Raw genomic sequence first — 128,737 nt, forward strand, 5'->3', positions numbered from 1 at the left:
AGTCCAGGAAGCTCAGAAAGTCCCAAAGAAGTTGGACCCAAGGAGGAACACACTAAGGCACATCATAATTACATTAGCCAAGATTAAAATGAAGGAGAGAATCTTAGAAGCAGCAAGAGATAAGAAGACAGTAACCTACAAAGGAGTTCCCATCAGACTGTCAGCTGATTTCTCAAAAGAGACCTTACAGGCAAGAAGGAAATACTTCTTTTCCTTGCTGGAAAGAAGTATTCCAAGTCATGAAAGGCAAGGACCTACATCCAAGATTGCTCTATCCAGCAAAGCTTTCATTTAGAATGGAAGGGCAGATAAAGTGCTTCTCAGATAAGGTCAAGATGAAGTTGTTCATCATCACCAAGACCTTATTACATGAAATATTAAAGGGACTTATCTAAGAAAAAGAAGATAAGAAACATGTATAGTAAAATGATAGCAAACTTACAATTATTAACAACCATACCTAAAACAAAAACAAAAACAAACTAAGCAATCAACTAGAACAGGAACAGAACCACAGAAAGGAGGATCACATGGAGGGTTAGCAACAGGGGAGCGAGAGGAGGAGAGAGGGGGAAAAGGAATGGAGAATAAGTAGCATAGATGGTAGGTAGAAAATAGACAGGGGGAGGGAAAGAATAGTATGGGAAATGTAGAAGCTAAAGAACTTATGCACATGGACATGAACTAAAGGGGGAGAATGTGAATGGGGGTGGGTGTTCAGGGTGGAGTGGAGTGAAGGGGGGAAATGGGACAATTGTAATAGCATAATCAATAAAATATATTTAAAAAATTTTAAGATACATGGAAATGCTTATCTCTCAGCAGAAAGCCAAGCATGATAGAAATAATTAAAAATTGGGTGAAAGAACCACCTGATAGAGACAGAAATACAACCACAAACTCACAGAAGCCCAGAAAGGTTCTGTGATTTGTCCAAGGCCATCTAGTAGGATCCTCTTAAAGATGACATCCTATCCAGATCAAGTAAAGAGGGTTGCCTGTGTCAGAGAAGGGAAAATATCAATTAACAAGTATAATTAGGTTATTATAGTGTGCCCACCTCTGTACTATGCACTGAGGCAGGGATATAAAGAATAGTACATGAATTCTGCTCTCCATATCTTTGATGTGCTTCTTCTTCTACTTGAAATTACTTCAAGTGCATCTCTGTATGTCCAAATACTGCTGTTCCATTAAGGCCCAAACTACAAGTCTCCCCTGTTAGGAAGACATTCATAACCTTATCCAGATGACATTTCTCCCTCCTCTGAATCTCCAAACCATTTTCTTTGTTTCTGTTTTATAATACTCAACATCATCTGCATTATTAGCTCCCATGCTCTCCCCAAGGAAGAGTGAAAAGAGAGGGGAAGGAGGAAGGGAGGGAGGGAGTGAGCACTTGTATTTTATTCAGCTTTGAATTGTTCAGAACATTCAATATATGAAATGTAATAGAATCTCAGAAAGATGGATGGATGAATGGATGATTAATATAGATGTATAGGTGACTAGGAGAGAGAGTAGATGAAGGAACAGATGTGTGGATTGGTGAACAGGTATATGGGTGTATGGTGGGTGAATGGATGGATGGAAAGGTAAGCCCATGATCAGACAGATGGATAGAAAATAGATAGAAAATGGATAGAGTGGGTTGGTAAGTAGATGGGTAAATGAACAGGTGAATGAGTGCATGAGTGAATTTATGGACAGCTGAATAGAAGGGTATATAGGTGGATATTGGGATTGGTGAATGGATAGATTAACATATAGTTATAGTTGTGTGGATGAAGGAGTGGGTGGATAATTGCATGACTGTATGGAAAGATAAATGTCAGGGTAGATGGAAAGAGGAATTATGGGAAGGAAACATGGAGATGTTCCCAATATCACAGAGATGGTTTTCATGGAGACTTTCCATTGCTAATGTCAGAAAAATGACAGTGGGGGTTAGCTGACTCTGTGTTTGAGCTAAGTAAAAAACATGCTAAGGCCCCACAAAATCTCAGGCAATTTCAGGCTATATCAATGGAGGTCTAATAGCAAGATCAAGAGAGGTGATGGTCCTGCCCTAACCTGGGATGCTCACACTGCCCTGGAGTCTTTGTTCTGCTCTGTGCATCTAGGATGATAACATCCATGGCTTAACCACAGAGCTACAGTGAGGACTAATCTCTCAAGTCACCAGTGAGAAGCTGGCAAAAGAGCCACAGGTGCTCAGGTTAGAGAAGAGTAGTCACAGATGACAATCAGCAGGTCTCAGGATCTGGTTGGCTTTCCTGGGACGTGCCCTGAACCCCAGAGGCAAAGCTGAATTCCAGAGGAAGTTACAAGGCTGTCTCTGTCCCTTGTGAGAAAGGCCATCTCACAGGGAAGCATTATCTTTGGGGAACTCCCCACCTTGGGAGTATACAAGCAGGATCTGGATTTACTCTGTTAAGAAGATGCAAAGCGGGGACTTGTTTGGTGTGGAAAGTAAATAAAGGCAACTCCAAGGTCTCTTCCCACCTCAAAATTAAATCATGTATCATCTCTTCATCCATCAAAAAGTTAAGTCTGCTGTGCCCTGTGCTCAGATCAGAATGCTGGGAATTTCGGTCTAAAGCTGAAGGTTTAGGGAGACCTGAGAGACAGATAGGGTTATATGGGACCCTCAACTTTTTCTCCATGTAGGACTGAGCTTCGAGGACTGAGGAGGAGCTGAAATGTCCTTTCAGAGACCCAAACGACGGGGAGGGGCAGAATCAGAGCCAATCCATGACCTAGATTTCCTGTAATTAATGAGCCTACGTCACTGATGTGTTGGCTTCTGATCAACACTGTCTCCCCAATCCCGCCCCGCTCTCTGGTATGAGAAGATTAAATCAATTAGGAGGAGGAGGAGATCTGGCTGGCGCTGGTTGGGAACAGCAGATAATTCACTTACATAACAGGGATTGAGGTTTGGGCTCGGCCCTTGAGTAGTGGGGGTGGAGCCCAGCACCCAGGCCTTTGGGAAGAAACATGGGGACTTGGGAGTGAATGTAGGAGCGGAGTCCAGGGGATGGGGCAGCAGTGACCCCAGGCGAAGGCCACCTTCCCTCTTCCTGCCGAGAACTAATCCACTGTTCTCTGGGCTGGGAAATGGCCAAATTAAAAAATCACTCTTTTTTCCCCAAATGAGGGGGTCCAGCCACCACTGTCATTCAACAATTAAAATCTGATTAAGCCTGTCTCCTTAGTCTGGCATTCAAGTCCCTGCAAGCTTTCCAGCTGCATCTCTTGCTTCCAAGGGGAGGGGGAGGAGAGAGAGGAAATGTCCTGGTTTTCCCTTTGTGCCAGGCCCTGGCTAGGCACTGGAGGTACAGAGAGAAACAGATCCAGTTCCCTCAGAAGTGTTGCCTAGGGGGGAACACACATGCCCAACACTGTGCCAGGTGGCATAACAGAGGCCTGCATGGGCAGGGCCCAGCGGAGGCACAATGGCGGAGCATCCCGGGCCAATTCCAGAAGGCTTCCCAGAAGAAGCAGTACTTACATTCACTGAGCCTTAAAAGAAGGATGGGTCAGTGGCAGTTGATTGGGCTGACCTGGTTGAGGGTTGAGGGAGGGCCTTAGGTGGAGGGAACAGCATGTCCAAAGGTATGGAGATATACAAAATCTGGCACATATTCAGGGAACAGGTTGGTGTGGTTGGAGTCTGGAGCTCAAGGTAGGAAGGGGGGATATGAAGTAGGAAAAGTAGCTGGGTCCAGGTCTTGCTTTTGATGGTATGCCAAGAAAGACCTGAGGTAATGACCCCAGAGCTTCTGATCAATCCACACTCCCTCAGCACTGACAGCGGGCCAGGCCCTGTGCTGGAACTAGGGGCAGGTGGGACTGGGGCAATCAGAGATGATCCAGACGCAGGCCCTGTCCAGCGAGAGTTCAGGGCACAGAAACATCCCCCCGCCAAGATGGATAGTCCCGGCGTGGCTCCAGGTGTGATTCAGGCCTGGCCTGAGTCTTTGGAGCTCTGCTTATTGACTTCCCACAGCCCTTGCCTAAGGACTGAGAATCCCGGGAAGCAGTATTGCTTATCAAAAGTGAGCTGGCCTCTGGGGGCCTGCTTCTGTCACACAACTGGCCTCCTGATGACCAGTCCTGTGGAGAGTGAGGTCCCCATGAGCAAATTCAGACAGATGAGAGACAGTGATGGGCTAGGCTGGTGTCCTGGGGAGGCAAGGCATGGATTGAGAAATGTTTAGGAGCTAGACTGGAAGGGTCTTGGGAGACACCAGGGTTTTTATCTTGGGTCATGCCATCTCCTGGGAAAGCAGAAGCACGTAAGGGCAGGAGGGGAAGAAGATGAGTCACAAGGGTTTCAGGCTGCTTGAGTCACAGGATTCATCAGATGGAGGCCACGGAGCCTCAGGAATGCAAGTGGAGTGCACACATGCGGCCTGCAGGAGGTGGGCACACGGAAATCCCTTCAGCAGCTCTCAGTACCTCCTCTCTCTAGGCAGGCTGTAGACCGAGGACAAGACACAGATCTAGGGTCGCCCTGTTCTTTGGTCAAATGGCCTGCACTAAGCACAACACTTCTAGCACATCCAGGACTTGTCTGCATGAAAACTTTGGCTGGAAATTGAAGCTAGTGCCTGAAATTTATTCTACTGTTGGAAAGATTTAGAGCCTAACTTTTGTGACTGCAAGCAACAGAAACTGACTCAGACTAAGCAAAACAGAAAAAAATTATTGGCAGTTCCACCAGGCAGCTCAGGATAGATGAGAAAATGGGACAACCAAATGAGTGGGCAGCCAGGTTCATAGCCAAGGTCATACCATAGGAGTAGCTGGTCCCCATGCCTCCACCAGTAGAGCCTTTCAGCGTCACCACCACTCTACACACACAGTTGTGGTGCTGCTACGTGACATAAGCGCAAGTGAGTGCTAACACATCTTCCAGCCTAATTGTCACACCAAAATCCTGAGCCAGGTACAGCTGGCCAAATTGCCAGGGGGCTGGCAGCGGGAGAGTATCTGGCTTCTTTTGCCTTTGAAGTGGAAGGCGGTGTCCTAGTTTCCATAAGGACTCACCTCCTGGGAGATTCACTCAAAATACAAAGCAAAGGATTAGCCTAAGGCAGCAAAGCACGTGAGAAAGGTCCACTTCGCCTTCATTGAGGACTCACTAAGAGCTGTGTGCACGGCCAGGGGCCTTATATACACATGTCTACAAAGCTCTCTAACCACATGGTGGTCGATCCCAGCTCATAGCTGAGGAAACTGAGGTTTTGACGGTGGGGTAACTTCCCCAAAGTAAGTGATAGAACCAGGACTTGAATATGGGTGTGTGTGTGGCAGGGGGATGGGTGGGGGGAGGGTTGTTGAGTACATTGTGCCGTCCCCCAAATTGCAAACACTGAGCACTTGTACTCATGGTTCTTAACACATGTTTTAAACATCTGGGGCACAGAAAAATGATGGTGTAAATATTCCAATGTCTGCACTAAATGGTTGATGGGAAAAGGGGATTATGAGTAATTTTTCCTGCTCCTTAATGTTTTTCTGTACTTTCATTCTTTAAAACCTAACATTCATAAGAAAAAATAAGGTAAAATGGCTTCAAAGATCATAGTAGTGTTAATACAATTATGAAGAAAATATTCATAGAAAAAAAGGCTGGAAGAAAATTTGTCAAAAAACTCTCTGGAGCCTAGAAATAAACCCGTGCCTATATTATCAATTAATATTTGACAAAGGAGGCAAGAACATCCAATGGGGTAAAGACAGTCTATTCAATAAATGATGTTGGGAAAATGGATGATACAGATACACGCAAATAAATGAAACTGGGCCACATTCTTACACCGTACACAAGAATAAACTCAAGATGAAGACTTAAATGTAAGACTTGAAACCATAAAACTCCAGAAGAAAACATAGGCAGTAAAATCTCTGACATTTCTCTTAGCGATATTTTTTCTGATATATTGCTACCAGAAACAAAAGAAAAAATAAACAAATGGGACTCCATTAAACTAAAATGATTTTGTACAGCAAAGAAAACCATCGACAAAGTGAAAAGATAACACATGGGGGAGCATATTCACCAACGACACATCGATAAGGGGGTAGGATCCATAAAAAGGAATGAAATCTAACCATCTACAACAGCATGCACGGACCGAGAGGGCACTGCGCTGAGTGAAATAAGGCAGTCAGAGAAAGACAAGTAACGTATGATGTTACTTACGTGTGGAATCCAAAGAACAAAGCAAACGAACGAAAGTGAAACAGACACACAGACACAGAGAACAGACTGGTGGTTGCAGGGGGCGGGGACTGGATGACAAAGGCGAAGGGACTGGGACGCACAGACCAACAGCTGCAAAGCAGCCGCAGGGACGGGAAGCACAGGAGAGCACAGTGGAGGACACTGTCACAGCAGGGGGTGCCGTGGGTACCGGAAACATCGGACGGGATGCTGTGTGAAGTGCGGTTGTCTTACCGCGACGCTGCGCACCCGAAACTAACACAAAATAATGCTGGATGTAAACATCAATGAGAGATAAAATGAAAAACCATCTCTGGATTATGGGATTATGTGTGTTTATTTTTCTTTCAACTTACGTATATCTTTCAAATTTTCTGTGGCGAGCACACTCAGAGAAAAAGAAAGCAAAATAAGTTACATTTTAAAACCAAGCATTAAAGAATGACATTAACAGAGAGATGGAACTGCTGTGTCTCTGTCCTTTTAAATTTCTGTGGTCATGCCCTGGAGCAGTGAGGAAGCCAAGGTAGCTCCGGGTTTTCCGGGGCAGCCTGGCAGCCCCTCTCGGTGTCTGTGTTTGCCATCAGAGCGGGCACAGCTGGCATGGATCACAGTCCCCACCGCTGCCTCAGGCTGAACACTCAGCCAGGCTGGGGACAACCCAGCACCCCCACCTCTTGTAACAGTGAGTATGTCCCTGGGCCCTGCTGCCCTGTGAGAAGTCTGCTCCAGGGGCTGGAGTCCTCCTCTCTGCCAGCTTCACCCCATTTCCCAGGGTTCGAGTTGTACCTGCCCTTCTGTGAATGGGGCAGGGCTGCTCAGTCATGTGAAGTTGAGGCCCCTCTGAGGTGCCTTCTCCATCTCCTGGTCCCAGCCCCTGCCCTGTGCCCTGCCCCAACACCAGTGCCCTGAGCACACAGAGGGTAAAGGTCTGGTCCTGTCCCAGCCCCAATCTGGTGGAGGAACCAGCCTTCCCACCCCAGGAAGACTCCAGACTATCCCCTACCTTAGGAATGCCCACTCAGAGGGAAGAGGCAGTCCCTAGCTTTCAGGAGCTCCTAGTGTGATGGGGAGACAAGTGGAGAGAGAGTGCCCCCACCCCATCACCACACCCAACCCACTCCTCAGTTTCTTTCTGGACAAGGTGAGGAAGCCAGATAATCCTGAAGAGCCTCCAACCCAGGGGGACATTTTGTGTCCTGCTAGCTCCTTTCCAGCGTCTCCCGTCCCCTCTCCCTACCCAGCATCTTCACTGATCTGCTCCCTCTCCTCCTCCTTCCAGGTACATCCTCTTCTTGCCAAGCCCTCAGAATCTCCAGGCAGATATCCACTTTGGCTCTTGCAGCAGCCAAGCGGCTGCAGTAAGGGATGCAGTGGGGTAGAACAGAGGTGGCTGGGGAGGGAGGAGGTCCTAGCCAAGGCCAAGTTCGAGAAGGCTGGGCAGGGCACGAAGCCAGCCCTAGCAGCCCAGGCCAAAGCTACCTCAGCAACTTCTGCTAAGCTCTAGCAAGGCATCTATGCTTGGGTGGCAACCCACAGTTGAGAGGCTTGTTGGAGAGAGGGGCATCTGGTGAGGTCAGCACAGCCTCCAGAAACCTCTCCAGAGGCCACAGAGAGTCCAGCCCAAACCCTGGACTCAGGAATAAGAGAAAATGACGTGCCCTCCTCCTAGGGCAGGTACTTAGGTCCTGGAAAGCTAGAATCCAGAGCTGAGAGGGCCCCAGAGGACCCCTGCGGGAGACAGGAATCTCCTCTACTCTCCCAGGGGATGTAGAGCCCTGCTCACAAGCCTTCAGGGGCAGGAAGCTCATTCCTGCTGTGGGAGCCGCTCCCCTGAGAGGTGGTTCATGCTTCAGTTATCAAACAGCCACCCATGCTTCCTCTGTGCCAGGACCTGTGCTGGGCTCTGGGGCTGCAGAGATGCTTGTGGTCCCTGCCCTCAAGGGGCTCGCCTTCCAAGGGGTGAGGCAGATGCTGCCCACACGCTGCCATAGGGGAGCTGTGAGAACCTGGAGGCGGCCGTAAGCCAGCCTTCTGGCAAGGTAGATGGGGGCTGGGAGGGTCAGGAACTGCTTCCCACAGCAGACAACGGACCCACAGGGCCCCTGAATAAGCAGGCAGCTTCAATGACCACGTAAATGCTGACAACTCTCAGCTTTGCATCTCTAGCCCTGACACAGCGCCTGAATCCCAGACTTAAATATCAACTGCCCCCTCAGTGTCTCCACTCGGCACCGCTAACTCATCCGGGGCACAGACAAAGTCACCCTCTGACCACACAGCACCTGGTCTTCCCTCTCTCGGTGAAGGGACTCATCACTGATAAGCCAGACACCGGGAGCCAGGCCCCCTCCTCACCCTGTGTCCCGCCAGTCAGGGCCCCTGCTCCTCCCCACCTCCGCTCGCCAGCCCACCGCCACCCAGCCCAAGCGCTCAGTCATCCCCCTCCCCATCCCCCATCCCCCCGCCCTCTCCCGAGTGTCTCCTCATGTGTGTTTCTGCACTCAGCCTCCTTCAATCACTCAGTGACAGTGATCTTTCCAAAATGCAAATAAAATGATCACCTCTCTGCTTAAAAGCTTTCAGTGGCTTCTCCCTGCCTTTGGGATAAAGGTTAAAACCTTGAACCAGGCCTGCAAGGCCCAGCACGGCCTGCGCAACTGTATCTCGGCGGCAGCGTTCCTCCCCACTCTCTTCACCCTTTGTGCCGGACCTGCCTGGCTTTGTCCCGTCTCAGAGACCTTTGTACACGGTCATCGCACTGTTCCCACCACGAGTGCAAGGACGTGGGCTTCCCTCCTTGCTCCTTCCAAATGACTTCAGGGACATCTATCTGTTCTTTGCATGTTCACTGAACACCATTCTCTGGCACCCTGCACTCTCAAGAACAACTGCGGGGCACAGCCAGTGGTCATAAAGCAATCGGCACGCTCAGAGCCCGCGGTCCCAGAGCCTCCCAGCACCCCCAGAGGCGTGTCCCTGATTCTAGCTCCCCTCCTGCTCTTCTTCCATTTCTGGGCTGGGGGCTGGGAGCGAAGGGCTGGCAAACGTCCCCCTCCCTTCACAGCCTAGACCATTCCCGGGCCTTAGAGAGAGCCCAGAAATGAAGTGCTCAGGCTGGTGCACTCCACCTGGACCTCAACTCGTGCCCCTGGGCTCCCAGACAAGCCAGCCTTCCTCAGGCTGGGCCGGGCGCCACCTGCTCTGTGCAGTCTGCTGGCACTCCCCGAAGCAGGAGGCCCCTGGTTATCCCTGGGCTCCCAGGACACTCAGCACACCGGTACTGTCAATTCGCTTGCTGTTGTGCCAGTCTCTCCCCCAGACCAGAGAGTGCTTGCTCGGCCCTGTTCAGGGGCTGGGTGTTTTCATCTGCACACCCTGAGCCGGGGCAGCCCCAAAGGAGAGGCTCAGAAAAGCCTCAGCATTACAATTTGGGACAGATGTCACACAAATATATGTGTTTGTTTTCTTCTTGCATGAACCACTGTTCTGTTCTGTGTGCTTCCCGCGGAACTTTCCGGGAGAAGGTGCACCTCCGAGTCTCACTGGCCTCAGCACTGGTCTCAGCCACGCCTGTTACCAGCTGGGACCTAGTGCAAATGCTGAGCTCCTTAGGGCCTCAGTTTCCACCCCTATAAACGGACAACATCCTCCTCTAAGCGTTTCCATAATTAAATGAGCTGTTATGCAAAGGGTATGGCAAGCAGTCTGTGCTTAATATTTCCTTCCCCTCCCCCCACCCCAACCTTTGAGCCCTGATAAGGAGTTGACATTTATCTCCATGAACTTGAACCTATGGTTGTCACCTATAGACCTAGTGAATCCAGGTCATTTTGAAACCCAGTCCTGACACAGTCACTCCTGCCCACAGATTTTGATACATGTGTTTTCTTTGGCCTCATCTGAGTGCTTCAAAAATACACCAGACCGAGCAAGTCGGCACGAGGGACCGAGCCCCGAGCAGGGCTCCAGCCTGCCCTCCAGACTGCTATTGACCCACTAATCAATTCTCCTCCTTTGGCTGTCCAGCCGGCCAGGGACTCCCCTGGAGTATCACTATTTGATCCCCCCCCCCATCTTACCATAAATATACTTTGGGAGATGTTCCAAATGCCTTTTCAAAGTCAAGAATCTCAGGACTCTGACAGACCCCGATCGGTTCTTCCAAAGGAGGAGAGAGGGGAGGTTAGCTTGACTTCCTTTAAGGTAAACCCATGCTGGGTCCTGGTGACAACCACACTTTCTTCCTCATTTTTAAATAATATAAATCCGTTTTTTTGGCTGTATTTGCTAATGCTGTTAAATCTGAAATTTTTTCAGTCCTCAGTGAAATGACCTCACTTAGAAATGACCGAATCAACCCAGGCTACTTACCTATAACAGTTGACTATTAGATAAAAAGTTTAAAACACTGAAGTGAGAAGCTCCCTCTACCAGAGGAAATTCACTTTCTGAATGAAGGTTTTCTCTATAAGAAGGTAAATTTCCATCCTGCTCTTCTGATTCACTGTCAGTGTGAAATGGTGCAATTCAAATAAGTGCTGTCTTCTTGTACTCCTGAGTCAAACGTTCACTTGTTAAAAATATAACAACATTGTGTCTTAATAAGAGCTTAGCTCTATATTTTAAGACCAAGAAAATAAGCTTGGCCAACTATGATTTTTGAGGTTTTGTAAAACTGTTGAGAACACAAAAAGCCAGTACAAGAGGGAGCACAATAACATCCAGCAGGAATAATTTGTAATTAGAAAACCCCACGCAATTCTTCAGCCAGGGATAATGGTGATCCATCTCCAAAACACATGTGTCCCATGCTGGGCACTGATGAGCCTCATCAGACATGCTCCTCCGGCATTTTTCTCCGTCCTGAAGGGCCCCTAATTGCTGCTGGGTGCAGACAGACGAGCTTCTTGCTGCTCCTCTCCGGAGACCATGATGATTAAGAGCAGGCCTGGGGCCAGCCAGCCGGGGTTGGGATCTCAGCCGTCCTCCTACTCACGCTGTGACCTTAGACGAGCTGCTTACCCTCTCTGTGCCTCCGTTTCTTCATCTTTAGACTCAGGTCTGGGAATCACTACCTTTCAGGGTGAAGGTTATGAAGACTGGACGAGCTGCCACGGGACATCTGCCTGACTCAAAACGGGTCTTTATTCTCCCCAGTTGCTGGGGTGCTCATGGGCAAGGCCAAAGAAGGGTCCCTTCTCCACTCCCCATCCTGCTCCTTCTCTTTTGTTAGGGACACATGGCCCCTGCCAGAAGTTCCAGGCCATGTGGAGGGGCACCGTGCCCACAGTGGCTCTGCCCTGAGGTCCAGTGTTTTCTCTCCTCTTCAGTGCTTCCCACCCCACCCTGGACCACACCTGGCCCTGGCCCTAGCCCTGTCCCAGCTGGACTGCTGGTGGCTGGCCCCCACTAGGCAGGGCTGGTTTGGCTCCAGCAAGGGCTAAAGGTTCTTCATTTTGTTTTCTTTACAGCTTAACCATCTGGGTTGGGTAGAGGGGCAGGAGAGGGGCCAAGAGAGGAGGAGAAATGCACTGTTCCCACATTCCTTCCTCTCCTGCCCTCCCTATAGTAGGGCACAGGCTGCACTCATTCCAGACTGTCCTCAGCCCCAGGAGAGCTCCCCCAAGGGGGCCCTTGGCATGGTGTCTGGGGAGGTGGCAGTGATCTGCCCCATCTCAGTAGCACCTCCACCATCCCTCTATCTGCCCCGCCCCCACCTTTTTATGTCCTTCCCTGGTTCAGCCTGTCCTGCCTGTTGAGTTCAACAGCTTCTCTCGGCACTTGCCACGTGCCTGTCCCTCCCTGGAGCCGGGCACTGCGGGGCACAGAGAGGATGCAGGCCAGGGCTCTGCCCTCCAAGCACTCATTTTACCGCAACAAAAGCACAGCCTGCAGAGCACGCAGCCTGAGCTGGACTCCCCACTCGGCCCCTTTTAAGCCGTGTGATCTTGGGTCAACTACTTAACCTGACTATCCACTTCTTTATTTGAAAATGGGGGCCAAAGTACCTCCATTTCAGGGCCCCTGTGAGAATTAAATACAATCCTGTATGTAAAGTCCTCAACTCAGCGCACTGCATGCAGCAGATGCTCAGTCAAGTCTGCCTATCTTCCCTCCCTCCCTCCTTCCCCCTTCCCCTATAGCCAGCTGCCTCTGCCAGAGCAGAGGGTCACAGGAAGGCCAATGGGTGGATGTAGGGCCCTCCCCCAGCAGGGGAACCTAAGAGCCAGGGCCATTTGGGCCTGTGTGGGGCCAAGCCCCATGCTGGGCAGCTGGGGTGCAGACCGGCAGGGTTCCGCCTGCCAGGTGCTGCCTTTCAGAAGTAGACTCAGTCCTGTGACCTCCTTTTCTTTCTCCCAGTGGCTCATTATGGCTGATTGTGGGCTCCTTTTTAGCCTTTCCTTTTCTGAACTTCCAACTGGCTTCTGTTTTCCCTCCCTGGGGCTGGAGACACACCAGCAGAGCCACCCTGAAGCCCTGCCTCAGCCAGGCCCTGCACTGGGGGGGGGGGGGGGAGAGCTGTTGATGCTGGGTGCCCCCTGGGGGCTGCTGAGGCACAGAGTTTGGGGTGGCCACAACAGAAAACTACTTCTTGACTGCTTAGGCTACTGTCCATCCATCTGTCCTGAGGGTCCTGTCCTGCGTCCAGGAATATGGGGGCAGCCAATATTCAAAGTTTGGGCCAGGCTTCAAGGTTTTCCTGCCCACCCCAGCCTTCTAGAGAGCTGAGACCAACCCCCAGGGACATCTCTACTAGGGTGGGGGAAGCCACCCCAACCCCACCCATGGCTGAATACTTTCTTGATCATTTTGAAATACAGTTGGGAAACCTAGGACTAGAACCTGACCCACTAAGGGTAACCAGCACTAGATCGTCCTGGGAAATGGGCAACATGAGGCTGGAAAGGCAGAGGGGCTCAGGGTGCCAGGGAACCACCAGTTCTGGAGGCCTGGGCTGGTGGCAATAAGGTAGTCCATCTGCAAGGAGCAGGGCTCCACCACTCAGCTGTGGGAAATGGGTCAGTCATGAGCCCCAGGGGCAAGGATTAGCAGCAGCAGGGCTGAGACTCTGGGGGACCCAAACATGTCCAATTCTTTGGAAGGACTGAAACCGCAGCCCAACAAAGCTGCTCTGCCTGGGCAGAGGGAAGCGGGGCCACAGTGGCTGAAGCCAAGCATGGCTGTCACATGCGAAGAAGCACAGGTCCATGGAATGGGCAGGCAGATCAGGGAGATGTCACCTGGGGGCTCTGTGCTGAAGCAGAGAAAGAGACAAGGGCATGCGGACAGAGGAGTCACCAGAAAGTCTTCCTGGAAAAGGAGTGTCACTAAGAAAATCAGGGAACCTGGTGTCAGAGATTTAGGAGGTGAACTGGAGGTAGGCTCACTGGCCATCGCGAGCACCAGGGCCTGTGCCGTGGTTACCTCTGCATTCGAGGTGGGTGATGGGGGCATGACACTGGAACTACTCAGGCCAAGGTGTCCTCCCTGCTCCAGCTCCCGCGGGCAGGAGGCTGCCACATGTTCTCATCACACCTTCTCACCTGGAGCCAGAGCCTGCTGGCTCTTCTGCTAATAGCTTCCAGGTGTGTCCTTGGGCCCATGGGGCAGACATCCAAGAACACACCCCCTCATACCCAAGTCTCTTCCCTCTGGCCACCTTCAGCCACAGAACCTGGGCTGGCCCGGTGCCTCCTTGTGAGACTGAGCATGTCTAGGCTGTGGGTCTCCATAACTGTAGGCCTGTTCCTTTCTGTGCACCCATAACTCTCTCTGCATGTGCATCTTTGCAGGCATCATCTCTGTTTCTGAGACTACATGTCCAAGTGCTTCTCTGTGTATTTCACAGCAAAGCTTTCCTAGACTATAATACCAAATTCCATCAGTGTTTATTGTCTAATAAAAGGAAGCCCAATATCACACTTCCTGCTTCGCCTCCCTAAGGCCCTAAGTTTTTATTCCAGAGTTATTTTCAGCCTAAATGGAGAAAATCTGATTTATGCTGTGCTGGGGGTGACTTGGGCTCAAGAAGATGAGAGGCTCATGGCTGATGAACTGCAAAGAAGCCAGGCCACCATAAATCACACCCCTGCGGCTTGCAGCAGGCCCCCAGCTCCACTTTGTAGGCACTGGGTCCATTTTCTGGCATTCTCCTGACCCAGGCTGATGCTGAGGGAGTATGTGCAGAGCTTATACTGACCATCAGCCTTATCGGCACCATCCTCACCATCACCTCCTTCTTCTTCACCAAAATCACCATGGCCATTACCATTATCACCCCTCTAGGAATGTCACCACCACCACCATTCCCACTGCTTCACTATCAGTGCCACACTGACCGTCACCATCACCATCACTGTTCCATTGCTAATGTCGAAGATGCCATTACTTTTCAACAGCTAGCTCTCCTTCTTCCTCAGTCAGAAGGACCATAGGTTTTTGCTGGGAACACTGCCTCCCAATTAAAAGGCTGTATTTCCCAGGCCCTTTGAAACTAGTTAGATGTGGCCAGTAAGTGGCCAATAAGTGAAAGTGTTGAATAAAATTATAGGATGTATCCATAAAGGGAAGGGGCACACTAATTTATCCTTTGCCTCCATCTGCTAACTGATGTGATGGCTGGTGCTCTAGCAGCCATTATGCACCACAAGAATAAGGACTACATACTAGGGAAGGCAGGGTGGGAGGCTGAGAGGAGTGTTGGTTTCTCATGACTGTGGAGTAACCTGTCAGACTCTGGACTGCTACATCTGGACTTTTTGTAAGAAAAAAAATGAGCTTCTATTTCCATATCATTTAGGAAATTGTTATTTTGGGCATTCTGATGCATACAGCTGAACCTAAACTTGATTAGTATACTTTCTCACATGTTAGTTGCCTTTTAAATAGCACAGGACAATGATCTCCACATGAGATATGGCAGGGAGAGGTAAGATATGAGAAAGGGGGAAGAGGAAGAGAGAGGGGGTGATAGAGAGAGACCGAGACTGAATTTTAGGACATGGGAAATGATTCTACAATTCTGACCCTCCGGGCCACCGTCTCCAAAGACGTTCAGCACCACGGACAGCTCACTGGCTGTCGTAGTGAGGGCAGGAAAAAGGGAGAAGAGGGTTTGGTTTGGTTTGGTTTGGTTTGATTTTTGTTTTTGTGTGTGTAGTGGTGGTGGTGGTGGTGGTAGTGATGGTTTTCCTCAAGATATGTTCATTAACCCCTGCTCTGTGGCAGGTGCTGTGCCAGGAGCTGGGATAAATACCAAAACAAATTCCCACCAAGTCCACGTTTAGCTCCCAAGACCAGAGCAAGCAAATCAACGTGGGAAAGCTTCCTGAAGCAGAAGAAAGGGACTGAGAAGCCAGATAAGGGGAGAGACAAGGCTGTGTGATAGAATGAACAGAACACCGGCGCGTAAGGGACCCTGTGAGGGTGGGAAGGGCTCCACGGTGGAAAGGGGTGAGACAACTGCTCTGTGAGTTAAAGGAGAGTAGCACTAGGTGGGAGATAAAGTGAGTCCTCAGGCCCCACCCCTTCTATTCCTCAGACTTGACATCAAGAAATTTCAGTTTCTGACCCCAGGAATCTATGATACTATGACTGTATGGAGTCTATGACTGAGATTCTACAATTCTAATTCTAAGGCTCTGAATCAGAATCAGTTATCTACTGCTGTGTAACAACCTCCTTTCTGCCCTGCCCAGAACTTAATGGCTTAAAACAGCAACCAGTTAATTTGTTCACAATTCTGAGCCAGCAATGTGGCCTGTGTCAGCTAGGTGGCTCTCCTGGTCTTATCGGGGTCACTCAGACAGCTGTAGTCAGCTGGAAGGTCACCTGGGAACTGGCTGGTCCAGAGGGCTTCAGCTGGGATGGCCCATTTCCGGTCTCCTCCTCTAAGAGGCCTGCTTGGGTTTCTACACATGGAGATCTTGAGAGAGCGAGAAGAGGGGAGTCGCAATGCACAAGCACTTCTTAATCCTCTGCTTGCATCACACTGGCTGATATCTCAATAGCCAAAGGAACTCACACGGCCAAACCAGTCAGTGTGGAAAGGGACAGCATGAGAATAAGGAGAGGCAGGATTCACTGGGAATGTTCCTACAACAACCTCCTGCAGGCTCTAAGTGTTCCATTTGCCACCATTCATATTACCAGCACCACAGGTCTTATGTTCTGACTCAAACAGACCATGGTTCTATGGCTCTCCGAGTCTGTGGTTCTTAGATTCAACATTTTGATTCCAAGATTCTGTAATTCTAGAAGTAGAAGGCTGGGTACAGCTGAGGAGGACCACAAGGATGCAAAGGAGGGCAAGCACACTAAGGTCACTCCCAGATCTAAGCAGGAACCCCCCTGCCTCTCCCACTTCCATCCCTTATCCCCCTACTTCCTGCCTGGAGCAGAGCCGCAGCATGAGCACTAAGTGGGAATCAGGAAACATACATCGCTAATCTGGGGTGACCCCACGCATAGCTCTTAACCTCCCAGTGTTCTCATGTAACCAACAGAGATGGCAATCCCTGTCTTCCAAATGACAGCGCAGTGGTGGGGTCAGAGGAACTGGGTCCGCTAACTTCCACTATCAGCAACCTGACTCTGGTCCAGCTTAAGAAGAAGGCTTTGCTCCCACCACCCCCAAATTGCATCTATTGCTCCTGAGACCAAGTCTTTAGGAAATTAAGGTTTATATAGTTATTGCCCTTGGTCTACCCTGACCTCTACCTGCAAAAGAAAGGAAGGAGGGGAAGGGAGAGCAGGAGAGGAAAGAGACGGCTGCTCCTGACTCAGCGGAATTCACACTGGACTCCGGGGGCCGGCCCCTGCCTGGCCCGGAGCCTCAGGCTTCTCTGCCCTTTAGCTTCCCCAAGAAGAGGCACGTGGAGGCAAAACGTAGCTGTGCGAGAGGAGACCCAGACCAGGGCAACAACTCATGACATTTTACAGCTAGAGCGACCAGTGGCGACCCACCAGCTGGCCCACCCTGGAGTGTCGATGAGGATACGGAAGCCCAGAGAGGACCAGGACCTGCTCGCAGCCGCACAGCCGCCAGCAAGGGGCCAAGAACAAGAGCCTGGTTGGGTCACTTCCCTTTTTTCTAACCCTCGGTTTCCAATTTTAAACCAGGGATAAAAAAAAAATGCAGCCTGGGACACCACTCAGAAACGGTGAAGCACTGTGAAAGGTAGTAAGGATATTATGGGTTGTCCCCAGAGCCTGGGAGTCTTGGTGGGGTAGGGCGGAACGGGTGGGTGACTTTCAGGGGACTCTCCCAGCTCCTTCACTCTGGCCTCTCCCCAGAGGCCCAGGCCGCAGAGTGGAGGAGGATGCCCATTAAGGATCAGAGTTATTTAAAAGCCAGTCCCCCCCTCCGCCACCCCCACCCTGCCCTGAGTCCAAGTGGCCTCTGCTGACTGAATGGAGAAAATGAATCTTGGGGCTATGGATTTTCCTGTGTCTCACAGCGGTGGGGGAAGGGAGAGTGAGAGATGGGAACAGCAAAGCCTGCAGCGGAGGCTTCCCCTCCTGCCAGCATGGAAGCAGCAGGAGAGAACCTGGGGCCTGGCCCGCTACCTAAGGACTGAGCTCCATCCTGTCGGCCTGCCCAGCTGCTCCTCCACTTGCCTCAGTGGAAGGGGGAGCAGAGGGAAGGGAGGCTGCTACAGCATCACTTTGGGGAGAATCCCCTATCCTATCACCACTTTCTAGTTGGGGTGGAGCCAAGTTCAAGGTCACACACTGAGAAGGATGGGAAACCAACTCCAGCAAGTCACAGTATTACCTTCCCTTCTGTGACCCCATTTGTAAAAAGTCAAGGGGCACTGACTCAAAAGCCTTCCAAGACCATCACACACGCACACACACACACACACACTCTTCTTTGCAGACAGGGAAACTTAGATCTGGAAAGGTAGACTTGCCACAGACCCCTCCAAGAGACAAACCGGAGTGGGAGAAAAATGGGGAAGGGGCTACCTGCTGGGTGACCTCAGGGAAGTTGCAAACCTCTCCAGGCTTCCCACTAAGGAAGTGGACCTCACAGAGGGCACAGCCTTTTCGGGGTGAGAAGAACACCAGTGGGGGAGCTGAAATAGGGGAGGGAATAGCACCTTGGAATGCTGAGAGGGGATCTGGGGCCGAGTGGGATAATAAATTCAGGAATTGGGGTCCAGAGTAGCTGACGTGGGGGGTTCTCAACTCAGCACAGGGTGCGGCTGGGATGACTCACTCGTTGAGCCCAAAGGAAAGCCTCCTCGGCTGGAGCTCTCTGCCCACAGGCTTCCAGGGGACGTGACCCAGCCACACCCCGCAGGGAGCGCCCAGGAGGATGGGGAAGGCCTTGACAGAGGAGGCAACAGGAAACCTGAGCTCTTGTCAGGCTCCAGGTCAGTCGGCTTTGCAACCCTGGGGGAAAGCACTTAAGCTTTCTGGGCCAAGTCTCCTGGTGCAGAGTGGGGATCCTCACCTAGCCTGCCTCACAGGGCTGGGGTGATCAAGCCAGAGATGTTTAAATCATTTTCATTCCCTAAATGTTCCCTACTGCCTTCTCCATGCTGAGTTCTGAGTGGTGTGCTGACAATACAGTAAGTCACATGGATCTCAGGCCCTGGCTGCTGACCATCAGGGGCTGCAGGGAAGATCTAGCCCTCCGACCTCCAAGTGAAATTCGAAGGAGAGAAGAGAGCCATAAAGGCTTCCTGGAGGGGGCAGAACTCAAGCTGAGCCCTGAGGGGCAGTGGGCTGGACTGGATAAGAGCTGAAGGGAAGGAGCACCCCTGGTGGGACAAACAGTCTGAGCAAAGATGCTTCCGCTGGATGCCTCAGGGAATAAACATGCAGCCTCAGATGCAGCCAGACATACATGTATCGAATGCCTACCACACGCTGAACTCTGACAGCCCGAAGATGCACAGGGCTGTTCCTCCAGAGAACAGACTTGGCTCCAGGGGCCACCTGGACAGAGACGGGAACCAAGAGGAGAAGGCGGGGAGGAGGCCAGGTAGACGCATACAGACAGACAGCAAGTGGCAATTTTTACTATGTACCATGAATGTGCTGTGCTGGGAGGAAAGAAGATGAAATGAGGTAAAAATGACATGGGAGCCGATTAGTCCCAGAAAGGGGCAGTGCCTCATCCAGAGCCACAGGGTGACAGCGTGGCAGGGTGGGTGCTAGGCCCCCCAGACCCTAGGTGACATGGCTTTTCTTGTTTTGAAGCACTTTCCATTTACTTTATCACAACGGCTTTGAGAGGACTGGGAAGGACAGGAATTCAGAAGCCCACCTGCTTCCAGAAGTAGATGCTGACAGGGCAGCGGCAGCGAGGTCCAAGGGCACGCCGACCCACCCGAGCATGAGCGTCCGTTCCTGGCCTCGAGCTCCCTGGGGTCAGGACGAAATTTCCCGGTGGTGATGGACCCTCTCAGATGCAGCCACTACCTTGCACAAAGCCCTGGGCAAGGACCCTGGTGCCAGGTTACCAGGCGAAGCCCTGACAACCGCTGGCTTTGGGACAAGTTCCTGGCCCTTTGACTTCAATTTCCCCATTTATAAAACACAATCATTACCTTGTGCTCTGGTGCCTAAGGGTTCTTGGTTCTTTTTGAGTCTTCTTTTCCCAACTGAGGTGTTTAACTCCCCAATCAAGGCTGCCTACTGCCCTGCAGCCCTTTCGTGGTTGGGGGGCATCAGCCCACCAGGAGCCAATCACCATGGGGGTATGGGGAGAGGGCTCTTACTTTGGCAGTTAGACTGTGAGTCTTCAGAGTGTGGAAGCAAAAGGAGCTCTATGCAGCAGAACAGGGAAGCAGAGACCTTTTCATTCGGTCAGTCTTTCATTCATCTACAAACATTTACTGCACATTGCCTTGTGCTAACCCCTGTAGTAGAAACACAGCAGTGAAGAAGAGTCCGTGCCTCCCTCTGGGGGAAATGTGAGAGCCAGGGCTTGGAGCTGACATGGCCCAGGGCTAGGGGATAGTACAAGAGCTGAGTGAGGGCCCAGCCCCAAAGGCTGTAGGAGAAAAGACACCACAGTTGGTTACCTCCACAGACCAAGGGCAGGTGGAGGGCAGGAGTGGGCTCAGAGTGCATTGGCCAGTCTCTGGGTGCACATGCTTGCATGCATGGGTCTGTAAACCTGCCCCTCCCAGAATACACCTGGGAACCTGCATGGGCCCAGAAGTATGAATGTTCAAGTGTGAATGTCCTTATGATTCTGGGACACATACCAGGATGCACTCAAATCTACGTTCATATGTGCACATGTGTGAATGAACCTTCATGTGCTTGCATGAGGCACATCTGAGCCTGCCTGGAACCCTGCACAAGTTTATGCAAGCCTTCCTATGCATGTGCGTGCACATTCAATCAAGTATGAATCTGTGTGTACTGACATGTGGACAGCCTCACATGTACATACGTGCAGACATGCCTAGTCATATATGTGCAAGTTACTGTTCTCATTTGCCAATACCTGGGAGAGAGGGGAGGGCCAGCTCCCCCTCCCCAACCCCCCACCCCAGCATCAACAGCCCTGGTCCTTAACGTTGGTCCTTGCCAGAGACCCAAGCCACAGCAGGGTCTGCCTTTTCTCCTTAAGTGTTATTGATCTGTTAAATATAACCTCAAGGAAGGAATCAACCCAACAACCGTCCCTAATTCAGGAGAAAGAGACTGACTGATTCTTAGGGGGGGCCTCTATCCCAACCAGCTCCGCTGATACCAGAATGGCTGCAGGATCAAGTGTCAGTCCTCCAGCCTAAATAATTCATGCCAAGGCCAAGAGCGCTCCCTTCTCGGGAGCCTGTTCCTTTAAGTCAGGTCTGGAGCTTCCCAGTTCTGGAAATAAAAACCCATCCAGAACTAAACAACCCATAAACAGCTCATCCCTGAACCCCCTTAGCTTAACTCCACATTTCATGCTGCAAAATCTGCTCCTGTTCTCCCACCACTAGAGCCCCAAGCCCTCCACCCATTCATTACTTATAGGTGGGGCACCATGGAGGGAAGGAGGGACAGTTGATGTTGTCCAACAACCCAGGGTCCTGAGACCCAGTAGAACAGTCTAGTGGGGTGTCTGCCTAGGAGCCGGGGCAGGGAGGGGACATCAAAGAGCTGAATCACCACACCCACTGGTCCCAAGGCCTGGGAGAGTGGTTGGAGGAGGAGTCCAGCTTAGTGGAGGAGATGAGATGAAAGAACCCCGGCTTAGCAGCCAGTGCGTTGTGAGCAAGGGGGAAGCGGAGGGGTTGCCCCTGAGTTTCGGAGGCGCGGTGGGACAAGGTCAAGGAAACGCTATTCCCATTAGACTTGCAGTGGTGGTAACCCAGACAGCCCTAATGTAATCGGGGTCGAAGTGGAGGGGGCTGGAGGCTGGGGATTTTCCAGTCTCTCCTTGCACAGCTCTCTCCTAGATCACAGAGATTAGGAAGAGCCTGAAAAATGAGTAACTTTCTCAGCCCACCCCTCATCACTGCTTGCGCTTGTGGGGAGGGGGGGACGCTAAAGTCCTGCCCCCAATTCTCATTCCGTGGGGCTGACCCACCTGCCTGCTCTCCTCAGTCCGACCCAGCCCCACAGGTGCCAGAGAGGGAGGAAGAAGGAACCAGCTTAAACATGGGAAGTGGAGGAGATGAGACACCGAGAACCTGGGAGAGCCAAACTTCTCAGCAGACCGGAGTCCGAGAAGGGGAGAGAGAAAGCACAGCAGCCAAAAGCCCAGATTCTCCGTAGCCTCCCACCCCGCCTCTCCGCGAGGAGGGCGAGGAGACTCCGCTGGGGGCGGAGGAGGAGGCTGGGAGGCGGGGAGGGGGGGGAGGCAAACCCTGCCCACTCGGCTCCAAGCCCGGAACGGCCACGGAAGCCGGAGGCCAGCGCGCAGGGCGAGTAGGGCACCGGGGGCGGGGGGCTCCGCTCCCCGCTTGACCCCTCTCGCGCCAGCCAGGAAAGGGAAGGCTCCTCGGATTTTAGAGCCAGTGGACAGACCGACCGCGACTGCCAGCATCTGCAGGTCAAGGACTTGCCCCACCCGCCCCCCTCCCCGCCCCCAAGGCGCTCCAAACTCACTGGTGAGAGCGGCGGCCCGGGCGCTGGATGCGGGGGCCGCCGCGATGGCCCCGCGCGCGGGACAGCCGGAGCCAAGGGGGCCTCTGCTACAGGGGCTGCTGCTCGTGGCCGCGGCACTGAGCCAGCCCGCTGCGCCCTGTCCCTTCCAGTGCTACTGCTTCGGTGGCCCCAAGCTGCTGTTGCGCTGCGCGTCGGGCGCCGAGCTCCGGCAGCCGCCGCGGGACGTGCCGCCCGACGCGCGCAACCTCACCATCGTGGGCGCCAACCTGACGGTGCTGCGCGCTGCCGCCTTCGCCGGCGGGGACGCGGACGGGGAGGAGGTGGCGGCAGGCGGCGTGCGCCTGCCGTTACTGACCGCTCTGCGCCTCACGCACAACAACATCGAGGTAGTGGAAGACGGCGCCTTCGACGGGTTGCCTAGTCTGGCGGCGCTCGACCTGAGCCACAACCCGCTGCGCGCCCTGGGCGCCGGCGCTTTCCGCGGGCTGCCGACGCTACACTCGCTGCAGCTCAACCACGCGCTGGCGCGGGGCGGCCCCGCGCTGCTGGCCGCGCTGGACGCCGCGCTCGTCCCTCTGGACGAGCTGCGCCTCCTGGGCCTCGCGGACAACGGACTGAGCCGCCTGCCGTCTGCCGCGCTGCGCCTGCCGCACCTCGAGCAGCTGGACGCGCGCCGCAACAAACTGGCCGGCCTGGGCCCCGACGACCTGCGCGCACTCGAGCGCGATGGCGGCCTGCCGGTGCCGCGCCTGCTGCTTGCCGACAACCCCCTGCGCTGCGGCTGCGCCGCGCGCCCCCTGCTGGCCTGGCTTCATAACGCCACGGAGCGCGTCCCCGACGCGCGGCGCCTGCGATGCACTGCCCCGAGGCCCCTGCACGACAGGCCTTTCGTGGACCTGGACGAGGCGCAGCTGCATTGCGCGGAACGCGGCGCCGAAGGTCGTGGGGAAGAAGTAGAACTCACCGGACCGGAGCTGGAAGCTTCCTATGTCTTCTTCGGGCTGGTGCTGGCGCTCATCGGCCTCATCTTCTTAATGGTGCTCTACCTAAACCGCCGCGGCATCCAGCGCTGGATGCGCAACTTGCGTGAGGCCTGCCGGGACCAGATGGAGGGCTACCACTACCGCTACGAACAGGATGCCGACCCGCGCCGTGCGCCTGCCCCAGCCGCTCCCACCGGCTCCCGCGCCACTTCCCCGAGCTCGGGCCTCTGAGCTTTGCCTCTTCGAGGTTGGAGGTGCCCCTACCAGCTGATGACTTTACTGAGGCTACCTGGCCTGCAGCAGTGGGTATGGGACACCCGCGAGCTTGGGGCTTTTGAGACTTGCCCCTGACCTGCCTGAGACCTTTGAATTTTGGCATCACTTCCCGTCCCACCCCACCCCCACACACACCTGGAGACCCCAAACTGTAGCCCCTTCTTCCCAGCCTCTGAGAACCCTCACTATCAAAGACCCAGATACGCCCCTTCTGATTCCAGAAACCCTACCCACCCATCCCAGGCTGCGGACCCATCAACTCTCCTCGCCCCCTTTTAAGACTCACCCAGAGACCTGGCCCTAAAATCCAGAAGCCCTGAGATTGCATCCACCAAGCTCTTCCTGAGTCCTTACTCTCAGCAGGAAACACCCTAGACTTCATGGACCCCCATCTCCAGCTTGGAGCCCTCACTTTCCTTCCCAGAGCTCCCACCCTCACGTCCCACTTTGGTCTCAGAAGCAGAGCACTCCCACGAAAAGGTTTTTGTGGACTTTGAGCCTTTTTTCTCACACCAGAACTCCTAGCCCTCCATCCTGCATAGATATCCCCATCCTGGGGCTCCGACGTGTTGGGTGCTCTCCCCGCCCCCCCCCCCGCCACCGTCAGAGGGTGTGTCCCATGCCATCCACCACCCCACTATGGCTCATGCCCCTCCCTTCTTTGGCCCCTGCTTGGGGCTCAGCTCCCGTGGTCTCTCCCATCCCAGAGACGGGCACTCACTATATAGCCTTAGTGTGGAGCCAGTCCTCAGCCTTTCCCGCTGGGGCTCTGATCGCCTAGCACTCAGTGTTCACCCCAATCTAGACTCAGCTCTTCACCTGGTCTGAGTTACAACCCTTGTCCAAGTCTTAGGCTCTTGATTCCACCCACACCTGTAGCTTACACTCAATACTCAACCCTCCCCCTCACTACTAGGTCAGGGTCCAATAAGAAATCCATCCCTGAAATGTGCTCACCCTTTTTACCTCCTAAAATGAACTCTCCAGCCCTGCGAGACGGGTGCGGGTGCCACATACCCCCATCCATACTGGCAGGTCCCCACAGGGAAGGGAGATTCCTGGGGGTGCAAAGTTGGGCCTCAGAACCAGGGTCACCCCCACTCACCATGGCCTCAGTGAGGGGTCAGGAAGGGGTCTCTGAAGGGCTGGGAGATGCTGCATACGTGCTGTTTCCCACCCATGTGTCCCCTCCCCTAAGGATTTCTTGCTGCCGTGTTCCCTACCCCCCACTCCATGTCTTCTGGAAGAGGAAGGGGGTCTCACCTCCTGTCTCAGGCACACGCCCTTTTGTTCAGGGTCAGAGCCTCAGCGACCTGCCTTCTGCATGATCCCAAAGCACAATTGGTGAGTGGGGAGGCGGATGCCTCTCCTTGACTCCCACCCCTCGGTCAGGCAGAATGGCTGGCCTGGGCTGCTTCTGCACACAGGAAGTCACCCTCCAACACACTGGTTGAGGCCTGCCTTGTCACCCCTACCCCAGAAACCTGGATGTCCCTCGGGCAGTTTTCTATAAAGTCTGCAATAATCTCTGATACTCTGCTCTTGTAAGTCCTGCCGTGTCATTCCTGCCGACCTTCGAGCATTGAAGGGGCTGGAGGGGATACTTGGGAGGGCGTTCTGGACCTCCCTGAGGTGTGGTGACCCTTGGCATCTTCTCCTGGGCTGTGGGAAAGGAAATGGGCTCTGACTGCCCAGAGCTGGGTGGAGGCTAGACCCGCAGACTTCCCGCTGGGATGGCACTGCTCTCCAAACAGGGCTGCTTTTTATCCTGTGAGGTGGGGTCACACACAGCCAGGGCGGGAGCCTGTGCTTCCTCTGCATCCTCTTACCCTTCCACTGGTCATCACCTCGGTGGGGATGGGGGTTGGTGGGGCAGAGATTCAATTGGGCTGATAAATCTAGCATCACACAAGGCTACCAGGGAGGAATTCCAGCCACACAGAACTGAGTCAGTTAATTCAGACAAGAAAAAGGATGGCTCATTCTCTGCTGCTTTGCCATCAATCCCTCTGATGAATTATCTGGTATTCCCTTTACCCTTTGTCATGCCACAGTCTTCTGGCTAGAGGTGTAGGAACTGCCCGCTCGGGCATGTGAGAGGCTGGGAGAAGCACCCTCGAGGTGGGGGTGGATAAAATGGCTCCTTGGGATATGTGGGAGCAAGGAGGCAGCTGGGCAGGGCCAGTGGGGCCAGGCTCAGAGGCCTCTCTCCTGCCTCAGGTTCCCTAGGCTGGGCTGTTTCACACTGAGGATCTCAGAGTCCCGGAACCACGTAGCAGAAGCCCAGACCTCTGGCATTTCAGAATTTTAGGGCTGCATCATCCTAGAATATGTGCCTTCTAAACATTGAAAAGGACCTCAGAGGTAATGTGGGAGCCATCTCCCAAGCCACCTCAGTAAGAAGCACCCTCTCTCGATAAGGGGCTCACTCCTCTCTTCCCAGGAGCATCCGTTTCAGTGCCAGAGGCTTCGGCCTGAGACTTCCTGACAGTCCAGCCCTGGCTCTGTGTTTGGGCCAGGAGCACACCTCTCCCCAGGATTGCTCTGTGCAGAGTTAGGGCCAGTGCAGGCACCCTGTCTTCTCCTAGCAGATCCCTATCCCGTCATTCCTCATGAGAAGGGATTACATTCTCTTGAAGCATTCCCATCTGTCAATGACCTTCAAAGAGCAATCCTCCAGGACAAAGTAGTAGCTGTGTCTCTAACATGGTTAGAGAACTTTAACAGATCACCTCCCCAGTTCCAAAGACGTGCCCTCTGATGATATGGTCAAAGTCTGCAATAAGCCCTGGCAAATAAAACATGCTGTTAGTTGTGGGCTCATTGTCAGCAAACATCTCTGAGGGTTTGTATGAGAGCTGCTACTAAGCTAAGTATCCAGTTGATAGTTGTCAAACATCAAACGAATGAGAGTTTCAGATGTGCCAGTTGACATTTAAGCTTAGTGCCCATTAAATGCTGTCTCTGGGCTGCCATCCTCCTTGTAGCCTACTAGTGACCTTTGGTCTTGTGGGACTATCGCTAGGTCCCCGGGGCCCTCAGCCCTGTCTCCTCTGCAGATCCAGCCATTCACTCAGCCTCTGCTGAATACAGCTGTTCCAGTGCCGGAGAAGCAAATGGCCCAGGGGAGGAGTCATATTTAATCAAGGTTTAGAGAAAAGAAGTCCCAGGAAACTGAAAGTTTAGAGTAAGGACCCCTGACCCAGCCTAGGGAGACTTCTTAGAGGAAGTCATGTTTGAGTGGGTTTTAAAGGACGAGTAGGAGTTCCCAGAACAGAGAACGACCTTCAGGCAGGAAGACCTTGTCAGTCAGAGAACTGGAGAAGACCGTTCATGGCTGGGAGTAGGTAGGAGGTGTGTGTGAGTAAGACAGATCTGCTTCCCCTGCGTTCCGTACTGGTCGGCAGTAGAGGGACCTCCGCCTTCAGAGAAGTCAGGGGTGTGGAGAGCTGTGATAGGAGATCCCTCACAGAAAGAGGTGAAATGGGGAAGGGGATCTGGCCAGTCCTGCCCTGATACCCTCATGCCACCCACCCCTCCAGCACCCCCTCAGCAGTGCCAAGACCCCGGCGCAAGGCCAGCCTCCCCCTTTAATCACACGGCAGGAATGCTGCTGGAAGGCTGAGACGGGCAAGAGACTGCAGGGGCCCGCAGGGGCCTTCAGGGACCTGCAGGGCCAAGTGCCAGGGGGAAAATTCCGTCCCGGATGTCCCCTGGAGAGCAGGCATGGTAGAGAGTGGGAGAGGCAGAGGAAGGTGTGTAACTGTCAGAACAGTGATAGACGTGAGACCAGCTATGTACTTTGAGAAACATGTCACTCCCCAGAATTCTGTGACCCTGTAAAAATTGTGAAATTTCCTCTCAAAAACAAAGGGAGCCATCTCCTTGAGTTTATTTCTGTGACCCCTGTCTTCCCCATGCCCCTCAGCGAGGGTCCGGCTGCAGTCCAGAGGACGAGGCTTCAGTCTGAGCTCAGCCTGACTGGCTAAGTCATTCGGTTCTCACTCAGACACCCCGGTTGAGATCTTACTGCGCGCTGGGTGCCGGGGATTCAGCAGTGCACATGGCAGAGCCGGCTCCTGCCGGCCTGGCCCAGTCTGACACTGAGTGTGGACAGCCCTGCCCGTCTCTGGCTCCAGGTTCCCCTGTCTGGGCTGGGGCTGGCCTCGTGACCTCCGGAGGCACTGCCTGCGGTCCCTGGAGCCCATCTCCTTCTTCGTTAAGTCTCTGCCTAGCAGACTAATGCACGGCACGGCCTTTCCCAGACTGGGAGAAGGGGCTGGGGCAGTAAATATTCCTGGGATAATGCATTCGGCTCCTTCAGAGTCCCTGCCTCCACCCCCTCACCTCTCCCTCACTGCCCAGCCCCCTTCCCTCAGTGCTGCCTCAAGGCAATTTATCCCGCACTGGCCAGTCCCATGCAGTCCACCTCAACTAACCCTTCATTGTACTAATGGGGAAACCGAGGCCCAGAAAGCCTAACAGCCCTCCTCCAGGTCACACAGGGCATCAGGAGCAGAGCAGACCCAGAGCCCAGGATGCACCCTGGGGGCATCCCTGCCCTGCTCCGGATCTGAGGACCTGACCCTGGCTGCCCCACCTCTGACTCTGTATCTGTACTCCAGTGCTCCTTGCCTGGCAGCAGACCCGAGCCTGTGGTGGCCTGGAGATGGAAAAAGGAAGTGAACAAGGAGGGGGTGGAGAGGACTCTTCAGCTTCCATTAGCACCTGCCAGCAGGCCTCAGAAACCTGTCCTAGCCTCCTGCAGGCAGAAACCCTGCTGCGGGATCCTTCTTGATGGTCCCAGGCTTGAAACTCATTCTCCCTGGGCCTCCCGTCTCTGCTGAGCTGCTGCTGAGATGGACAGGGCCTGCTCTTGTCCTCAGTAAAGATGGGGTCACTGTGATAATGGAAGCACACGGGGGGCCGCTAACTAATGTGACCGCACACACCAGGCAACTTTGGACAGTGAAAGCGGCCACTATTACTAATTACATGGGGACAAGAATAAGCTAGGGCTGTACCAGGCTGGTGGGCCTGGGACTCCAATGACTTTTGAAAAGACCTGGGGTGGGGGTGGGGGGTGGGGTGGGGGAGAAAAGGCGCTAGACCGCTAGACTAGCTAGTCTGCCAGCACTAGACAACTAGTACACTCCCTGACCTTAACCCTGTCCTCCATCCACACTAGACAGCGTCTTGAACACTATTCTCCAGCCACACCAAATTACTCAGACTTCAGGAACTGAGCCCAGGTACTTCAAGCCCCATGCCTTTGCTCACACAGCACACTCTGCCGGGAATGCCTTCCCCGCACTGAGAGCAACAGGACAGCTCGGGCTGTCCACTGGCCTTACCTCACCCCTTGCTCCTGTCACTGTACACACCACCCCCCTGACCTCTATTTGTACAGACTGGTTTTCTGGCCCATTGTCAGCACCAGCCCAGAAGCTCCCCGCAGAGGCCCAGTTCCCGTTCAGGTGCCCAGTCCCGGTGCATAGAGAACATTTTGAGCACTGTCCCCGCCCCCCCCCCCCACACACAGAAATCCACAGCACAGGGGGAGAAGCGTCACGCAGGGTTTGTGGCTTCCTGCTGTTGTGTGTCAGACGCCCACTCCCTTTGATGCCCACAATCCCCCACATCACTGAACCGAGGTTTCCCTTGTGTGGATGCCTACAGGGTCAGCTCCTTGTTGCAGCTGCTCCATCAAGTGAGAAAACAGAAAGAAAATACAGCTTTAGAATATGTAATCATGCAAAACATAATTCAGCTTTTTGACTTTGACTTTGACTTTGTAATACAGTTCTAGTTTTCGGGCCCTCCATCTGCTGTACTTGTCCAGGGTCCTATCTGCTCAACTTTCTCCAGGGGCTCAGCCCAGTTTCCTTGCCTCCAGAAACTGAAGCGACATCTGTTGGCCGAGTTGTGCAGAAGCCAAACCAGTTTTAACTTTTCTTTGCATACGCGCACCACCTGCTGGTGAAGATGAGAAAGTTCCTCTTTCATTTAGTCACAACCCATTCAAGTATTTAAAGTGCCTGCTATGTGCCAAGAACTGTGCTAAGAAGAAACTGAGGATACGATATTGAAGAAAATTACAAGGTATAAGCCCTTATAAAATAATAATAGTAATAAATAACACATATATGCTTACTATGTACCAAGGATTGTTCTAAGCACTTAAGACATATTAACCCATTTTACCCTGATGACAATTCTGAGAAGTAGGTATTATTACTATTTCTACTTTACAAATGAAGAAGGAACATAAAGATGAATAATGTGTCACAGCATGCTAATAAAGGGCCAATTTAGGCTTAGAACCCAGAGCATGTGCTCAGACTGTAAACAAGTAAATAAGCAACACACTTCTCAGGGGGAAACAAGCAGAGAGATGGGACAGTGGTGGGGAAGGCTATTCTTTGGCTGGGGCAGTCAGGCAGAACCCCCTGAGGAGGCAGCTTGCTCTAAAGAATGGGAAGAAATACGCTTTGTAAAGAGTCCAGGAAAGATCAATCCAGGCAGAAGAAACAGCAAGTGCAGTTTCTTCTTTGAGAGGGAAAGTTCAAGTATCGAATGGGAGGCAAGCCCTGGCTATGCTACCCCTAAATATCTCTCCAGTCAGTTCTTCTGCTTCCCCACCTGGTCCTCAGCTCTGCATCTCTCAGCTGGCTCCCTGCCCCAGTTCCTGTGTGGTCCCCCTGCCCCAGTTCCTGCGTGGCCCCCCTGCCCCAGTTCCTGTGTGGTCCCCCTGCCTCTAGTCTCTTGCTCTGCTCCATCCTCCACAGTGCAGCAGAGTGATCCTAAAAATGCATGGATCTGATCCCTTTTGCTGCCCTGCTTAAAGCCTGGCTCTTTGGACTAATTATCTGTAACCCCCCTCCCCATGGCCATGGACTGGTCCCATCTCCTGTCGGCTCTGCTGGTTCCCTTCATCCTAGCTACATCCAAGTCCTAACAACTCCCTGAGGGCCCCAGGTTGCCTCACCCTCTGAGGCCTTCCAGGTGCCTTCCCTTCTACCTGGAATGTCCATAGCCTCTCCTCACCTGTCTAACTCCTCATCCTTCAAAACTCAGTTCAAGCAATTCCTCCTCTAGGAAGCCCGCCTTCTTCCCCATCTCATGAGCCCCAGCTGACCGTGATGGCCCCTCCTCAGTGCTCTCCCAGTAGGCATGCGGTGCGTGCATGTGGGCCTGCCTCCAATACCATTCAACAGCAACTCTAACCCTTCGTTGTCCTGCCTTATCCTCCTATGAATCTGAGGGCTCCTGGAAGGAAGGGGGTGTGTCTGTTATCTCTGTCTTCAAGGCACAGTGTAAGCCCCAGCAAATGGTACCTGCCCAATAAACATCATTTGTAGTCTTACAGTGAGCTGTAAATTGTTTAGTTTCTTTTTGTCCAGCCCTTTTGCTTCTTTATTGAGGTACATATTTGCATAGAGTAAAATCCACTCTTTGGGCATACAGTTGATTTGGACAATCAAGATGTGAAACAGTTCCATCCCCCCCCAAAATCCTTCCTGCTGTCACTTTGTAGCCACCCTCCTTCAACCACAGCCAATGGCAATGAAGGGTCTGTTTCCTGTCCCCATGGTTTTGCCTTTTCCAGAATGTCATGTAAGCAGACATGTACGATTCGTCCTTTTCAGTCGGGCTGCTTTCACTCGGTGTAATGCATTTGAGATGCATCCCTGCTGTCGCTATCACGAGTTGGTTCATTTTTATTGCTGATCAGTGTTCCACTGTGTGGTGTATGATAGTTCATTCACACTTGTCAAAGAACATTTGGGTTGTTGCTAGTTATTGACGGTTATGAATGCAGGCATCACTTACGTTCATGTACAGGCTTTTGTAGGAATGTAATTTTTCACTTCCTTTGGGAGTGGAACTACTAAGTCTTATAGCATGTTTATTTTTTTATTTTTAATTTGTATTGAATTTATTGGGGTGACATTGGTTAATAAAATTATATAGGTTTCAGGTGTACAATTCTATAATACAAATTTATGAAAAACTGACAAACTGTTTTCCAAAGTATCTGCTAGTCTTATCCAGGTGATCACTTCATAAGTTATATAAATGTCTAACCACTCTGTCGTACACTGGAACTAATACTGTATGTCAACTATAATCGAAAAATAAATTTTTAAGAAAGTGTTTTACCATTTTGCATTCCCATTATAAGCATTCCAGCCTCCATTCCTCCATTCCTCCACATTCCTCCACATTCTCACCAGCAGTATTTATTGAAAAGACAACAATCGAATTGCCTTCGCATCTTTGAAGAAAATCCATTGGCAGCGCTCAATCCACTGAGCCACACCAGCCAGAGCCAGCTTTCCTTTTTAGTATTGTTTGTATGATTACCTTTTCCATGTTTTTACTTGCAACTTATCTGTGTCTTTATATTTTTTAAAGATTTTATTTATTTACTTTTAGACAGAGGGGAAGGGAAGGAGAGAGGGAGAGAAACATCAATGTGTGAGCGATAAATTGATTGATTGCCTCTCACACGCCCCCAGCTGGGAACCTGGCCTGGCATGGGGGGCATGATTCCCTGGCATGTGCCCTGACTGGGAATCAAACCAGTGACCTTTCAGTTTGTAGGCTGGTGCTCAATCCACTGAGCCACACCAGCCAAGGCTTTTTCTTTATATTTAAAGTGGGCTTCCTGTAGACAGAATATAGCTGAATCTTGGTTTTTTGTTTTTTTTTAATCCAGTCTGACAATCTCTGCCTTTTAATTATGTTTATATCATTTACATTTAATACAGCCATCGATATGGTTGGATTTAGGCCTATCACTTATATTTTTTTGTTTGTCCTTCCTGTTTTTTATTCTGTTGTTCCAACTTTCCTGCCTTTTTTGGAATATTTGAATATTTTTTAGTGTGCCTTTTTATTTATATTTTTGGCTCTATTTTGGTTGTTGCTCTAGGAATCACCATATACACATATAACCTTTCATAGTATACTTAGGATTAATGTGTGATTCCTTCAAGTATATATAATGCAGAAGTCTCACAAATAGGTGTCTTTATTTCCCCCCACTAACCTTTACACTACAGTTGTCATATGTGTTCCCTTTATATACACTGACATCCCTATCAGACAATTTATATTTTTCTCTTTCAACAGTCACACATATTTAAAGAACTCAGGATGACTAGTGTAGCCTGTTTCTCTTAATTCCTGGAGATATAGATTCATCTCCAGCATCATTTCCTTCCAGCCTAAAGAATTTCTTTTATTTATTTATCTATTTATTTTTATTGCAGGTCTGCTAGTGACAAATTCTCTTACGTTCTCTTCATCTGAGAATCTCTTTATTTTAAATCATTCTTGGAGGATATTTTCCCTGGTTACAGAATTCTGGGTTGACAATTCTTTTTCTTTTAGCACTTCAAAGATGTTGTTCCATTCTCTTCTGGCCTCCATGTTTTCTGTTGAGAAAGCTGCATCAAATCATCATTCTTTATATGGAAGAACATACAAAGGTCATTTTGCCCTGGATGGTGTAGCTCAGTGGATTGAGTGCAGGCCTGTGAACCAGAGTATCAGTGGTTTGATTCCCAGTCAGGGCACATGCCTAGGTTGTGGGCCAGGTACTCAGTAGGGGGTGTGCTAGAAGCAACCACACATTGATGTTTCATCCCCCCTCTTTCTTCCTCCCTTCCCCTCTCTCTAAAAATAAATAAATAAAATCCTTTTAAAAATCTGTCATATATATATATATTAAAAAAGAATGTGTCATTTTCTCTAGCTGCTTTCAATATATTAACATTTATGTTTGGTTTTCAGCAGTTTGGTTATGTGTATCATATGGTTTTCTTTGAGTCTGGGATTTGCTCAGCTTCTTGAATTTGTAAGTTTATGCCTTTCATACAATTTTTTTCTGCAGCAGTATCTTAATTTTTTCAATCTTTTTTCTCTAGTATTTCAGATTGAATACTTTTTACTGATCTATTTTAAGTTCATTGACTCTTTCTCTGTCACCTTCATTCTACTCTTGAGCCTATCCAGTGAACTTTTAATTTCAGGTATTTTATTTTCCAGTCCTAAAAAATCCATTTGGCTCATTTTCTAGTTTCTAATCTCTGTTGAGAACCACTATCTGTCCATCACTTTCAAGTTCTAACAGCTACTTCAAAATCTTTTCTAATAATTCCAGCATCTAAGTTATCTTAGAGTTGGTATATGTTGATTGTATTTTCCCTTGAGAATTGGTCATATTTTTCTGGTCCTTTGTTTGTTGAATAATTTCAGATTGTATCCTAGACATTGTGGATGTTATATTGTGTAGACTTGGTCCTGTTATAACACTTTGTAGAATGTTGATTTTGTTATTATGTTTAGAGGCAATCAGCTAATTTAGGTTTAGACCCTAAGTTCTGTCTTACCTTCTCTTGGTGGTTCTAACTTCAGCGCAAATGCACAGGAGAAAAGAGAAAATAAAGGGAAATTGACCCCAGATTACTCCTCCAAATTTTGAATCCTCTGCACCATCTTCCTGCTTTTGTTTAATTTTCAGTCATTAGGCAGTTGTTTTGTATTTTTGTCCAGAGTTGTGTTTTTTTTTTATGTAATCAGTAGGAGAAATAAGCTATAGTGGACTTACTCTGTCTTGGCAAGAATTTGAAATGCCTCCCAAGTTGATTTTGATTTGCTAGAGTTTCCAAAAGCTAGATAAATGAAGTCCCAGAGCACCGCGAGACAGTGACAGCAGGAGGCAAGCCCAAAGCTGAGAGGAAACAACGAGTCCCTCTCCCATGCCTGGAGTCCTGGTCAGATATCAGGGCCTTCCTTCCACATTGTGATATCCAGACCAGTGTGGTTATTTCTATTTCTGGGTGAGAAGATGAAGGAGGAGCGGGTGATTTGCCTATTTGGTCTCCCATCTAATCCCCTGGCCGCCTCTGGCTCTGCAGGGCAGGGCACCAACCATTGCAAACTACATTTCCAAAGATTCCTTGAAAATCAGCTTCTGCCCACAGGAGGCACACACATGAAATCAGAGGGTGGGAGGAGAGGAGAAACCAGCGTATTTCTCCCGCTCTCTCAGCTTTGGGCAGCATCCCCAGCGATAGCTGTGTTTCTTCTGAGGTCCAGACTCCTCAGATACCCTCTCCCTCAATGTCCCTGCTGGGCTGCCCTGGTGCCTCAGCCCCATGAAGCCCACCTCCTCTCCCTGTGCTTCCACCACGCAGGTGGTTGTGGGTTCCCGTTGCGCCTGGTCTCTGGGTTGCCTCATATCCCATTTACCCTTTCAATTCTTGCAACATATTTGTAACCAGTTTTGCTTTTTTTAAAAATTAAATTCCTGCTACTGAAATATGGGCATAAGTGCTGGTTATCTGGACTCAGACTGATCTAGTCCATGCAGGGGCAGAACGAAAACTAGCTCAGGTCCCCTGGTTCAACTGTCAGTATCCTCCCGCTGCCCTTCTCCGGCTGGGAGGGGCGTCAGGAAACAGGCCAACTTCTGGCCAACATGGAGGGCAATGCTCTGATCTAAGTTGCACACCATTTTACAGGAATGTAGAAGCTTGTCTTTCCTATATAATCCATTTCCTAGGAAAGTTGTCTTATATTCATCAGCACCTTCCTTTTGTGTTAATACTGTATGTTATCATTCAGAACTTTGAATCTTTTGCACCTGTATCCTCACTCCTCCCAGGTATTCTTTTGGAAAAGGCAGGGGGTAAGTTGTGGAAAACAGAAGTGACATCGGGAAGACCCAGCAGAGCAGGAAAGGAGACCTGAACACGAATCAGGGCTGGAACTGGGGCAGGACTTCGGCAGAAGTGCTCAGTGGCGCCAGGAGAGGATGGGATGGCTTCACCGCAGGAGCAAACCAGGGGCCATGGGACCCTGTGGTATCTGACAGGGATTGGAGTTTTGGCAACTTCCCCAAGGCCATAAGGCTGGTAAAGTGTGCGGGTGGGGGGGGGGGAAGCTTCCCAGCAGTCTCTGGAATGGGGTGCAGTGACTGGGTTGGGTTGGAGCTGGGACCACAGGCAGGGGAAGAAAACACCTGACCCGGCCACGGGAGTTCGCACTAGGCCAGGGCATCGGGGCCGGCACTTGCTGGTCCACGTCCCACCGAGGGTTTGTGGGACAGGAAAGAAGCACAGCCAGCACCTGTCACAAAAGACCTTTAATGGACACCTATTTATAGTTCTTTTGTTCACTGTCCTGTGAGAGTTGAATAAACTGCAATAACTTATCTGAGATAATAAGGAATGCCACAGGTACAACAAATAAACCTGGCAGGTGGCCCAGGAATGAGGGCATCACACAATAATCACTTCACAGAAGGGCCACAGACCCGGAGAGCTGTCCCAGTCACCCGTCAGTCCCCACACCCAGGACCCACACACCGTTAGTGCACCAGGCTGAGCACCGGCTCCCACTGAGTGGGAAGAGGCGCCCCCGCCCTGCCCCGCCCCCAGTGTCTGTGGCTGCCCCCCCGCCCCCCCCGGAGCAGAGACTGTTCCGGAGGACTGTGCACCCTGCACTGGTTCCCCGAGGGCTATCCTGATCTGCAGCGCAGGCCATGATCGCACCCCGAGCTTGTGCAGCTCCCGCTTCTCGTGTGAAAGCACCTCTCAGACCCACGCCTCCCACGACACTTGCAGCCGTAATTCCCGTGAGGCGGGCAGAGCCTGGCAGTAGCCCCACGGTACACACGGAGACACCGAGGTCAGTGGTTCCCAGGGAACACTCAGACTGAACGTAGAACGCCAGGTGGCACACTTTCTTCCACGCCACGTGGCCTGCAGTGCCCGGAGCCTCACATTTTCACCCAGAATGCCCTGGGTGGGGGCCGGGCAGGATTCTGTGTCGAGGGCTGGCCCAGATCTCACCAAGGTGCCTGCCCTCAGCCCTGATGAGGGACCCAGGCAAAGGGACAGGCTGGCAGGGAGGGAGTTCGGGAGACTGCAGGTGGGGCACCAGCCTCCCTCAGGCACTCTCCTGCAGCCCACACACCCGACTGCCCACACAGGTGGGAGTGAAATCCTAGCAGACTCGACCAAGGGAAACTCGCTGCCTGAAGCGTCTCTGGGCAGACCCCGCCCTCAAAGGAGGGGCTTTGGCTGTAAAGTCCTGCCTCAGCATTTCCTCTAAGAAACCTGGACTGCTACCCACCTGTCCACATGTAAAGAGGAGCCTGACTCTAGTGTCTCCTCCCATCACATTGCTCCTTCAGTCATCCCACTGCCTGGGCCAGGAGAGCTGAGTGTCCCACTGGGGTACAGACATGAGTTCTAGGTGAGGGCTGGGCCTGTTTCTGCACCCCACTGCCCCCCACGCTGCATGGACCAACGTCAAGATCATGACACCCCCCCCCCCAGTCACTGAGCACCAGGCCCCCGCCCAAATGAAACCTAGGCCCAAGCTCCAGGGCAGGGGGCTACAAAATCACCAAATGACAAAATGTGTGTGTGTGTGAATAAGCGAATGACTGGGCCTGGGCCTGTGACCTGAGCTCCGGTACAAAGGTGCCCGGCGCTGGAACATGGCAGCCACTCCGCCGTGAAGAGCAAGGGCAGAACTCGTGCCTGCTGGTCTAGCGTCAAACCTCGGAATCGTGGTTTGAAGAAATTTTTTCTCCAAAAGAAACTTTGAAGGTGAAACTTCAATAGACAAGACAGATAAAAGCAGAGCTGCTCTGGTGGGAGTGGGTATGGGGGTGGGGCTGGAGACCTACCCCACGCTTCCATCCCTCCCTTCCCACTGTAGCAGCCCCAAAAGAGCGCTGCAGAACACCAGGGGTTCCACAGCACCTGGTGGGAAAACCACTGTCGGAGTGTCTACAGATCGTGGGTCTGCAGGACCTGTGCTTTGACTTCCCTTTTGGGGCGAAGGGTTGGGAGAGAGTGATGGGGAAGGACGCTCCCCTTCCACAGGCCTCTCTGTGAAGCCACGGTGCAGCGACCCTGCAGGGGGGCGTCAGAGGTGGAGAGCCTGCCCCAGGGGGCTGGCCATTTCAGTCCCAGAGGGAGAACAAAGTGGTGGAGCTGCCCGGGCCGAGGTGCAGGCTCATGCACCGGGGTGGGGGAGTCTGTTTTGGTCCTTGTTGACATGAAAAAGAGAAACATCAAAACAGGCATAGGCCTATGACCGTGGGACCCTGAAAGAGTTCAGGATTGGGGCCTAACATCTTCCTCCAGGATGGGTCGAGAACGTCCCACCCCCGTCACTGTCAGGAGAGAAGCTGCCTTCTCAGGCTGCTGGAACCACCAGGGGACAGGTCAGCTGCAGCTCAGCACCGTGTGTAAGAGGCCTGGGTTTCCCCTGCGTATCCCAAATGCATCCCAAGTATCATCATGAAGTACTGGCAGCTTTGGCTGACCTGGAAGGGGCCTTGTACCATGAAGGGAAAGAGCAGGCAATTTCTATCCCATATCACCCTCGGCTTCTTTGATGGAGTGCTGATTCGGGGATGGGGGCTGGGGGTTCTCACCAACCTGGGCCCAGAGCCCCAATCACTGACAATACCCAAGTCTTGTCTCTCTGTCCTGATTGCTGGGATCATTATCTGAGGCATGGCACTCCTGAATAGTGTCTCCGTTTTTCCCTCAGCGGGGTCATCAAAGCAGACCTGGCTGCACCTCCTTCTGGTTGACATCTGCCTAAATGAGAGGACCAGAAGGCCAGAGCAAACTTCCTGTGTGACCTTGAGCTGCTCCCCTGCAGTGGCAGGGCCATGGCCTGTGCAGCCGTTCACACTTTACAGAGGCAAGTGGGGAAGGGATTGATGTCCCATTTTACAGCCAGGGAAACCGAGCCCAAGAGGTTGAGTGGCTTGCTCAAGGCTACTCAGCTGGGTGACGACAATGAGGACACAGAGGCACTGTGGGCTTCCAGGCCAGCGTGCTTTTCACAGTGCTGTGGGAACCAGCTTACCAGCAATGTCCCAGCTGAAACAGTGCCCCTGAGGCTGAGGAGGCCGGTGGGGTCCAGCCAGATAACCAGTCCTCAGGTTCATGGGGATGGACCCTTCTCATAGTTGGAATGTGGAGGAGCCCAGCTGATCCTCTGCCTGGGGATTTTTCACTCAGGGCCACCGTCTTTCTTGCACCCTAAACTGCTACCTACATGCCACCCCCATGCCCACTGGTGGGTCTCAGTACAACACTATGTGCTCAGCACAGGCTCCAACTGTGTGCACAGAACGAAACTGACACTGGGCTGGGGCCTGGGGCCCAGTGGGTGCCCCCAACCCCCAGTTTCACTCCGGGGTCTCACCTGATGCCAGATGGAGAGGGGCTCTGCAGAGAGGGACCCAGTCATGTTTGGGGGCTGCAGGGGTCTAGAGCCAACCAGAAGCTTGGGAAGAGGATCTGGGCCTTTCTTGCAGGAAGAGGCCAGAGGAAGCACGGGTCTGAATGCCCCTGAGCTGCAGCACAGGGCTTGCCGGGGGGCACCCAGCCCAGGGGCAAGCAGGGCTGAACTCCGGCCTGGGCACCGTTCACAGAGCTGTCCATTCTAGAGTAGGCTGAGTCCACCTGGAAGGGGCCCCATTCCTGATTCGCATCAAGGCACTATGTGGATGAGCAGCGGCCCTGGGGCCATGAATAAAATGGCCCCATTCTTCCCTCATGACTTTCCCTGACCAGGAGCTTCCTGAGGACAGTGCCTGGGACTGACCCATCTCTGTGTCTCCAGTGCTCACACTGAGCAATTAAGGTATCAGCTGAGGATGGTTAAGCCAAATTCAAATGAACTTGACCATTGCCCTTCTGCAGCCCTGCACCCAAGGAGTAAAAGGCTAGATGGGGCTATGATGCTCCCTGCAGCTGGAGAAATTTTGGGTAACCACAGAGATAAACCTGAAAGGGTGAGGGAGATGTTGAGGGGTGGAAGCTCAGGAAACCAGTGGCAAGTCTTTCGTGTGCACAGGTTGGGGATGGAGGAGGAGGTATGGAGCAGAGTGATTACCCCAAATCTGGAAGGGTCTTATCCCAGCTCCAGAGGTTCCTGAGGAAGACCCTGGCACCCACATGCTTATGGCGCATTGTTCTAGTGTTCTATCAGGTCCTCAGCTGCCCGATGAAGTGCAAACCACCCAGCCAGCTCTGGTGGGGGCTTGATGCCAGGGGCACCTGCAACTAGGACACCAGGACTGGCCAGGGAGTGTGACTGTCCAAGCTGACTTGATTCTCACCTGAGTAGGGTTCCCTAGGGTTGAGTCTTCGTGAGAGGCAGACGGGAAGGGCGTGATGCAGAGCCAGGAACGAAGCTGGTGATCTCACCCTGGGAAATGGCTGCCCGGCCACCCCAGGAGGGCCTGGACTGAAAAGTGTTGAGATTCAACTTGTGTAATAAAATTTTGTTGTCTCCCTTTTCAGGCAAGCATGGGCTAGAGAGAGAAGGAAGCAGGAATTGAGGAGAGAGCCCCCTGCCCCATAAATCAGTGTACTTGCTTGGGTATAAGGTGCAGCTCAGGTGTCTACATCCAGAGCAGCTGTGAGTCACTGGAGGCCCTATTACCAGCAGCCCTCCAGCCCCACTGAAAGCTCAGCAAATGCAAGCTCTGTCCTTTCGTCATACTCAGGCCCCAGGGCCAGGCAGCTCGTGCTAGCTACGGCCACAACTTGACGTCAGGCAACCCCCTAGAGGCCCAGCAAGGATCCAGCCCAGGCCTGCCATGGGGAAGTAGAACTCTCCATGGCCCTGACGCCTCCAGGGGCTGACCAGTGAGTCCCCTCTGGAGGCACAGAACAGAGTCAGTGGCTCTGGCTCCATCCACTAAGCCAGAAACTTTAATGTTCACAAGTTCTTGGAGGACAGACCTGGGAGGGCCCTTTGTGATCATCGGGTCAAACCCCTTGGTTTTCTAGGTGACAAACTGAGGCCCAGAAAGGAAAAGGAACTTGCCCAGGGACACAGAGTAAGTGAACAGCAGAGAGCAGACAACAGCAGAGACCTTCGGATACTTTCTGCCTCATCCCCTGCCTGCCCTATTACCCTGGAAACACCCCAGATGTCAACCGCAAACACCAGCCAATGGGTACGGGGTCCCCATGGCACTGGGAACCACTGAGGGGGTCAACTCCCCAAGGAAACAAAGGGTTCCTTGCTACCCGGGAGCCCCTTACCTTTTAGGTGAGGGTATCCCAAAGGACCCTGCCACCTTCTGAGGAAGGACCCCTTTTGTCTGTGGGCATGGTGGCCTCAGGCACTGGCTCCCAGCCTGCAGAGCCAGTCCAGCCTGGCCCCAGAGAACTGCAAGGGGAGGGAGGAGGACACTGGTGTCCCTAGCTCCCTCTGGACTTGCAGCCTTGCTTCCCATGGGCTCACCGGTTACGAGTCCACAAAGAAAGGGAGCAGGGCAGACTCTCCCCTTCCAGCCCCTGTGCCCACCTCTCGGAGCCACCCTTCCGCACACCTCCTTTGCAGCTGCAGCTCATCCTGCCTGGGAGCGGGGGCAGGGGGTCCTTTCTGAAGACCCTTCCTGACTGTCTCTCTCGACGCACGTGTATTCGTAGGACAGCATGCGTAAGATGCCAGTAGCTAGGAGACCACGCCCTGACAACACTGAGATACACTTGGGCTAGTCCACAGTGCTTGCCTTAGACTAGGTAACTGCTGGTAAGAAAGTCCAGTCGCTTTTCTCCACTCCTGGGGTTTATGCCAATGTCACTGTCAGACGCAGAGGGACACGGGCAGGGATGGGCATGGAAGGGAAAAGGTGTTTAGTGGGTCAGAGCTGCAAACAGGCGTTGAGAATCCATCCACAGGCTGCCGGCCCGGCCAGAAGACGGTGGCCTTCGACATGGTCATCCTTTAGCTGCCAGACTATATTAACCACCTGGGGCCCTGGACATTCTCTCACAGTCTTGACCCCGCACCCCCACCCTTCCAAGCCCGGTGCCCTGTGCTCCCCCCGCTCCCCATCCCAGGTCAAATTCCAAGGCCAGAGCCACAGAGGCCTCTCTGGGGGTCAGCAGGAAAAGAGGGGGATGGGAAGATGACTGCGGTGAGAGGGCTATGGTGGTGCGGGCGGCCTGCGGGCATGGGGATGCGGGCCACCCTGAGGCTGAAGGCTCACCACCACAGCCTGGAAGACCACTGGGCCCCCTGGCAGAAACTGGAAGAACGAAGGGGGCGGGGCACCAGGACGGGGAGAAGACAAATGAGCGGCCGAGTGCGGGAGAGAGGACCCGGAGCAGCCCGGGCGGGCGGCCCAGTCTATCTGTCGTTGAGCCGTGGGGAGCCAGTACCATCCTCCTCCTCCTCCTTGTCGTCCTTCATGCCTTTCAGTCTCTGACGGGCAAAGTCCTCAAACACAATGTCGTCGTCGCTGGTGGGAAAGACAAGGAAAACGAGGGGTATTTGCAGGGCAGGGCGAGCAGGCTCATTCAGAGGAGTCAGAGGGCTCGCCTGCTGATGGGACTCGGATGCTGGCCCCTGGGGCTGACCGTGGGCAGGCAGGCCTGCCAGGCTGGCACATCTGGACACCCACCAGCGACAGTAGGCCTGGTCACATGTGGCCTCCAGCCAGTGGTGGAAATGCCAGAGGAAGGCCTACGTTTGCCTTTCATGCCTGAGGGCTGCAAAGTGGCCCGGTTCTTGAGCAGTTCGGGGTGCGGTAAGGGGGGGTGAAGCTGGGCTGGGGCCAGAGGAACAACTTACTCCCACTCTGCGGGGCCAGGCCACCAGTAGTTTCATGGCATATTCTGAATCCCCCAAGAACGAGCCCAAGAAACCCCGCCCACCCGCCGAAAGAGCTACTCGCAGGAAGCACTTCAGCTTCTGCACGGGGAAGAGCCGGCTTGGCTTTATGGAAAGAGAAAACCGTGAAGACCCTTGCTCCGGGAGAGCCTCGGCTCACATTCTACCCTGCAGGATCTTAGAGAGGAAGGGGTGGATGGCGGCAAGTCTAAACAGGGGGGCAGAGGAAGGGTGGGGTGGGGAAAGGGGGTGCCTGAGTGGGGTTTCAGGACTAAGGACTGCTTCTGAGAACAGTGAGCTCCCCTCTACCACGAAACACGTCCGCTTAGGCCCACTCAAGTCCCCTGTCTCCCAGAATTCAGCCAGCTGTGTGGGGTGTGCTCATGGGGTGACTTGAGACCCCAGATGCCAAATATCTCCGGGCAGAAAAGGGAAGAGTGGATTTGGAGCTGGAGCGGAAAAGCTGGTTGGCCCTGGAGGTGGTTGGCGATGTCGACCCAGGTCTCCCCCTCTGGCCACTGTCCGGTGAGCCGATGGCCTTTGGCCGCAGGGCAGTCCGCATCAGTCCTCGGGAGCCAGAAGCAACAAGATCCCCAGAACCTTCCCCACCCCACAGCTTGAGTCCACTGCTTGGGCACGGGAGAGGCAGGAGAGTCCCAGCCCAGGGCCACGAACCAGCCCTGTGCGAGCTGAGCAGGTGCTGTGGACGGACTGACGGACGTGCAAGGATGAGGGAGGAAGAACAGACCCCACCAAGTCAGGAGGAAGAGGAACAGGCACGGAGGGTCCTTCAAGTCACATGCAGGCAAGCGGGTTGCTGAAGAGGCGAGCAGAGGCGGCTCTCAGCAGACGGGGTTAGCCCAGCTGCTCGTCAGGGATTAATAAGCATATATGCAAATGACCCTGTTGTCCCACCCACCTCCCCGAGGCCCTCCCACCCAAACATTGTAGGCAGGGTTTGGCTTACTTTGTGTCAAGTTCTATGAGATTGGTATCTACTGGTGCCTCGTTCTCTGGAACTGAACACAGGGTGGGTGGGCACCCACAGGTTAGTGGTGAGTGGTATGGGGGCATAGGTTTGAGCCCCGAACAACCAAGCTAAGATGAGGCGGGCAAAGGAAGAAGGGAGTAGGGAAGGAAGGCTGGTTCCTCGTCTCAGGAATACCCCCAAATCACCCTAGAGGCAGGCTGGAGGGCTCAGGGAGGGTCCCGGAGGCCCACTGCGGCCCCAGCAAATGGAAGAGCCTCTGGACCTGCTCCCTTTGGCATATTTCCCACGTGACTTAGATTCATTTCTTGCATGCATGACTTTCACTAACTCTGAAACAGCCATTGTCACATCTCTTAACTCCGGGTATGTTTACAATCGATGGCATTGCATAGTTTAATTGTGGGAACATTTTCCTTTCTTTGTGGCATATACTATAATATCTCTTAACAGAATAGTCTTAGATTCAACAAAGTATGAGCAATCTGGTATCACTTGGAAAAGCTGTGGGGATGGCGTGTCCGGGGCCACCCTGTCCATGCAGCCCCTCCCCCACACCTGGGTGCAAGACAGGGTCCCAAGCATGGCCAGGGGGCCCCTCCGCCCCAGCCCCTGCTCATCCCCACAGAGAACAGAGCCAGACCTCTCTGCGTCCTGGGGAGGTAGGGGTAAATAGGGGTGTGGGTCTCGCAAAAGATCCTGGGGAGCTGGGGAAGAGGGGTGACCCTGGGCTGAAGCCTGACCCAGAGGGAGGTGGGGTGAGGGGAAAACACAGCAGCTGGTGGAGAAGGGGGTTGGCTGTCTGGAAAGCCCAGCCCAGTGACCCGCAGACCCCACTCACCTTCTCGATGTGGGGGTTCCTCTTTGGGCTTGGGGTGCATTAGGGTGAAGGGCAGTTCCACGGCCACATCACTGAAACAGAGACCCAGGCCCAGTCAGCCCCGAGCCCAGTCTCCGGCTGTGAGATCAAGGCCCCGCCAGTTTGAGGGCCCGGGAGGGTTTTGTGGTCAGAAGAGGTAGCTCTGGGCTGAGAGGTAGGAAATCTGGCCCCAGGCCCTGGTTCTGCCATCCTCTGAGCTTCAGTCTTCCCTGGAGTTGAACTAGCGGACCTCTTATCCTGGCTCCAAAACGAGTGGAAACTACCTGTTTCCTGAGAAGGATCCCTGATCTCCCATGAGCTGGGAGGAGGGACAGGGGTAGGAAAAGGATTGCCTAGACAGTGCGTGCATCTTGGTCACTGGTAGTTCCAGAGGTGCCAAGGGACCCTGCCAACCTCAAATCGCCACAGCCAGCCCAGCCTTCCCTGACACTGCCCTTCCCAACTTTCTGGGTGGGACCCCCTACCCTCACCACAGCCCATCTCCCAGCATCTCCAGGAGGCTCCTGTGGAAGTGCTCCGGTGGCCCCAGCCTCCTGTCGCCTCGCACTGCTGAGGTCGGCTTAATCAAACTGAAGTTGGAGGGGACCCAGGCCCTGGGGCTGTCTGTGCTGGGCACAGGGATAGAGGGGGGCGGGGGGCAGGGGGGCAGGACCACAGAGGTGCTGGCACCAGCCAGTGCTTCTGACAGCCAGAAAAATAACAAAACCAGGTACTTACAGAGCACTGACTCTGTGCCGGGGGCTATCCTAGGATTATTCTAATCTTTACAAGCTGTTATTGCACCAACGTACAGACTGGGAAGTTGAGGCACAAGGACAAACAGTATCTTCCCCAAGTGCACGCAGCTATTAATGGGAAGTGACAGACAGGCCTCTGACTCCCTTAACCACTGAGTGACAGCAGCTCATAACTGAGGTGTTTCCCACCCACCCCTGCTCTGCACTCTGACAAGAGCAGCCCCGAAGCCCCTCCTCTCAGCCGGAGGACGTGTCCCCGTGGGAGGCCCCGCAACTGTGAGTGCTGCCAGGCACAACCCCGCCTCCCTGAGCCTGCTGCCCAGCAAGCCCTGTTGGGAGAGATGAAGGGACAGGGGAACAGAGGGGACAGGCAACCAGGAGGGTCTGTTCCACCAGCCCCACCACTCACTTGGGGGCGCCTCACATCCTCAAGTCCTACTGAGCTCGTCTGGAAAATGGGGATAACAACACCTATGCTCCAGAACCACTAGAACTTCCGGAAGGTGACGTGTGTAAAGGCTGGTTACTTTGTGAAGCTTGTGCCAGGCAGAATCATGACTTCCTCGCAGTAAGAACATGGAGGTTTCCTAAGGCTGTTGAAACAATTTGGTTCTTTTTGCTTCCAAAGGGGATTGCTTTTCCAGGCCCACTTGGAAGAGTGAGCCCTCAGAACAGAAGCTGGTGAAAGACACAGTTTGCCACTAAAGCCACACAGGGTGCGGACGGAAGAATCTGGACCTTAACCTTGTACCAGGTCAGGAGCGATCAAGGGCAGGGGTTGCGTGTGATCCTTCTCCGGAACCTCAGCAGCCAGTACAAGCCAGGGCGTAGCTTGGGTTCGGGAAATCTTTACTGAAATACATTGAATTGAACTGAACTGAACTGAATTGCACCTCAGTCCAAACGGACCAATTTCTGGGGATCAGTAATGCTGCCATCTTGTCACAGAAGGAGGCAAAACCTCTGGTGGGGGGGCATGTGCTTTTTGGAATGCATGTGGATCCTGCTGGCAGAAAGGGAATCTTGTCGACAGAAGCAGAGCTCCACGGGCCCTCTCCTTAGCAACCCTCAGCCTGCAGTCCATTCTCATGAGTGTAGAAGTTTGAAAGCCATGGAGCTGACATTTCTCCAAAACATTCTATAATTCAGACTAGTTGGGGGCTACTCCCTAGATCAGTAATGCTGGCTTTGTGATCTGCAAAGGTCCTTGTCACCTGGGTGCAATGCTCGAGCAGGGTGAGGTTTTTAAAGGAAAAACTGCATCCCCTTGGTCCCTCGGGGGAGGGTTCCAGTCCCGGCGTGTGCCTGAGCCTGGCAATGCAAAGTGACCCTTGAGATTCCTTCCAACCCAGTGCCCTGCTGTCCTGGGAGGTGGGTCCATCAGGCCAAAGGGAGGGGCTTTACCTGCATGTAAGGTCTCCCAACAGGCTGGGTGGGTCAGAGGAGGCAGGAGAGGTGGTCAGGAGAGAGTTCAGAGAGGAAGAAAACAGAAAGCATGTTCATTCACCACCTGTGCTGCCCGTAGGTTGAGAAGACCCCGGGTCATACTCTCGCCCACCCCCTGCATGGCCGCCACTGCTCATCCAGGACAGACATGGCATTAGCCTTTCCTGGAGGCTCTGAGATCGGGCCCGGCTCGGCCAAACCCTCTGCAAGGCCTTGCGGAGCCACAGGACCCGCATCTGCAGAGGAAACAGGAGAAGGAAGCCCTGAGCTGCCTCTCCTGGGAGGCCTGTCCAATGGAGGGGGCAGTTCGGGGTTCACCAGGGATTTCTCCGGGAAGCAGCTCGAGGAGGCTGGGTCCTGCGAGAGCCACAGGCCGTGGGAGCTGGGGCCGGCAGTCTGAGACACCCTATAACACGCGGGCGAGTTACACGCTGCCAACCTGCACAAGGCAGGATCCTCATAATAAAGGGGACTGAACATCGAAGGCCACCAGCCTTCCCATCCTTTTGTACAAATGCATTAACTAGAAAAAAGCTCTGTGACAAATTAAAAACCTAGAAATCCTAATTCTAGGTTTATAACAACAGTAGGGGGAAAGTAGCTCTTTCTGAGCCACCCTGCGCCAGACTGTGCTCCAGGTCTGGGACTGAGTATGGTCCACGGCCGTGACCCTAGCTCCCAGCCCATGACCTGGGATTAGGGGAGGAGACTGCAAGAAAGGTTTGGGGAACTATTTGGGCCTCTGTTTCTCCATCTGTAAAATGAGAGAGTCAGAACACCCCCATCCAGCTGTGGGTGGGATCCTCAGCCCCCTGCAGATGATCATGGGCATGCGTGGGGGTGGGTGCCATACCCCAGGGTGTGAGGAGGGGCACAGGGCCCCCCAGACACCCCACAGCACAGACTCTGTGAAGCCTCCCCAACCCATGTGCCCAGAGGGGAGGCTAAGGAAGGGGGCGGGGGAGAAAGAGGAGGGGAAGATGGGAGGGGCAAGGCTGGGGCTGAAGGCCTCTGAAACGAGAGAGAGTAAGGGGGTAGAGGAGGAGGAAGAGCAGCAGGAAGGAAGAAGGGACGGAAAAGGAAGTCCTAGAGCTTGGTTCACCCTCAAGGCGGATGCAGCTAAACCGTCCAGCAAACAGGTGGAAGGGGCAGCAGGCTGCAGGTGGCTAGGGGCACGGCCCTGGACTCGGGGGTCGGGGCTGCACCAGCACACTCACCCGCCCCGAGACACCACCAGCTTCACTTTCACTTTGTAGGAAACGATGATGCCCAGGATCTCTCTGTTGGCTCCTTCCCTCAACCTGCAAGGTGACACGAGGAAGCCGGTCCATGGGAGCTCCCTGGGTGGGCAGGACCTGGCAGGGGAGGGGTGCGGTGGGGGGCGGCGGCCATCGCCCTCTCCTGGACCACTCAGCCACCAGGAGCGAGCAGACAGCAGTGTGAGAAAGGGAAGCTGTGCCCTGAGGGGGTGGGAACTCAGAAGGAATGGAAGCCCTGCCTTTGAGGGGCACCCCCACATCTGCCCTCAACTGTCCAGCCTCCCCAACCCCCTCACGATTCACTGTCTCTTGCTAAGGCCATTCGAGGAGCTATTCCCCCCGCCCCAACCAGCCTCACTATGCCTCAGGGACAAAGCCCATCTGATTGAAGACACTAGGTTAGGATCTGCTGCCTCTTGCAGGAGGCCTCTCCAGGTTGCTCTCCCTCAAGCAAGCCAGCAGAGCCCAGCCCTGACCAAGGGCGTGGGTCTAGGGGCCCATCATATCCCCTGGGTCATTCCTGGATAGCGGTGAGAATAAAGGGACAGCTTTCCCTGGCCGTCTAAGCTCCCTGGCTGTCTAAGAGGAGGGACCCTGGACAACGCTTGGGAAGAGGGGAACCTATGCCACCCAGCGCTGGCACTGGTGGGCCCAAGGCGGGTGTGGATCCACGGGGACAGGGCGGACATTCCAGAGCCAGGACGAGGGACGGCGTGTCCTCACAGGGTGCTGGAGGCCAGGTTCGTGTCTTCGTGCTTGAGCTTCCCATCCAGGGCGAGGCCGCGCTTCTCCCGGTTGTTGGCCAGGAAGGGGGTCAGCGTGTAGACCTTGCAGAACGTGGAGCTGGGGGCCACCGTGTCGCTGGGCAGAAGGGAGGCGGGTGTAGAGAGGCCCGAGCTAGAGCCCGCCCCACCCAGCCAGGACCTCTCGGAGAGCACAGGGCAACGTTGTGAAAGTGGGTTTGTTTTTTAGTGTTTTTAGCTGCAGATACACTGATTGCTATGACGTATAAACAAACACACACATATAAGAAATATTAAATGACATTAACTGCTCAAAAAAATTACATGCAGGGCCAGGAAAAAAAGAAAAAAACCAAATGTGTCTTCTAATAGGAGGATCTACTTCCTTCTGGTGAGAAAAAAAAATGTTTCAGTTGAGGTCGCTCATTTCCTCAGCAGCTAAGAAGCTGGGAACAAAGTTCCACGATCAATCACAGTAGCTCTCCTCAAAGCCAGATGTTTCTAACAACAAATTATCTACCCTCCCACACAACCCCTTTTACCCCATGAGCTGGATTATTCTTTCATCAGACAAGAACAGCTGTGTACCTAGTGTGTCAACCTGTTTGCCTTGGCTACCAGGAAGCTCAGAATAAAGTACTTCCCTTCAGTATAAGTTTCTGACACAGTATCATTATGACCCTAGGCCCTTGAGATTCATTAGCTCTTATTTGGTTATTCTAGTTCTAGTGGGTCTTTTCTGTGACGGTAGCACACATTATCTCACAGCTGAATCAAGTGAATGCTTTCTAAAAGGCGGGTCAGGATCATGGACTGTGAGTGGCAGGGAAGTCCGAGGCCCAGGCCTCTGCCGGGTGGAGAAGAGGCTCCTGGGCCTGTAAGGGACCCAGGGCTCCTCCTCCCCCCACCCAATCCCACACGTCCAGGACTGGGCTTATGCTCACTTACTCGGCCTCTTCCATGGCCACGGGGCACTTGTACTGGGCTGTGTTGAAAAGGCAGATGTCTGCATACTGGCGCACTGGGGAGGGAGAGAGGAATGAGGTGGTGTGAATTGGGGTGCAGCTCCCAGGCACCCCAGGCTCCCCTGAGTTGGGGGTGCTTAGCCCCAGGCAATGGCCAGAGTCCACTGGAAGCTTCCGCAGGTGACCATCCCCACCCTCCACCCAAAGGGCTGCCCAAACACACCCACACCCTTCCACGACCAAGAAGTCTTCCCCTCGAGGACAGCTTTGCCCTGCGCCAAGGGAACCCAAGAGGAGGCAGCTTACAAAGTCCACGCATTACCTGGCCAATAGGCAGCCTCAAAGCCTCGCCCTTTGGCTTAGAGCGGGGCCTGGGTACTCAGCAGTTACTTACAAGGCTGCTAACAAGGGGAGAGCCTTCAGCCACCCCCGCCCCGTGGGAGGACCCCCTTTGGCCCGCCCTCCACCCACGGTACCCGAGATCTTGATCTTCTTCACGGTCTTGTTGGTGTTGTTGGTGACATGGACGTTGACACTGATGGGCTCTCCGTGGTAGTAGATCTGGGAGGCGGAAGGAGGGAGCAGGGCTGGGTGGGAGGACCCCAAGCTCCAGAGAGGGGGAGGCAGGAGAGGCCTCACACAGGTCTCCCAGGCTCCCCAGACCTTGGGCACTCTGACACGGGCCCCTAGTTCATCAGCCACTCCCCGCTGATGCCAAGCCACCTGGCACGTTAGACTGCAGTCCCTCTGTGGGACCTTGACAGGTTGTTGAGTTAGAAGGTGATGCTTCTGCACACCAGTCCCCGCTTGCTCACCAGAAATGATGATAACAATAATAACAGCAACGAGGAGAGCGGTGTGACCTTGGGCAGGCTTCCTAAGCCTCTGCTTTCTCCTGTTTGCCCCCTAGTCTAGCTCCGTTTTCTCCTGTGTATGATAGGGAAGCTGGACTATGGGGTGACGTATCAAGTCCCTGCCAGCTCTGGCCGCCTAGAATTTTAGATGCGGGAGGATCTAGAAGAAGCTGGAGAGAGGTGGGGAAGAACTGGCCCACTCACTGAGGGAACCAGCTCTGAATCCTCATGGAGGGACCTCAACTTGAGTCTTGCCCCAAGCACTTGCTTTCAGTGGTCCCCAGAGAGGGGTAAGGGATGCTCGCAGCCCGAGGGCGGATGGGGGTGCAGGGAGGTCACCAGGACCAGGACCCTTCAGGGGCTGCACTGATTTCTGCAGTCTCATCCTTCAGGATCATGTCTCCTTCTGACACCATGTTAGGTCTTAAGAAGCTTCCCCAAAACCCCGAGGGAAATCTCAGGTCCCCAGAGCCCAGTGCTCCTACAGCTGGGGGCAGAAGATCCTACCTGAAGCGTCCTGAGGCCAGGAAAAGCTGGGATCTGAGCAGTCCCAGCCCTGACAGAGGCACCCCTCGCCCCCAAGTCTGAGCCCCCTACCTCCTTGTCCAGGGAGGCCTCAAGATGCAACGGCTTGTCTGACATCAGGAACTGCCTGGTGGTCTCGGCTGTGGGCTGGGGGCCAGGCCTCTCCGGGGCATACTGAACCTTCCTGATGACCAGGCGCACAGAATTCCTGGTGGGGATGGGCAGAGCAAAGATGACCAGAGTCACCTGCCGCTGGTGACTTTCCTTGCAATTCTCAATCCTCCTGCTCAAGAAATGGCCATTGTGGCCCACAGCCTCAGACTCCAGTCCAAACTGCAGAGATTGGCATAGAAGCCTTGTCACCACCTGGCCCTACTCCATCTTCCCTCATCCTGTCCCCAGCCACCCCCACATCCTCACTATCATCCCTGATGCTCTATCTAGTTCTTTCTCTGAAGCTTCATTTGCATGGGATCCCTGCCTACAGTACCCTCTTCCCACTGCTTCTGCCCTCACTTGCTTCCTTCTTCAAGGCCCAGCTAAATGCCTCCTCTTCCAGAGAACCTTCCTGGATACACCTACTTGGATCTTCTCCTGGTCTGAACACCCACAACACCAGAGCCGAACCACCCCCAGCAGCATGTCCTCTCGGTCTGTGTGCTAGTGGCCAGCAGGACAATAAGAAAGAGACTATGTATTCACTTGCGGTATCCCTTCTGTTATCTGACAGTGTAAGCTCCTCACGGACAGAAATTTTTGTCTCACTTGTTCACTGCTGTTTTCTCAGTGCCCGTGACAGTGTCTGCTGGCTAACAAATGCTGCTAAACATCTATGAAACAAAAATATGCAGAGGGGACAGGGACCCCATGCAGAAACAAACGGCACCCTGGAGAGGTGACAGGTCCGTGCTGGGGCGTGGATTCCCCCTGGGGATGCAGGTTGGGAAGATGATAAAGACTCGGGGAGGGGGTAGAGGCCCAGAGACAAGAGTGGGCTCAGTGATGGAGACAGGAGCTCAGGGCAGAACGGGACGAGGGCGGAACCGGGCCTCGGTGAGGCAGTCCCCGGGGCACGCTGGGCACGCCAGCATCCCTGTTCCTCAGAGGAGCCACCTCCACTCCCTGGGCCGGTTAGCCAGGGCAAAGTCCTGGCTCTCCCCTTACGAACTTATGACCTTGAGTAAATTAACCTGTGTCTCGGTTCCTCATGTGTAAAACAGCAACAGTAGCAGGACCAATTTCTTAGGGTTGCTATGAGAACTAAATTAGTTCATACACGCCCACCACTTTGAATACTGTCCAGCACATAATTAATCTTTGATAAATGATAGTTGCTATTATTAGTAGTAACTCTGGTGAGGACTTAAAATGTCCCATTGGTGGTGAGGAGCAGGTGGCAATTCTCCACGTTGCTCCTCTTCCTTTCTCTGATCAGGCTCCAGCACCCAAAACCACAATCCCCCTCCACTCCCCTGACCTCGGACCTTAAGAAGAAGTGGAGAAGCAAGGGAGAAGGGCCCCATTTCCCGCCCCCAAACACACACAAGCTGCCCAGGCTGGAGATGGAGATGCCTGCAATACACCCTGAAGCCACCAGGTGGCAGACTCAGCCCACTCCTTAACAGATTGCCTGCCAGCCAGCCTCTGGCGGGAACTGTCCAGGGAAAATTGTATCTGAGTTGGGGGCGGAGGCAGCCCACATCAGAAATCAAGGCCGGCTGTTTCAGGCTGCCTTGGGCTCTCTGTGTGCCCAGGGCTGTGCCTCTCCAAGAGAACGCTTCCCCTCTTGAAGACATGAGCTGCCCTCCCCCTCCTCACCTGGGTAGGTTCACTTTCCCCACTTCTCTCCCTTACTTAGAAGCCTCCACAGACACCCCCTACCACTCCTACCTGCCGCTGATAGCCTCCCAGGAAGAGACCTGGGAAATGGGTCTAGGATGGCCTGGGAACTAACTCACTGTTTAAAACAATCTGAATTTTTGGGATTTTTTGCAAAACAAAGTAAAGAGACATGCAGTCTGGAGGCGGCGAGAGGGAGGAAGCAGGTACAACAGCATGAAGGAAAAAATGCTAAGGCCTGAGCCAGGGCCATTAAGCCACCTCCCCAGGAAGCCCTCTGTGACCGGCCAGATGTCCAGAGGGCCCTGGTCAGACCTCCCAGTGCTGGAATGCGTGGCCCCTCCTCAAGTACTTCCAGGCATTGTCACTTATCTCTCCCCTGACCCTGCCTGGCCTGCCCCTCTCCCCGCCAGTAGGCAGTCCACACCCGAGCCCGACGCTGCGGTCTTCTCACCGTTTGTGGATCTTCTCCTCCAGGTTCTCTGCACAGAAGGCTTTGACTTCATAGTCCACACCACAGGCCTGTGGGGAGGGGGTCGCTGACTGCAGGGCCTTGGGGTGGGCAGAGTCCCAAGAGCACCGCCAGTCGCCCTCTCCTCTCACAGAGAGGACACTGGAGCGGAGCCCCAAACCGCCCCCAGCCCCCACAGGCCCTCGGTTTGACTCGGGAGCCCTGCGCTCCGCCCCAGGGCCGTGCTGCCTCCCTTTGTGGATGCGCCTCCCCCACCTGACCTTCCCACAGGGCTGCTCCCCAGCTCCCCCAACGCGGGGCATCCCAAGCCACCCCAACAGGGCTATATTCTGCGGACTCCTGGCTCGCCTGGTGGTCACCCTCACCAGGGCAGCCGCCCAGACATAACAGGACCCTCGGTGCCCTGTTTGGGAGCAGCGTGTGCATGCACAGTGGGCACCATGGGCACCGCGGCAGCGGCTCACTCGCCCTCGCACCGCACGAGGAGGCACATCCCATTACCTCCATTTCACAGAGGAGGAAGCCTGGGCTGAGGTCGGGGCCTGTGATACTAGTGGGGTCACTTCTCTCTGAGCCTCAGTTTTCCCACCTCTGAAATGAGTGCACCTCCACATGAGGTGTGAGGCCAGGTGGTCATCCAGAGAATGTGTGGTCCTGTTGCAGCCGACACCAAGATCGGCGAGAGTGACTCGGGAGAGCCTTTGGACACACCACTGAGCTCGGGGTAAGGACGGCACCGCATCTGCTACCCTCTCGGTGAACAGACAGATTAGACTCGCCTCGACACAAGGGGGCTTCTACAGGGAGGGCTCCAGCACCTCCTGGAGAGGAGGCCAGGGACCGGGGAACACAAGTGTCATACTCAGACAGATGCTCCCTTTGGGGCGACCCACCTTCCCCGTGTCTTCAGGCCCTGGCTGCAATGTCACCGAGCACGGGAGGTTCGGAGGGATCTGTGGAGAAGACAGCCAGAATGAGCCTCCTGCCATGTTCACCGCTCACCGCCCCAGGTCTCCTGCCTCAGGAGAATGCACGCTCGCTCCTCAGACCAGGGCACTCCAAAGACAGGCACGTCTCTCCCGTCAGGTTAGGGGCTCCAGAGGGCACACCACGCCTCCCCCATCAGACTGTGCCAAGCCACGCCCCACATGGGGCCAAAGGCACCTCCAGTAAAGCCAGTGACCCCTCCAGTAAAGCCAGTGACCACAGTGTTTCTCTCCATCCAAAGGTTCAGCCTAGCCCAGTCCTCATGGACCAACAGTTGAAAAAGATCTCCCCAGGATGTCTGCTGTGGTGGGCAGAATAACGGCCCAAACGATGTCCATATCCTAATCCCCAAACCTATGACTGTGTTGCCTTTCATGGCAAAGGGACTTTATGTATGTGATTAAGGATCTCGCGATGCAGAGATTACCCTGGATGTAACCACGAGGCTCCTTAACAGTGAAAGCAGAAGTCAGTGTCAGAGACGGGCTGTGAGAAAGACTCACGTGGCGGGTGGGGGGCAGGGATAGGCTACGAGCCAAAACGTGAGCGGACTTTAGAAGCTGGAAAAGGCAAGGAAACAGATTCTCCCCCTACCCCACCCCCGAGCTCCAGAAAGAATGGGGCCCTGCTGACACCCCGGTTTTAGCCCGGTGAGGCCCATTTCTGACTTCTGACCTCACCCAGGTAATAAGGTAATAAGTCTGTACTTTAATTGGCGGGTTTAATTGCCACCATGTTTGCGGTAGGTTGTTTCCGCAGCCACAGAAAACCAAGGCACTTGTGAAGGAGAGGATGAGCCGCACTGCCTCCCCTTCTCTACCCTCCGGACAGCAAGGAGAGATCACTTCGTCACGTCACAGTCAGAGTCTGAGAAACAGGGCTCGTGAAAACCCAGGATGTGGGGGTCTCGGAATGGACAGTGGGTGGAGCAGGGAAATCCACTACTTGCCATCCCTGTCTGTGAGCCGGGCAGAGGCTGGGCAAGTGGGCAGCCAGTCTGAGGGAGGAGACAGCCCTGTGGTGACCCGGGGGCAAGAAAGGGCCCCTTTGTCTGCAGCCCCCCGTACCCTCTTTCTCCCACCAGTGACCTGGACTCAGGAGGGTCTGGGAGCAGCTCAGAGGTAAGGGTGACACCCCTGGCAGAGGCCAGACAAGAGGCACTTACCAGGCCGTACAGCAGTGCCCCGGGTCCCAACACACACTGCCCCAGCTTCCCCTGCGTGCCCGCCCAGAGCGCTTCCCTACAGGTGATGCTTCTGGAATGCGGTCCCTGACCTCAAAGGTGAACGGGTAGGCGTGCTCGCCCAGCTTCTTGATGAGGCGCTCCTGCAGCCGCGTCAGGGGCTTCTTGTCCTCGGGGGCCGGCGGGAAGGACTGCACGTTGGCCACAAACAGGTCCTTGCGAAAGGTCAGGCCCAGGACATCCAGGTCCTCCCGGCCGTAGCGGAAGGCGCAGGTCAGTGTCACATAGACTGTGGGAGCAGGGGGCACTGAGGGGGGGGCCAGGAGGGCACCGAGCAAGCCCCCCACAACCGCAGCCATAGCCCTGAGATTGGCCCAGCTGGCGGCCACAGGTCTGCCCCACAGTTCCCATGGAGAGGGCTGCACTGCCCTTGGGACGGGGCACTGGGGACCTGGGAGAGCCACCTGTGGCCTGGCACCTGGAGGAAGTAGGGGCTGACCGCTGGACCAGATCTGTCCTTCCCCACCCCCACCCCACTCGAGCCAGGGCGTGTGTGAAGGGGCACAAATAGGTGGTTCTGGATGAAGGCCCGGGGTCTTGCCCAATCTAACCCCCACCTCCCGTCTTCCTGCTGACCTTGGACAGGCCCTGCACCTCCCCAGCAATCAGCTGTTTCTTCTGTAAAATGAGACTCTAACTCCCGCCCTGGTGCAGCCCAGCCTTGGGACCGTCATTCTATATGGATGTGATAGTGCTCGGGCATTGAAATGGTTCTCCCCGGTGGTGGCCCGGTGCAGGGCCGCCCCAGGCCGGAGGAGGCCGGGGCTCCTGCTCAGATGTGCGGTGGGGCTATGGAGGGAAGAACCGATGGGGATGGGCTGGGAGAGGCAATATGATTGGCTGCTGCCCTGCCTGGGAGTCAGGGGGACTCTAGGCTGGAGGTTGGCAGGGGAAGAGGAGGCCCCTGGACAGGCCGGGGGTGGGGCCTCACCTTTCCTCTCCTTGAGGTACTCAGGATCCACCAGGACCACACCGTCTGGAGGGAGGACAGAGAGTTGAGTAGACCCTCCCAACCCAACCTCTCAAACTCCTAAGCCCTGAACACCAAGCAAAACCCAAACTCAACCACAAACCCCACCGTCTGCCTGTCTGTCCAAAAGCACCACAAGAGAAACAGGAGACCAGCACCCAGGGGGACGGCACAGTACCCCTGCCACCCCCGGCTGGCCTTACAGACCCAGCTGGTGACTTTCGGGGGGTTACTTTTGTGTATCTGTCATGATAATAATTGGGGCCCAAACCCCCTGTTGTCGGGTATCATTTGGAATTTAGAAGTTCTGAATTGTAGGAAGGCCATCGGGTCCATCCTCCATGCACTCTCTGATGCCCCCTGCAGGATCGGGCCATGCCCATCGCTCAAACCCACGCTCCCTCTGCTGGGAGACGTGAGTATTCTCACTGAGGGGCCATAAGGCATGACTGGCCTTCTAATCCTGCACCAAACTCATGAACAGTTTTAGACTTTCAGAGCTCTTGGCTTTGGGGTTTGCAGAGCCAGGTGAGTGGCCCTGCTGTGCCCACCTCGTCGGGCTCCTGTGAGGACTGAGCCAGTGCATGCATTAAAGCAGTAGATGGGGCTCAGTGTACATGACACCACGGAGAACGTCCCAAGACCAGGCCTTGGGAGGGTGGGGTCAGCCAGGCACGAAGGTCCTCTTCTCTGCCCAGAACCCCCGGGGACCAGCACTCTGGTTCACGGTCACATCCCCAGTCATCTCGGGCCACACTTGACCCAGCTAGATGCACTGAACAAGCACAATCTCTCTCTGCCCACACCCTAACCCCCCCCCACCCCCCACCCCACGATGCCCCCACAGCTGACCTCTCAGGGACTCTCAGAGGCCACCTCTGGAAGTGAGTGCCCAGAGGGCCCTGGGTCCTACCCCAATGCCGGGCAGGTCAAGGGACAGGTGGCTGGGGAAGTGCCACCCCCTCCCAGAGCCCCAGTGCCCATCCCTCCCTAATGGAGGGTGTTCCTTCCGTGCTGGCACTGGGGGTTCAGTGGGAAATCAGCGAGGAGAAGTCCCAGTCAGGACACTCCTTCCTGCCAGGGGCCTCAGGGGAGGCTCCCTGGAGGACGGGAGTTGTACCAGGTCTTAAAGGGCAAGAAGGGTCATCGAGAGAAGACCAAGGTAGTCCTCGGGGCCCCCACAGGGCCCACACAGGGCCTGCCATGCAGCAGGTGCTCTTGCGAACACTTGCTGAGCAGTTCTCGGGTGCCCAGGGTGCTGGGGGAGCTGCTTCCCTCAGCCCGCCCCCCCTCCCCCAGCCTCAGTGCCACCTCCACTGTGGTTCTCAATAGGCCAGTGGGCTGAAGATGGCACCTCCAAGGAGGCCGCAGGTGAACACTGGGAAGCTTGCCCACAGCCTCCAAGGGGCCCGTTCAGGGGGGAGATGCAAATGGCAGAGGGGACACTGAGCTCAGGGGACACCAAACAGTGTCCCCAGACAGGGCTGGGGAGGAAGAGTGGGGTCATCCTGCTCTGGGCAGGAGGGAGGGGCCCTGGACGGGAGCTGGCATCTCCGCAGCCCCGGGCCCTGCTTGCACCCCTGCCAACCCGGGACTCCCCAGGGTTCCTGTCCCAAGGTCATGGAGGTCTCCCTCTCGGAGAGCTGAGGCGGCTGCTGCGCGCTGCTCCCACATGGGCTCCGCCACCCCGGGCTGGGCTGGCTCCCGCCCTCCCAGCCCCAGGACGGCCCCAGTGGTGCGATGACCTTGGCCACGGTCTCTGTGAATTTCCCCAAACACACCTCAGTTTCCTCACCTGGACTTGGCCTCGTGCAGTTTCCAGTGCTCACCCTCCCAGCCTGTCCCCTCCACCGGCCTCACTTTGGTTCGTTCGTGTCTTCTCTCTTTAAAAACCATTGAGCCTCTCCGGGCCTCACTGCCCCCGTCTCTACAACAGGGGGACTTGGGGCCTCCCTCCCTCCAACAGGTGTGGGAAGAGGCGATGAGATCAAGCTCTTCTAAGGAGAGCGATGGCTCTTAGCTTCCTAACCAGGGGTGAGCGTGCCTTCCGAGGGGACGTTCAGCAATGTCCAAAAATGCTTTTTGTCATGCTAGAACGGGGTCTAGGGGGTGGAGGCCAGGGGTACTGCGGAACACCTGCAATGCACAGTGGAGCCCCGACAGCAAAGTGTTACCCGACCTTCCAAGCCAGGGGCACCGAGGCTGAGGAGCCCTGAATGAGAGCAAGGCCTGGGGGAGGGCGTCAGCCTCTGGGAGGACCCGCATGTCCATGAGAACAGCCTCCACCTCACAAGTCCCAGGGTTTTCCTTCCACCGCCCAGCCTGTGCCGTCAGGAGGCAGCAGAACACAGGTTCTGTAGGGCTAGGCTGCCTGGGTTTGAATCCAGGCTCCGTGACCTGCTAGCTCTGTGACCTGGAGCAAGTCACGCAACCTCTCTGGGCCTCGTCAGCACCTCTGTGAAGCAGGGGTAATAACAGTGGCCACCCCCAGTGTATGCTGTAAATTGTATGGGGTGGGGGCAGGGAGTAGTGGGGAGCTGCTGTCATCATCGTCCTCGTCCTCCTTATCATCGCCAGGGTTCCTCCCCTGATTCTCACCTCCATCCTTCTCACTTAACCCTCAGCTAAGGGGGGAAGCTGCTCCATAAATGTTTGCTGACTGAAAAGCAGGACGCCCCTCGCACCCCATTCTTGGCACCAGGGGCCCAAGGGCTTGTCCTGGGCTGCTTCAACACACCCTTCTCTGGGAGGGGCCTGGCCAGCCCCGCCTCCCCCTCTGCCTTCCTCCCTGGACTCCAGAGACTCACCCACAGGGTCCACGAGGTCGATGTGGTCCACAAAGTCCCGCTTCCCCAGATAGACGGTGAGCTGCGGACGAGAGGAGCAGGGTGACATTAGCAGCTGTGGGCCCGGGGAACACGCTCCTGAAAGCCGCGGGCCCTGGCCCTGGAGGAAACCTTGGGAGCTGCCCCTGAAACTCCAGACCCATCCCCGACGCTCACCGAAACCCTAGCTGGCCTTGGACCTGAGCCCCAGCCCCGATACGAAGAATAACAAACCCTTGTACAATTTTGAAGGCACCTGTTCATTCTAAACCTCTATGAAGAAGTTGCTATTGTTTCCATTTTACTGATGAGGACACAGCCCTGGAGAAATCTTCTTGTCCAGCACCACGGAGGGTGGGGCAGCCACAGCGGCCAAGAGGCCTGCTGAGCAGAGTCCCGGGCGAGTCTCTGAGGGCCCAGAGAAAACGAGAGCAGGGACACCCAGTGAAGCTCTGAACCCTGAGCTCCTTCCGCACAATCTAGCAGAAACCCACCCCTGTGGGGGCCAGTGTTCTGAGCGGAGAGGGATCCAGAGCTGGAGCCCCACTTGGCAGCCAGCCCTCAGGGGAGACCCTGAGCTAGAGTCCAGAGGGTCACCCTGGACGCCTGCTCCTCCACGGTCCCCAGATCCCGATGAGTCCCTCCATCACAGCCCGCAGGCCACCCCTCCTCAGCCAGCCGGGCCCTCCCGAAATGCTAATCCAACGCTGCTGTTCCCATCTGAAAACCCTCTAACGGTGCCTCCGTGCCCAGAGGCAAGATGACAAATGGGTTTCATTCCAAATGCCAACTATGATTGATGGCACGATTGGCCGGAGCTGAGGAGGAATCTGGGACAGGCAGGATCCTGGCTCAGCGGGAAAGGTGACCAGTGATGTTTGCAGAGGGAGCCCATGAGCTGCCATTTGCCAGCCCAGGCCAGCGGTCCAAGCCCCTGTGCCCGCCACCAGACTCCCCAGGACCCAGCCCCGCAGCCACCCGGCCGCAGCTCCTGCTCCCTCAGCCTCCCTCTGGGCACTCAGACGCAACTGCTATGACCCCCCACCCCACCCCTACACACACTCCCTATGACTTACTTACATGCAAGCCCAGAATGCCCTTTCTACCAGGCCCTGCCTGGAAACACACACCAGGCTGGGTCCTGTAGCCCCAGGGCAGCCCTTTGTCTCACACCTGTCACTGTAGATGGGAATGATCGCTTTCGTGTCTGCCTACCCCGTCTGGCGCCTAGTGGAGGGCCTGTGCTTATTTATCTCGGTGCCGCCTACCCCAACCCCACCGGCTCACCGGGGCCTGACGTGACTGATGTCAGCACCATCTATGTGCTGAGCTGAGAGGGAGGCAGGATGGAGCCTGGGGCCTGCAGGAAGAAATCCAACAGGAGGGGCACTGGGAGCTGCCCCGACAACTCGAGGACGCCCGGTTTGGTAGACAGCCTCTAGGGGCCTCTCACACCAGGGGGCAGGGCCCCTGAGGCCCTTGGCACTTCTCTGGCTCCTGCACTCACACCAAAGTCTCTCTGTGATAGCCATGTACCCCCACACCAGAGCAGGGGCTCCCTGGAGCCCAGGGGAACTGTACCACCCCAATCCCAGGAGTGAGTTTCCCAAGGGCCCCCAACCCTGCGGCCAAGGCCTCTTAACAGCCTCAGATGGGGATATGCAGGGTCCTGCGTGGTCAGGAGACATGCCCGAGAGAGGACAAGAGTTTGGGGTCAGGCAGGAGCTGGGGTGCAGCTGTTGTAGACTCACCTTTCCATTTGGGCTCGCCTTCTTGAACACCCTGTGGAGAGAAAGAGAGGGAAGGCCAAGGTTAGCCCAGGGGAAGTCTCCTGCAGGCCATCCCTCAGCAGGGCTGAGGGCCAGGGGCCTGGAGTGATTTTGCAGGCTCCTTCTCAGCCTTCAGAGCTGGAATAGTGCCCAGCATACCCAGATCTCACCATCTCCACCACTGCTCCCAGCCAAGGCACCTGTATTGCCATTACAGCTCTCCCGGGCTCTGGCCATGGCCCCCTCAGTCTGTTCTTCAACCAGCAGGTGGAGGGAGTCTTTCCAGATGTAAGTCAGACCGCCGCTGTGCACTTACTCAAACCCTGCCCTGTCCAGGCAGAGGACTGGCCTCGGTCTGAGCGTCTGCTCTGCCTCCTTTACCTCCCGACATGGCCTCCGCCTCTCCTCCCTCCATCCTCCAGCCACAGAGCCTCTGGCTGTTCCTCCCACACGTCAGGGCAGCTCCTGCCTCAGGGCCTTCGCTCTGGCAGTCCCCTCCCCCGGACACTCCTCACAGACCTGCTTGCCCAGCATCCCAGCATTAAATGAGGGGTCTTCCCCCTGTGTCCCACCCCACACTCTCGCTTCTTTTCTCCCTCTACTTTCCCTTTTCCCGCAGCACTGACCACTTTCTAACCTACTGCACAGTCGCTGGTTACAATTATGCCTGTCTGCTCTGCTAACACGTCAGCTCCCTGAGAACTGATTCTGCTTGGATGGATCCTAAGTGCCCAGGAGGGTGCACCTATTAGGTGTTCAATAAATGCATTAATGAATGCCAAGTAGCAAGGACTCGATAAATATTAGTTGAGTGGGTGAATGAATGAACAAGTGAAGGAATCAGCAGCTGAGAAACTGAGGCCCAGGAGAGGGAGGGGACATGCCCGTGGCCACAGAGCAGACCTCTGGGTGTGGAGGCAGGCAGAGGCCTGTCGCCCAGTCCCACCAAGGGCTCGCTCTGCCTTCCGGAGTGCACTGCAGGCTGCAGCAGTTCCCCTGCCCTCTCCCGCTGCTGCTGCCTCTGAGCACCAGAGGCCCCTCCCCAACCCCTCACTGTAGATTCCCAGAACCGCTCAGTACTGTTGGGAGGGAGAGAAGAAAAGTGAAAGAGACAGAGACCCAGGGGTTAAGAGAAGGGGCTGGAGGAGGAAGAGGACAGGATAGGGACATGGCCCGGGAGCTCTGAAAATAAAAGATGGCATTGGAGATGAAGAAACAAACAAATAAAAAAATAAAAACAAAAACAAAAATGAGGGAGAGAGGAGCAGTCACAAGCCAAGACTTGGAGCAGACGCAGGGCGATGGGGCAGGCCCGTGTGCAGCCGAGAGGGACCACACAGCCCCAGTCCCTCCCCGGAAGCAGGAGGTCCAACAGGCAGCCTGGGCGAGGCAGGGGGAGGCCAACAGCATGGCAGCAGCAGTCTGTCCTGCAAGGGGGGTGTGGGGGGGGTGGCTCTGTGTTGCCTCCACCGCCTCCCACACAGCCACCCCTCATTCCGGGGCCCAAGGGACGCTGATGCATCTGAGCTTGGCTTGCAAAGAAGGGCCTAGCACATTCCTCCCTGACATCCCCTAGGGGTTCTGAGCTTTTCTCCTCATAAATATTTATCAGTGTTTGGAGTGTGAAGATGCCACTGTCAGCAGGAGTGTAATAATTGCTAAAGTGAGAAAAAATACACATCACATGGTTTAAACCAGCAGCTACCAGGTTGGGCTAGGCCTGCAGAGAAGACCAGAGATCCCTCCCAGGGATAAGTGGCCTCCTGGCCACAGGAGGGGGCCGGGGGCCAGGCTGAAAGAGTGATAATCTAAAAGGGAGGGAGGGAAGGAGGAAGGGAGGTAAGAAGGAACTAGCCTTTGTTAAGTGCCTAATTTTTTCTACTATTAGCACTGCAAAATGGGCATTCTAGCCCATTTTACCACATATCTCTGTGCTCATAGATAATGAACTGGGGGTTCAGAGAGATGTGGTGACCTGCCCAGGAACGCACAGCAAACAGGGGACAGCGTCAGGATTCCGACGCAATTCTGCATGTCTGCCTCCGGAAGCTGGGTGCTTCATACCCAGCCCTGCTGCTTTTCTACAGCAGGTGTTTTTATCGAGATCGGGAACAGAAATGAGGGGAAATGAGGGCAAGAGAGGGGCAGGGAGAGGAAGAAACGACAGGGCCGGTGAAGGGGTGAGAGGAGAGTGAGGGCAACAGGGGCAGGAAGGTGGCCAGTAGGGGGGACGTTCTGACTCTCAGTCAGCCAGGGGGCCACCTTCTCCTCAGACCACCGCAGCAGCTGCCCAAGATCTGAGAGTGTGTTGTGCCCTAGTCACGTCTTGAAGTGTCTTTCCCCAAACACTGCCGATCCTCCCACAGTCCCATTTCAGAGATGAGGAAATGGAGGGTCGGGCGGGCGAACGGTGGCCACCTTTCCCCTCCGTCCAGCCCTCCCCGAAGCAACTGTGCCAGCTTCTTGACCCCAATGTCAGCAAAAAGGTCCCTGTGGGAGTGCTTCCAGGCCACCGGGACCCCCCATGTGTGACGCACCATGCAGATGGCTTCTGCCCGTCCACTTCGAAGAGCAAGCACAAACGCACAAGACATGGTCAGAGCCAGACACCCAGACTGCGGGGCAGTGGCCGGATCTGGTTTACTCCCGAGTCCCTTCTGTGCCCCGCAAGCCGGGTTCTCGAGCCAAAGCTCGGTCCCACACAGGAAACACCGGTGGTGGTGCAGCTGAGTGAGGCTCACTGGAGACAAGGAACAGAAACCCACCGAGGGTAGCCCAAGAAAGGGAGGGGGGCATGATAAGGAGACAAAAATCTCACGGGAAGAGTGCGCAGGCAGGAGGCACAGGGGCTGGAGCCAGGAACAGGGAAGCCATCAGCCTCTCAGACGGTTGCTGTCTCTCTCCACCTCTCCCTCTGGGGCTGCATGTTCTGCCGGCTGCACTGCTCTCTGTGCGGCCGCTCCATTGTCTTTGTAGACCAACTCTCTCTGCTTACTCAGTGCTTTTCTGCTCCTCCATCATTTTGGCTTGCAACTGGCTCTCACTCTGACCCTCTTTCTTTTCTGCCTCTCCCTCAGCTTCCCACTGTTAATTGCTGAATGGCCCAATTCCAAAGTCCCAGGAGAGGAATTTCATTGGTCAGCTTTGGTCAGGTGTCCCATTCCTGGGCCAATCAGCTCTGCCTAGAGTGTGTCATATGGTCCCTGACGCATGGGCAGAAAAGAGTCTATAGAGCAATGTTTTTCAAAGCAGGGGCCACAACCCATTAGTTGGTAATGAAATCAACTTAAAGCATTGCCACCAGCACTTGTTTTAATGGAATAGGAGATAGAAGAAGCCTGAGGTATAGATAGCAAGCATACAGTACATATCACTATATTTACCAATACTCCATCCCCCTCCAAGGCTGGGCAAATTTCTCCCGTCCTGTGAAGTCGAGCATGCCCGTGTAGCTTGCTCCAGCCAATGAAATATGAGTAGAAGTGCTACATGCCATTTCCAGGCAGAGCATTTAAGGGCTGGTGCATGATTCCCCATGCCTATTGTATTAGTTGTATTAGTTTTCCTTGGAGCCTACAACAAATGGCCACAAACTTAATGGCTGAAAACAACATAGGCTTATCTTACAGTTTCATAGTTCAGAAGTTTGAAGTGGACCTCACTGGGTCAAAATCAAGATGTTGGCAGGGCGATGTTCCTCTCCAGAGGCTCTAGGGGCAAATTCGTTTCCTTGCTCTTTCCAGCTCTTAGGGCACCCATGTGCCTTGTTCCAAAGCCTCTCCCTCCATCCTCAAAGCCAGCAACAGCAGTTTGAGCTCTTACCACATTGCATCACTCGGACCTCTGTTGCTTCCCTCTTTTTTAACGAGCCTTATGGATACATTTAGTGCCCTATTTTAAGACCGACTGATTAGGAACTTTAGCTTCCTCTGCAACTATAATTCCCCTTGGCCATGTAATGTAATACATTCAAAGGTTCCAAGGATCAGGGTATAGGCACATTGCGGGGGGCTGTTCTTGGGCCTACCGCACCCTCTTTCCCCTGCCACAGAAAGCAGCAATGACCTGCGTGGGGAAGCCTCCAGCAACCTGAACTCCAGGGCACTCCTGCTGCATAACAGACTTGCAGCATGAGGGAAAAAGAAAGTTCTAGCACCACTAAGAGTTGAGGGCTGTTTGTTATTGCGGCAGACCAGCTTCTCCTGACTGATACAAAAAGTATGACTCAGTGAAACTTTCACTTCAGGTGAACTGAGCTAGAATCTTCGACAAATTTCATGCTGCAATTTTTGTAATGTTGAAAACCATGCCTACAACCAACGTGCTCTCCACCAGTGCCTGCCAACCTATTGGATCCTGTTTCCCGATTCCATTCCATCAGGGTAGCGCTGCCAGGCAGGCCGGCAGGTCAGCTGGCCATTAGCCAGAATGCTGGCTTCTCCAGGGAGCCCCAGGCCCCGCCTGCAGCGTGGGGGACCTGTTGGTCAACTTTACACTAGTATTCCTCCGCTGATCTGTGGACCTCCAGTCCTCCCAGGGTCCGTTTGTGCCTGTAGGAGAGACCTGCACCACAAGGCCCCAGAACAAAGCACGTCTCTGATAAATTATCCAACAACCAGGAGCTGATAATCCTGTGGAACAGCCAAACAAAGGAATATTATAGAGCAGTGAAATTATGCTTGCATCTTTTGTAACCCAGGGAAATGCCTATGACAGAATAGTAAGCAGAATAGATCAGGACTCAAAATACCATATTGGGCATGAGCTCAGTTTGCACTAAATAAATACCAAAATAAAAAACAATAAGATGGCAGTACTCCTCGAATTGATCTACAGGGTCAGTGTAATCCCTATCAAAGTCCCCACTGGCTTTCCTTCAGAAACTGGCAGGCTGGTCCGAAAATTCTAATGGGAACACAAAGGACCCAGAGTAGCCAAAACAATCTTGAGGAAAAAAAAAAAAAAGAACAAAGTTGGAGGACTCACACTCCCGAATTCGTAACTCGCCACAGGCTATAGTAGTCAAGACTGTGCAACACTGACCTAAATATAGACATATAGATCAATGGAACAGAATTGAGAATCCGGAAATAAACCCATATATTTATGGTCAATTGATTTTTGACGAGGGAGCCGAGACAAGTCAATGGGGAGGAAAGAGTCTTTCAACAAACGATGCTGGCGCACTTGGGCATCCACAGGCGAGGAATGAGGTTAGATCCCCCGCCTCACATGGTGCACAAAAGTTCACTCAAAACTGGTCAGAGACCTAGAACTCCTGGAAGAAACATGACCGTGAGTGAGGCAACAGTTTCTTAAATATGACAACAAAAGCACAGGCAACCAAAGGGGAAAAAATAGATAAAACTGACTTCATCGAAATTAAACACTCTTGAGCTGAAAAGGTCACTGTTAAGCAAGTGCAAAGACAACCCACAGCCCTGGCCAGTGTGGCTCCCTTAGCTGGAGTGTAGTCCCATAACTGAGAGGCCATGGGTTCGATTCCCAGTCAGGGCACATTTCTAAATTGAAGGTTCAACCCCTATTCCAGGCGCATACAATCCCCAGTCAGGTGTGCATGGGGGCAACCAGTCGAGGTTTCTCTCACTTCCTCTCTCCCTTCCTCTCTCTATAGGCAAAGAAAAAAATGTCCTTGGGTGAAGATTTAAAAAAAGATAACTCACAGAATAGAGAAAATGTTTTCAAATCATGTATCTGATAAGAGTCTAGTGCCAGGATACATAATGACTTTACTTTTATTCAACATCAAACAGGCAAGTAAACCAATTAGAAATAGACAATGGATTTGAATAGACATTTCTCTGCGGAAGATATGCACATGGCCAGTGAGCACATGAGATGATGCCCAACATTGCTAGTCGTTGAGGAAATGCAAATCAGCCACAGCCACACACTCTGTCCTCCTAGAACAGCTGTGACTAAAAAAGGATGACAGCAAGTGTGGTCATGGATGCAGAGACACGGCAGCCCTCGCACGCTGCTGGTGGTAATGCGACGTGGGGGTCATTTTGGAAACAGTCTGGCAGTTCCCCTAAAAGTTAGACACAGAGCTAACATCTGACCCAGCAGTTCCATCCTCCATACGCACCTAAGGGAACTGGAAACGGATGTTCATGCAACGTGGGCATGTAAATATTCATAGCATCATTGTCCATAATAGCCATAAAACATTATGACTTATTGATCATATCAATAAATATGATCAATCAATTGATGAATGTATTTTTAAATGTGCTATGTATACAATGGAATATTATTCAGCCACAGGAGAGGTGAAGTGTTGACCCACGCTCCATGGATGAGCCTTGAAAACGTGACATTAAGTGAAAGAAGCCAGGCACAGAAGACCACACGAGGTCTGACTCCATTTACATGACATGTCCCAGAGAGGAAAGTACGTGCAGACACAAGTAGGGCAGCAGCTGCCAGGGCTGGTGGGCGGGAGCGTGAGGAGTGACTGCTCACAGATGGGCTTCCGTTTGGGGCGACGAACACGTGCTGGGATCAGATAGTGGTGAGGGTCGCATAGCCGTGTGAACAGACTCAAACTGTGACTATCGTGGTATTTTGCACTAAAACTGGACTATTACAGTACGTAAATTATATCTCAATAAAAAAAAATAAAACTAAAACCAAGCCCCCAAACAATGAACGAAAGGAGAGGACATGTGTCTAAATTCTAACAGGCGTTGAAAGAGACTCCCTCCCTCCACTCGCCCACCCACCCACTCACTGCTCTTACTTTTCCATTCTGTACAATAAGCACAAGTTACATTGTAAAGTTGCCAGAGCTTCCTAACAAAACATGTCTCAAGTCTTGGAGAAAGGAGAGTCTGGACAACATATTGAAAGTAAAGTAGAAAAATATGGATCCTATGACTCTAAACCCTGTGAAGTCAGAACCTCCCGTTCTGCAACTTTGCAGTCCAGACTGCACACCTCTGGGACTCCCCGGGCCCCGCCCCAGGCCTGCAGTGTCAGCTACTAGAACTCTTTGCGCTGTGTTTTCCACCCAGCTCTCTCCTTTTCCAGGCAGCCTTCCCTGACCTCCCCCCAGGCTGGGATAGGTGCCCCCCAACTACCTCCCCCAGTGTGTCCCCAGTCCCAGCATTTCCCACACTCTGTAACGGTCTGTCCACTCACCCTCTGCTTCCCTTACATCGCCTCAGCGAGAGTAGAGATTTTATTTGCGTCATTGCACGGTGCCTGGGGCCCAGGAGGTGCTCAATAAATAAATACAGGTTGAATGTTTTTGAATGAATGTTCTAAGAGAGAGTTAGTCAAAAGTGAGAATGGATGAAGTTTGAATAGATGGCTGTCGGTAACGATCCTTTTCTCCAGGTGAGTGAACTCCACGGCTCTCCCTCCGCCTACAGTTCTCTCCGGCCCTCGGGACCGATCAGTGGGCATCGGGTTTAGACAACGCTTCACAGGGGCTGGTCCCAGCCACCACCAGCTGACCTGGACTGTAACTGGCACACCCAGAACAGGCGTCTGCTCCACTCTGACCAACGGCTGGCTCTCCCACGCACGTTCGGCTCACGTTCACCGAGCCCCCTACTGGTGCCAGGCTCGGGCCGTGTAACAAACAGCTCGTGGTCCCTGCTGACAAGACCCGCAGGACAGCCGGTTAGGGACGCCCACCAGGCACGGTGTCCTCCGTGCATTAAGTTCTGCCCGAGAACGAAGGTGCTGTGCCATGCACGTCACGCATGTCACGATATTACGTTATCCCGCTAAATGTGCCCCTTCGCTCAGAGGAGAGACCTGAGACCGGTGATCCTGAATAACGTACCCCGAGTCAGGGAGCCAGCTCAGGAGAGCAGCCCCACGCGTGGGCCCCTGCGGGAGATCACTGAGACAAAACAGCTCTTAACATCAGAACACTCACCCCGGGGAGACTCTCTGGGAATGTGGGTTCGCCACCATGACTTGACAGATCACTGGTAATAATTCATTCCTTTGTGAGCCTTGGGAAATTCGCGTTGGAAGAAAATGTTGTATTTTTCAACAGTGAACGTGGAGAGACCTTTAAATACTACTCCAGTCTCCAGTTGGCATCAGAAAACTCTTCCAGGACAGAAACCAGGTGCCAGTCCCCACTCGAAGTGGGCAGCAAAAATCAACTCACTTGTTGCTCCCACAGCCTTATGAGGAGGCATGCGACCACCCCCGCTCCACAGCTGCGGAAACGGGCAGAGAGTCTGAGCAATTTGCCCAAGGTCACACAGTTCGTGAGGGGCAGGACTAGATGTCAGAGCCCAGGCCACCTGGCTGCAGAGGTCGCACCTTCAACCACTCACAGTGCTCCCTTTTGGGCGGGACCCCGTGGTTCTGTGTGGGGAGTCGAGAGAGGCTTCCAGGGAGGGCACGGAGGAGAGCGAGGTCTTGCAGACCAGTCACGGTAGAGCGCCAGCCTGCGGGAGGGCAGGGGAAGGCCCAGAGAGAGCAGCGGAGTCCCCCGAGGGCTTGGGCCAGAGTGGGCAGACTGCTGTGGCTGGAACATGTCCTGAGTGCTGGGGGGAGCATAGGGAGGAGGATGGGCCGGCGAGGCGTCCGCTGACTGCCGCTGGGCAGTCCTGGAGCCCCTCCGTGCGCGGGGCCCTGGGCTTGGCTCGAAGGCTTTGAAGGGCCAAGCTCAGGAACTTAGACCATGCACAAGGCCACGGGGAGTCACGGGCACTTTCAGAGAGGACGACTGATTGGCCAGGGCTGTATTTTAGAGACAGAGATGCTCCGGACCCCAAAACTTTCCCCCACCACTGCCTCTGACGGCATGCACGGCCTAGCTGGGCAGCGTGGGGAGCATGCGAGGAAGGGGCGTTAACTCTCAGGAGCAGCCGCCCTACATTCTGACCCACTTTCCTGGGTGTGAAAACAGCCATCAGGGGGCAGGAAGGCGCGAGGAGCAGGTGGCCATGGCAGCAGAGAGGTTTCTAGGGCCCTTATCACACTCTCCCTGGCAGCAGAGTTATTTGTGCACAGGCGTGTCTGCTCTGCCAGAAAGAACTGAACAGCCCTCCCTGAGTCAGAACACCGCCTGCCTGTTTACGCACCATTCGCGCACCTGCTCTTCAGGACTGCCCGGGAGGGGGAAGGAAGCAGGAAAACAGAACGTCACCCCCATTTCACAGCTCTGTGGAGCCTGAGGAGTCATGGGGCAGCCTGCTTCATTTCCCAGATGGAGAAATCAAAACCCGAGGGAGGGAAGAGTCCCGGGCCGGGGCCAGGAGACGCAGGCTCTCGCTGGCGAGCCGAGAGCCAGGAAGAGGAGAGCCCCAGGCTTCCCGTGCTCCGGTCCCATCCTGGCACAAATCCCCCGTGGCCCCTGGGGCCTCTGCAGGCTCGCAGGGAGCAGGGTGGTGTGTGGCAGGTCTGAGGGGCAGGGGTGGTGGATGGGGGCGGGTGCAGGGGTAGAGGTTCCTGGCCAAGTCAAGCTCCCGGCCTCTGGCTGCTAGGCAGACAGGGTTTCCTCCAGCTTCCTGCTGCATTCCCGGTTCATTTTTCTGGAGATGTTCAGGGGGTGCAGAGTGAGGAATGGGGAGCCACCAGGTGGGCATGACAAAGGGGAGAGTTTCTTAAAGGAACATAACCTGTTTTCCGGTACCCCAAGACACTGGAGACAGGAAAGTCCAAAGCTAATGAAGATTTCACCGACTGGGCCGGCAGCTGGATCCCGAAGAGCCCCCCAATGGCACCCGGTGCTCTCCAGCCTTCTCCAGCATGGAGAGGCGGGGGTGGGGGGGGGCGCGGGGAGCAGGCTACTGGCAGGCGAAGCAGCGTGGACGCTGAGGCAAGCAGACCCTGCCCGCGTGACCTAGGGTGGGTTTCGCATCCTCTCTGGGGCACACTTGCCCTGGTCTGGGAAATCGGGTGATGTCTACCCCACCAGTTGAAGGCATATATGAAAACTCAGAACAAAAAAAAAAAAGACGTGACACCTAGCAGACAACGGATAAAGGGAAGCCAACACCGGTGGTTCTGTCATTGTTACTACCACCCTGACTCCTGACCCCCACACCCCCAGCTCTCCGTCCTCCCTCCCCTCTGCCAGGCGTCCCTCAGGTGAACCACCCAGGCCTCAGGTGCTGGAGGAGGGATGATGACTCCCTTGCTGGAGACGGGGAAATTTTTTGAGTTGTCTGTCTCCCTGATAGTCTCAGATGAAAAACAATAGTTTTGGACTAAATGAAACTCCAATTGAGTCCCTCACATTCCAGGAATCACCAGGGACGGACCCTGCTCTTCTCTCTCTGCACCAGCCTTCCCTCTGGTTCTCCTGACTGCAGTCCTCTCCGTCCTTCCAATGTCACCCCAGTGTTGCCTCACCCAAGAAGCCTCCCTGGCCTGCTCTGGCTTAAAGCACCCTCGCCCTGACTCCTCTCATCTGCGGTGGGGGAGGCTTTGCTGGCTCCCCATCCCCCACCTCCTTCCCTTCTTTCCTCCCTCCAACCATCTTTCCCACTTCCCTCCTCTCTCTTCCTCCTTTGATTTGTCCAGCCTCTGGCTCTGGCACTGTTCTTGCCTGCGGGACCCCCGTGCCCTGCCCCCACGGCACCTGCACTCCGGAGCAGGGACACAGTCCCCGCAAACGAGCAAAGCCCCCCTCCAACGCAGAGGGGCGGGTGGAATGAGGCGACCTGCCGTGTGCCCAGCTCTGCTCTGGGGGCACTGGGGCCACCGACACGCCTGCGCAGCGGCCCCCTCCCGCCCTCACCCGGCACACCCTCGGCACCCGCTCGCCCACTCCTCGGTGGGTGGCCTGGGAGGTGAGACCTTGGCAAACTCTGGAGAGCGGGGCCCTCTCCTTAAGTCATCCATTTTCCTTGGAACATAGCGCTGAACAAATACTTGGAATAAAGTAATGAACAAGAGCCAAACTCTGAGCTCAGAACTTGGGAGGACAGGACCGGGGTGGAGCGGCGAACCAGAGGCGGGCAGCCTCGCCACGCCGGTGAGACATGGGGGGGGGGGCGGGGGGTGCGGGGGGCGGCACAGGTAGATGCGCATGACCCCAGCAGGAGCAGTGAGATGGCGCGTGGCCCCAGACACACACGCCCGGGACGCCCCCAGCGGGGAGACCTGATCCCGTATTCTTTGCTTTATTTGCCAATTTGAAAAAACAAACTTTTAGGAATATAGAGTTATATGCTACATTAGAATGAGACAAGAGTTCAGAAGCATTGTATTTTTCCCATTTTCACATTTCATAAAACATAGAACAGATCAGAAAGGTGGTGTGTTTCTGGCTCCACCTCGTCAGCCACTTGGGGGCTGTCAGGGCTGAGAGCCCTCTGTGGTCAGGGGCTGCCGAGGGACTGACAGCTGCGGCCTAAGGTGGCAGCTCCTTCCTAAGAAAAAACTTTGGAGGGGGAAATAGATGCCTTACATTTAGCCAGAGAGGAGCCTTCACTATGCTGGCGCTAGCTCACGAGAGCCAACTGCCCCCTTGTCAGGGATTCTGCAGGCTGGCTGTTAAACACAGTCCTTGCCAGTGGCCCTAGGCTGGGGGTGAATTTGCCCCCCGGGGACATTTGGCAATGCATGGAGTCTTGGGGCTGAGGTGAGAAGGGGCCACTGGCATCTCACAGAGAGAGATCAGGGACGCTGCCATCACAACACACAGGTTAGTGTCCTCTCGGGCCCAACAGGGAATCCCCAGTCCAGACGTGAGCAGTGCTGGTAGTGAGAAATCCTGGTCCAAACTTGTGATTGAATGGAGTATACTAAAAACAAAGGGAATACATACTCAAATCGTATCCCTTACTAATTATTTCACTAAATTTTACTATGTTGACCTTGGTCTGACATAATTTATATCTCCTAGTCTATTTGGTGGGAATGCTGTTTGATGGTGTCGTCCTGCACACTGCCTCCCACCTCCATGCTCAGCGACATCACACTGGTCGTGACAAGTCCACGGCGGGAGAATTTACACCACAGAAATGGGCAAATGCCACAACCTCCAGCCTCTCTTTTTTCTGGAAGGCCAACTGCTACCAGGACACCATTGGGCATAACCCAAAAGAGAAATTCACAAGCCTGGTGGATGCTTCTAGGGTGCCACACCACAGACCACACACAGACACCACAAACACATATGCCACACACACACCATACATACTTCACACCTCACACTGCATGCATGTCCACCATACATAGACACTTGCACATACCACATACATACCACACATATACATAGACACCACTTACACACCAAGTACACCCCACATACACACCTGCACAACACACTCCACATGCCTCTCACACCCAACCCCACATACCTACACCGAGCACACACCATGCAAATACACACGCGCTCCCACAGTAGCCCCCCTGCCCGCAGAGGACTGACTCAAGCAATGAGAACACAGAAGAATGCCAGTCTGGCTGGCCACATTCTTGGATGTCTGAGCACCCTGCACCTTCACTGCCTCCTCATCTGTGGCCCACCCTTCCCCATGTACCCCCACACCCAGCCTGCTGAGAGGAAGGTCTCTGCAACCCCCTGGGAGCAGCACCCAGTGACTCCATCTCAGCTCCCAGGCCACTCGCCCCCGGAGGCCTCGCTGGGTGGCCCCCAACCCACTCTGCACCCAGCTCTTCACAGGCTCCAGAGCTGAGCCCGGCTGGCTGTGGCCTCCAGGGCCGGCCTCCTCCCCTTCCCAGAGCTCCTGACAAGCAGCTCCCTGGGTGACTCCACCCACCCGGCCACTTTAGCTGCCACCAGATGCTGGTAGGTCCGCACCTCTGTCTCCAGCCAGACCCTCTCTGACTCCACACCCACTCGCCTTGGGACATCTGCACCAGGACGTCCCCTGCCTTTTCAGACAAGTCGCAGACTTCCTGTCTGCCCACATCTGCTCCTGCCCGCTGCTGGCAGCCCTGCCCGCCCGGCGTCAGCACACACAGCAATGCTCAGTGCCCATCTCCGCTCTGTCAACCCTAGAAAGAGAGGAGGAGAACCAACTCTCTTATGCGGCAGAGAGGAAGCCTTACCCCATTTTATGTATGACAGCCCTGTGTCTCGGCGAAGTTAAGGGACCAGCCCAGGAGCAGCAGGCAAGGCAGGGGGCTGGGTGGGATGGAGGGGGCCCTGGATGGGCCAGAGCCGGGGGCTGTGGCAGCAGCCAGGCCTGGGCAGGCCCCACAGGATCGGCTCTCCCCAGCCCCAAGTGAGGGGGTTAGTTGTAGAGGAAAGGAAAAGGCGTTCCTGATACGCGTCCTGTTTCCTCTCCTCCTCTGGGCTTCTCGGGCCTTGGAGGGCGGATGTCTCTGGGCTGGCAGCCCTCGGCCAGCGGGTGGACCAGCGGAGGGCGAGGGTCTCCGGGGCCCTCTCCTCCCCCACAGCCTGGCCTGCGTGGAGACAGGGGCCCCCTGGAGTGGGCGCTCAAGTCCTCCTTCCCAGCCTGGGAGAGCCGCCATCCTTTATCCCCAGTGGGCACTCTGCCCAGCTGGGCACCTCCTGCCCACCAGGCTGTCCCAGAAAGACTCCCCCACGGGGGACCTTCCACGTCACCCTTACTGCTACGGGGGCTCCTCTGCAGTCCCCGTCCTCCCGGCCCCACAGCAGCCAAACATGCTCGCTGCTCTGCCCTGCTTCCTCTTACCCATTACCTATGGGCCTGGGCTCCCCATGAATCAGGCGGGACAGGGAAGGGGGCAGGGAGGAGGGAGGCAAAGGCCAAAGCCATCCAATGGGGCTTGTTGAGCGAGAATTGACAAGGTGGGTCTCCCCCATCAGAGGGGGCCTTCCTGAATTAGGAGGTCAGAGTTCCCCGACTGGATAAGGACTCCCTGAGGGAGGTGGCCATGACCCCTCCATCGGGCAGGAGGCTTCTGCAGGACAAAGGTCACGCCTCCTTCCTCAGCCAAGGCGCTGCCAGAGGACTGCGGGCTAGGTCCTCTCCCCCAGGGAATCCCAGGGACCAGGAGCCACACCCCCGTCAGACTGGAGTCCCTCTCCCGGAGGATGAGGTCCTGCCTCCTCCACCAGACAAGGGACTCCCAGAGGGGCGGTCTCATCTGTCACTCCCACCATAGTTCCCAGAGCAGACTTCCGAGTCTGACCCTCGGAGAAGGGCTTCCCCTCGGGGCAGAACTTGGGGGAGACTTGCCCACATCATCCCTTGCAGCGGGTCCCCTGCCAACTTCCCATTCACACCCTCAGCTAAACTGAAGCCTCCTGGCCATCCTCACGACAGCCCTGCATCTGAGCAGTGGCCAGCACTGTCAGTCCTGGCCAGGGCCGTCAACTTCTCAAGAGACAGTGAGGTGAGCAGCTGGGAGATCCCCAGCCAGAGGACGCCTGGGCCGGGCTGTGTACTTAGCTCTAGCCCAGGTGTGTCCAAGCATGTGGTCTGAATAGGTCCCTGCTCTTGGCTCGGCCACTAGCTGGGCAAAACTCCTCAATGCCCCTCTCCCCAATCTCCCAACCCTGTTGACACCCACTTCTGGCTGCTGTGGTAGGAGACAGCGGGGAGGAGGAAACGCAAGGCCCTTCCCAGGTCCCTCCTTGAGGACCTCCTGGCCTTCCCCAGGGGGCAGTCCCTGAGCCTCGTCTAAGCTGTCTCCAGGATCATCTTCCCTACAGGCGCGCCAGCTCCAGGGAGCTGCTATTAGTTAGCATCGATCCGCAGAGTGCTTTGCCTACACGTTTTATGAGCTGGGAGCTGGCAGCTGGGAGCCAGGGTGGAGAAGAGTGAACCCAGGCCACCGGGCAGAGCAAGGGAGCAGCCGGGCTGCAGGACAAGGCCCAGACATGCCCAGCGCCCACACTTGGTAGACGTTAGCAGAACTTGCGTTTGCCGAAAAGCAACCTGACCATGTGTGGTAACTCACTCTGGGTATGTTTTCTGATTAAGAAATAATAATAATTGTTATTATTATTACTATAACTGATGTTTGTGAAATGTTTAATACACGCAGGACACTATTCTAAACATTATATTAACTCATTTAATCCTCACAAGAACCCTGTGAGGGACTCTTATTATCCCTACTTTACATATGAGAAAACAGACACAGAGAGGCTAAGTAACTTGTCCAAAGTCACAGAGCAAAAAAATAAGAAATGCACCATCTGCTTGATTAATGAAAAGGATTAGATATTTTTGAAAGATACACTGTATCCTCAGCGCCTTCCAAACTAAACACTTTCGTTATCAGACAGGCTGCGGGGTGCACGAGGTTCCCGGAACCAGCAGTGTTGCCACGCAAAGCATGTGCTCATCAGTCACCTCAAAATCACTGTGGACCTTTTTTTGAGAATTTTAACTGAGTACTCTTACTAAAATTTAGAAAACAAACAAAAAAAAACAATTATTTTAAGACAAATCACTTATTTGTCATGGGTTAGCTGCTTTATGTCATGTTGAAAATGGGGGGACAAGCCCTGACCAACGTGGCTCAGTGGGTAGATCCTGGGTTGGATTCCCAGTCAGAGCATATGCCTGGGTTGTGGGTTCAATCCCTGGTCAGGGTGCGAGCAAGAGGCAACCGATCAATGTTTCTCTCTTACATCAATATCCCTCTCTCTCTCTTTCTCCCTCCTTTCCCCTCTCTCTAAAAATAAAATCAAATCTTTAAAAATGAAACATGGGGATAACACAAGGGGAAAAGGCATTATTCCCTTTATTGTGCCTTTAGGCGGAGGATGCCCATCTCTGCCCCTCCTTGGAGTCTGCCCCCCAGGGTGGGAGCGGCTCCAGGGCTGGGGCCGTGTGTGGCACAGAGAAGGTCTATCATAAAGGAGTTCAGGGTTGGGGGTTGGGCAGGCCTGTCGCTTCCTCAGCCTGCAGTTCGGCTGCCTAGAGTGTTAAATGAGGCTCTGCAAGTGGTGGAAACACAAGCCACCATCACAGTACGCAGGCCGGCTGGGTGGCCTCAGGCAGGTCCCTGTCCATTTGGCCTTAGCTGGCTCACTGGCTCTCAGTGGGGGCGACGTCACCACCCAGGGGCCTGGGCAGCTGAGTGGAGACAATGGGTATGAGGCGTCCCTGGGGAACAGAGTGCTGGGCAGGGACAAAGGCCTGCTCTCAGGACGAGGTGAGGTACCAAGCATTGTTAAGAAGTGCGTCTCCATTCCTTCCAAGAACACACAGGCCTGCACACCAGGCGGGCACAGCGGAGCCAGCCAAGCGCAGCTGTCCCCGAAGCAGCAAGCAGGGAGAGGCGCTCTGGACCACCTCTGAGCCTCTCGCAAACCACGCCTGGGCTGGGTGATAGGCACCCCATGCTCACCCGAACCCCCACCTGCCCTGAACACTGGCTCCCCTCTTTTTCCTGGGATGTTGTGGGAGACCTGCCAGGAGGAACGCGCTTGCGTCTCCCCTCCACCAGCAGCCTGTCGGTGGTGACAGCGTTGGAACCAGCCCCGGCCCAGACGTGCACGTTCTCCTGAGCCCCAGGGAGGCCACACAGATGGTGACAGACATGAGGAAGACCAATGAGAAACAGGGTCTGGATCTGGCACTTAACGGCTCTTCTTGCCTCACCTATGATGGGGTAACACAACCCACCTCCAGGGTGTGGAGGGGGATGAACAGGTTGAGGTCTGCCTATGCCTGGCACATAGTCCAAGTTCGATCCATGGCAGGACCGGGCACTGAGAGGCGCCAGCACTGCCAGAGCGAACAAGGCCATCCTGGGCCCCGCCTGTGTGTGGGTTAGAGTCCAGTGGGGAGAAGACTTAAGCAATCACACGCGAGAACACACAGCCAGGGGGCGGAGAAGCCTTTGCCCACCACGCCCCACACCCCAATGTCTATTTGTTCGGCAGTCTCTCTGAGTTTAGTGAGCCGTGGGCCTCCGGGGGTGCTTGGGCGTGATGGGTGGGACTGTGAATACCGTCCTCGAGGTCTGGGCAGCCCCTCCCTCAACACTCTCCCAGTCTCCGGCTCAGGTTTCACCCTCATCAGGAAGCCTCTTGACCAGCACGCCCCACCTCGACATCTTGCCTATCTTTCAGCAGGAGGTCCCAGGCATGGGCAACAGCCTTCACAGCGCAGAGAGGGAAGGGCGCTGTGCCTGGATGGCTTGGCCGCAAGCTCTGAGCTGGGTCTCGGGGACTTTGACTGAGTCAGTCACGGGGGTCTGCTCAATCCTGAGGGCTAAACCGCCATGCACGGGGAACCTTGCCCAGGCCAGACCCAGGGAGGCCAGCTCGCCCATGCCTCCGCCGTTCTGCCCACATCCTGCCACAGCTACAGTGACCTTGAGAAGCAGAGCGGACCGCAGTGAACGCACTGCCCACATGCGATGGGTGTGACAGATGCGCACAGCGGCTGTCCGGAGAAAGGCACCACGAGAAGGGCGATAAAGAAGGTGACGGTAAGTCCAGGAGGGGAGGCTCAGTTCTTCCCGGGCAGGCCAGGGCGGGCCGAGGAGGGAGTTACAGAGAACAGGGGGCGCCTGAGCTGGGACTTGAGGAATGGTTAAGCATTGGCCAGGTTGTCAAGGTGCGGAAGGGAGAGAACATTAAGTGACAAGTGACATGCATATGCACGGAATTACACATCCTTCTATAGCAGAGTGTACCTTTCAAAATCACCCCCTCATTAGAGTCCTTCACATCCCATGATGGTGTTACTGCCTGCCTCTGCCTCCATCACACACACGGGCAAGTAAGAAAAAGGAGACAGGTGATGAGCCCCAGGGTGAACGGGGACTGGCCACTGAGCGGAAGGAAAGTGAGGGGACAGACCCTGGCCGAGCTGGCCCTCTTCTCCCCGAGGGCGGTGGGTATTTCTGCCAGGCAGAAACCCTTCACTTCCAGCCCCTGCTGGTCTGTGACATGCTCCTCCTGTCCCCAACACACAAACACACTCCTCTGGGTCCCAGGGCCTCTCAGGAGGGGCGGCCAGCAGAAGGACAGAGCGGCGTGGCTGGGGCCAGACCACAGGGCAGAGAGAGGCCTGCCCACTCTCTAAGGCCCAGCTGGGAGGCCCTGCCCGGCCCTCTCCCACTCACGCTGAGCACTGATAGCCTCCACCTCTCCCCCTGCAACTCTCCTCTCCTGGCCTCTCCTCTTCCCTGTACTCACAGAGGCTGCTGCCAGCCTCTCTCTCCTCCCTCCACCCTTTGACCCTCCCCAGGGATCGGTGAGCTCAGCCTTTCCCATCAGCCATCCCCGGGAATGATGGGAAATGCTCAGCAGGCCAGGACCTGAGAGGAGGCCTGCCCCAGCGGCGAGAGGGGAGGAGAGCAGGGCTTTTCAAGGGCTGCTGGGGGTGTCCTAGGGGCAGGGCTCACTTCTGCTGCTTTCCTTGAGTCCCAGGTTGGGCCAAGGGCGCAGGCGGCCTGTCCGTGCTACACACTCCACATAGGGTGAGACCCCACTGGCGAAGAAGGGCAGCCTCGTTTCATGAACGGGGAGACAGGCCCGGAGAAAGGAGGAAGGGACAGGGCACTGAGAGACTGCGTGCCGGCCCCCAGGCCCCTTCCACACGTCTGGTCTCATTTAGTCCTCACAACTACCCAGCAAGGCTGAATAACGGCCCCCAAGATGACCACGCCCTAATCCCCGGGAACTGTGAATGTTGCCTTACTCGGTAGAAGGGACTTTGCAGATGTGATTTAGCTGAAGATCTGAAAATGGGGAGACTACCCTGCATTGCCTGGGTGGGCCCCGGGTGAGGTCACACAGGTCCTTGTAAGAGGGAGGCAGGAGGGTCACAGAGAGAAAAGACCAGGTGACAGTGGCAGGAGCACCAAGGGACTGGAAGAGGCTACACTGCTGCTTCATGATGGAGGGCAGAGCCAGGGGCCAAGGGATGCAGGCACCTTCTAGAAGCTACAAAAGGCAAAGGAATCGGTCTCCCCAAGAGTCTCAGGAAGGAACACAGTCTCTGGAACGGTAAAAGAATAAATTTGTGCTGTTTCAGACCACTAACTGTGTGGTAACTTGCTACAGGAGACTAACCTGGTGGGTAGTCCCACTCTCATTTTGCAGACGAGGAAACTGAGGCTCAGGAAGGTATGTCAGCTCCTGGGGACCTGCATGCTCCACTGCACACCACACTGACTGACTGGGAATCTCCGAGGCTCTGAAGACCAGAGCTCCTAGGCCAGGGCTTCAGGGCTGAGGAGAGTCTGAGGAGAAGGCAGGGGTCGGCCGACGCAGGGCAGGGCAGAGGTCGAGACAGCCAGGGATCTGGGGAAAGTAAAGCTTTGCCTGCAGGGCCAGGCCCTTCTGGAGCCAGTGACTGGGCGCTGCGCTGCCCTGAACGGAGAAGGAGGCAGGCGTGATGAAAGGGCCCTGCTTACACAGCTGGGCTGGGCCAGCCAGTGTGTGCAGGATTAACAGGGGTTAGATGAAATCCTTTCGTGATCTTTCTCTGATCCTGACACAATCCCTGGAAAGAAGCTCCTTAGCCTTCTTCCTGCACCACTACTGGTGAGGAAAATGAGGTTTTGGGGTGAGTGACGGCCCCGAGGTCTCACAGCCAAGGAGGAGTGGGATCTAGGGGGTCACGACCTCCTGAACAACAAGCACCACGACGGCGTCCGACGCTGTGAACGCTGTGTGCCTGATCCCATCCGAGCTCGCGCCGGCGAGTTCGGTCGTTCTGGATGCACACCTGACAAGTCCCTCCTCGGCCTGAAATTTCTTGACTGTTCCCCACACACCCTTGGCAGTCTGGCCCCTCCTCTCCCATGGTCCCCTGCCCCTCCCTCCACACTCTCCAGCCACACTGACCTTGGTCAGCTCCCCAGAGCTGCCAAACCCTTTCTAACTTTGGAATCTCCCACAGGGCTCCAGCCCCCACCAATCCCGGGCCACACGCACTTGTGGTAGAGAAACCATGGTTCTGGCCATGCCTGCTCCTCCTTGTGGGTAAGGGAGAGGGAACAGGGCCCGGGGTCAGCCCCAGATGGCAGCACGCCTGGGAGGCTGGAGCAGGCGGAGAGGGCCCAAGCAAGCTGGTCATTTGCTCCACAGTAACGGTGACAGCAGCCAGGATGCAGGACAGGGTATGTGGTGTCCCAAGCCAGGAGAGAGGCCCTCCCAGAAACGCAGACTCCAGGACACCGGAGCTGAGGGGGCCTCAGAGAACATCAGGTCCCACCCCCACTCCTACCGCAGGGCACACATGGAAACTCTGAGGCCCAGGGAAACACAGGACTTGCCCCCACCCCACAGGGTGTCACTGTGGAAGTCAGTTCCGGTAGTGGTTAAGACTTTGGGGTCTGCCCCTCATTGGCTGGGAGACCTTGGGCAAAGAGTCAATCACTCTGATTCACCTCTGCAATGAGAGTGATGAGAGCACCTTTCTCGATGAATGCACGGGAAGCACCTGCTGCAGTGAAGCCTGCGACGAATTCAAGCTGCTGCCACCAGTGAGAGAGCTGGGCCTGGACTGAGGACTCACCCCTGTCTGTTCTGTAGCTGGCGGGTTTCAAGGAACCCCCAGGCCAGACCCCCAAGGGAAAAGTGGGCACCTGGCTCTCTCTAAAGCCACAGCTTCTGGGCCCTCGAAGCTGGTTAGCTCTTAATCTCACTTGATCATCTCTATGAAAGGGATTATCCGCCTCATTTTCCTTACAGTTAAAGAAAGGACCCCCACCACCACCACCGGGGAAGCAAGCCTGGGAGGGGCTCCTGGACCAAACCTGGGCTCCCCACTCTCACGTCCATGGTGGGTAAGAGGAATCGACCATGGACTGAGCACCTCCTGTGGGTGGCGCTGTGCTGGGACTTCTATGCGATCACCTCCTTCAACCTCACCACAGCCCACGGAGAGGGGGTTATGGGGCCCATTTTGCCAGAGAGGAAGCTGAGGTTTCCGGAGGATTAATAACCTGCCTGCCTGTGGCACCAGCTGGCAAAGCCACACTCCTGCCCTGTTCCAGGTGGCCTCTGGGCAAGGGCCCATTCCAGGGCTGGAGTGCCATGGTCTAGGGCCTGTCTGGAGGGAAGGCACCTGGACCAGGCCCCGAGGGCCCGAGGCTGCCACCGGACCGCCCTCAGCCCTGCGCCCCGGCTCCTCCCTCTAGGACTTCTCATCTCACTGCAGCCTGCCACGGAGACCTGTCATTAACAACTAGGAAAATAACACATCGTAACACTGCTCCTCCTTCTGGACAATGCTGTTCGCCCTGACACGGAGTTCACATCCACCCTGTCTCACTTCGTCTCAGAGTTTTACTCATTAGGCACTCTCTCAGAAAGCCTTCAGTGACCCACAGCTAGGTCGGAGTCCCCCATTAGGCACTCCGGGAGTACTTCTCACAGCGCGAGTCTCTGGCCGGCTGTCTCCCTGCTCCAGGCCATCAGCCCCATTAAGCCACGGTGTCCCGGCGGGTGCACCCAGGGCTGGCACACAGCCTCGGGAAGCCACTCTCCACTTGCCTGAGCCAGGCCCCAGGCCAGCGGCCGAACACAGGCATCACGTTTAACCCTCACCGTTACTCCAGAATGTGGGGACCGTCACCCCCGTTCAGATGAGGGCAGTGAGACTCAGAGAGAGAAGGACACTTCGCTGAGGACACCCAGCTGACCTGCACCCAGGACCAGTGACATAATTTGTGGGCTCAGTGTAAAATGAAAACAGGCCCCTTGCACAGATTCCAAGATGGAGACAGAAGAGCATTAAACCACTTATGAGGCCCTTCTGAGCTCGGAGCTGTGTGTGAGTGCACCGGTCACAAGCCCAGAAAGCTGGCCCCTGGGCATCCACGTCTTCCGACTCCAGGCCCCGAGCCAGGCTCCTCCCACTGGGATGCCCTTGGGTGCCTGCCCCTAAGGCAGTGGTTCTCACATTTGAGCCTGGGTCAGAATCACCTCGGGGGCTTGTTAAAGCCCAGCCTTGCCGGCCCACCCCCAGAGTTCCCGTTCAGTAGGTATGAGAGGGGCCTGAAAACCTGCATTTCTAACTGTTGCATTTCTAAAAGTGATGCTGATGCCGGGACCCTGAGACTCTGCCCCAGCAAAACACACAGAACAGGGGCATTCCCAACGCAGGGCCTTGTGGGAAGGTTTAGCAGGAAGCTGTCAGGGCTGAGGATGCCCAGGGGCCTTAAATTAAACTCAGCCCCAGGCCAAAGGGCCAGCCCTGCTGAGGAAAGGAGTGTGGGGGAGGAAGGGGAGAAAGAGGGAAGGACAATGGAAAACTTTACACAAGTTACCTTGTTTAATTTCCGTAAAAATCTTAAGAAGTACCTTCTATTGTCTTTATTGTAGAGGAAACCGCAGTATAAAGAAGTGAATAATTTGCCCAGGATCACAGCCAGGAAATTATGGAGACCACAGCTGAACCCGGTTCTATTTCACACGTTATCACAAAGCCGGCTTTAACCAGCTGGCCCTGATGGGTTCTAGTCCCACGACCTGCTCTGCACAGGGCAGCAGACCCAGTCATCCCCTGATGCATCCACACAGTCCCAAGCCCTGACAAGCCCCCGGGGCCTCCCCTCCAGTGCCTGCCTACCCTGCAAGCCCAGGCCTGCCACGCACAGACCTGAGACCCAGCAAGGGGGCTAACTGCTGATCTCAGTCCAGCAGGCCAGGGCACCCCCACCCCCCATCAGAGGTTCCTTCCTGTACATCCCAGCCCTTCTCTCCAGCCTCCTCTCTACCCACCTCCCCAGCACACCCTAAGCCCTAGATCACATGCCTTGTTTCAGAGTCTGCACTGGCCGTTCCTTCTCCCTGAAACAACCTTCCCACCCTGCCTTTCTGTCCAACTCTTACCCCCATTCCAAAGCCCTGGGTCAGCTCTGCCTCTTCTGGGAAGGGCTCCCTCCACACCTTGCCCGTCCGCAGTCCTCACTGCTCCTGTATGCCACTTGCTGCTTCCCAGGCCGCTCCACCAGCCCTGCTCCCTGCACAGGGCACAGAGCTGATACGAGGCCCCGACTGAACTCTGTCAGGCCAGGGCGGGGGTTTGCTTCACCCTGTGAACTTCTGCCAGGACAGGCAGGTAGAAGCGGTCATGAGAGTCCTCAGTGGGTGACGGGATGTCAGCTGGGGGTGTGAAAAAGTGGGGGCAGGAGACCGAGGGGAAAGTAATTCAAATTCTGCGTTCCAAGTCACTGCCGAGTTGTAGGGAGCAGCTCCCCAAATCCCCAAGCCAGAAGGGAAGATCTTTGGCAGAGCAGCACGAAACTACCACCAAATGAACACACGGTGTGCTATGTGCCTCTGCGCCACAGGGCTGCACTGGCTGTTGGCTCTCCCAGGAAACCGAGGCCCAGAGGAGGAATGGAAGGAGCCCAAAGTCCCACACAGAGCAGGAGGCAGCCGTGGAGTGGGCCTGAAGCCTCCTCTCCCGGGAGACGTGGGTTTTAAACAGTGGAGAGAGGAGGGGCAGTGCGCCCCACCCTGAGGGACCTGCCCTGCAGACCCCACCTTGGGGCAGAAGGCATTAAGGGGCGCACTCTGGAAAGCCACAGCCCACAGAAGCCCCATGTGGGAGAGGACGGCTGCTGCCTGCCCGAGGAGGGGAGAGGCTGGAGGAGAGCCAGGCTGACAGAGGAAACATCCTGAGAAGCAGGCGGGAGGAAGGGAGGAGGAATGAGAAAGGAGGAAAGAGCCAGACACGCAAACACCTCCGCCTCTTCTTTCCAACCAAAACAGAATCCCCAGCAGACTGAACCTGTGAGGAGGAGACAGGGATAGAAGCTGAGGCCTCCAGGGGGCAGGTGGTTGGGAAGGCGCTGGGGGTTACAGCCTCTGGAAGCTTAGGGGCTGGGGAGGCCTGTGGCGGGGTGGGGGAAGTGGCAGTGGTGGGGACGCCCCCTCAGTCACCAGGGCCTGCCCAGCTCTGTACCCAGAGAGACAAAGTCTCAGGAGGATGGGGACGAGGGCTCCACCTGGTCACCCCTACCGCTCCTTCAAGACCCACTGAGATATCAACTCTTTCCAAAGCCCCCAGACCCAACCTCTGGGCTGGGCTGAGCTCCACACAGGAGTTAGCGCAAACTCAGAGAATATTGTGGAGCAAAACTGATCTGATGGGGGAGTCCAGGCCTAGCCCTTAGGAAGCTTCCAGTCCAGTGGAAACCCCAAGGATTGCAGAGGAGCGAGTGTGGGCACGGAAGCTGCTCTGGACTTCCAGACACCTGGGAACTGACCATCACTTCGGGCCAGTCCCTGAAGCCTGAACAGAGGCCTGTTCTCCGGTAGAGCATGCGCCGGGGCCAGGGGTCAGGAGGAGCTGTGGGACCGAGGAAGAGGGAGGCATCATCTTTGCCCCCCCTCCCCCTACACACACACACACACACGCGCGCGCGCGCACACACACACTCTCTCTCTCAGTGCTGGGAGCTGTGGGGGCTTCCAGGGACCTGGTTCTGGTCCTGGCTCTGAGTCTTGAACAAACCCCTGGACTTCTGCGGCTCTCTCCTTTCCCTCACCTGTATCACAGGGCATTCCTGCCCCCCTTCCTCTCAGAGGAGGCATGAGGTGACGGACAGGCCTCCAGGTAGGGAAGAACTGAGGCCTGCGTGTGGGAGAAAATCCCACCCCATCCCTGCTCCGGCTGGCACCCTCCTTCCTCAGGCTCCCGTAGGGTACAGCCAGCCTGGGAGTCAGGCTGCAGTCAGCAGAGCAGGCAGCCAGGCCCAGCACCCAAGGAGCAGGGTGGCCCCAAAGCAAATCCACTTCCTGTCCAGGGGCCTTCCCCCCTTCCTTTCTCCCTCCCCACACGTAAGTCCTCACCACCGTTTGAGAGGCTTTATTCAGTGACTCGTGTCTGGGCTTTCCCTCCCAACCCTCATCTGACTGGCTCCGAGCCGCTAGAATTTGGGGACCCTTCCTTCGCTCTTCTCCCAGGAAACCAGCCTGCCGCAGATGGAACCTCTAGCAGGCATGCGACCGCCCTCCCTCAGGCTGTCTCTGCCTCTGTGAGGAAGGGCTGTTCTGAGGATTAAATGAGCAAAGTGCCTGCACCTAGTAATACATATTAGCTCTATTATTATCAATAATATTCGACCAATATTTACTGAGCACCTGTTGTGTGTCAGACACTATTGGCCACCAGAAGTTTCCCTTCTGGCCAGGACGACGACAGGGCGCTGCAGGACCCTGGGGTGCCACGGCACTGCTCACAGTGCCACTGGTGTGCCCTGCAAGTGTGCGATGCCACAGCCCCGCAAGACGGGCGGGAAGCAGACAGCCAGTACACGGTGATCTGATTAGTGCCGTCAGGGCAGGGCTCTGAGAGGCCAGGCTGGGCAAGCTGACCAGTCGAGAGAAGGCTTCCCGAAGAAGTGACAACTGCACCGGGAGCTAAAGAATGAGCAGTACGAATTCTGAAAGGGAAAAGGTTGGCCGGTGCACTGCGGCGAAGCAGGACACAACCCGCAGTGGGGAGGCTCCGCGGGATGGAGCAGGACTCACGGGAGGCGCTGAGGGTGTCGCGCAGGTGAAGCCGGCAGAGCCGGGGCACCAGGCAGCCTCGGTCGGGAGTCGGGAGTCGAGATTTTACTGTCATTGCGTTCAGGTGTTGATGGGGTGTCAGCAGAGAAGAGACGTGAGGAAGTTGCACTTTCACACGCTCACTTTGGCTGCTGGGTGGGGAATGGAAGGGCCGAGAGGCTAGAGTGGGCACGGGGAGGCCAGCGAAGGAGCACCGTTGGTAACAAGACTGCCCTGGGTTCAAACGCCCAACCTGCCATGTATTAGCTGCAACAGAGATCCTGACAGCACTGGCCTCCTCATGAGGATTCAACGAGCAACTTTATGTACGTAAAGAACTTGGAACAACCCCTGGCCCACAGACGGTGCTGAGGGTTCAGCTGACATCATTCATGCCAGTGACAAATGAAGGGGGCCTAGCTTAGCGAGGTAGCGGGGAGACAGAGGGAGAGAAAGGGAGAGACATGGCCAGATCCCAGGGACCGGGTCACCAGGTCCCACTGTGAGCACACAGCTGCTGCAGCCCCCGAGCCAGCTGCAACCACGGGAGCCCCTGAGCCAGACTGCCCGGCCGAGCTCTTCCCACATTCCTGACTCACAGAAAACCAGGGATAAAAGATGAATGTTGTTGTTTTGAGCTACTATATTGGGTGGTAGATTATGCAGCAGAAGACAAATGAAACAACTCATATTGAGAGTACCTGGAGGGAACCTCCTCTCCCCTGCAAGCAAGAAGCTCACCTTAGGAGCAAGAAAGGTGTGCAGGGGTGAAGGAGGAGGGCGGCGGCCAAGCCCTGCCCTCAGGAAGTGATCGGATAGCTTCAAAACTAATCAATTCAGTATTATTTACAAGAGCAATAAACGGGAAATAATGTAAATGTCAAATAAGGGGATGGTTCAGTAAACTGTGGAGCCTTCACATGAGGAACTCTTGTGTGTCATTCACAAATACGGAGACTGGGATAAGTTAGTGGCATGGGAAATGCTGAAGGAAAAGAAGCCATCATCAAATGTCACACATGGCTTAAGCACAGCTGTGTAGGAATACACTGGTGGGGGCTAGCTACCCCCAAAGGGAGGCAGAAGCCCAGTCCCCGAAGGCCGGAGCTCAAGCAAATGCCCCAGTTCCCATCCTAACCCCTACCCTGGCTGGCCAGTTCCAAAAGACTGCCCACTTGTTATCAATTAAATCTCAGCAGACGTGACACCTCAGGCCCATCCCAAACACAGACTAGTGAACTTTGTGGCTCAGAGGTCCGGAAGTCAGAAGACGCTGAGGAGAACCCCCAAACTCGGCCAGCCAGACCTCTCCAGTGACACATAAAGGAACTAAGGCCGAGGGACTTGCCAAGGTCCTGAGTCCAAGGCACCAGCCCCCAAGCCCGGGCATCTTCCAATGCCATGAAGGAGGCCTGCCTGGTCCTGGGGGAGGCCTGCCTGGTCCTGGGCGAGGCGGCACCTGTTTGAGCAGCTCTGGAGAAGCAGGGGGTGATGGACCGTTTCCACGAACAGCTGAAGCGGCAGGCGCAGCGAGGGGAGGCGGTTGCTGCGGGTGTCACTCCTGCACCAGGACCTGAGGGAGCTTCTGAGAGCCGGCCCTGAGTCACACTCGCAGCTGTGTCCCCAGCTTGCAGCCCAGGGCCTGCCTCAGCAGGGGTGCTCGGTGAGCAGAGAGATAAATAAAAATGTGAATGGGAGTTAATAATAGTAGCCAACACTTACGCAGTACTTGCTTTGTGCCAAGCACTATTCCAAGCTCTTCACGGATATTAACTCATTTAATCTCCAGAAAAACTTTCAGATTTCCATAATATAAGATTCCCATAACAAACACTTTATTTTTCCCACACTGTAGATGTGGAAACTGACGCACAAAGGGGTTAAGTAACCTGTTCAAGGCCACGCAGCTCTGAACCCTGGCAGTCTTGGTCTGAAGCCCTGGGTGTTCACCAGTCTGGCAGACTGCCACCCACTCAGCCTTGACCCTGCCACAGCTGCTCCTTCCCACACCATCCTGTCCCCGGGAGCCTCATGCCAACACCCATGTCTCATCTCCAATACCCCTATCTAACAGGCGCTGCCTTTTTTTTAGCAATTTAAAAAAATAATTTATTGGGGTAAAACCCACATGCCATAAAATTTACCATTTTGAAATGAATAATTAGTGGCATTTAGTATATTCACAATAGTGTGCAAAACTACCACTTCTGCCTAGTGTAAAACATTCCCACCATGCACAGTGAAATCCCTCACCCAGGAGTAGCTTCTCCCCACCCTCCACTCCCCCAGCCCCTGGCAACCACCTCCGTCAGTTTTCTATGTCGACGGACACTTCTATCCTGGACGTTTCATATAAACGGAATCAGACAGTACAGGGGCTCTGCGACTGGCTGCTTTCACTCAGCACACTGTTTCCAGGGTCACTTGTATTGTGGCCGGGGGTCAGCATTGCATCCCTTTTGATGACTGAGTATTATTTCGTGGCACAGATTCAACACAATTCACACTTGGTTTATCCAGCCCACCACCAATGGACACTGGGCCACCTGTTTCCCCTTTTCGGCAACTGTGAACAGCCAGGGCTGCCTTCGACCACACCCTGGCCCTCTGAGTGAGGACTGCTGTGCTGTCTTGTTTCCCGAAAGGCAACACTGGGACTCATTCCTGGTGAGATGGTGACTTCACTGAAGCCACTGCCTCCGGGACTAATGAGTCCTTCCCCATGTCCTTGTCTCCCACCAGCCAGCCACTCACCCCCTGAGTCATGCTTTTCCTGGGCATCAGTCACCGTTCCATGCTGGGCTCTAGGCCAGGTGCTGGTGACACAAGTGAGTGGCTCAGGCTGAGGCACAATCTCCACCACGGCCTGAAGCCACAGGGCGGGGCTCCCGCTCAGCCGAAGGGTTCCAGGATCCGGGCACAGCGTGTCCAGAGTGAGTACAGAATCAGGAGTGCCCTGCTCCTCTTCCTCTTGGGGTCTCGGCTTCCCTCCCCGCGGAGAGGGAAGACGGGCCCGGCAGGAGGCTCCAGAGATCCACACGACAAGACCGACAAGACAAGACCGTCCAGGGCAGCAGGAACTGCTAGACTGGGAGGGCCTTCCCGAGACACAGAACACACAGCCCTGGCGTGGGGAGGGCCCGTGGGATCAGGCCAGCCGGTGAGGGTGTCCCCTGCCAATCAGGCATCTCCCTCTCAGACATAGATGCATTAGAAAAAGCCTTTTGCCAGGAGTCCCCACTGAGCCTTCCTGCTGGGTAACCTGGAGCCAAACCTTTTCTGAGCCTTCTCTGCCCAAAGATGGGGGCTTAAGGATCAAGAATTCCAGATTCTAGGTTGGGAGAAGTGGGTTGGCTTAGAGGGCCCTTCCTCTGGAAGACCACTCCCCAAGCCGTCTCTTTGTGCGGATGGGGTGGCTATCAGCCCGTTAATGGGACCGTCCTGACGGAGCGTCTGGCGAATATCTCAGCCCGGTCACTAACAGTCACAGTCCCTAGGTGATTTCCCAATTTCTGGCTCTCTCTGTTTTTAACTTTTTATTTACTCATTTTTAGAGACAGAGGAAAAGGAAGAGAAAGAGAAACATCGATTTGTTGCTCCCCTCATTTATGCATTCATTGGTTGATTCTTGTGTGTGTCCTGACCAGGGATTGAACCCACAACCATGATGTATTGGGATGATGCTCTAACCAACTGAGCGACCCAGCTGGGGCTCTAGCTGTCTTCCTTAGCCTATTTTTCTACACAACTGCCATGTGAACCTCTGGATCCTGCCTCAAGCTGTGTGGCCTTGAGCAAATTGCTTCATGTAGCTGATCTTCAATTCCTCATCTGCAAACAGGGACTCCACGCGTGGGGTAATTAGGAGGGTTAAAGAGAAAGCATATACCAGCACCTCAAGGGCTAAGGAGGAGTCCAGGAAAAGCTGTTGAAGGATAAGCACTTCTCCTTGGCTCCCCACCCCGTCCAACCCCTCCTAGCCCTAACCCTCAAATCCCGCTCTGTTCCAAAGGCTGGAGGGAAGAGCCTCGCCCCTGGGCTGGCCTCTGGCTGGACATAACTGTTTACACCAAACCCAGCCTCCCAGAGACAAGTTATTTGCTCTGCTCGTAATTAATTGCAGAAGGCCCGGCTGGGTAATAAACTCTGCCGGGGAAACATAAACAGTTTGCACAGAGCTCCAACTCCATTGTGAGGCCAGAGGAGAGGGTCTGAGGAAAGGAATGTTCTCCCCAGTTTCCTCCTAGCCAGGGACAGTGAGGTCACCGAAGGTCAGAACCAGAGATCATCTGAAAAATAGCAGCTGACGTGACTGGGCGCTCCCTTGTTCCAGGCACAGCTGAGCACGTGCTTATCTGGGACCACTGTTTTCCTCACGTTAAAGAGAAGAAACCGAAGCTGAAAGAGGCAGGTGACTTGCCCCAAGTGGAAAGTGGCTGGGCCGGAAAGGACACCAGGCCTGACTTCAGAGAAGGGAAAGAAAAGGACAGCCATTCATTCAACGAAAATGTACACGTGTCCCCTGTGCCAGGCACTGGGACCTGGAGACACAGCTCAGGTGGCCCTGGCATTCCAGGTGGGGACAGGGATCTCAAATGCTAACCAAATAATATTCCGATTACGAGGGTGCTGAGAAGAAAAAACAAAGTCCTTTGTGAGTAGCAAGATACAAGTGGTGTTTCGAGCTCTGCAGGGTAGAGACCACACAGTAGGCCTCAGCAGAAACACATAGTAGGTTCACAGTGAGTTTCTGTCTTTCCTTTGGGCCTGTGCAGCTTCTGATCAACCAATTCAAAGTGTTTCAAAGGTACTGTGCCAGAGCTGGGGGTATAATGTTGGAAGAACGAGACATAACCCCTGGCCCAGGCAGCCCACAGTCCAACTGTGGGTAAAGGGGTGAAGTGCAAGGTGGGTTGATGAAGGTCATGGGGCAGAAAAGAGGGACAATCAACATTCATTAAGCACCTCTTTGCGCCAGGCACTGGGCTAAGCCCTATGTTATCTCATTTAAGACTTACCACAACCCTGCAGTGGGGGGCGGGGAGAATGCTATCACCCCCATTCTACAGATGAGAAAACTGAGGTTCAGGGAGATGACATAACTGTCAAGGTCACAGACATAACAAGTAATAGGAGTGGGGTTTGAAACCTGGCCTGATGCCAAAGCCCATGTTCCCTCCTCATAGCCCCCACTCCAGCCTCCTCCTGCCCCACCCTGAAGGGGACACTTAGATTGGGAGGCACAGGAGACAGACACCACTCAGCACCCTTCCTGACACTCAGGGGGAAGCAGCGCACCCTGCTGGCCTGGCTTCCTTTCTGAGCAGGAAAGGTCAGCTCAGTCTGCCCTGGAGTTTGACTCAGGCACAAACAGGTCAGGCTCCACACTCACCCCTACCCACCCAAGCCCAGCCCCAGCCCCAGAGCAGGGAAGGTCAGCCCAGACTTCCCCTGCCCTTCTCCCACCAAAGGGCCAGTTTATGCTGGCCCTGCCCAGGGAGCTGAATTTCACGGCCTATAAACACTCTGAGCTCATCTTACCACCCCCACCCTGGCAGCTGTGTCCCCAGCAGCCAGCATCAGGTCCAGCACAGGTGCCCGCCACAGCAGAACTGGCTCCCTCCCGGGGGAGGGGCGGGCCCCCCTGAGTCATCTCCATCCAGCTTCCACCAACAGTTGCTCAGCTCCCACGCCAAGCCCGAGGCTGTGCCGGGCAGTCGCATCCCCCGGTACATTATCCAAACTTTCCCACGGCCCTTCTGGGTAGGTGTGATGTCCACTTCGCAGATGAGGAAGACTGAAGGCAGAGAGGCCTTTTCCAGTCTCTTGTTTACACAGCAAGCAGGGGCTGTGAGCTCTGCCCGGCCCAGAACTGGCCCTGCAGGATGCCTTTCAGGTTCTGCTTCAGCCGGAAGGGCTCTAGCTGATGGCCAGGTCCGTGTGGTGGAATGAGGCCTCCCTGAGGACACACGGCAACCTGGCACCGAGGTCCTGGCACAAAGTGCCACCCAGCCAGAGTGGGGATGGTTCCAGGCTTGAATGAACCTAAATGAAGTTCATAGACTTTGGAAACCCTCTAACACATGCACATGTTCACACACACACACACACACACACACACACACTCATTCTTTTACACATGTCACAAAACCCCTGGGCATGGAGACGCATTGCTAGGCCTTGGAAAACACCCTGGAGCTTGAAGGGCCTGAAGCTGCTGCTGCCGCACCAGCCTCATGGTGAATCCGCCTCTGGGCTGGAGGAAGGGCCCAGAGGCGATCTGAGCACAACTCGCCTTCACAAAGGCCCTGCCTCCAGCCCAGCAGACAGGCGAGGCTCCTGAGGGCATTCCTTCTTCTTTCTGTCTCTCGCCAGGGGTTCAGAAGCAGCAGAGCCCGTCTGAGTGCAGGGGATGAGTGTGCATGCGGGCAGCACCACTGGGTTTCTTTGTGGTCCTGGAGCGCAACCCAGGGAAAGCCCTTTTATGTCCCGGTGGGCAGGGTCAGCCCCCACCTGTGCCTGCAGCCCTGGGCCAGCAGGCGCACCCCCACGTATTTGAAGAGCCTGACACAGTTCAACCAGGGTCCCCACATCCCACATCCCACTTGGCCCACACAACAGCCCTGGGAGGCACACAGGGCAAGTTTTATTGTCCCCATTTACAGAAAAGGACAACAAACAACACTCAGCGTACCTACTATGTGCCAACAATGCCAAAGCACCTTCCACAAGTGACATCTCACAGTCTGGCAGGAAGGGCTGTATCCCCTCAGGACACGTGGAGAAACTGAGGCCCCACTCATTCTCTGGGCCTGGGCTTAAGGATGGGGCTGCGGCCCTGCTCTCCCCCCTCGAGGCCCTGGCTAGGAGGCAATGGGCAGACAAACCAGAACACAGTGGGCTGGGGGGCAAGAGGCCTCCAGCGTCTGAGATGGAGGAGCAGCTGGGGGCTCACTGTAGCCTTCCCAGATAGGATGGAAATCAGCAACTGACTTGTCTCTGGACATGTGGGAGGAAGAACTGACGGGCCTTAGGAGCCTGAAACTTGCTTGGAAGCAAGAGCCTGACAGACTCATGGCCCTGTGTCTTCCCACGCCCTGCCGAGCAGCAGAGGGTCCCGTGCCCACCCCTCCCCCCACTTTCCCCCTGCTGGGCCTTCTGGGCCCTTCACAAGACCACACCTGTCACCCCACAAACCAGCCCCCCAGCACTTGCTCTTGCTCATCCAAGTTGCACCTCTGTCCCTCCCTCACAATTCATTCGGTCATATATCCATTCTACAAACCCGTATGGAAAATGTAGCACACAGTGAGGAACTGTCCCCACGTGCGCAGGACTGTGGGGTTTCCCAGGACGCAGAACTGAGACAGTCCCAGGAGCACAGGGGTGACCGGTCACCCTCACGCACTCTGTGCCTGGCCTCATGCTGAGTCCGGAGCACATACCACACGCGGCCACCGCCCTCTGGAAGCTTCCCGTCTGAGAGGGGGTCTCCTTCCTCGGGGGAACCTTTGCCAAAGGCACCTGCTCGGCACCTCACACACGTTCTCAACTGCAGCCTTATGCAGAGGGCGGCATAGCCTCTGTGAGATACAGGAGGAAACTCAGACCCAGAAAAGTGTTATGACCTGCCCGGGGTCGCAGCTGTAAGTGGCACGCCAAGACTTGAACTCGGATCCAGCGAGACAGACCGAGGAAAAGGCAGGGTCCAGCGTGAACATTAAGAAGACAGAAGAATATAAATGTCCAACATGAGCATTAAGAAGAGAGAAGAATATAAAGACATGTTTTATTTCATTGATTTTTGTAGCCTCAGTGTCTGGCATATTCTAGAGGTTCAGAAAGTGTGTGTGGAAGGAAGAAGAGGAGAGAGACGGCTGAAGGGAGACAGGAAAGGGTGGAGGGAGGGAGGAAGTACATGCCTTTTGAAATCATCTTCAGGCTAGAAAATCCCAGCCCCTAATTCAAAATATACGTATACATTTCCTTTTCACGGTTTCAGCTGTTTTCTTTCAGCACCAAGGCCAGGAAGGAAGTGAGAAGAGGGAAAGAGTGCTTCTCCTTTGGGTCAGCAGCCCAGGGCTCACTTCCTCCAGTGAGGCTCCCCGATTTACTCCCCCACCCACTTCTGGTCCCCACTCATTGGAGGCCCCTACCAGGTGCTGGGGGTCCAGGAGGCACCAAATGCACATCTGCCCTCTAGCACTGGAACCTGACACTGTAGCAGCTGATGACAAGAAGCGGTGCCATCAGGAAGCCCGCAGGGCGCTAAGGGAGCGAGGAGTCGGGGGACAGCGTCACGCCCAAGTACCCAGCAGTGCCGGGGCCGCATGCTCACCTGAACTGTGTCAACATAAAATATAAGGGGGATTTCATCTGTCAGAGGAGGAAGGGATCCCAGACCAAGAGATTGGCTGAAACAGAGGCACAGAGGTGTGGAAAGTACAAAGACTGTGGAGGAACACCCAAAAAGTCGGTGTGGCCAGAGCACTGGCTGGGTGGTGGGGAAAGTGGGAAAGGAGCGTGGGAAGAAGTTTGGCACAGACCACAAAGGGCCACCAGTGCCACCTGAAGAATGGGACTGTCCTACAGGAACTGGGGAGCAGCAAACCAATTTCTAAGCTGGGGAAGAGCAGGGTCAGGTGTGAATTTAAGAACAAGAGGAAGGTCTGCAGGGTTGAGGCTGAACAGAGGGTCAGCGGCCAGAATACCACTGTAACAGAGGGGTGCTTGGACTGGGCGGGTGGCAGTGCTGTGGGGAGAAGAAACCACTTTGGTGATGGGGGCATATATCCATGACATCAGATGGGGACTGCAAGGGTTAGGACTAGGACTTCGCCTCTCCGCAGAGCTCCCTCCCTGTTTATACCACCCCCCCCCCCACCCCTCCGCCAGGAAGGAAGCTGAGGCCGGAGGGAGCCGGGTCGGACTATGGCCTGGGACAGGGCTCCGTCTGCAACTGGGTCACGGCTCTGTTTGAAAGTTCTTCTTATTGAAAACTTTTTTATTTTTTTCCTTTTCATCTGCAAAGTGGTGAACATGAAAGAGGGCTGCGTTGTTTAAAGGAGGCATGCTGAGTGGCCGCTGCTCAAGTCAGCACTCTCAATGACACGAGAAACGCGTATATGCATATTAGCCAACCGGTTATGCTGTGTGATCGATCATGTTTGTTGTTTTTAGGATATTTTTTAAAATGTATTGCGAAAGAAGAGGAAGAAGAAGAAGAAAAAAGAAAGGAGTGGGAGAAGAAGAGGAGGGAGAGGAAGAAGGAGGAGGAGGAGGGGAAGGGAGGGGGAGAAGGGGGAGGAAGGGGGGAGAAGTTGTTCTTCTTACTGAGTTTAAAATATGCTTCTAGGTTTTCCACTGCCCTGGAGCTATATACAGACCCATAATAAAATCAGCCCACTAATGTGCCGGGCACTTTCATTAGCACAGATAGAACATAAAAAGCATGGAAACTATGCCCAGAGGCTAAAAAGCTTACCACAGATGCAAAGCTACTAGTAGAGGGGAGGTGAGAATGGCAGCTCGCTGCCCCTCCCCACCGCACCCCGGGGCCCTCAGAGGTGCAGAGACAGCACCCATGTCCCAATCCCACAACCACCCACAGCCCCATAGGCTGGAGCCGTTTCTCATAGGACGTGGTTTCCAGACTGCTTCCTGTCCATCGCTCACTGGGAACAGTCCTCAGACCTCTGCAGGGTCTGTTTGGCCAGAGGGAAGGAAGCCTTCTCACCCCCTGCCCTCCACCAGAAGAGTGCTGGACAGCCCTGGTTTCCAATGGTGTCTTAGCCGAGCCCAGGGCCTCTGCATACAGCTGCCCCTGGTCCTCTGTCCAAACACCCGCCGGATGCCATGTGGCAGAACTTGCACTTTCACCCTAGATGTTGTGTCCTCAAGAAGTCTGCAATCCCAGGACACCCCTTCCTAATAGCAGATGAAGTAAGTGTCTGACATGCTGCCTGGCACATAGTGGGTCCTCAAGTACCTGATGAAGCAGTCAGTCCTGGCTGGAGACATCTGTCACAAATACCACCAAGACAAGCAGCCCCTGTGGCTCACCTCAGCTCACCTCGAAGCTGGCTCCAGTGCTCCCCCTCCCGAGAGCTGCTCTGACCCTACCTACTGAGCTCACTCTGCCTAAGACCAGACTGACCTCCTTACCCCCTTCTTAGGGTGTGTTGTGATGACCCAGCTCCTGTCCCCCAAAGGATGTGAGCAGCCAGGGGCCAAGGCTTGTCTGTTTCCTCTTCATACCTCAGGTGTCCAGCCCAGACTGCAATGTGGCAGATACTCACAGACCTACACATTCACGAGACCCTCCCTGGGAGGGCGGGGGTGGCTGAACAGTAAAGGTATAAGACAACCCTGAAACCCCTAGCCTGGAGGGATGGTGGTGCTCCTTGCCATGATGTTCCCTGCCACCCCAGAACCCCGCAGGGCCAAACCCCACCCTACGAGACAGGGCGTGGTCTTAGGTGGGAGACAGGGGCCGAGCTGCTCCATAAATCAGCTTCCCCTAAAACAGAGACAAGCCACTGGGGTGGGCCGGTTGGCTTCAGGGCCAGGCCTTGAGTGGAGGTCTGGGCCTGCCACCCAATGAACACTGAGAAATATTTGTGAAATTGAATGGAACAAACTGAAAGATGTTGGCTGTTTGCTCCTCTGGTTTCAGAGAAGCTCCCCTCTGGGGGCCACTTTGCAGGCAAATTATCTCAGGACACGGCCGGCAGTTTCCTCTAATGACGCTTCTCCCTTTGCAGCTCTGCCCCCAACAGTGCGGGAAGGCGGGCAGCGCGCAGAGCCAGCCCCCCGTGGCCTGCACCAAGGTAGTGCACACAGCTGCTTCCTAAAATGCTATGGGCAGCCCCCCCCCTCTCCCCGCAAGCAGGAGGATGGTCACAGGGACCTCTCAGACCCAGGAATTCTGCGCAGAGCTACGCCTCCTCTATGTGGTCCCTCTGGGGAGGAATGAAAGAAGGAAGCAGGGAGTCGTGCTGGGTTATGTAACCAGCTTCCTCAGAGTCAGAAGCCCTGGCTGTCACGGCCCAGAGCTTTGGGGAGAGGTTGGGGGAGGGGAAGGCAGCTTTCTTCCTTGCCTTTGCTGCCTCTCTTCCAGACCTCGGCAAACCTCTGCAGGCACTGCTTTTCAAGTGCCTCCGATCCACGGAGGCACCTCCCGCTAGGGATTGGGAACCAGGAAAGGCTGCTGCCAGAGTATATGAAACAGTGTCTGCTGGCTTCCCTGGCAGAAAACCAGGCTCTGGGCTCCTCACTGGCATCTGGGCGCTGAGAGAGAGGCCTCAGGCCCTGCACAATGCCCACCCATGCCCCACTTCCTCCTAGAGAATCAGCCGTGGGTGAGGAGCCAAAAGGGAGGGGACCCAGGCTGCCCCAGCACCGCTCTGCTCCACCCCTCCCTTCCCTGGGCAATCTCACTTCCCTTTCCTGCCATCGTAGGAGCTTCTCCTCTGGCCCAGAGCAGCCCCCCACCCCCACATACCCAGCTGTAGGCACAGTCCGGGGCAAGCCAGAGAAAGGCGGGAAGAGACAGAAAACCTGAGATCCACTCTAGGTCTTGAATAATATCAATAACTTTGGATCAAGTCCTTACCCTCTCTGCCCCCAGCATGCAATGGTGTTATTACTACATCAGTTTCACAAATAGGAAAACCTTCACTCAAGATTGTGGAGATAGTGAGCAGTATTGCCAGACAGCAAAGCCGAGTGTGCCTGGCTCACAGCCACACTCCAAACTTTGAGGCTCTACCCTTGGGGAGTGGCATTCCCACACACCCGGGGGTGCTGCTTGGGAAATTGCAAGACCAATGGACAAGACACTGGGCAGCCTTAAATGGCCGCTCCCTGAGAACACTGATTTGCTAGGGCAGTCATGAGGACGGGGCAGAGATGAGGACATGACAGAGGCCGAGGGCTTGCCTGCTGCCACCCAGTCTTGCCTTCTGATGAACCCCCGAGACTCAGTCTGAGGCGGGGTCAGACCTGCATCCAACCCGCCCCGTCCGGAGGGCAGGGTGCTGGAGGCCACGCAAGAACACAGCCTGCTGTCGACGCCCTCTCCCCTCCTAGCGCTAGAATCAAAAAGAAAAGGTCCTCGAGACCTTCTGGGCCAGTGCCTCTCCTATTTCCTGCTTGACACAGAGAAGAAAGGCAGCTCTTCCATGGTATCACGGGCACAGGGAAAAAGTGAGGTCGGAACCCCTACTCCTGAGTCCCATCGCCAGGGTACTGTCCTCATATAGCACCTTGTCTTGTCCGTCTGTCTCTCTCCCTGCTCCCCATCCCACTTCCCGCTTCCCTTCTCCAGCTGTGCCCAGCAAGTCCAGGGTCTGAACCCCCCTTGCACGGCATCCCTCTCATTCTCACATCTCTTCTGAGCCTCACTGCCCCCGCCCCCTTTCCCTCCACTCCTCTTGGCCAAAGAGCAGTTCTTGGGTGGTTTAATTAGCTGATTATGACCTCAGCCTGCTGGATGCAGTGCCCAGAACTCTATCCCCAGCAATTAGGTTCTGAGTACTTGCCCAGTGGAAGCCGATGGGGAGCTCTGTGCTCTCCAGCCGCATAAAGAGCTCGTTGATCACCAGCGGGTCATCGGAAGCCACGGTCCCCTCCTCAGGCCAGGTCAAACCACACGAGGTGTACTGTAGCCGGATCCAGATGTCCATCCTAAAGAGGATCTACCCATTGTCCGTACCTTTTCTGCCCGGACCCAGAAGAGGCTCAGTAACGTCTGAGGATGGGGATGGGGAATTTAGCCCACCCTCTGGGGCCAGGAGAGGAGGGCTCCATGGCTGGGGCACTTATTTAGGAAGCAGAATTTGGACGGGCAGGGAGAGGGAAGGGAGGATGGCACTCTGGATGGGGAGAGCAGCAGGGGCAGAGGCACGGGGGCTAGAGTGAGCCGCCAGTCCCCCCGCTGGGTAGCTCTGGCTGTCAGAGATCACTCCCCTAGCAAGGTGAGGCCAACCATCTACAACCTCCGCCCTTGGGGTCACAGAGAATACTCCACCACCAGTGACTCCGGCCCACCCTCAGACATTTTACAATCACCAATGACGTCCCATTGTCTTCACCAACCATACTGCCCACCCCCCCAAGTGTATCTTTTCCCAGAGAAATACCTACATTCAGCCTCCTTCGCTAAACAAATATTTATGGAGCTCAGTGCCACACCAGGTCTGCAGAGGCGCTAGGAACAACAGGCCCAGGCTAGGTGCCCTTGGCCTCACAGAGAGGACATCACAACTGTATGAATAACCAAGACCCAAACAAAAAGGATGGGACCTTGTGAGAGAGAATGGCACAAAAGGCCACAAGGCACTTGGAGATCAGTGAGGGCTTCCCGGAGGAGAAGGCCACGTGTGATCCAGGCCTTAAAGGACAGGGAGGGCACTGAGCATTGTGTGGGGTCCAGTCATTCCCCCTGGACTGACAGCCAGTGATAAAACAGGCTTGTGCGGAGCCCGTTGGGGTCCCTCATGGCAAGAGCTCACAGCCCTTGAGGGAGGCAGACCAGTGAGCGGTCATCCAAGAGCTCACTCACCTCAGTGACACTGCCCCTGTGCCAGGGACTGTCTCCAAGCTTTACCTATTTTAACTCATTTAATCCTTGAAACAACCTCCTGGGCAGGCACTACTACACCCCCTTTTCCAGATGAGGGGGCTGTAGCAGAGAAAGAGTTAAATAATTGGAGCAGGTCACCAAGCTGGTAAGTGGCAGAGCTGGCATTTGAAACCAGGAAATCTGGTTCTCACTAGAGCCTACCCAGTATTCTAATCGGCCTCTAATCTATGCTAATCAGATCACAGAGGAGGCTGTGGACACCCAGAGGAGGGTGTCCATGAGGAGGAAACAGCCTGAGTGGAGGGAATGAAACAGTCTCTCCTGCGGGGTCCCGCAGGGGATCTGAGAGGTGGAGGGCTGCTGAGGTGAGGACTTGTGTGAGAAAGCACAGCCCACACCACCCAGGCCCAGCTCCCTGGCAGTCCCAGCGCCCTGGTGTGTGGCAGAGGCACGAGCTGCCTAATCCCCCACTTCTGGTCCTCCAGAAGACAGGTCACCCCAAAACACACTAAGGGAACACAGGACAAGGGTGACTCAGCCAAGAGGGCCTTACATGTGGTGGCTGATTTGATTTCCACAGGGACACCAGGACCCAGAGAGGGTAAATGCTATGCCCAAGATCACACAGCAACGAGTAAGCATTAGAACATACTTCTGGGACCCTCCTGAGGTGCTGCATCCCACCTGTCCACTCCCTAACCTCTCCCCATCCTTTGTCAAAACACACCCATCCATGCTCATTGGTTGCAGCACCGGAGAAGGGGATGAAGCTGTAAAAGAAAGCAGCATGCAGCTTCTCTCTCTGAGAGAACCTAGAGGCTCAAAGCCAGAATGGGAGGGACCTCCCGCCTCACCCAGGACCAGACCTGTTCAGCTTCTAGGCCTCTGGGTGCACCAGAGAGAGAAGCTGCACCCTGCAGGGCCACTGCACAGCTCAGACCTTGAGTGCAGAGTCCTGCTGGCCTGACATCGGCCACAGCACCCCACTTCACTCCACATTCTTTAGACCAACAGACGGATCCGGCTCCAGGTACGGCAGGCCCCATGGACTAACTGAGGTCTCAGGCAGGCCCAGCCCAGACTCAGGCAGCAGGAAAGCTGCTCAGCTGCCGTGATGACTTCAGGCGTACAGTACTCCAGGGACCTGTCTGGTCCAGTCGCTGGGCCTTGGCCTCCTGGGGGCCTTGTCTGGCACCAGGTCCCCTGGGAAGGAACAAGCAGTTCCTCTAAAGTGGGACTAAAGATGGACCAGTCCCAGGAAGGAGGAGGCGTGTCTCCAGAGAGACGACCCTGCCATGGCCCCTGGGGGTGGGGAGGGGGGTTGGGACAACAGAGTCCTTTGTTCCCCTCTCAAAAGCAGCCATCCTGTCCTGCCCCACACCCTCTGTTCTACACCCCCTACTAGGACACAAGAGGACACTGGGGCAGGACCTCTCCTGCATGCAGCGGGGAGGGCGGGAGGGTGCCTGGGCACCGTCAGGGATGGCACCTGTTCTATTTGCAGGGGTCGTGCTGCAGACGTGCCTCACCTTGGGGGGCCCCAGTCTGATGAAGGAGACATGGCTGCTGCTTGCAGAAGTCTGTCTCCTGGGGGAGAAACAGGCTTCCCTCACAGGAACCTCATTCTAAAAGGGGTAGTACACCCGCTCCCTCAGGACTTCCCACTGGGATGGAAGAGACCCCCAGCACCCAGTCTAATGTGGGAAGCATGCCCTCCATCCCTAGAATTCCCCAATGGAGAAGACCTAATTTCAGCACTGAGGGAGCCCCTGGGGTGATAGCAGAGGCAAGAAGGGAGGGAGGAGTTAGTCCAGCTAATAAATTCCTGCCAGACGCTTCCTATGGACTGGACCCAGAGGTGAATAATGGACGAGTGAACAGAAAACAGAAATAACAGCAACCCACAGGTGCTCGCCAGCTGGGGAACACAGATACCTGGGCTACAAATAAGTGAGTCAGAAAGTGCCTTGAGATGCACCACCCCAGCACCCAGGGCCTCTTGCCAGGGCTGCCACCTCCACCGATGGCCGCACCCCTGCATCCACTGTCTGCACCGTGGTACAGGCTCTTCCTTCTGCCCACTGCACCTAAGCCTTCCTCCTGCCCTAGGACCCAGCTCAGGGGGCACCTCCTCCAGAATGCTTCCCCGAGACCCCTCAATGCCCTTCTTTCGGGAGTCAGCACAGACATGCCTCCCATTCCTGAACTGCTCACATTCCTGAACTGTCCCTTCCAGTTCTCAGCTGAGACTCACACCCCAGGCCCCCACACCCCCAGCCCCACCTCCCAGGGCATCACACTCACCCCAGCTCCAGGCCCAAAGAACAACAGAGTCCTCCCCCTCTCCTCTGCACCTGGACCTGGCTTTGTCCTCACCACCCCCTCCAAACCCCCTCACCAAGTCAACGTGTGCCTTCTGCCTAAACCCCAGGGATCTTAACCCAGCTCCTCCTCCATTGGTCCTTCCCTGCTTCTTTGGCTCCCAGGACACAGACTCCCCTGTGCCCACCCTCCTCTCCCTACCTTCTGCCAAGGCCATTGGCCTTCGGGGCCCTCCAAGGCCCCAGCTCTCCCTAACTATCCTCTCGTCATAGGCTGCACCTTCTCCCTGCACCATGTCACCCACCCTCCCCAAGTCAACTGCCATCTCTAATCCCAAGAGTTTCAAATCCCCAGGTCCTGACCCGTCTATGCAGAAGTGTCCCTGCATCTTCCTCAACTTCCAGTCTGGCTCCTCGCTACACTGCTCCCTTTCCCCCCCGGCCCCCCGCAGGCTTCATTAGATGGTCGGTATGGTCATACTGGCAGCAGCTCCAGGAAGCCACTCAGGCAGGGCATGCTGACTCCCAGCCTAGTGTCCTTCCCTTGCCACAGACTTTAGGTGTCGCCAGCCCATGACTTAGGACCCCAGAGCCCGTGCTTTAGTCTCAGGCAAGGAGGCCCGAACTCGGAAGGGAGAAAGCCATGAAGAAATCGGAAGCCCGGAGGCCAGCCTAGAATCAGGGATCATAGACAGTGGGTCAGGTTCAACACTTCTGTTCCCAGCAGCCTCACAAGTGACCCTGGCCAAAGCCACAGGATTTCCCCATGTTCTAGCCAAGATGGGACCCACAGAGCTTAACCGCCAAGAGAGACAACAGCCAAGGCTCAGACAGCTGGTGACCATGCGTCCCCATCACACCCGCCCTCCGCCTCCACCAAAAAGGAAGAGTTTGTAAACATCTGTAGGAAAGGAAAATCCATTCCATCCGACAGCTTCTTAGGAAGTCCCTCCTGCTGTCTGACTCCGATCCTTCATGTTGCCAATTGAGTTAGTAGGAACAGCAAGAACTAGAAGGGAAACACAACTAGAGGATGGAGTCACCAGGGAGTTGGGAGAGGCTACCTGTGAGGCAGACAATCCCTCCTGCTGGGTGAAAGCACAGAGCAGCAGAGGGGCTTTGTGGGCAGATGAGCCTGGGTTCAGAAGCTCATGGCTAAATGCAGTGGACAAATTGCTTAATCTTTCTCAGTGCATTGCCTCATCTGTGAAATGGGAGCAGCAGTCCCTATGTGAATAAGATCATTGGGAGAACCAGAGGAGGTCGTGCACGTCAGACACCCAGTCAGGCTAGATGGCTCCACCTCCTTCTTCCGGCTCCTCAGTTCCATCCTCTCCACAGCCTTCGGCCAGAGCTTGCCTTCTGTCAGGCCCCTCCTCAGCCTCCCCACTGCTCTCCTTGCTTCCAGACCTGCCCTTCCCATCTACCCTCCTCGCCCCTGCCAGAACCCCCCTCTGAAATGAAAATCTGCTCCATCCCTCCCCTCCACACACTCCTCTCTTAATCACCTTCCAGGCAGGAGAAAAGCCCGTCTCCTTAGCTTGGCATTCCAGGCGGTTGATGGCTGGCCTGTGTTTACCTCTGAAGGCTCGCCCAGTATCCCCGGCCCAGCCCACAGCTGCACACGTTGCTTCACGCCTCCAGCCTTCGCACATTCTGCACCCTCGGCCAGGAGCGGAGCGGAGCGGAGCGGAGCAGAGCGAGGTCCCTGATCCTGCCCCCTTGGCCTCCTCATCCTTCCAGATGAGACTCCGTAGCTCCAATGCCACCTCCTTCCCAGGAAAGCTTCCCTCGCCGTGTGGCCGCTGGGCCTGGGTTGGGGACTCCTCCTCAGCCTCTCATAGTACATGTCTTCCTGCCTTATAATCACCTGCTCTGCTCCAAGTCCTTTGGGGACAGAGGGGAGCCATTCACCTTGAACCCCCAGCCCTGGCATTCAGTCAGCATGTGTTGAACAGGTGCACGACTCCTCCCAGGGCACCGTGTTAGAGCAGTCAGTACACTTCCTGTCTTATAACGAGTTCTATCCAGGCATCTGTCTTCCCCCTTGACTCTGAAGTTCCTAGAGGGCAGTGACGGTGTCTGACTAATTCCCACGGTCACTCTCCTATAGGGGATGAAATCCAGGCTCAGGGAGGGATGGATGACTCCGATCCTTAGAGGGCTGCGTATTAGCCGTTGCCTTGTCTACGACCGAGATAAAGCAGAGTCCCACAGTTTATGGAACAAGGCAAGATACAGCCCTTTATTGACTCTGCCCTTCTCTTCCAAATTAATCAGGAAATCTGCCTGAGAGAGAGGGGGAGGCCAACTAGGGCTGCAGGAAAGACAGAGAGGGGAGCAGGGCTACCCTTGGCTGGAGTGCGGCCTGACCTGGGCTCCAGGCTTCGGGCAGCACTTCCTACCCTGCCCAGTGAGCTCAGTGAAGACAAGGAGAGCCTAGCAAATTTTAACAATGGCTCCAATTTACAGGCGGGGAAACTAACGTCCAGAGAGATGGAGACAATGCCCAAGGTCTCCAAAGTCCCCCCGTGAGTTAGAGGCAGAGCAGGGAAAAGGCCCTGCCTCCAAGCATTGCATCTCCAATAGGTGCCTCACTGCCCATGGTGTCTGCATCCTGCTGACCACCCATGGCAGCAGGGACCGATGACACTCCTCCCCAAGTCAGAGAGCGGCAAGCCGAGGCCTGAGAGGGGCTGAGTCACCCCGACGCCGAAGCAGCGAAGGAGAATGAAGGAGAGCAAGAGCTGCTGATTTCCTGCAGGGAGGAAAGTCTGACCTCGACGGTCAGGAGGATCTCGGCTTTGAGGGACATGGATGTGGAAAAGAGAGTCACACATTCTCCCACTGCGGACAGAGTCCCGGGTCACAGTGCTGGCCAGCTGGCTGCAACGGGGACCAGCTCTCAAGGTGATGCAGACACCTCACAACCTTTGGAAGCCTCCCCCGCCAGCCCAGGGCCTCCACACACAGAACAGGATACCCCACGCTGAACTCGAACCCAGCACCCTCCAGGGGCAAGGCAGTGCCAAGCAGTCACAGAGAATTGGGACCATGTGGGCTCTGGTCTAGGCCCTTGCCTCTGACCCCTCCTGACCTTAAGCAAGTCAGGTAACCTCGCTGAGCTCTGGTTCCTCTTCCAGGAAGTGGGAGAGGAAAATTAACCTCCTTGCAGAACTGTCAAGATGGCTGGGAAGCATCCTGAATCTTAGGAGCACCTTTCTAAATCTTAGGAGCACCAGTTACCTCTGAGCCTCAGTTTCTCCCTCTGGAAAGTGGAATAGTCTCTGGAGGACCTCTCTCATGATGCCGAGAGAGAGGGTCAGTTGGCAGTGGGTGGGAAATAACTTTGTTGTGGTCCTGAAACATGGTGACCACCAGGGTCATTTCTCCCTGGTCCATCTGCTCCTTCAGCACACATCTTTGATCCCCACACTGTGCCTAGTACGCAGCAGGTGCTCAGTAAGTAATTATTGGAAGCAAGGAGAGGGGGAGGGGGAGGGGGGAAGAGAGGAGGAAGCAATGGGGCCCAAGAACAGGAGAGAGGATGGGAAGGAAAGGTGCAGGAGGGGCTGCAGAAGGGGTAGCAAGAGGGGGTACAGGAGACGCTTCTATGAGAACTTAAGGAAGTGGGCAGACCTAGGGCAGGGGCAGAGCTAGGGTGACAAGGCTGAGCATCTGACCAGGTCTGTCCCCAGGGGCCACCCGGCCCCAGCTCCAGCCCTCCTCCCTTTTTTTGTCCCAATTTTCCATTTCAGGGGCATATCCTCTCCCTTTTGGGGCAGGCTCCCTTCCCCACCCCCAGCTCAAAACAGATCCTGGCCAGCTGTGCCAGGCTTCAGGGAGGTCAGAGGGAAAGGAAACAGAGTGGTTAGGGTGCGGTTTTCTCCCACCGTGTGACCCGTGGGGACTAGAGAGCATGTGTCAGCAGCCCCAGGGGCTGAGTGCTCGTGACCATGGGGCGCCAGTCTGTGTGGGCATTCGTCTGGCTTGTGTCCGTGAGGGTCAGTGCTGGTGCAGTCCATGAACACCATGTTAGTGTGACACGTGCCAGCACAAAGTGGGCATATCATAAGGGTGACAGCGTGTGTGTCCCTGTAAGAGTGTCTGCTACAGTGAGCAAAAGGGACAGTGTACACGTGTAGGCCAACATGTGTGTGCAGCATAAGGGTGTGTTAGACTTGACGTGTTGGAGTGCGACACATCTGGTATACACATTATGTACAACAACATGACTGTTGGCAAGAATGTGTTAACAAGTACATACCACTGAGTGTACGGCAGTGTCACTGTGTGATCGGTGTGTGGCAGTGAATGTCAGTGTGTGCCAAACGAGTGTGCCCGTGGATGAGTGCACCGGTGTACCCACATGAGCGTGTGCCATTGTGTGTCAGCCTACCCCTGGTGGCTGACCGCATCTGCTGGCCAGTGCTGAGTGTCAGAGAGTGAGTGTGTGTGAGTGTGTCTCCGCGCCGAGGAGCCATGAGCCATATGGGGCAGCCCGGTCCTCGCGTCCCCGTTCCCCCGCCCACGGCCCTGCCAGCGACTACCCGGGGAAACCTCGGGGGCAGAGGAGAACTGAGCACCGCTGAGCCAGGCGTTGGCGGTTCGGAGGTGACCGCGAACGCAGAGCCAGGGCGTGGACTAGAACCCCTGTCCTTACCTTCTCCCAGGTCAGCCCCACACGCAGCGAACCGGCCGCTTCGTGCACTCACCGTGTCCCTTTGTCGCCCATGGTCCGCGGCGGCCGCAGGGAGGTCCGCGGCGAAGGCGCCCAGGCTGGAAAATCCCCGGCGGGCAGGAGGAGCTCCGGCCAGCAGGCTCCCGGTTCCCTGCTCCGCCTCCTCCGCTCTCCAGCCTCCGCCGCCGCAGCCGCCGCCTCCGCCCCCGCCCGGGTCACCGCCCGCCGAACCGCCCGCCGCGCAGCACAGCACCCAGGCCGCGGCCAGGGGCGTGGAGCAGTGCGGGAGTGTGCGCGTGTGTCTGGGTGTGCGCGCGCCGCCCAGCCAGCCGCCAGGGCAGCTGGAGGCGTCAGGGCCCGCAGGGCATTTGGGGGTCTACACAGGTGCGTGTCCAGATGCGTCTATGTGTGTGCGTGCGTGTGCGCGCATGTGGTGTATGTGGTGTGTACGTGAGGGCGCACGCTGCGGTGGATATACGTGCGCGTGTGTGCCTGGGAGAGTGTGCTGGTGCGGGGACGTGTGCACGCCGTGTGCGCGGGCCGGTTAGAATGTGTTTGTGTGGATGGAGTGGTGTGCAAGTCTTGGTGCAGCGGTGCGTGTGCGCAGGCCGCTCCCTGGGGCACATAAGGGGCGCTCTTTGTGTGTTCCAGAAGGTGAAAACCGAGGGTCCGCGTACTCCAAGCCCCAGTTCCTGGCGGCACCCCTAGCAGGATACGGATGGGGGTTGGTGGGGGACTCTGAGTGCCTGGCAAGGCCGTCGCCCTCTGCTCCACCCTTCCCCCACCCCAACTCCCCACCCTCCTGGAGAGATAACACCCAACAACCCAACAGAGACAGGAAGCAGGGGTGGAGGGGGCAGAAGAAGACAACGTCAATGCTGGGGAACAGATGACAGTGGGAGGGGGACGGGAGTGAGCAAGGGCAGCGGTAGTGGCTGCCCTAAAAGAGGAAGCAGTGAGAAGAGAAGATAAGGAAGAGGGCATAGAGCTGGCCTGCTGTGCCTGGGAGTCTGGCATGGTGAGCTAGTATGATGGAAAGCACCCTGGCACAGCTCCACAGGCTGCTGGGGGTGGCCTGGGACACCAGCTCTCTCAGAACCAGTCTCCAAATGTGTAAAGTATGAGACCTATATTTTGCAGGGCATAATGCACACCCACGTTTTGTGTGCATTGTACATGGGATTATTATACCCGTGGTATGTATTCATTATACCCCTGTATAATGCACATCCTTAGGTTTCCCTCAAAAATTTGGGCAAAAAAAGTGTGCATTGAACACAGCAAAAGACAGTAGTATCAGCTTGCAAAATTGGTCATAGGTGTGTTGCTGGACCCTGCTGAGTGCCTGACAGACACTGTAGGGGCCTAGTCAGTGTTAACCCATCCCCCTGGAGGCCTCTTGGTGTCCTTCAAAATCCTGGCTGGGACCCTGCTTTGTCTGGGGTTGCTCCTCCCTCGCAGGTGGAGGGGGACAATGTGAGTCTTTCACTCTTGGATTTGACTCTTTGCCCCTGACAGGTCCCTAACATTGGCCTGTTAATGGGAGGAAAGGAAGCTATCATTTACTCCGATGCGATTGTGGGTCTGTAAAAATCTCCTGTAATTTTTATGCTCAGAAACAGATACCTATGCTTGTTATATAGTCGGGGAAAGATATCCCAGGAGAATTACTGTAATTATTTCCAGATGGCGGTGGTTGGGGGCTTGGGGGACTGATAGGCAGTCAGGGTAGTCCAGGGTCTGGACAATGTTAGGAGCTAGGAGGCTGTGGATTAAGGCTTAGAACTCTCCTCCCGGCCTTGGCCTCTGGGCTTCCCCCTCACTCCCACAAGGGAAGGAGAGGAAGACACCTGCTGTTTCTGCTAAAACCGGGGATCTTAAGAGGAATACAGCAGAGTCCTGTGTGATGAGGGGAGAGGCCACTGTGTGAGCCAGAGGGACCCCTACCAAGAGGGAGTGGCCAGGTCCTGCCACTCTCTGCCTCAGTTTCCCCACCTGGAAAATAGGAGTTCAACCAAACCAGATGATCTCCAGTGGTTTTCCCGCCAATGGTGCCCAAAACATTATTTGACTCAATATAAGATGTAATGTTGACATTATTTCCACGTAAAACAAACAGCCCAGGAAGACATGTCAGATGGTTTCAGGTAAACGGTGCTCTTGGAGAGAGGCGTGGAGCCAGAGCATGGCTCCTCCCAGCCCGCTTTGGAAGCTCGGCTCTCACGTTCTTTCTCAGGGTGCTGAGCAGATCGATAGCCTGTGGGGTCAACCTGCAGGACTTCAAGTACGCCCCTGCTGGCCTGCGAACTTCACGAGGGGGTGTGTAGTGTGCCTGCCGCTTCCTGGTGCTCACAGTTCTGTGAGGTAAATGCTCTTTTCCCTTTCTGTATAAATGAGCAAACTGACACTCAGAGAAGCTGAGTAGTTTGCCCCAAAGCCATAGCTTTGTCTGGACCTTGGCCTCCAACCTCCCCTCCAAACACCCCGCTCCCAAGCGAAGCTGACATGCAGTAGAGCCGGAACGTGGCCCTTGATTTACTTTTCATTCAGGAACTGTTTGTCGAGCGTGCCGTACATGGTTCTAGGCACTCACAAACAGTGACCAACAGAACAAACGAAGCTGTCACTCCAGTGAGGGATCTAGGAGGGGAGAAGAGAAGCGAAGGGAGTCTCTTTGCTTTGCCCATCAGGAATACAGTATTATTATGTATTCCTATTATAATTAAAATTAATAAAAATGCAAAAGTAGTAATCTTGAGGAGACCTCTATGAACATAAATAATCTAATTTCAGGCAGTAAGAAGTGTTATGAATGAAATAAAATGATGATGAAACAAAGCATGATGGGAGCCAGTGTACTGAGAAAAAGCTCTTCAAGGAGGGGACCTGTGGCCTGAGGCCCACAGTGAGGAGCCAGCGCTGTGTGCAGCATGTGGGAGAGCCTGGGGCAGAGCTACCCAGACAGAGGAAGCAGCAAGTACAGAAGCGGGGCCTTTTGGAAGCCCAGGAGCAGGGTGCCTGGGTTTGGGTGAGTGGGGAGGAGTGGTGAAGATCACGCAGGGCTCGTGGTTGGGGCTAAGGAGGTTGGGGAGCCAGTGGAGGACTTAGGAGATGAGTACAAGTGACTGCTTTACATTTTTAAAAGTCACCCTGGCTGCTGGAAGGAGATGTCTTGGAGCAAGACAAGAGCAGAAGCAGTGCATCCCCCAACTGCTATAGGCAAGAGACAGTGGATAATGGTTTAGACTAGGGTGGCGGCAGCAGAAGTGAAAAGAAGTGAAGAGGTTCGTGTATATTTGGAGGCAGAGCCGACAGCACCTGCTGAGGCACCTACAGTAGACAGTGGAGCATCCAGGATTACCGAGGTGTAGGGAAGGTCTGTTTGTTCCACGCTCCACACACACCGCCTCCCCACGCATTTCTCCAAGGGCACTGATGGTCGAGGGGCCCAGAGGCTCCTTCCTTCCTGTCTCAACCCATTTCTAATACATCTTCCACATGAAAACCAGAGTAACTTTTCAAAAAGGCAAATAGATTCCATTGCTGAGACTCATAAAGAGATGGTCGTCTCCAGGTAGGTCCCGACTTGGGTGGGTCTCGTGCTTGAATTTTTACCTCTCGCGACAATAATTCCTTACCAAAAGATAGAGAGAAAAGAAGTATTATTCCTGCTTCAGTGATGAGAGAAGAAAGGCTCTAAGAGGGAAAGTGCCTCAGTCAAGGACACAGCAAATAAAAAGTAGAGCTGCAGCTCAGACCCAACGCCTCTGCTTAGCTGGTCAGGCAGCTGAATGTCAGGCTGAAGTGAGAGTGAGTGGGTGGGTGGGGGATGGGTTCTCGGCTCCCTGTTCAGGGAGGATCTGAGCCTGACTGCTGCACGCCTCGGAGACGTTAGAGGTTAATACACTAGGGAGCTTCCCTACCTCCGCCCAAACCAGAAATCTGCATCTGCGTATAACCCTTGATTCCTCCTTTGGTCCCCTCAATCTTTATCCAGCCAGTCCTGAACAACTATCTCCAAAGTGTCTCTCTACCTGGGGGATCGTGTTAAAGAATTTGGTCTTTATCCTAGGGTCAGTAAAGAAGCTTTAAAACATTTTAAGCAGAGCAGTGGCATGCTCAGACATGTGTTTTGAAAAGATGGCCCTGGCTGTGGTGTGAAGAATGAACTGGACAAGAGACAGAGGGGGTGCAGAGGGGATACCAATTAGGGGGTAGTGTGGGCAGCTGAGGGGAGGAATGGTAAGTGTGTTCCAGGGAGAGGACATTCAACAGCTGCAAAACCAGGGAGGAAAGAGAGGGCAAGACATTTTGGAGGAATTCAGATGGGTCTGTGGCCAGAGCCCAGAGAGGGGTGGGGAGGGGCCAAAAAGGAGGAGGGGCCATATCCTGAGGAAGCAGGCTCAGGGATGGGTCAGCTCCCAGTATGTTTTACATTTGTCTAACCAGATTTCTTCATGGTGGGATTGCTGATATTTAACTGTCACTAGGTGGACAATTCGAGTTTCTTATTTGTAATCCACAAAACCAATTCCGGCTGACTTACATAGACAAAGAACGTACTGGCAGGATATTCAGGAAGTTGCAACTGATGAATAAAGAACACCGCATCTCATTCTTCCACTAGTGCCAGCACTAAGCCTAGCCCCAGAAACGAGCGAGGTCACTGCCATCTCTCACCAGAAAGGACTCTTGGCTGGATCTATGGCCTTGAGCCCAATCCCCCATGCATCTGACTGGCTGTGCCTAGGCACGTGCCCTTGCCCTAGGTCATGTAACCCTGCCCTCTGCTGGACCCAGAAATTGTGTTTTTGGCATTTGTGATTTCCATAGTAGGAGGCAGGCCTTAACTTACTCCAAGAATCATAGGGTGAAGGATTCCCCAAACATAAGAAGGGAGTTTAGAGGCTGAGTAGCCAAAAAATACAAACATTCACTTTACTGTGAAATGCAGCCAAGCGAGCTACAGGAAGAACTCAGAGCCAGGAGATGACAGGAAAGGACATATGCCCTTGTTAACAGAAAAGCCTCTGCCAGGTTGTCTCAGTATTGTTAGCTTTCTAAAAGACAGAGGGAGAGAGAGATTGGTTCTGATTCTAATAATACTAAAGTATCTTTTTTTTATCCTCACCCAAGGACATTTTTCATTGCTTGGAGAGAGAGAGAAAAAGAGAGAGAGAGAGAGAGAGATATCAATGTCAGAGAGAAACATCGATCAGTTGTCTCTGATAGACTCCCCAACTGGGGATCCAACCCGCAACCTAGGTATGTGCCTTGACTGGGAATTGAACCCGAAAATTTTTGATGAACAGGACAATGCTCCAACCAAATGAACCACACCGGCCAGGGCATTGTAAAGTATCTTGTATCAGAATAACCCTCCTGCAAATAGCAATACAAATTTTGGACAAAATATGACAAGGATTTGAAGGCACTGGAGAGCAAGCAAAAACAGTCAAACTGGAGAGAATTTCATTCTTGAAAGATGAGAATCACACTGGGTGAAAGCTAATTTTATATGTATTTCCCCAGAGGGACTTCCCCATTCTGGGCAGTGCGGGGGAGCTAGAACTCAAGCAGAAGCCTTGCGAGAGGAAGGAATTTGGGTTTGCTACCGTGGCTAGAAATTGAAGGGGGACCCTGGAAAGGAGAGCAACAGTGGGGTGAAGACTCTGAATCTGCATAGAGATTGACCTCAAGTCCTTGGCTGGCCCCTGACTATATGGACATAGGGATGGCTTTCAGCAGAAAGTAGGAGCTAGAAAGCTGAAAGAACCGAGCAGAGAGTTCAGACATTTCCCACCACGGGAAAGATAAGTTTCAGTTACCCCAAGGGATTGCAATTTAGTGAACACCTTGGGCTTTCCACAGAAACCTCAGAGGTGCTATACCTTAACAATAAAGACAGTGTCTCAAGACTGGGGATTTGGCCCAAGATTAAAGGCAAAGTAAAATAGAACCAATGGCCAACAATTGGAAGCAATCTAAATGTCCATCAACATGGATTGACAACATGGATTGGGTAGACCAAATGCAGTATATCCATACAAAGGAATATTATTCAGCAATTAAAAGAAGTAAAATACAGCCCTAGCCAGGTAGCTCAGTTGGTTAGAGCATCATTCCATTACACTAAGGTTGCAGGTTTGATACCTTGTCAGGGTGCATACAAGAATCAACCAGTGGGCACACCAATAGGTGGAACAACAAAGCGATGACTCTGACTCTCTCTCTCTCTCTCTCTTCCCCCCTTCACTTACTGTTTCTCTCCCTCATTTCTTCTCTCTCTAAAATCAATAAAAATTAAATAAAATATGAAAAAAATAAATCAAATACCAATACATGCTATAACATGGATAATCTTCAGAAACATTATCCTTTGTGAAAAAGCTAGACACAAAAGACCATATGTTGTATGATTTCATTTATATGAAATGCCCAGAAAGGGGAATCTATAGAGATCGAAACTAGATTAATAGCTGCTGAGGACAGTGGTGAGGAGGAGGGTAATGAGGATTAACAGGGATGGCATGAGGGATCTTTTTCAGGTGAAGGAAATGTTATGAAACTTGGTAAATTTACTAAAAGGAATAACTGAATTGTACACTTGAAATTATGATTAATTACATGATATGCTTATATGTAAAAGATGCCTCAAGAAGGTTATTTTTTAAAAACTAAGTGATAAAATCAACAGAAACTATTTAAACATTAAGTGATGAACCATAACAGTGTTTCCTCCGATCATCCCCAAAAGGGCAGTTAATTAGGAGGAAGAGATAGATTCCAAACAGAAGTGGTGAACGTACTTTTAGATTGCTCAACAATTTGATTAATGAATAGGAGTTATTCCTCCTATTCCTCCTGATAAATAGGAGGAATTCACCTAATAAACAGTTTCAGTAATCAAACTACTTAAATTTTTTTAATGTCTTCCAGATTTGATACAAAATACTGACATCAAAAAAATAATGTAAAACCAATGACAGAGTGGTCCTCAGTGACAAGCTAAAGGCTAAACATATATTTAAGATCAGTTACCATATACAAAAAATAATGAATAAAAAGGCCTTAAAACTCATATATAAAAACATTAGAGTTTTGTACCAAATTTGACAACAACCTTGAAACTTTATGTTACATTACCAGTAACAGCTAAACTAAAAGAAACTTTCTACACCATTATTTCACAAATAATAAAGGCAATGGGTATGGCCTAACAGAGCATGTGATCGAGCTTCCCCAGTTCAGAAGAACCAGCCAGTGATTGAACTGCCTGCTAGAGCAAAAGTCAGCTCTCTCATAGGAAGGGGACAAAATCCAGAGTCCCCACAGCATATCATCTGACATGTCTGGCACAGAAATAAAAATTATTGGATGTGCGGAAAACAAACAAACAAAAAACAGGACAATGTAACCCGCAGACAAATAAAAAGCAGTCCATAGGAACAGATGCCAAGGTCACCCAGATGTTGGGTTGATCAGGCGAGAATTCCAAGTCAGCTGTTCTAAATATGTTCAAGAACGTAAAGGAAAACAGGTGCAGAACGAGCAGACAGATGGCTTAGCTTCAGCACAGAAATAGAAACAAATTAAAAAGAACCAAATGGATCCCTGGCCAGCATGGCTTTTTTGGTTGGAGCATTGTCCCATAACCGAAGGGTCGCTGGTTCAATTCCCAGTTGTGCACATGCCCGGGGTGTGGGCCGGGCTCCTAGCTGAAGCACCTGTGGGAGGCCACTGATTGGTGTTTCTTTTTCTATTTCCTTCTCCTCTCTCTCAAATGAGAATAAAATAAACCTTAAAAAAAGAATGAAATGTAAATTTTAGAGCTCAAAATACGGTATTTGAAGTGAAAAATTTACTGGCTGGGCTTCCTATTAATTGGTGGCCCCAGAAGAAAGACTGAGCAACCTTGAAGATCAGTCTACATTATCTAATTTGCAAAAGAAAAAAAAAAGAAAAAGAATGGTTTCACTGAACTGTGGGCAAAATCATGTAATTTTAGTCCTAGAAAAAGAAGTAACCCCTCACCAAAGTGGATATACAGACAGCAAATCAGCTTCTGAAGATGCTCCACATCATGAGTCATCAGGGAAATGTAAATTAAAACAGCAATGAGATACTACTACACACCTATTTGAATGGATAAACTCCAAAAACAACTGACTACCCCAAATGCTGGCAAGGATTTGGAGAATCAGGAACTCTCATCCAAGGCTGGTAGGAATACAGAATGGTACAACCATTTTGAAAGACAGTTTTACAGTTTTTTAACTAAACTAAACATTCTCTTATATAATCTAGCAATCATACTACTAGGTATTCCCCCACGTAAACTGAAAACAGGTCCACACAAGAGTCGACACACAGATGTTTACAGCAGCTTTATTCATAATTGCCAACATTTGGAAGCAACCAAGATGTATTTCAGTAGGTGTGTGCATAAATAACCTGGGATGCATCCAAACAATGGAATATTATTCAGTGATAAGAACACATGAGCTATCAAGTACTGAAAAGACATGGAGGAAGCATAAGTGCATTTCACTGTGTGAAGGAAGCTGATCTGAAATGCTACGTACTGTGTGATTCCAACTATATGACATTCTGGAGAAGGTGAAACTATGGAGACATAAAAAGATCAGGCATTGAAGGGAAGGGGAGGGATGAATAAGTCATCACAGATGATTTTTAAGACAGTACAAATACTCCATATGATACTATAATGGTGGATACATATAAATTTGTCCAAACCCCTAGAATATTCAACATCCAGATTGAGCTCTAATGTAAACTCTGGCCTTTGGGTGATTGTGATGTATCAGTGTATGTTCATCAGTTATAACAAAGGTACCTCTCTGGCAGCGGAGGCCTCACAGGTGTGGAGGTGGGGAGTATAAGGAAAATCTCTATACCTTTCTGAATGCTTTCCCTGTAAGATAAAGAATAAAATAAGCATCTCAGTTCTCATTAGTTCTATTAGCTTGATACCAGAAATTCTAGTCATTGCAATAAAGAATACAAAGAAATAAAAGACACAATGATTGGGGAGGAAAGTAGAGCTATCTATTTGCAAATGATATGCTTGTTAACATGGAAAATACTAAGGAACGTACAACTACCAGAATTAAATGAAGTCAATATATAAAAATCAATTGTGTCTCTAAATACCAGCAGGAAAGGATTGAAAATGAAATTTAAAATTCTATTTACAAGAGCGCTAAAAACATAAATATTTAGGAATAAATTTAACGAAAGACATGCAAGACCTTTACCCTTACGCTGGAAATTATAGAACATTGTTGAGGGAAATGAAAGGAGGGCTAAAAAAAGTAAAGAAGTATATCAAGTTCATGGCTTGGAAGACAATATCAGGCTGTTATTTTCCCAAAACCAATCTACAAATTCAGTAAAATCCTAATCAAAATCTCAATAAGCTTTTCTTCGTAGACATTCATATGGAACTAGTGACATCGGTCTCCAGGGGTGGGGGCGAAGTTGGAGGACCCATACTACATGACTTTAAAACCTAATATCAAGCTGCAATCGTGAAGGCATCGAGTGCAGGGGCACACACATGCAATGGCATGGTGTAAAGATAGACAAATAAATTTAAAAAATGGATAGACCCACAAATCAATTGTCAACGCTCACTTCTAGTCTGTAAACTCTATCTGTATCTGAATCTGTTTGGTTCCTCGCAACATCCTCGGGGCCTAAAACAGGGCTCACTTAATAAATGATCATACTTAGTAATTAGACCATAGTACATAGTAGGTACTCAACAGATATGTATTAAATATGTGCATTTTAAGGAATGGGGTGGGGATAACAATCAGGTCTCTTCCCAAGGTCAAACGGTATGCCCCCATGCATGCAGTTTTGGAGACAAAGAAGCCACCCTTCCTGAAGTTACCTCACCCCATCTCTACTACTTCCCTTACTTGTACCCTCTTCCCTTCACCTTAGCCATCCAGAAGTCAGCATCATCAGCTTCTTGATCAGCCACCCACCTACCCTATGGGCTCCCCCACCCCCCACTCCCAAATTCAGAAAGGAGATCATGCTATATCAGCTCCAGAGATGACACAAGCCATGGATTCTTTGGTCTCCTCCAGCGGAGCAAAGACCAGGGAGAAGTGAGAGGTAGGGCTAGCACTGCCCCCTGGGCAAGGATGACCAAATGCCCAGGTTTGCCCATGACAGAGGGTTTCCTGGGATGAAGGACTCCCAGGTTTAAAACCAAGACGGTGGTGGGCAGACCAGGAGGGGTGGTCACCATGCCTCCCGGAATCCTGCCCCAAACTCCTTCACCGTGAAAAGGAAAATGCACGTGGTCTATACACCCTCCCCGAGGTGGCAGCCAGCTCTAGAGTGAGCAGTCTCTTGTAACAATTGGCTTGAATATCAAGAGCAAAGGTAGCTCCAAGCCTCTGGATCCAAACGGTCTGAAATTCAGCCAGTACTGGGTACTCTGTTGGGTGAATGAACATGCTGAAGGCGCAGAGGAAAGGGGCCCCGCCCGCCCCCGGGAAATTCCCTCCCCACGGTGGGCTGCTTTCTGCAGCCACAACCCTGCGCGCTGCATCTCATCTGCCCCCGGTCGTTTCCCCTCGCACCTGCGCATTATGTCCGACACCGAGTGCTGTTGTGTTCGATAGATACAAACATGGACATTATTTTTATGACATGTTATTTTTATCAAGTTTGGTTTTTTAATGCTTCAATTCAGAATATTACTAAGGGAAAACTCTGTCTTGCTCCATCCTATCTTACCCTGCTCTAGGTCCCCTCTCTGAAAGAAACCATTATCTCTTCTGTTTTGAGATGTGGTGGCTTTCACCACAAATCTGATTAATATGCATATGCCTCCCTTTATCGATGAACTGAATTAATTTTCAGTATTAATTATCATCATGAAAACATGAAGACATCTGCTCACACTACTTCTCATCTTCCAATTCCTTCCACGTTGTGTTACTTATAATGTCGGCTTATTTTTCTAATGATTATTTCTTCAAGCGCAATAATTGTTTAAGATCTTCATTCCAGTTCCACCTGCTTCAGCTGCATCTCGCCACCTCCATGTAAAATGAAGCCGGCACCTGCACTCGGCTTCGCCGCCCTCCCCCCATCTGCTGACTCTGACCATCACACGAGTATTTTTACATTGCCAAGAGTTATCTTGCTTACATATATTTTAACTATAATTAAGTGTTTCATGCTTTGTCTAGAGAGTAATTCTGATCTTTTAAATCCAAGAAACAGCACTTACAACATGATGATTAGAAGTAAATTCTAATTGGAGAATATATTGGGTCCATACAACAAGAAAGGACTGCTAATAAAAAGGAACAGTCAGAAAACAGGAAAATTTTCTGGGAAATTAAAAAATATGTAGTTGCTTGCCCTGGCTGGTGTGGCTCAGTGGATTGAGTGTCGGCCTGTGAACCCAAAGGGTCGCCAGTTTGATTCCCAGTCAGGGCACATGCCTGAGTTGCGGGCTGGGTCTCCAGTTGGGGCATGTGAGACAACTGATGGGTGTTCCCCCCACTTTCTTTCTCCTTCCCTGCCCTGTTCTCTAAAAATTAATTAATTAATTAATTTTTAAATTCTAAATTCTAAATTTTAAATTCTAAAAAATATATAGTTGCCAAAATCAAAAACATATAATTTGAAAGTCTAGAAGCTAGTACCAGAAAGTAAGGAAGTGCTTAAATAAATCAGGATGGGGTGTGTCAGGGACACAGTCCGACCTGAAAGGGCTCTCAGTAGCTGAAGCTGGGACAATTTGAGCAACAAAATAAATAGTGTAGTATCGGAATATAACCCGATGTCTAAAATAAATATACATGAGTGTGTGCTGGCCTAAATAAATGATGGAATAAATAAACACATGGGAGAAGGGGATGAAATCTTCCTTACAGCAGAATCCTAAATAACATATGTAGCTACTCTCCTTTCCAGATGGAGCTTAATTGGTTCTCCCGACATGAATGTGGACTAGATTTAGTGACTCACTTCCAAAGAAGAAATTATGGAAAGGGGAAAAATATAGTAATGTTGCAGTGGATAAACCTGACAAATTGCTTTAATCAAGCAGTCAAGGTTATGGTCACCAGCTGATATCACGTGATGTGAGGAGTCCCTCACCATTTTGGTATTCTTCCCAGGAACACCTCACCCCAGTCTAACCAGGAGAAAAAAAATCCAGACTGAGGGATGTCCTACCGAAGAGCTGACTAGTATGCTTCAAAACTGTCAAAATGATAAAAAAAAAAGAAAAGAAAGAAAAGAAAGACATAAAACAGGGAAAGTCTGAGAAACTGTGACATTGTAGACTCAGAAGACTTGATGACTGAAGGCGGTGTGGTACCCTGCACTGGGTCTTGGAACAGAAAGAGGATGTTAATGGGAAAACTGTTGAAATTCTAATAAAACCTGGAGTTTGGCCATAGTAATGTAGAAATGTTTATTTCTTAGTTTTGATGTATGTACTATGGTTACGTAAGGTGCTAAGAGAGGAAACCGGGGGAAGGGTACATGGGCACTCTCTGTATTATCTCTGCAAAAACAAACAAACAAACAAAAACCACAAAGTTCTTAGTCCTGGCTGATGTGGCTCAGTGGACTGAGACCTGACCTGGGTCCCAGCCTGAGAATCAAAGAGTCGCTGGTTCGATTCCTGGTCAGGACAAATGCCTGGGTTTCAGGCTGGGTCCCCAGAGTGGGGGGCGCATAAGAGGCAATCACACATTGATGTTTCTCCCCACTCTCTTTCTCCCTCCTTTCCCCTCTCTCTAAAAATATATAAGTAAAATTTTTTTCAGAGAGTACTTAAAAGTTTCTAGAAGCGAACGTCATGGAATTCTCCAAGAATATAGAGAAAAAAAAGATTTTTTTTATTAAGGGTGAAACAATTGAGTCATAAGGGATCAGTTCAAAAGCCTGATATCTGTGTAATAAGAATTCCAGAGAGAAGGGGAAAGAGGTGGGAAAATAATCAGAGAAATAGTAGAAGAAAAACCCAGAGCAATGGAAAAAAAAATACATCAGATTAAAAGCATTCATGGAATGCTGATCAGAATCAAAGAAAATTCATGCAACCAGGGTCTCATGAGGTTTCAGAAAGCCTAACAACTCTGTAAGCTGAGAGCAAACACACAGCTTATCTATAAGGTAATAAAGATCAAATTAGCCTCCGGCTTCTTTGATGCTAAAAGCTTATGAACAATGACCTGCAACTTTCTGAGGAGAGATGCTTTTGAACTAGCCAAACTAAAAAACACACACACACACACAAAAACAAGCAAACAAAAAACAACTAGTAGAGGCCAAATAGGCTTGTAAGAACAAATAAAGTGTACCTCCCATGCACTCTCACTGAAAAAATCACTTGAGCTCGTGGTCTAAGAAAGCACACAAGGCTGTGTGATACAGTGCTTTGATTCTCAAAGCATAGTTCCAGCAGCTGAATCTGGTAATGTGACAGAAATGCATGTTCTCAGGCCCCACTTCTGATCTACTGAGTCAGAAACTCTTGGAGTGGGGCCCAGCGACCTGTTTTAACAAGTGTGAGGACCACTGGAGTCGTGGATGATGCTCTCAAACCCCCTTTACCCATCTGGTGTACCCATCGCCCAGGTGCAGTGAGTGGCTGCACAAAATGCCCCCCAGTTTCAAGGGGGTAAACTCCAGAGTCTCTGTCGGGTCATACTGAACTTAATGTCCAGCTGAGGACACTTCCATGCTTCCCTGCTCTATCCTGGTGATGGTGAGAGATTGGTTTCACTTTCACCAGAATCCTCGTCTCAGGCTCTGCTCCCAGGGTGCCCAACCTGACACACAGAACATCTGAGAAACAACGGGACTAACCCCGACCCACACTGAACAGAAAACTTTCAGGATGGTAACTGTTTTCCTGGAAGTATGTGAATTAAAACAGAACAGAAAAACAGAAGGCTCTGAGTAACGGTGTCTTAGAAATGTTTTCAAGAAGAAAGTGAATTCCAGTCAGTAGGTAGTACAATTAAGAAGCTAGAAGCTCTTAATTTTTACTGATATGTCCCCCAGAGCAAGGGACACAAAGGAAAGAATAAACAAATGGAATCTCATCAAAATAAAAAGCTTCTGCACAGCTAAAGAAAACAGTATTAAAATAAAAAGAGAACCAACTTGTATGGGAAAACATATTTGCCAATGATACCTCAGACAAGGGTTTAATTTCCAAAATATATAAAGAACTTACAAGACTGCACTCTAAGAAGACAAACAACCCAATTAAAAAGTGGGCAAAGGACTTGAACAGACACTTCTCCAAGGAGGACATACAGAGGACCCAGAGACCCATGAAAAGATACTCAATATCACTAGCTATCAGAGACATGCAAATTAAAACCACAATGAGATACCACTTTACACCAGTCAGAATGGCCATCATAAACAAAGCAACAAACAACAAGTGTTGGAGAGGTTGTGGAGAAAAGGGGACCCTAGTACACTGTTGCGGGGATTGCAGACTGGTACAACCACTATGGAAAACAGTATGCAATTTTCTCAGAAAACTAAAAATGGATCTGCCTTTTGACCCAGCAATTCCACTGCTAGGATGATATCCTAAGAACCCTGAAACACCAATCCAAAAGAACCTATGCACCCCAATGTTCATAGCAGCACAATTTACAATAGCCAAGTGTTGGAAGCAACCTAGGTGCCCATCAGTAAATGAATGGATCAAAAAACTATGGTACATTTACACAATGGAATTCTATGCAGCAGAAAGAAAGAAGGAGCTCCTACCCTTTACAACAGCATGGATGGAATTGGAAAGCATTATGCTAAGCAAAATAAGCCAGGCGGTGAAAGACAAATACTGTATGATCTCACCTTTAACAGGAACCTAGTCAACAAAACAAGCCAACAAGCAAAATATAACCAAAGACACTGAAATAGAGAACAGACTGACAGTGTTCAGAGGGGAGGGGAGAAGAGAGGGAATTTCAGGGGGATTTCAGGGGAAAAGGGGAAGGGTTTACAGGAACAAGTATAAAGGTCACATGGATAAAAACTAGGGGCGAGTGGAAATGGGAGGGAGGAGGGAAGGGCTGGGTGGGTGGGCTGGGATGGGAGTAAAAGACAGAAAATTGTACTGCAACAACAATTAAAATTAAAACAGATTGATTTTAAAAAAAAGAAGAAGAAAGAAGCTAGAAGCTTTTAGTCATGTGGTAAAAAAGACACGTGTCCCTCCTCTCAGACGCTAATGGAAAAAGGGCTGAGAACCTCCAGGAAAAATGCAAACCTGTCCCAGAAAACCGTAGTTCAGACACGAAGCAAACGAAAAGCTGCCATGATGCTGAGCCATGGATGCTGCGTAAGGAGAGGGAAGTATTTGATCTTAACATCTGAAATACTCCATTTTTTGGCCTTAGTTTACTTTACTTTTTTTATGGAAAAATGCAAACATATGTGGAGGTAAAAAGAAGAGCAACATGCACCCCATGTGTCCATCACCCAGCTCTGACGGTTATCAAGATCTCAGCCTCAAATATCGAGTCGGTTTTCAAATTTCCCTAAATACCTCTCTCTTTTTTTCTTTTGTACAATCGGTTGGTTTGAGCCAGAATCCAAACAAGGCCCACGGGATGAGTGTTGTTGCTCTGTCTCCTCCATCCCTCCCAGGCTACAGCGGGACATTCCACTGCAGACAGCACCAGGTCAGGGACTTGAAATGACATTTCCTTCTCGGCTGATCCAGTCACCATCTCCAATCTGCCGGGATAGTTTTGTTCCTGTGTTTAAGCCAAACCCTTTGCCTTAATCACTGTCATCTCTTGAAATAACCACTGGGTAGGCTGGGTAGGCTCAAGTTCAGGCTGCTTCAAGCTCTCTCAAACCTTCAGTTTCTTACAGTCAAAACAACCTCCTGTTTCTTTCGGTCTTATAGAATTCTTTCTTTCTCTCTTTCTTTCTTTCTTTCATTTTAAATTTATTGATTTGAGAGAGAGAGAGAGGAAGGGGAAGAGAGACAGAGGGAGAGATACACTGGTTCATTGTTTCACTTATCCACGCAGTCATTGGTTGATTCTTGTATATGCCCTGACCAGGGATCGAACCTGCAATCTTGGCATATTTGTACAATGCTCTAACCGACTGATCTACCTGGCCAGGGTGAAGGACTTTTTCTTGATGATCCAGTCCGTATAGAAATTTGGGGTCCCCCATTCCACCATAAACACCAAGGAAGGTGTCCAATGTCTAGGAATTTTCTGGAGTTTTCTGTTTATCGAAGTTTAATAAGAGTGCTCCTGGCTACACAGGTTATGGACACTTTACCACCAGGTGCAATTAAAAAGATCTAAACAGTGCTCTAATTTATATCTGAACTTCTCAGAAAACCTAAAAAGTTTGTGTCAGGAGCCCAAACACTTTTGGAGCTGCAGCTGCAAAAGACCCCACAGATGACCTGCTGCCGTGGGTCCCTGGTTTTGTTAGAAAGAGCCACTTCACCATGAAGAGGAAGGCAGTGGCCTGGCCTGAGGCACACAGATTGTGGTCATGGAATCTTCTTTCCAACCCTGAGTCAGAGGTTCTGGACTTTACCCCTCAAACCTCTTTATCATGGTGGCCGGTTACAGGAGGGGCAGAAAGGACGGGCAGTTCCAGAACGCAGGAGGAAGGGAGCTTTGACCTTAGTTGCTCAAGACCTCACAGTTAGGAAGTTGTCAAGCCAGGGTTTGAACCCAGGTCAGTCTGGCTTCAGATTTTCTCCCCTCCCCTTCCTCCCCATTCTGGTGAAAACTGGGAGGCCATGGGAGAAGTCCTGACTCAACCCGGTGTTCCCCGAGGGGCCTGGAGGGAAACACCTGGAGTCAGAGTGACCGAGTTCCCTGCAGTTAAACAGTTGACTCAGACAAATATCAACAGACACTCCCAGAGACCTGAAACCAAAAGTCAAGCAACCAACCTACAAAAAAACAGTCCCTCTGACAGGTGAGAGACAACCAGAGAATTATTCAAATCAGTCCCTTCACTGTTGCTCTGAAGGCCTGGAGGACTCAAACACCAACCTGCTCATTTCTGTGGGGGTGGGGGACTAGGTGGGTGCTGAGTCCTTGCCCACAGGGAAACTTCTTGGTGCTCTGTCCCCAGGAATGTGAACAATGAACCCCTGACACAGGGGTAATTTTCATCATGTCCTCAGAGCCAGGCACAAAATAAACCCTTACTCCACCCTGGCTGCTGTGGCTCAGTGGATTGAGCACCAGCCTGAAAACCAAAGGGTCACTGGTTTGATTCCCAGTCAGGACACCTGCCTGGGTTGCAGGCCAGGTCCCCAGTAGGGGGCGTGTGAGAGGCAACCACACATTGATGTTTTCTCCCTCTCTTTCTCCCTCCCTACCCCTCTGTCTAAAATACAAATAAATAAAGTCTTTAAAAAAAAAAACCTTCAGTCCTTGAATGAATTTCATTTTTGAAAATTAGCCCAGTTGCTCTGCCACCTGATCATTCTTCAAGAATTTAGTGATTTTGTACACTGTTTAAAAAGAATTGAGGTAGGGAAGGGAAGGGAATTGAGAAATGAAATGAGGCATGTTGCCTAGTAGACATATTTCTCAAATGTCTTCTTGAGCAAAGTAAGGGAAGCAGAGAGAGAGAACAGTCAGCCTGGGAACAGAGCCCCTGCATCTGCTCAGATAAAAGACTGTGGGTTTCCGGAGGGTGTGTGGGACTGGCAGGGACCACGGAGTCTCTAAGGATCCACAGCCCGAGGTTGGAAAGGAGGCAGACTGGAATGGCCCTCAGGAGCACATCTTCAAGCTTCCAGATATGAGGTCATTTATTCGGGCAACATGTAATTTATTGAGCACCTACTATGTGCTAAGCCATGTTGGGAGCACTGGGGAAACAGCAATGAATAAAATGTTTAAAAATCCTGTCCTCTCCTGGAGCTTATAGTCTAGTCAGAAGAACAGGAAAAAATTAATAAGATAAAATTATAAATGTGTTTACCCTTGACCCAGCAATGCCACTTCTGGGACTTGGGACAAGAGCTTCATCGGCATAGGAGAAGAATTAGGTGCAAGGTTGTTGACCGCCAGACTAGCTGTAACAGCAAAAGGCTGGGCACAGCTTGTTGTCTTGAACTATGTGAACATGTCCATTCAAATCAAGACAAAAAGTATTTAATATAGAGTTCATTGGATGCTGATAAATGTATTTTGGAGAAACACCAAGTAGGGAAGGAGACTAGGCAATGCTGGGAGTGTTGCTACTTTAAACTGATTGTCAGGGAAGGCCCACTGGAGAGGATAACATTTGAATAAAAACCTTACAGAAGTGAGGCTGTGCCTGCTGGGGAAGCGGGCCAGGCAGTGGCAGCAGATGCAAAGGCCCTGAGGTAGGAGCCCATATGGCACGTCCGATGACCAGCTGGGTTGGAGCACAGTGAGCCACGACCCTGGTCGTGGGCTCTTCTGTCATCTCCTTTGCAGCTTCCACCCCACGGTGGGGCTCCCAACAAAGTGTGACCCCTCCACCCCGTCCCTAGGTTGCTAGGTAAAATACAGGCTGTCCACCTAGGTTTGAGTTTCAGATAACCAAGTAAATTCAGTAGAAGTATGTCCTCCATGTCTTCTGTGAGACACACTTACCTAAAAAATCATCTGTTGTTTGTCTGAAATCCAAATTCAAATTTAACTGGGTGTCCTCTATTTTCTTTTTTAGCTAAATCTGGTGACCCTACCCCAGGTGACTTTAACAATGTCTGTGACCTCTGTGGTTGTCACAATGTGGGTGCTACTGAATTTAGTGGGGGAAGAAGGCCTGGGATGCTGCTAACCACACTCTGGTGCACAGGGCAGTTCCCATAACCGGGAACCAACCAGACCAAAACTTCCTGGTGTCCAGGTTGAGGAGCTCTCCTTTCGAGTGCCCAGAGCACACAGAACATCTTATCCAACCTCCTCCACTCACCCCGCCCACCTGCCTCCTTCCCTGGGGCCGTTGAGAGAGAGGGAGAGACTCCTGGGCCCTGTCACAGATGCTAACCAAGGCTGTTGTGAAGCTAACAGGGAAAGTCAAATACAAGACTGTGTACCTTCTCAACACAGCTCTGGGGTAGACAACATGGGAAAAAGTCCAGTGGAGGAGACGAGGCAATAGAAATGGTTTTTCTTCTCATTTTTTCCCTTTCCCCACACATTTCCTGGGAACCATGTTTATAACATATTTCTGAATTTTTAAACTTTTAATTATATAAGTAATGCATGAGTACATTCTTCTTATATTAAAAAAAAAACTTTTTTAAAAAACATAGCCCTGTCCAGGTAGCTATTTACCTGGTTAGACTGTGGTCGCGATATACCAAGGTCACAGGTTCAATCCCGGGTCAAGGCACATACAAGAAGCAGCCAATGAATGCATAAATAATCAGAACAGGAAATCAATATCTCTCCCCCTTTCTCCTTCCTCTTTCTCTAAAATCAATAAATAAAAATAAATTAATTTAAACAAATGACTTTAAAAAACGGAAACAGCAGAGCAAGGCCAGTCTCCTTCGGCCACCTGTGGTCAGCTCCTCCAGTCTGGCCCCAGCCCCCCACGGAGACCCCTGCTGCTGGGGGCTGATGTGGGCCATGAGGGGACAGAGCTCTGCCTCTGGCTTTGAACTGGAAAGGGAATCACACTGTCGTAAGGCGAGCAAGCACATTTGACTAGGTTCGGCCACGCCGTGTGACAGGTAGCTGCACCACTACTCTGCCACCAGTAAGGTGTCGCAGGGCCAGTGTGAGCCAGCGCTTGCCGCCGGGCTCAGAAACGCCGGCCAGTCTGACAGGCGAAGAGTGTAATTTCAATTTAATTTGCATTTCCCTTATTATGATGGGTTTTTTTCCTAGCTTTGAGATTGAGCTGAAAAATGAAATTGTGTAAGTTTATGGTATTCAACGTGATGATTTAGTATATGTATATATGGCAAAATGATGACAGCGATAAGATTAAGTAACACATCAGCACCTCACATAGTTACCTCCTTTGTGGGTGTGTGGGGAGAACTTCTGAGATGTACTCTCTCCCCGATGTGGGAGCACATAGGACAGTACTGTTTATCTGTAGGCATCATGCCGCCCATGACGTCCCCGGGACTGGGAGTTTGTGCTCTTTGGCTGCCTCCACCCGCCCCCCAACCTCTCTCCGCAGCAACTGCTGATCTCTCTGTTTCTAAGAGCTCATGTATTTTTTTATTCCACATTAAGATTATTGGTCTTTCTCTGTCTAACTTATTTTGCTTAGCATCCATGTTGTTGCAAATGGCAGAATTTCTTTTTATGGCTGAATAATATTCAATTACATGTATGTATGCAATACCACATTTTCTTATTCCTTTTTCCATCAATAAACACTTAGGTTGCTTCCATGTCTTGGCTTTGTAAACAACACTGCGTAAACATTATTAATTTCCTTTGAATATACACCTGGAAGTGGAATCTCTGGATCATATGATAGTTCTATTTAAGTTTTGGGGACCTCCACACTGTTTTCCGCAGTGTCTGCACCCGGTTGCATCCCCACCAGCTGTGCCCGAGGGTTCCCGGTTCTCTGCATCATGGCCGGCGCTCACCCCTGGTCTGTCTGACGACAGCCATTTCCACAGGTGTGAAGGGCTCCCTCGCGGCCTCGATGTGCGTTTCCCTGAGGACCAGGCATGCCCAGCATCTTCCATGCTCAAGCTTCCACTTGTCCACCATCTCTGGGAAAATGTTGTGACAGATTGAATATCTTTCGGTGTTCTTCTTAATTTTTAAATTACTAAAAATGTAATCAATCTGCATGCACATCCTACGACATTCAAAGAGAGCATTCGGTGAAAAGCCAGCCACCTTCCCGTGTGAGGCCCGGCTCAGCAGCCACTCCCCGGGGACCATGTACTTACATACACAGCCCTTCTCTGTAGTTTTTACACTAATCGTAACATTTTCCACACTGTTCTGCACTTTGCTCTTTTTTTTAATCTAGAAAGTGGTTCATCCCACCATACAGAGAGCCTTGCTATTCTCGTCCTCGATTTTGCAGTGGCCCGTCTGATGGGCACATTACAACGTGTTTGAAAGGTTCTGTGCTGTTGGGTATGTTGGTGGTGCCCAATCTTTTGCTACAATGAATATCTTATGCATATATATTTTCTCACATATGGGGATATATTTGTAGGTAATTCCCTAGAAGTGGAATTGCTGGGTCAAAGGGCAAGTGTATTTAAAGAATTTTGGATTGCAACCAAATTGCCTTTCATATCAATGTACTGATTATGTCACTTCGTAATTGTAAAGAAACTATCTTATTTTTAATTCAGAGAAACCATGGCTTAGAAAGCATCTACTTTGTGTCAGAAACTTCACACATATTACCAAAAACACTCATGAAACACTTTGAGGCACAGGAATTAGGCTTTTTGGCCAAGGTGCCCACAAAGTAGGTGGCAGAGCAAGAAATCAAACTGTGGCCTGCCAGACTCCCTCTCTGGGCCTGGGCCTTGTCACCAGTCAGGAGCTGACACTCTGGTATGAGAACTGGATTCCAGCATAACTCCGGGGAATGTCATAGGACAGGCGCCAGGGAGCCTGAACCAAGTGCCTGGGAACACAGGCCTGGGAACACACGCTGAGTAGGGGTGGGGCTGGGTGCACCAAGGGCTCTGCAAAGGTGAGCACCTTAAAGGCGAGGCCTGAGAGCAGAAGGAACAGATTTTGTCAGTGACAAATGGGAGAGGGTGGCTCACGCTGAGCCTCAGGAGCCAGACTGTCTGGATTTGAATCTTCCTTCTGCCACTTCCTAGCTGTGTGATCTGTCTCATCTATAAAATATAGACTCTAACTCACAAAGTTGTAGAAATTAAATGCATTAAAGCATATTTTAAAAGGAAGAAAAGCACTTAACGCTTTGCGAGCATTCCATAAGCCTTAGCCATTTATTAGAGAATAACTAAATTGTTTTCAAAGGTATTTTAATTGATAATTTTTTTCTTTAT

At 53.3% G+C, this 128,737-nt stretch overlaps 2 protein-coding genes across 6 annotated transcripts; one reads left to right on the forward strand and one right to left on the reverse strand.

The window, feature by feature from the left end:
* The first annotated feature begins 22,344 nt into the window (after nt 1-22,344).
* On the forward strand, nt 22,345-23,514 carry TPBGL (trophoblast glycoprotein like). The gene has a single exon (XM_045818303.1). The coding sequence runs from the start codon at nt 22,345-22,347 to the stop codon at nt 23,512-23,514; it is 1,170 nt and encodes a 389-aa protein (XP_045674259.1).
* Nucleotides 23,515-40,306: 16,792 nt separating this feature from the next.
* ARRB1 (arrestin beta 1) lies at nt 40,307-107,245 on the reverse strand. 5 transcript variants are annotated; one of them, XM_045817786.1, is made up of 17 exons: nt 106,745-106,921; nt 68,655-68,733; nt 60,725-60,755; nt 58,956-59,016; nt 56,110-56,154; nt 55,211-55,407; nt 53,842-53,901; nt 52,931-52,998; nt 50,710-50,845; nt 49,735-49,819; nt 49,242-49,314; nt 48,274-48,411; nt 47,509-47,592; nt 46,250-46,273; nt 44,070-44,140; nt 43,208-43,259; nt 40,307-41,869 (listed from the first exon to the last, which is right to left on the reverse strand). In XM_045817786.1, the coding sequence occupies exons 2-17, from the start codon at nt 68,690-68,692 to the stop codon at nt 41,758-41,760; spliced, it is 1,275 nt and encodes a 424-aa protein (XP_045673742.1). In that variant the 5' UTR covers nt 68,693-68,733; nt 106,745-106,921; the 3' UTR covers nt 40,307-41,757. The 5 variants fall into 5 exon arrangements, with proteins under 5 accessions (XP_045673742.1, XP_045673739.1, XP_045673741.1 ...); XM_045817783.1 differs by lacking the exon at nt 68,655-68,733 and having other exon boundaries at nt 106,745-107,245; XM_045817785.1 differs by lacking the exons at nt 68,655-68,733; nt 106,745-106,921 and adding an exon at nt 73,763-73,858.
* Between the last annotated feature and the right edge of the window lie 21,492 nt (nt 107,246-128,737).

This window comes from Phyllostomus hastatus, unplaced genomic scaffold (assembly GCF_019186645.2).
Source record: "Phyllostomus hastatus isolate PE091 unplaced genomic scaffold, TTU_PhHast_1.1 phas_scaffold_317, whole genome shotgun sequence".
NCBI classification, from domain to species: domain Eukaryota; kingdom Metazoa; phylum Chordata; class Mammalia; order Chiroptera; family Phyllostomidae; genus Phyllostomus; species Phyllostomus hastatus.

Bases quoted from the DNA above. Each gene is read 5' to 3' on its own strand.
- ARRB1 (XM_045817781.1), bottom strand. From the start codon at position 63,616: ATGGCTTCCCTGTTCCTGGCTCCAGCCCCTGTGCCTCCTGCCTGCGCA. The intron at 47,593-48,273 runs GTGAGGACACGC...GTCACCTTGCAG, and splicing joins AACCTGGCCTCCAGCACCCT to GTTGAGGGAAGGAGCCAACA. The intron at 46,274-47,508 runs GTGAGTGTGCTG...TGACCCACCCAG, and splicing joins CTGGTGGTGTCTCGGGGCGG to CCTGTTGGGAGACCTTACAT.
- TPBGL (XM_045818303.1), top strand. From the start codon at position 22,345: ATGGCCCCGCGCGCGGGACAGCCGGAGCCAAGGGGGCCTCTGCTACAG.